This window comes from Geotrypetes seraphini, chromosome 6 (assembly GCF_902459505.1).
Source record: "Geotrypetes seraphini chromosome 6, aGeoSer1.1, whole genome shotgun sequence".
NCBI classification, from domain to species: Eukaryota; Metazoa; Chordata; class Amphibia; order Gymnophiona; family Dermophiidae; genus Geotrypetes; species Geotrypetes seraphini.
Genome location: NC_047089.1, coordinates 55,390,851 through 55,532,121, shown reverse-complemented (window position 1 = coordinate 55,532,121; position 141,271 = coordinate 55,390,851). Strand labels below are relative to the sequence as shown.

The following is a 141,271-nucleotide window of genomic DNA, read 5'->3' as shown; positions in this document are numbered from 1 at the left end:
TCTTATCTAGCCCAGTATCCAGCATCCATATTGGCCAATTCATGCAAAAACCCAAATAGTAGCAACATTCCATGCTACCAATGACAGGGCAAGCATTGGCTTCCCACATGTCTGTCTCAATAGCAGACTATGGACATTTCCTCCAGGAACTTGTCCAAACCATGTTTTAAACCCAGTTACATTAACCGCTGTTACCACATCTTCAGGCAATGCGTTCCAGAACTTAACTATTCTCTGAATGAAAAATGTTTCCTCCTATTGGTTTTAAAAGTATTTCCCTATATCTTCATTGAGTGTCCCCTAGTCTTTTAAATTTTTGATGGAGTAAAAATTGATTCACTTGAACCCGTTCTACACCTCTCAGGATTTTGTAGACCTCAATCATATCTCCCTTCAGCTGTCTCTTTTCCAATCTGAAAAGCCCCAACCTCTTTAGTCTTTCCTCATACGAGAGGAATTCCATCCCCTTTTTCATCTTGCTTGCTTGTTGAACCTTTTCTAATTCCTCTATTATGACTGCTATTAGTCTTGATTTTTTTTCTTCCACAGTTGTTCAGTTTCAGTTTGTAGAGTTCTGTATTGTGTGAACATTAGCTAGGAAGATTTTAAGTTAGAACTGATGTTGTGCAGCAGTATTCTTGCAAGGCCTACCCTATGCAGATGACCTTGGCTCTATTCCCAGGTCAGGACTCTGCCCCCAGGCTGGTGCTACTTGAAAGAGCGTATCATAGTCATCACTTGATGGCATCACTTAGTGGCCAGATTTAGAATTTATGATTGCAGGGTTCTAAGAGAAGCCAAACTGTGCAGCCTCCCAGGAGAGGGCTTAGCGCTGGAAGAACTTGGCTACATGAAGTGAGAAGAAGATATGACTAGGGTAAAAAGGCAAAAAGCCTGAGTAGAAATTAATAAAGGAACCTGGTGCCAGATCCTGGACCTACATTCAGGTAAGCTGGAAATTCCAGGACCAAAAAATATTCTCGTATCCAAACCAGGAATTTAAGAAAGAGTTCTGTAAGTGGATGTGGGCTATGCTTTTTTCCTGATAATATTAATGTAATAATTTGGGGCTCCTTTTACAAAACTGCAGTAGAGGTTTCTACTGCAGGTCAGCAAGGTAAATGCTAAACCGCTAATAGAATTCCTATGAGTGTCGGAGCATTTACCTTGCTGGCCCGCAGTAGAAACCTCTACCACAGCTTTGTAAGAGCCAGCGTTTATTTCTAAAACAAGAGTTCTGGTCACCATACATGAAGAAGGACACGGTACTACTCGAAAGGGTCTAAAGAAGAGCGACTAAAATGGTAAAGAGGCTGGAGGAGTTGCCGTACAGTGAGAGATTAGAGAAACTGGGCTTCTTCTCCCTTGAAAAGAGGAGACTGAGAAGGGAAATGATAGAAACATTCAAGATACTGAAGGGAATAGACTTAGTAGATAAAGACAGGTTGTTTACCCTCTCCAAGGTTGAGAGAACGAGAGGGCACTCTCTAAAGTTAAAAGGGGATAGATTCCGTACAAGCGTAAGGAAGTTCTTCTTCACCCAGAGAGTGGTGGAAAATTGGAATGCTCTTCCGGAGGCTGTTATAGGGGAAAATACCCTCCAGGGATTTAAGACAGTTAGACAAGTTCCTGTTGAACCAGAGCATATGCAGGTAGGGCTGGTTTCAGGATACTGGTCTTTGACCTGGAGGCCACCGCGAGAGCGGACTGCTGGGCATGATGGACCACTGGTCTGACCCAGCAGTGGCAAACTCTTATGTTCTTATGCTTCATGGTCTTTCATAGGAAACAAGGACTTTAAGAAAGCTGAAAAAGAGGAGAAAAGGACACAATTCAATGTCTATTTTATTATTTATTTATAATAATCTTTTATACTGTCCTGGAACACAAAAGGCATCTGAAGTGCTGAATAGTAAAAACCACATGACAGCTTAAAGCAGCCCAATTGCTTCACTCATCAAAAGAAAGCTTGAAGCCCTAAGGAAAGCTGGCATCTAAGCCCTAAAATGAGGCAATAAAAAAACCTTGACCTTTTCCCTGAATACCAAAATATTTGTTTCTTGGTGCATCTGACAAGGGAGATGTTCCAGAGTCTGATACGACAATAGAAAGTTTACAGTACAAGTTTAGAGAAGAACATTGTTATGCTGTAGATATTTTAGGCTAGGCTAGTGAAAGGGTGTTAGGTACACTAGATACCAGATAAACATTCAGCCTTGTGTCACCGTCCTCCCCAATTAACTATGAATCTTTTAGACCCTCCTGTCTAACATTTTGATAACAAGTCATTCATGATCACCCCAATACCACCTCAGAAGGATCTTGCAAAGGTATACAATTTTTTTAGTTTGTGTGTGTAGGTAGGTAATAGGAAGCATACATTTAATCCTTAAAAGGTAAAATAAAAAAGGAGTAGCTCCAGAAAATTAACAACCCATAACTTGTTTGCCTACAACATTCAAGCTATTTATTGGAATTTTAGCGGTCAATCTACAATTACCTAAAAACAAACTCTTGCCAGTTGAGCAAAAATTCATGAACAAATGACCAGCTACTTTTTTTTTTTTTTTGTTAAACTTTATTTTTATTTCAGGCAACAAACATAAATATAAATAAGCACAGTCATCAAATAGTAGCAACCAGGCCCTCTAATTGTATCTCCCACCCTGGCAATCTGTTTTTCTGTCTTGTCTGTTTAGATTGTAAGCTCTTTTGAGCAGGGACTGTCTCCTTTATGACTCCGTACAATGCTGCGTATGTCTGGTAGTGCTCTAGAAACAATTATGTTTATGTTTATTACAATTTTTATATACCATATATACAGCCAAAAAAGGATCAAAGCAGTTTACAATATAATTCAATCAAAACTATGAAAAGAACTCAATTTAAATAGAAAAGAAAAGGGGGAAAAAAAGGAGAAAAGTAACATTCCTAATACATTATATAACAATCTAAATTAATTAAATTAAAAATTAATTAATCAAATTAAAAAATAAGAATATATAAATGCAGACTGAAGTCCCAAATTCACAACCCTTCAGTTCAAAAAGGCCATTTGAAAAAAAATGTGCCTTTAAAAGTCTTTTAAAAATTTTGGAAAGATTCTTCTTTTCTCAATTCTACAGGAAAACTATTCCATAGTAGTAGCAGCACTCCTACTAATAATTTAGCGTCTTAGCATCTTTTCACCCTTCCTCATCTCCAATCCCTATCCCCTTCTCCACACACCCCCTTCCACATGGCCTGTCTGCATCATATCTGCACCTCCTCCTTCCCCAAACCCCTACTTCTCCCCTGCAAGAATCCCATGCCAATAGGAACCATAACTAATACTATGAGTCATCCTGATGTAATGTTCACAAAACCAAGGTAAGGCACTAAACTTCTTTAAATTGTTCTCTCCTTTTTAAAGCAAGGCTGTTAGCTTATCACACTACATAATTTCTCCCATCTAATCGAAACATTCTCACATTATGGGCCCCTCCACTCACTTCCAGTTATGTGCCATTAGCACATTAGCAGCTAACAGGACCCTCCATTTCTCCCAGGACCAGCTACTTACTGATAAAATTACATTACATTGATGTCTTCTATCCCACTAATACCTTTCAGTTCCAGGCGGTTTACAACAAGAAATTAGCCTGGGCATTCTCAGGGAGATTACAAGGTTGCGTCGGGATCTGGGAATGGTATGCGTAAAATAATCTCATAAGAATATAAGAGTTGCAGACCAAAGGTCCATCAAGCCCAGTATCCTGTTTCTAATAGTGGCCAACCCAGATCACAAGTACCTGGCAAGATCCCAAGGAGTAAAACAGATTTTATGATGCCCAAGCTCAGCTCCACACCCCATTCCCACAATAATAGTACTAATTGTAAATGCCATTTCTTCCATTCATTTTTCATATACACACAATATAATCTTATTAATAACATATAATGATAATCACAAAATTAAACTACACAAAGCAAGCTGTTTTTCCCCTCCCCACCCCTGCATAGCATTTTTTTTTCTCTCTCTCTCTCCTCCACCCTCATGCGCAATGTATCCCTCTTTCTCACTGTCCATCATCTCTCTCTCTCATTCCCTCCCTTGCTGCAAAGGAAGTGGTAAGAGAGAGAGAGAGAGAGAGAGAGGAATCCAGAGTGCATCTCTCCAACTCCTTCTACTGCCACATCCACAATTTCTCCGTCATATCCCCAGATTGCTTGCAGCATCTTTCGCCCCTGCTCACCAGCCCCATGCCCAACATTTCTGCTTCTATCACCCCTCTCCAGCACCATGGCATCTCTCTTCCTCCATTCTCTCCAATGTCTTCCTCCATTCTCTCCTATGTCTCATTTCTCCCTCTTGCATCCCTCTCAGTCTGTCCCACAGTTCCCTCTCCACCACCACATTCAACATTTCTCCCTCTCATCTCTCTCTACCTCACTCCACTCCCATCACTATGCCCAACAATTCTCTCCCTATGTCCAACAATTCTCATCTTTCTTCCTTTCCCCATGTACACCATCTCTTTCCCTCTCACTCACACCCATTCTCCTATTCTCTTTTATCTGCTTCCCATTACCACATTTCTACCCTCATATACTCATTATTCTGCTCACTCATCTCCTTGACAACTCTCCTACTGGATCCACCATTTCTAGCATCTCCCCTTCTTATGGCTTACTCCACCCTCATTTCCTTCCTCTCTTTCTTTCTCTCTCCCTCCCACAAGTGCAACATCTCTCCTTTCTGCCCTCCCTCCTCCCAAGTTGTTATTGATTCTATAGCTTTGTGTCTGATCCTGTAGCATGTTATTGACGCTGTAGCGTATGTATCTCTGTTCCTGAAAACTCTGTATATGTAGCCTTGTAACCAATTCTGGGCTCCTGAGGATGGGCTATAAAAATGAATGAATGAATAAATAAATCTCTCCTCTCTCTCCCCTTCTTCCCCCCCCAGTGCATATACCCTCCACCTTTCCCTGTTCATCTCTCCTCTCCCTCCTTTGCTCTCCCTGAGTCATCCATCTCTCCCTCCCCCCTTCTGCCTCTCCCCTGAATCTCCCTTTCCCCATTTTGCACTCTCCATCAAATCCATCTCTCCCTCTTCCCATTTGGCCCCCTCCACATCCATCTATCCCTTTCTCCCCCTCTTCCATCTCTCCATCTCTTCCTGAACCCCTCAGCCTTCCCCCATGTCCATCTCCCCCTCTCTTGCTCTGTCCTCCTCCAAATCCATCTCTCACTGTTCTCCTTCTATCCCCTCTGCTGCCCCCAAGTCCATGTCTCCCTGTCCCTCACAAATCTGACATCTTTCCATCCCTCCCTCTTTTTCCCCCTTACCCTATTTCTGAGTGTCCTATATCTCTCCCTCCCTCCCTCGAGTCCAACATCTCTCCCTTCCCCCCTTCCTACCCCAAGGCCTATATTGCTCCCTCTCTAACTTCTATGCCTCCCCCGAATCTGAAATGTCTCGGGAGGGGCCTTATTTCTAGGCAGCACTCCAGTGGAAGTTGCATCTTGCTGCTGGCCAGCGTACCTGCTGGTCGGCTCTTTCTGCTGTGTCCCTCCCCCAACATCTACTCCTCCCCCCACCCAGTGCATCTACTCTGAATTTCTTGTAATAGTTGCCGAGCGGCAGAACCGATTCACAGTGTTGCTGGCCAGCAGCAAGATGCCGCTCCCTTGAGAGTGCTGAGCCAGTTAGTGTTTCTCTGCCCGCAGGATCCCTGTTGGCCTTATTACTATATGCAATTTTGGGGGAGGCCATGGCTCCTTGGCCTCCCCATTCCAACGCCTATAAACCAAATTATCTTTTGTGCACACACAGCAATATAAAAAGACATGCAAGAAACTGTGATGTCAAACTGCCACAGGATTACAAAAAAAACCCCCAAACTGCTGTAAAATTCTCTAGCTTTGCCACACAGTCTATGAGAATTTCAAGAAAACCTGAGGGCCTGCATATCATAAGAGTTTGACTTTGCTGCAACCTTATATTTTCAACAGATTTGCAAACATGGGCAAAGTATTTGAGGTAACCAAATAGCACATCAAAGAAACAAAGACACATTTTATGTACCAGTATAGATAGGACTTATGCCAAAAAGAGGAACAGCCTCTAAGAGCTAATGTTCATCAATGCAAGGCCCAGGGGCCAATGACAGCCTCTGAAGTCCTCTGGGGTGGCCCTCCTCATCATTCTGGCAGTTTTTCTGCTACTCTTTGCCTCTCTATCCAAGCTCATGACACAAAGAGGAAAAACCACATGCTTGAAGAAGGCATTTCTCAATAGATGAAGAAAATGCATTTGGAAATGCTTACCTTCTTCGGCATACACGCAACAAAAGTCTGAAGACAGGCCAGTGAGGTAGATGTCACTGTCACACACTGGTCAGCAGTGTCACAGCCTTTCATGGGAAGATAGTTGGCGGCTCTCCTTCAGCTCATTTGGATCCAAAGTGACTCCAGCTTAAAAATTAATGAAGACTATTACATGTTTCTCTACAAGTGCCCTCTTAAGGCTTTAACTGGGAATTTCTTTATTAATTCATGTGGATTTATCATACCCTAACTGGCAACCAGTACCGTATTTTCACGCATATAACACGCGCGTTATACGTGTTTTTACAAACCGTGCATACCCTTGCGTGGTATACGCGTGAGCGCGTTGTACAAAATTTTTTTTACATAGTTCCCCCCCCCGACGTCCGATTCACCCCCCGCAGGACCGCTCGCACACACCCGCACCCTCACCCCGAAGGACCGCCGACTCCCCAACACGATCGGGGCAAGAGGGAGCTCAAGCCCTCTTGCCCCAGCCAACCTTGGCACCCCCGACACGATCGGGGCAAGAGGGAGCTCAAGCCCTCTTGCCCCCCCGACTCCCCGACACGATCGGGGCATAAAGGAGCCCAAGCCCTCTTGCCCCGCCGATTCCCCAACTCCCCGACAATATCGGGCCAGGAGGGAGCCCAAGTCCTCCTGGCCCTGGTGACCCCCCCCCCCCCGCTAGTTGTTCGGGCCAGGAGGGAGCCCAAACCCTCCTGGCCACGGCGACCCCCTAACCCCACCCTGCACTACATTACGGGCAGGAGGGATCCCAGGCCCTCCTGCCCTCGACGCAAACCCCCCTCCCCCCAACGACTGCCCCCCCCAAGAACCTCTGACCGCCCCCCCAGCCGACCCGCGACCCCCCTGGCCGACCCCCACGACACCCCCAACCCCCTTCCCCGTACCTTTCTGTAGTTGGCCGGACAGACGGGAGCCAAACCCGCCTGTCCGGCAGGCAGCCAACAACGGAATGAGGCCGGATTGGCCCATCCGTCCCAAAGCTCCGCCTACTGGTGGGGCCTAAGGCGCCTGGGCCAATCAGAATAGGCCCTGGAGCCTTAGGTCCCTCCTGGGGGCGGGGCCTGAGGCACATGGGCCCAACCCGACCATGTGCCTCAGGCCCTGCCCCCAGGAGGGACCTAAGGCTCCCGGGCCTATTCTGATTGGCCCAGGCGCCTTAGGCCCCACCAGTAGGCGGAGCTTTGGGACGGATGGGCCAATCCGGCCTCATTCCGTTGTTGGCTGCCTGCCGGACAGGCGGGTTTGGCTCCCGTCTGTCCCAACTACAGAAAGGTACGGGGAAGGGGGGTGGGGGTGTCGTGTGGGTCGGCCAGGGGGGTCGGGTCGGCTGGGGGGGCGGTCGGAGGTTCTTGGGGGGGGCGGTCGGTGGGGGGGGGGGGGGTTTGCGTCGAGGGCAGGAGGGCCTGGGATCCCTCCTGCCCGTAATGTAGTGCGGGGTGGGGTTAGGGGGTCGCCGTGGCCAGGAGGATTTGGGCTCCCTCCTGGCCCGAACAACTAGTGGGGGGGGGGTCGCCAGGGCCAGGAGGACTTGGGCTCCCTCCTGGCCCGATATTGTCGGGGAGTTGGGGAGTCGGCGGGGCAAGAGGGCTTGGGCTCCCTTTTGCCCCGATCGTGTCGGGGAGTCGGGGGGGCAAGAGGGCTTGAGCTCCCTCTTGCCCCGATCGTGTCGGGGGTGCCAAGGTTGGCTGGGGCAAGAGGGCTTGAGCTCCCTCTTGCCCCGATCGTGTCGGGGAGTCGGCGGGGCAAGAGGGGAAGCAGCAGGACACCGGTAGGAGCTTCTACATGATGGGGGGGGGGTCGGGAGGCTGTGGGGGTGCGAGCGGTCCTTCAGGGTGGGGGTGCGTGCGAGCGGTCCTTTGGGGTGGGGGTGCGAGCGGTCCTGCGAGGGGGGGATGAATCGGACGTCGGGGGGGGGCATCAGGCTTTCAGGGTGGGGACAGGACTTCAAGGGGGAGAGGAGAGTCGGGGCGGGCGAAAGAAGAGTCGGGGTGGCCAGAGGAGAGTCGGGGCGGGCGACTGGAGAGTCGGGCAGCATGCGCGGTATACGAGTGTGCGCGGTATACAAAAATTTCTGTACTTAAATTTGTGTTTTCCGCGCGCTATACCCGTGTGCGCGTTTTACACGGGTGCGCGTTATCTACGTGAAAATACGGTAATTACCTTAAATATTGTTTATGTTTATTGAATATATACTATACATATTCCAACCAAGATTAATGAATTTTCCAGTTAACAATCAACTCGGGGTGGGGGGAGAGCAGTTGCTTTTCTGTGCATACAGTAGGAGAATCGGACATTTTTAAATAAATTGGTTCTGTCCCATACATGCACATACAGCCACTTTGCTCCCCACTTTATTTCTGTTCAGTTTGATCAGAGGAGCATCAAAAGAGGGGGAATCAATTATTTTGCAAGAAAACCAAAATTAGAGGCAGTGAACTAGAAGACTGATCTTTAAAACACACTCTTAGATCAAATGTCTCTGATTTCAGAATACTCAAAGTAATACTCATGCTATTTGAGAATGCTGTCTAGAATGGATAAAATTAACACTGTGCAACAAATGCCAGGAAAACAATTGCAGTGTTTCTTACCCCAGGAAAATGATTATATATTTATTTTAAACCATTGCCTATTTTTAAATGCATTTTTGTACAAGCTACAGATCTTTATGCAAAGATTTGTAATATTAGAATATTAATGCTTACCTTGTACAATAAGGAAAAGCAGCAGAAACCACATGGCTGCCTTTAGGTAAAGCAGCTGCTTATCCTGTTACATACAGGCAAAAAGTAGCTTCAAGAACAAACAGGACAAATGTGAAGCCTTCCAGAAAGAACACAAATCCACAAAGCTAAACAAGCTTTTTCTGGCAATTTTCTTTTTCCAAGTCTGTATGGAGAGGGAATGTCCTGTCCTGTCCTGCCCTAATCAGCAGTGGGACTGAACTGGGATTGCTGGAAGAGAGGAGAGCTGAGCTCTGTCCTTTCTGCTCTAGTCAGAGCACTGTGGTCAAAGCATTCATAGGATTCAGAGCTTCCCCCTGAATCCCTTTGAGGGCAGGCCATTTTTGCTTGATGGAATTTGATTGGTTGAGCAGGCCTCAGGAGAGGGGGGGGGGTGCCTGTTCAACCAATCAAATTCAGAGTAGTGCCATCAGGGCCTTCAGAGGGCTGGGTGAATACCCAGTCAGCAGTGCTTTTTTTTTTACTTTTTTTGGATGCAGCTTGATTAGTAGCCTATTCAATCAATCAAACTGCATCAAGCAAAAAGTATTTGGTGAAGGCCCTGACCGCACACCACTGGGAGTAGGACTGCTTAAATAGCAATCATAACTTCACCCTGTTAACTATGCAGGTGTTGCACTGAATATTGAATATACTTACATAACATCTGACCTAGATATTCAATGTCAGTGCCTAGCCATAGCCCAGCATTGAATTTTTGAGCTTAATTTAACCAGCAGCAGTGAATATTTAAAAAAAAGAACATTTACTGCTGCTGGCTGAATATTGACCAGTCTGTTTACAAATATGTCATTCTGTATTACCCCCTCTTGTTGGTTCTGTTACCAGTTACTGAAACTGTTCTACCTATAGAGAATCCAGTATCTTTCTGCTTCTAGTGACACCACAGGTCACAGATAGGAGATTCAAAGCAATGTCTAGTAAATTGAAATCGCCTAGAATAGCATCTCCACAGCAGTTTTATGAATTTCAATTAAGTGTCTATCCATATCTTTTGCATTGCAAATGAGGTCTATATATCACACCAATAAAATCTTACGTCATAAATCCTCATGTTCCAGGGACTTTAATGTTATTTTTTGCAAATAGGGCCACTCTTTTTCCCTTTCTTCCTGCCCTGTCTTTCATGAATAGATTTTAGCTCAGAATAACTGCAGCCCAGCTATGGTTCTCCATGTACCACATTAAATCTAATTTGGCATTTTTTATGATTGTGTCCAGATTCAGGCAGTAGTATAGCTGCTGATGGGCCCAGATCAGGGGTATCCAAAGTCCCTCATTGAGGGTCTAATCCAGTCGGGTTTTCAGGATTTCCCCAATGAATATGCATTGAAAGCAGTGAATGCACATAAATCTCATGCATATTCATTGGGGAAATCCTGAAAACCCAACTGGATTCGGTCCTCAAGGAAGGACTTTGGAGATCCCTGGCCTAGATGGTCAGGAACCCACCCCTTTGGGTTCAGGCCCACCAAACAGCAGCACACCTTTGCTGTGGCTGGCAAGGATCCCCAAGCCCCATCAGCAGAAGTACTATCAAGCTTGGCAGTCGATGGCGATGCATCTATGCCACTGTTACCCCTGGTATGTCATGCATGCTTAGTTTTCATATACGTGCAAACCCTGAGCATTTGCAAGATGCTGTCAGCAGTGGTATGACTCAGGGATACAGCGGCCAACTACAGGGCTAGGAGTTCTTGCCACCAGAATATGAGCTCTTCATCTGGCTTGGGGAATTTTGCTAGCTAAGGTATTTATATCTTGAGTTGGGGGTGTTGCCACCCACTTTGAACTCAGACTTACCCATAATTGGCAGTCAGACTATATTATTGGATCCAAGACTTTATTTCCAATACTATGGGCATGCATGAGTACACATAGTTTTCCAGATGATATTCTTTTTTCCATTTCTTCACATGGATCAATGTGTTCAACCATCTTGCTTTCTTTTTGCTGGTGTCAGGATGAATCTCATTGCCAGGGCACATTTTCAGCCTTAGTGCTGCAGAATTCACCATAAAGAATTGTGTATAAGCATTTTCAGCTCCCAGGTAGGTTTGGTGGAATCAATCGTTTTAGTGACTCACTTGTGAAAATTTAGTGGCGCGTTCACATAAAAATAGGAGGCTCTCAAATGAAAAAATAATTCCAGCACAATATACAGAGAGCCCAGCAGACTCTCACCATAGGAAATGTAAAAATAATTCCAAAATTAGTTCATAAGAAAACCATGAAATGACCTCAGAATTATTCAGAAGAAAAAAATAAAAGAATCAAAATGAAAAAAGGAAAATTTTAGGCAAGCAATGTACTTATCAAAAAAATTGTAACAATACTTTCCTAGAAACTTGAGCAGAACAAACTATGGATGCATGAAAGTTCAGAATATATTTCCCATTCCCCAATCATGAACGGACTGCAGTCAGCCGTATGTCTCTCCTCAGTCATTCTCTGAGCTCTTTATAGTATGTTACCTCATCCTTATAGACTAGCCAGAAAAACTTTGATGCATTGACAGAAGGGCTGGAGTCTAACATTCCACTTTTATGACATTACATAAATACATGTGAATGACTTTTCCTAGGCCCTTAAAGAATGCTCTGCATAATTTCATAAGGAAATGTTTTTAGGAGATTGCATTATAATTTAGAAGAAAATACACCAGCTCTCTATCATTGTGTAATTTTCTTCTCACATGACTAGATGTGACGAAGGCAGGTTTTGTGTGATCAGGGTAGTGACATAGTCAGAGATTACTGTAATCAACATTTTATATTCTGATGTAACCAGAGATGTAGTTTAGATTGTAAGAAATTCTGGAGGTGACTAAAGGTTGTCTAGAGGTAATCAGCTCTTTCCAAGTTTTTTTTAGTCATTAGCAGTGGGTGGTCATATCACAGGAAAAAATCTTGGGCTTAGGATATCATAACTTTTCTTCTCTAATGAGACAAATATAAGGCCTTATTTCTTGCAACTTTTTTTCCCCCATTCTGTATCTACGGGGGAAAACTTTGTAAATTAAGCCCTTAAAGAGAAAGAGAGAGCACACCAGAAAATTAAAATTCAAAAGAAAAACCACAGGACTGTAAAGAAACCGAGGTCTGTATTCTCAGTCAACTTTTGTAGATAAACTTTCATGAAATCATTTAGTATAAACTAGGGGGGTCATAATCAAAACACGTCTAAAAACCCACTCAAGTTGGTACTTGGCCGACCTAAAAGATAGGTCATCCAAGTGCCGATAATTAAACCAACTTTTTGTTTCAAGTTTATTGGTTTTTATATACCATCTATTAAGATTATCTAAGCGGTTTTACAATCAGGTATGTTTCCTTACCTGTCCCGGTGGGCTCACAATCTATGTAACATACCTGAGGCTATGGAGGACTGAGTGACTTGCCCAGGGTCACAAGGAGCAGCACGGGGTTTGAACCCACAACCCCAAGGTGCCGAGGCTGTAGCTCCAACCACTGCACCACACACTCCTATAGGACCTTTTATGCCTCTGAATGCCACTGTGTGCCCAGAGCTGAAAGGGGTGTATCTGGAGGAGTGGTTAGGGCAGTATGTGGACGGAATGGGGGCCGACCTAGACTTAGTTGTCCTGCAGGGATAATCGAATGTTTTACTAGACATCCTGGATGAAACTTAAACGTTGTGAATTAAACGATGTAAAAACAGGTCATGCCAAAAAGGTATCAAAAGTGACCAGAATACCACTGCAGAAACAAAATAAAGACCCCACACACACTCCCCCAGTGTTCACCAACCCCCTCATACCCCCACAAAGATCAGAATAAAAAAAGTACATATCTATCTCCAGAACATCAGCACTTGGTATAGGAAAACCTAGTAGAGCTGCACACAGGTGTCTTAAATAGCCTGGGGGTGGGCTAGTGAACCATTGAGAGGAAGACCCAAGCCCATAAGCTACTCTAACCACTACATTTATGGTGGAACATGTGCATCCCCCAAAACCCCCCTATGCATGCCTGTCCCCTCCATTATTTGCAAATCTCTCTCATGCATATTCATTAGGGCTATCCCAAAAACCTGACTGGCTGGTGGTCCTCCAGGACAGGGTTGGGAACCACTGCTCTAGAAGACCGAGGAGAATCAGCTAGAACACGGCTGCCCAAGTCCGGTCCTCGAGATCTACCAGTTTTTCAGGATATCCACAATGAACATGCATGAGAGATTTGCATACCAAGAAGGCAGTACAGGCAAATCACTCTCATGCATATTCATTGTGGATATCCTAAAAACCTGGCCTGCCAGTAGATCTCGAGGACCGGACTTGGGCAGCCCTGAGCTAGAACTTTTGAAATTAGGTGGAATATTTTTTTTTTGTTGTTCAATATTTTTATTATTATATATTATTAAACAATAAGAAAAGTTATACAACAACTTTAACATAGGTTATGATGAGTTACACAGGTATAATAAGTACACAGGTATAATATCGATACATGAGCATTTGGTAATATGATTAACAACTTATGCACTATAAGTATGATAGTATGGCATTATAAACTGGCATTGACAGGAAAAAACAGGAATGTCACAGTGGCATATTGTAGAGAAAAACTAGCAAGGGCAATATCGATCTATCATTGGGCAGTTTCATGACATTAATACATTACATTAGTGATTTCTATTCCACCATTACCTTGCAGTTCAAGGCGGATTACATCCAAACTAAAAACAAGAATTACATTCCAAATTTGAAGTAATAGAATAAGCGATGAGATAAAACATTTAAGGTTACCAGCGGGAAGTAGAAGTCTTTAGAGATAAGAATAGGGTGAATTATGGGGTTTTAGATAATGTTTGGTAAATAGAATATTAGAGAGTACTAAGGGTATAGAGAGTGCTGGATGTTGGGTTGGGATTGGTTGTGCTGGATAGGTTTTATGTGTTTTTTGAAGAGTATGGTTTTAATATCTTTCTTGAAGGTTTTGTAGTCTGTGGTTGTAGTTAACAGAGTGGTGAATTGTCTGTCCAGCTTAGCTGCTTTGGAGGCTATTAAGTTGTCATAAAGTTTTTTTCGTTTGACATTTTTGGATGATGGGTGAATAGTGAATGGTTCTTCTGTGTCTGGTTGAGGATTGATTTAGTCGATTATTCCAGTAGGTTGGGCTTTCTCCATTGATAGCCTTGTAAAGTAAGCAGTAGAATTTGAAGTGCACTCTCGCTTCTATTGGAAGCCAGTGCGAGTCATGGTATGCCTCTGTGATATGGTCATATTTTTTTAGTGAATAGACAAGTCTCAGGGCTGTATTCTGTACTGTCTGCAGTTGCTTCATCATGGTCGCGGGACATGGAAGGTATAGTATGTTGCAGTAGTCTATCATCCCAAGGTAAGAGATTGTACCAATAGTAGGAATTGCTTCTTTTCGAAGAATGTTCGGATTTTTCTTAGATTTCTCATGGTCATGAACGATGCCTTTATTATTTTGTTAATTTGGGGTTGCATGTTGCAGATTCTATCAATTGTGATTCCAAGCAATTTTAGAGTAGGTTGTATTGGGTATGAGAACAAATTTATTACAAGATTAGTTAATGTTGGATGAAATTTGTTTTGTCAGGGTTAAGTTTTAATTTGTGCTCTGTCATCCACATTGCAACTGATTCGAGGGTTCTATGTATTATGCTTGCCATGACAGATTCTGGTTGGTTGAAGGGTAGAATAGTGATGTCATCTGCGTAGCTGTATGAAATTATGCCAAGATTATCTAGGTAGTAGCTGAGAGAAGCTATGTATATATTGAATAGTGTAGGTGATAGGGGTGATCCTTGGGGAACTCCGCAGGGGTTGGACCATGGTTCTGATTTTTCTTGCATTGTTTTGACTCTGTAAGTTCTTGATTGTAGGAATCCTTTGAACCATGCAAGTACTTTGCCTGAGATTCCTATTAAGTCGAGAGTTTGTAGAAGTATGTCGTGGTCTACTAAGTCGAAGGCTGCAGAAAGGTCTAGTTGTATCAGAAGGACTTTTTTGCCTGTATTGAGGTGTCTTGCAGTGTCCATTAGTGTTCCTAGAAGTGTCTCCGTGCTGTATTTGGCTCGGAATCCTGATTGTGTGGGGTGGAGTATGTTGTGATTCTCTAAGTAAGAGGCTAAAGTTTTGGCTACGAGACCTTCCATCAGTTTGATATACAATGGGATTGAGGCAATGGGTCTGTAATTGGATGGTTGGTCGGTTGCTCCTTTAGGGTCCTTTAATATCGGAGTTATTATGATTTTGTTGAGTTCTTGTGGGAAATAACCCTTTAGTAGTGTATATCCATTGTAGAAGCAGGGAGCGGAATAATGTGCTTGATGTTTTCAGTAGGTATGGGGGGCAATGGTTGAGGTCACAGGCTGCATGGCTATATTTATTATAAAGATTGTTGAACTCAAAAGTACAAGCTATACCATTATGAGTGAGTCTGATCAGAGGGAAATAATTGAGCTAAGGGAGAAGTCAGATGTGATTTACAGTAACTAATGATTGGGTCCCATATAAGCATAAATTTATGGAATCTATGCATCCTTTTGACGGTTATGCCTTCATATTGTAAAATAATGCAGTCAAGATTCCACCATGCAACAAATGAAAGTTTGTCAGGATGTTTCCAAGTTTGTCAGGATGTTTGATAGTTATCATAATTAGAGATTGGAAGAGAGCAATATGATGTTTAGACAGAGTAGAGTTTAGAGCAAACTCAACAAAAAGTATTTTCGCTAAAGATATAGTTTTCTTAATTGGTAAAATTTGGGAAATGAAATCCCAAATTTGCGACTAATATTTGGATATGATGGGACAGTAATATATCGTGTGGTCAAGAGTCCCAACGTCCAATTTACAGGACCAACATCTGTTATTTCCTTCCGAGGACAATTTAGAGAGCTTGTATGGTGTACAGAATGCCCTATGTAATAAGAAATAGCAGGATTGCGTTATAGCAGAGGATCTAAGGAGTTTAAATGTATGTAACCAAATGATGTGCCATTGTTCTTTGTCTAACTGTGTTCCTGTTTCTTTACTCCAGAAATCTTGAACCCCTGGTGTGCCGGTTAATGATTTTAATTGTAAAATCTGATACCAGTTGGAAACTTCACCCTTTTTCTTGCTAAATTTCATACTGAGATCTAATATGGAGGAAGTAGAATCAGTAAGTATATGGGTAGTACAGAAGTCTGTAATGCAGTTTTTCAGTTGGAGCCAAGAGAAGTATTGGGTCATAGGGAGATGATATTGAGTGGATAGTGTAGTGAATGGTATCCAGGATTTGTTATGTAAGAGTTGTTTGAGAGTCCAGATATCTGCTTTTTACCATATAGGCCAACAAATGGGTTGACCTTGTATCAGTAATTTGGTTAAGTTCCAGATGGGCATATAGTTAGTAGATAACCAGGGAATTTCCAATTTGCCATCAATATATTTGATTACTTTTGACTGGCAGAAATAAAAGAATTATTCTGTGGACCGGCATCAGTCCATGGACTGGCGATTGAAGAACACTGGGCTAAGTCGTGGGCCAGACCTCGTCCATCTCTACCCAATCTCCTCCCCAGACCCCGCCCCCATAATAGTACTAATTGCACCTTGCACATCCCTTGCCTCATCTGGAAGCCTTCCCTCTGACGTTGCAACGTCAGAGAGAAGGCTTCCGGTTCAGGCGCAGGATGCCCGTAGGAGCCACTGCCCATGGCTTTGTGCACTGAATCAGTTAGTAAGAGGGAGCTGGCTCGAAGATAATGCCGCATCGATCACACCGTGGACCGGCGGTTGAAGAACACTGTTTTGGGGCCTGATGCACGTGCTGGCCCTGTGGACCGGCAGGAAATTTCTGTGGACCAGCACTGGTCCATGGACTGGTGGTTGAAGAACACTGCACTAGAGGTCTCAGTGTGAAAAGAATTATATGCGAGGGGCATAAATATCAGATACAGCTGCTTGAGCACTGCTAGCAAGCTACTGAAGTCCAATGGAATCAATCTCCATCCCTGTGTTGTCCCTGTCCCTGCCCCACCTCTGCAAGCTATGTCCTCATCTGCACAAGCTTTGAACACTTAAGATTTCAAAATGTTTGAGGCTTGTGCAGAATAGGACAGAGCTTGCAAGACTGGGGAAGGGATAAGGACAGAACTCATGGAGATGGGACAGGGATGGAGATAAATCCCACAGGGATGTGGAAAAATTTGTCCCTGTGTCATTCTCTATGGCACAAACCTGAAGAAAATGGGAAATACAAAATAGAAAAAAGAGACCAATGGCAAATAAAGACCATCAGCCACTTCATAAGAACATTAGCCTTACTGGGTCAGACCAAAGGTCCATCAAACCCGTTCTCATGGTGGCCAATCCAGGTCACTAGTACCTGGCCAAAACCCAAAGAGTAGCAACATTCCATGATACTGACCCAGGACAAACAGAGGCTTGTGCCATGTCTTTCTCAATAATAGACTATGGATTTTTCCTCCAGGAACTTGTCCAAACCTTTCTTAAAACCAGCTAATCTATCCGCTCTTACCACAACCTCTGGCAATGCGTTCCAGAGCTTAACTATTCTCTGAATAAAAAAATATTTCCTCCTATTGGTTTTAAAAGTATTTCCCTGCAACTTCAAGTGTCCCCTAGTCTGTAATTTTTGACACAGTGAAAAATCGATCCACTTGTACCCATTCTACTCCACTCAGGATTTTGTAGACATCAATCATATCTCCCCTCAGCCGTCTCTTTTCCAAACTGAAGAGCCCTCACCTTTTTAGTCGTTCCTCATACGAGAGGAGTTCCATCCCCTCTATCATCTTGGTCACTCTTCTTTGAACCTTTTCTAGTGCTGCTATATCTTTCTTGAGATAAGGAGACCAAAATTGAACGCAATACTCCAGGTGAGGTTGCACCATGGAGCGATACTGAGGCTTCTTCACTGCCTACTGCAACACCTCCTCTGTCCTTGCCCAGGAACTTGTTCAATTCTGTCATAGTTTTTGCCTCTAATGCCTTCATGTGAGAGATTGTTTTATGCACTAACATGTCTATTTACTAAGGTGTGCTGTGCCCTAATGTGGGCTTGATACACTGAAAAAGACCCACCACAGGACATGCCAAAATGTTTTGTGGTAATTTTCCCTTTTGTATGCACTCAGTGGTGTAGCGAGGGTGGGAGGTGCCTGGGGTAATGGTGCCCCTGCCTCCTTCTCTGCCTCCTGCCACCATGCGCGTGCACCCCTTCCATTCCCTTTTCCATGTCTCTTTATCTTTACTGCTGCTAGCTGCATCTCCAACGTGCTGCCCACGCCACCCTTGCGCGACCAGGAAGTTATTTCAGAGAGAGAGCCGAGGCAGGAGTGTGCATCAGGTTGGAGCTGTTGCTTGTGCCGGCGAAGAGTTAGAGGCACGGGGGGGGGGGGGGGGGGCAGGGGCAGGGAAGGACCAGGGGAAGGAGAGGTGCCGGTGCCCCCACCAAGATAGCAGCCAAGGTGGTCTGCCTCCCCTTACTGTGCCTCTAACTATATGGTAGATTTTTTTTTCCAATTTATTTTATGCGCATGGAGGGGGCATTGCATGGGTGAGAAGTGGAAAAATTCAGATTAGAACTGGAGGAAATAAACACAAAAAAAGCCCTATATTAGAGCCACGATAAAAATGGCTTGGCACGTGGGAAAGTTTTGTGTTGGAGGATGCTAAGCCTATTTCATATCTCAGCTAATAAAAGGGCCCCTAAATTTTCCATAACAGTGTCTCTCAAACTTTCTTGAGCCAGGGCACACTAAAGGTAGTGGCCATGGCTTGAGGCACCCAGAAGTGCGCGGATGTCACTGTGATGATATGCGTGACATCATCATGTCGACATCTGAGCATGTGCAGAGGCCCTCCAGATGAACCTTGAAACACCAGCAGGGGGTGCCAACAGGGAAGAGGACCGGAGAGGAAAAGCACTGGTGCCTTCTGATTGCCTACAGCAGTGTTTCTCAACTACAAGCTAAGTACCCCCCTAAGTCTAACGAATATCAACTGAATACCCCAACCACAGACTTCCCAAGGCCCACCCAAGCTCTGCCCCCAGATCCCTTCCCCTTTACTAATTGTAATGCAATTTTTTCCATTCATTTTTCATATACACACAATACACACAGCATATAAATTCTCAAAACTGACCCATTTCAATCACTATATTGAAAATAAAATCATTTTATCTACCGGCGATCCTCTGCAGGCTGCTGTAATTAGCTTTAAAGTTGAGACTGGGAGGCCAGAGGGGAAGCCAGAGGACACTAGAGAGAAGGGGGAAACATACATGCCTTTGGCGAATCGGGCAGCGCTGGTGCTGTACCGCGTAGGGAAGTCAGCTGGTAGGCGCCTCTCTTTCTTCTCAGTGTGCCACGGCACACTTGGAATCTCAGGAGGCACACACTTTGAGATATACTGTTCTAGAGTTTAGGTTTTTGATTTGTATTCCATTTGAACCTAAGCGGATCACATAACTAACACACATAATCATAAAATCATAAGAAAAGACAAAACCAGAAACAATAAATCTTAAAATCACATAAAATCTTCTAATATCTATATTCTCCCCTCCAATTCTCCCTTCCATAAGCTTCCATAAACATATGTACTTTCAATAATATATGTATGATATATGTATTGGTCATAAAATATAATTTCATAGTTTTAAGTGCTGTTAAAGTATAAAATGTATGAATAATATGTTGCACTTATTTTTGGTTTTAAAATGAATAAAGATATTAAAAAATAATAATAATAATTTTTTTAAAAACCTCACAGTATCCTCCATCAACCTGCAACAAATATATATTTTTAATGGCTTTTATTTCTTTCCTTGTTGTCTTCATGGTGTATTACAGCACAGACAGATTTATCCTTGCCAATGACTTTCTTTGTGACCCTGCATTACCTTCTATTTTAATGGAGGCTTTCCAGCAAGCAAGCTGCCAAATGCCTTTCGCACATTAGACTGATCTAAAGAAAAAGCCTATGACATTTGACTCCCTTGATGAAAGGGATGGAACCTACGTCAAAACATTATATTTAAAAGATGTGTAGATCCCCTATGCCCCCGAGATGGGAAGAAAAGCAGACCTGCATGTACCATAAATGGATGAGTCACTGTTTATGAATGAGAATGAGTCCAGCTCGAGATATGATACCCCATAATCCACCCAGAGGATGCTGGAATATGACTCGGAGAGGAGAACATATGCTGAGTGATGTCCTCTCCCTTTCTGAGAGATCAGCTAAGATAAGGAATTAATAACTTGTCGGTATGCTCATGTTCCAGGCCTCTAAATATCTCATTCTTTATTTCAGCTAAGAGAATAAGGTGTATTCTAAGGAGACTTTTTTAATTCACTTCAATGATGACTCTCATTCAGTCCAAATCTGTGGCACTTTATAGAGACTGCTGATTTTTTTCTGATTTCTTTCTTTTTCTATAGCAAGATTACATCCTGTAATGCAGCATGTGAGAGTTATAAGATGTTAGGAGACAGTAAAGAAATAGTGGTAAGTTTTCCCTACTAAGGGGTATATTTATAAAGGTATTTTCAAGCGTATATGCCACTCTATGCATATTCTATAACTTGGCCCCTACACATAGGGTGTGTCACAGGTGTAAAAATTGTCAGTTACATGCATTAGTACACTAGACACTATTCTATAAGTTCAAACCTAAGAGCTATAATGCATAATTACAAGGGGGCATATTTGTGGATAGAGAATGGGTGGGTTATGGATATGATACATAAGAACATAAGAATTGCCCAGTATCCTGTTTCCAATAGTGGCCAACTCAGGTCCAAATACTGGGCAGAAACCAAAGAGTAGCAACATTCCAAAGCTAAGATTGTGCCTAAGAGCCAACCTCATCAGTGATGTCATAATGGCTTGATTATCCTTTACTTGACTCACATAAGAACATAAAAGCTGCCATACTGGGACAGACCAAAGGTCCATCAAGCTCAGTATCCTGTTTCCAACAGTGGCCAACTCAGATCCAAGTACCTAGCTAGACCCCAAGTAGTAAAATAGATTTTATGCTGCTTACCCTAGGAATAAGTAGTGGATTTCCCCAAGTCATCTCAATAATGGCCTATGGACTTCGCTTTTAGAAAATGATCCAAACCTTTTTAAACCCCGCTAAGCTAACTGAATTCACCACATTCTCTGGCAATGAATTCCAGTGTTTAATTACACATTGTGTGAATAAATATTTTCTCTAGTTTGTATTAAACTTAGTAGCTTCATCGCATGCCCCCTTAGTCCTAGTATTTTTGGAAAGAGTGAACAAGCTATTCACATCTACTCTTTCCACTCCACTCATTATTTTATAGACCTCTATCGTATCACCCCTGAGCCATCTCTTCTCCAAGCTGAAGAGCCCTAGCCAGTTTAGCCTTTCCTCATAGGGAAGTCATTCCATCCCTTTTATCATTTTTGTCGCTCTTCTCTGTACTTTTTCTAATTCCACTACATCCTTTTTGAGATACGGTGACCAGAACTGCACAGTATTTGAGATGCGGCCGTACCATAGAGCGATACAAGGACATTATAACATTTTCATCTTTGTTTTTTATTCCTTTTCTGATAATTCCTAACATTCTAGTCAAACCTTGGTTTGCGAGTAATGCAGTTTGCGAGTGTTTTGCAAGATGAGCAAAACACTCGAGCAAATCGTGCCTCACAAACCGAACATTGACTCGATTTGCGAGCCCCCAGTCCCAACAACCGGCATCGCCAACCCCCCGCCCACGAGCCCCCCTCCCCCGACAACACGGCGACCAGTGCTAAAAACTCTAGCGCGGCTTTGTAAAGGAGGGGGTTATTTTCTGCCTATCAATTTTACTAATACGAAATAATATCTATATTTTAACTTTAGCCACATGAACTATTTCTTAGGACGGAGCCAGCCAGGTTCTCTGAGTTAAACTTTCCCAGGTTGTTCATTCAGTCAGTCAATTTAGTTTCAGCTGTTACTAGTACAAATTTGATTTTGCCTTTTTTTTTTCTTTTTTAATTCTGCCCCAATGTTTATGAGCTGCGCATAAGGCTTTGCTATTATTTTTAATTCTGTTGTAAGGCTTTGTTTTTCTTTTCTTTTCTTCTCTTTCTAGATTGAGCCTTATTACTCTTTCAAGTACTTGATGTAAAAAAAAGTAAATTTTAAATGCAAATTTTTTAAAATGGAACTCCCTCCTCCTTGAATTCTGTGAATCTGCAATTTACAGTGTTACCACGTACATCATTTTGCTTTGAAGAAATATTTTCCAGTAAAGGCTTTTATTATGGAACACTACAACTCTGTGTGAGGATGGTGTCTCGTCTCCTTGTATTATTTAGTCAAATACATTAGGTCTTGAAGTGAAAAATCCCTCTTCCCCCATCACAGAATCTACACCAGGGTTTGGATAAGGTCTGTGGGACTTTGCCTTAGAATCGTGAGCCCCTTGTCTAAGAGGCAGGAGGGTGGCTGCCTAGATATATTTTAAATGTATTTAGCATAAAGCTCTAGAGTGGTAACTTCATCATTTTTGTCATCTTTTTGTTTGAGAAAGTCTTCTACTGCAGTTAAAGCTGTCTTGATGATTAATACCGTCACACCCCGTGAACTTGCTTTGCTGTGAGCCTGCCAGGAATACTTTTAATTAAAATTGGACCATCTAAAAGCCATGAAAGAATTAAAAGGACATTACAATTCATATAGGAAGAGGATGAAAATCATGGCAGAATCAGTGTAAAAGTAAGATTTTTAGCTCCAATCCTGACTGCATCTCAACTACTTATGTAAAAAAATGCACTGTTCTCCCAGTCCCCAACTTTCCATCCTTGAACAATCCCATCTGTCTATAAAGCTAGCCACTGCATAATCTTGTACTATATGAAAGTGAAATAAGTAATCAAAATTAGCAAATGCAAACTTAGACTACCATATTAAATTAATTATTATAAAAAGTGACCACCCGGGCTGGCATTAGGGGGAGGGCAAACAAGCAACTGTTCTGGACCCCAAAACTCTGGTGGACCAGTATGTCTTCCTCCTTCTGATGTTGCCCTTACCTTGTCTCACTTACAAATCCATTTTTTGTTGCAGGGGACCACTAGCTGCAACATCAAATCTGAAGTGCTGCTTGTGACTCACCTCCCTGTGTTCCTTGTGCTGTGGGCCACCCAGGTGGAAACCGGAAGTTGTGTCATTGGGGACAGACCACGGCAGAAGAAAAGTAAGGAGGAAAGCGGCAGGCAGCGCTTCAGAATCACTGTTGCAGTTTGCAGTCACCTGCAACAAAATTGGATTTGTCAACCAGACCAAAGGTACAGGCGACGTTGGACTGGCACAGATAGAAGTGGGAGGACATGCTGGGCCAAGGAAGCCCCCTGGGTCAGCTGTTATTTTTTTATTAAGTAGAAAAAGGGAAGAAGTTAAAAGAAGTGCCAGAATGGGCATGGGGGGAGGTGAAAGGGAAAAACTTATGGGACCAGAAACAGAGGAGAGAGAGAGAGATAGATGGTGGGCAATTCTCTGAAGAAAGAAGAGAAAGGGAGAGAAGTTGGACTTGGTGTGGAGGAAGGGTGAGATACTTGAAGGGAGAACTGTTGAGAAATGAAAGGGAAAAATTATGGACCGGGTGGTGCAGAAATGAGAGATATGGGAGGGTAGGGTAGTTGGAAGAGAAAGGGAGGAATGGTAGACTTGGAGATGAAAGGAAAAGAGGGAGGGAGACATGTTAAGTCGGAGGGTGGGAGAGAGATACAGTATTTCTTTTTCCCTCCATTCCATTGTTCAGCATCAATGGGAGAAAAAAGAACAATAGAAAAGAGAGGAAGCAAAATATTGGACCATGTGGAGAGGAAATATGAACCCATGGGAATGCAGAAGGAAGAGAGGTGGAATAAGAAAATGCTAGGGGATGGAGAGAAAGGGACAGGGAGATATAGCCTGAGTGGAGAAAGGGAAGGGGTCAAAAGGGAGATGCCAAGATGAGGGAGAGAACAGTGAGTACAGTGGTAGAAATGGGGGATAGAAGGAAATGGTAGACCTAGAGACTCAGAGGAGATAGAAAATTGATGGGTAGATGAAAATTTAAAAAAGAGAAGGGTGAGAAAAAAGGTGAAATTTGAGTGGATAAAGGCAGAAAAGAAAAAAAGGGAGGAATGCTGAAAGGGAAAAATCATTATGTTGGAGACAGGCATAGTGAGGGAATGGAACAAGAGAGAAGAGGGGAAAATGAATAGCAGACACTGGAAAGAGAATTAGTAGAAGATAGACAAAAATCAGAAAGAGAAACTGGAACCAAGATGATGGAAAAACAAAATGTCCAGACAAGGTAGAAAAAAGTATTTTATTTTGAATTTATTAACTGGAATATGTTAGCTTTGAGATATGTGCATCACAAATATTTTTCTATTGCATTTAGGGCTCCTTTTACTAAGCTGCGATAGCGTCTTTAGCGCACGCATTTTAGCGCGCGCTAAACCCACATTACGCGGCTAGAACTAACGCCAGCTCAATGCTGGCGTTAGCGTCTAGCGCACGGGACAATTCAGCGTGTGCTAAGTGCGTGCCAAAACCGCTATCGCAGCTTTGTAAAAGGAGCCCTTAGTGGCATTGCCATTCAGCTGATTTGGGGGAGGAGCAGGAGCCCAAAATGGATGGATGGGCACCAAATTTTCTCCCCGCCTGAATGCAAAATATGAATACTTGAGCTGATGAGGATCCCCAAGTCCTGCCAACTGAAGACCTCTTCCTCCTGTCCAGCAACCAGAAATCTCCAAGTTTTGCAGCTAATTGCCATTGCTTTCATGCATGCATGCAAGCCAAGCCGGGAGGTGAGGGGGGAGGGGAGGAGGAGGGAAACCAGAGGCTGGGACCAACACAATTAGAAAAAGTAAATGGCCATAAAACTAAGATAAAAACAATGGATTTTATTTTTACTATGGGATAGTGTGGTTTGTTAGGTGGTATCAACTCATGTTCGAGTCCTAGTGACTTGATGAACATCAACAAGTTTTTGTGGCAGAGTACAGTAGATTGCCGGGCCTTTCTTCTGCACAGTATAAATTCAATGTTGGTGCCGTTGTCGTATCAAACGCAATCCTCCGCCTCCAACACTGCCCATCTAGTGTAGTGTGGTAGCTGTGTTATTTAACATTTATAAATACAGTAAATGGAAATAAGATGATATATTTTTTATTGGACTTGTAAATGTTGGAGAGCAAATCTTCCTTCCTCCTATCAGAACAAGATACCCTAACTGCAGTATACTGAGGAAGGTGGTTTTGCCCTTTGAAAGCTCATTGAAATATGTATTTAGGCCAATGAAATAGCATCATCATATTTTCAACTTTTTGTTTTATTTATATTTGTTAACTTTTAATGTAGTGATTGTGTAATATATCAGTTTTTGAAATTTACATCTACTATCTTTATATTTTGCACATTACAGGGTGATATTTTTTTTTTCTTTCTCTGGTGCTGCACTGTGGCTTCTTGGGAATTCAATTTAATATTTTTCGCAGTTTCTATTTTAAATTTGTGATTAGTTATTCTGCACTGTGTGAGGGTCTGTCTGTGTTCTGCTTAAATGAAAGAGACATGGTTTTCTGTTAGCATGTAATTTAACTGTGCAGGATGGATCTGTATTAATCTGGCTTCTTTAGTTTTCCAATAGGTTTACTGATGTTCTAGTACGCATTGTAGTGTTTGGTGCTGTACTTTCCTAAGTAGGTCTTTGTTGCGTGACTAATGGATGTTACTGCTATTATGGTATGATAGAATTTCTCTTCAGGTCCTGGGTGACATTTGTAGTGTTCTGTATTACTTCATGGTATGCTTGTTACTGGATTTAGATAACACCTTTAAGGCAAGTTTCATTCAGGTAAGTAGGTATCTTCATCATCCTGGAGGGCTTACAATTTAAGTTTCCTATATATCTATCTATCTGTGCTAAAAAAAATTGTTTGCAATGCCCTATGCTCATAAAATTGCATAAAATCATGTTTCTGCTTTGAGTGGGAGACGTGGGGAAGAAAATTAAGACTGCGAGGATGGGGATGAAAGCTTTGGGGATGGGGAGGGGAAGAGATAAAAAATGCGCTTCACTGCAGGGACGGTGAGGGGACGGGGATGAATCTCTGTCCCCACATCACTCTCTACTTTGTACGCTTTCTTGAACTTTTGAACCCTGAATGTATAATTCTGCAGTTTTTACATTAAATGTTATATAGCCAATCAGAGGCGATGCCATTGATAACTTTTTAGTCAACTGATTTTCAAATATCTGGAGTTGTAAGTCTAGGAATTAGAACTAAAGTAATTTCATTTAGAAAAGGCAGTGATAGTGATAGATTAAGGGCTCTAATCCTACAGGGAAACATCGAAGCATTTCTATAACTAATTCTGAATCAAAAGTTAAACTAAGATAGTGGATACGTGTTTGGAGTATAGTCCGGGATCCCAGACACCCTTAGGGCTAAGATTCACTAACCTGCCTGATGAATACATAAAGGATCAGCATGCAAATGGGGCACCTGGAGGAACGCCCCCCACCCACCACACAGTTCGCTAGTGAGCGATCCTGAAGCATGCGCAGACCATCTTCTTTGTCTGTAGAGAGCTGTGAGCTGCTTTTTATTTTTTTTACTTTTTCTTTGTGAGCCTGTGGTTTTAACCCGCGGGTTAAAACCACAGGTTCGCACTGCGGGGGAAGGGTGGGAGAGTCGGGGCGGCACAACGAGATTCGGGGCACAGGGCGGCGAGTCAGGGCAGAGAGCAGGGCGGCGAGAGTTGGGGCGGCAAGGCAGAAGTCCGGGCAGCAAGGCAGGAGAAGTGGGCAGAGCGCAGGAAAGGTCGTGAGCGACTGGTCCCCACCAGTCGCTTCTTTTTTGATCGGCCAGCCCAGTCGATGTTCCTGAAAAAGTTTCGTGAATTGCATCCTTCCTACTTTGCATGCCGTTTCCCCTCATTTGCACGCGCGGATCGGCCACGAGGTTAATGAATCGGGTCGGGGTCGCATACCGATCGGTACACAATCGGTAAGCTTAGTGAATCTAGCCTTTAGTTCGTGCTGATGGTAACAATACAGTACCAAGTTTCAGATGCAGCCTGTGGGTACAGTCAGCACAATTGGCTGGAGACTCATCCCTAATACAACACTGTGCACAACTTACTTATCCCCGAGCCACCCACCCTGGTAGCAACCATGACTTGCTTTCTTCCCTTCACAGTACCACTGTTATAGAACTACTACAGCAGCACAGAATCTGAGCAGGTTTGGGGAACCACTTACTCACTTGGGTTAAATATATTTAGTTTATTCAGGTTTGGGGAACGTCATCTTTTCCGAGCACAGGAAAGAGGCGCTGCTAGCTCTTGAAAGCTAGTCAAGACTGAGGCAGTCTAGTAACAAGTTATCACCTTACATTGTTGATAACCTTTATTTCCGTGCCACCTGTTGCAATATCGTGCGTGCTCTATCTGCCGATCTATCCCTGCGCGCAGCGTGTGGGGGTGTGTAAAGACAGGTCCTGGGCCGCTTCCAGCCCGGCGCACTAATACAGCCAGAAGGCTGCTGGGCGGCTCCAGCCTGACTGACGCCGCCGGGGGCCACTACTCCTTCTGCAGCAGCGGCGGCTGTGCTCATCCTCACTCCCCGCAGCGGGCGCGCAAGACGAGGGACTCTTTCCCGCCTCGACGAGGTAAGGGGGGGGCCTGTGGCGGAAGGACGCGACGTGCCCACGACGGTATGAGGAGGAGGAGGAGGGGGCTGGGGAGGCAGAGGGAGAGTTCGGCGCCGTTTCAGGACACTCGCGCGCTGACTGATCCGTTGTTTTTTTTTTTGTGTCCGTTCGCGCGCTCCCGCGTTGGCACGTACACGTCGGAGCGGCTAATTTTCAGAGAAATCGCAGGGTTCTGAAGCATCCCGAACGGACTTCATCCCTGGTCCGAACGGGCGCCGGCTCGAGAAATCTGCCGAAGTGGAGGCGCTATTGATTCATTTTGCTCCGAAATGTCTAGCAGCAGCTACTGAAAAAGAGAAAAAAGGTGTCGAGAAAAGCTGCAAAGCGCTGGCGAGTCCCTGTGAGCGGGGCTGATTCGTCCTGTTTCGGGAGGTCTCTGCGCCTTTCCTTTTTGGCGTTCATATTACAGCGTGTGCCTAAAAAGATATTTGCAGGGGGAGGAGGGAGGGGACAGATACAGGAGACAAACTGACGCCAGTATTGTGATCGGAAAGGAGGAGGAGGAGGGGCGCTGGGAAACTATTTCTCTGGATGGCTGGACTCACCGCTCGTTGTAGACAGAGGACGGGGAGGCTAGCTTTTCTGATCTTCAGCCGCACAACTTGTGCCTTTAGTATTAGTATTATTTATTTCTATGCCGCCATGCCGGGGAGGTTCTAAGCGGCTCACAGCATGAGAAAAACAGTACATACATGCATTTTCAATAAAAAATCTCAATAAAAGGCAGTGCATACCTTTCAGTAAAATTGATCAGAATAAAAAGTGCAAACATTTCAATAAAATTAATCAAGATAAAATTGTCAAAACCATGGAAGTAAGAAGCAAAAAGAATAAAATAAAGCCATTACGATGTCAGCCTGTTAAATAATTGAGTCTTTAGTAATTTCCTAAAATCTAACGAAGAAGAAGCTTCTAACATCATTTTTCCCAGCCATGTTTTCATTTTAGCTGCCTGAAAGGAGAAGGTTTTCTCAAGGCAAGCCATGTGGCGTTGCACCTGCAAGAGGAACAGCTAATGTTATTAATCAATATTGCGTATGGGATTTATATAGGGGAAGTATAGATAAAAATTTAAAATGCCCTTTGGGATTGTTCAAATCGAGCACTGTGCAGAAGAGAAAGGTAAAATGCTTCTTTAGACAATGTATATATTCATTAAAAAAAAACAACAATAGGGAAAATAAATTTGGATTAAGGAAAGAATGAAAATAAGCCATCTGATCAAGGAAATGAACTTAGTCGTATATATGATTTTGCAAGCTGGGAACCTTCCATCCTAACCAGTCTGTCCGTCCAGGCTACTCCCAATTTGGGGTGGTGGCTAGAGCTGCTGTGGCTTTCTTTTCCCGATACACAAACCCTTTTACCGTTTATCTTTTATTTTAGCACCAAATGTCAAGATTTTGCAGAATTCAGGAGAACAAAGGTTCCCTACCCTTTAAAAAGCTATGTACTTTATTTATTTTTTTTGTTGTTTTGTTACTGTCGTTCTGATCGATAATGGGTAGAACTCAAATGCATTAAGAGAATGACTAGGAATAAAAAAAGGGGGAATCCTGAGTGCAGGCAGGACTTTGCCTCCTCATCACCTGGTGTTTTATTTCTGCTAAATATAAGGTGGACATGCATAGTCTCTTAAAAATAGTAGTTTCTATCCTTTAACATGCAGATAAAGGGAAAGGGACTTGTATATTGCCTTTTTTTGTAGTTATACAACCACAGTTGTAAATAGTTTCAAGTATCTGGGGATTATTATCTCTCATCTGTGGTTGCCAAAGATTTTGGGGCATTAAGACAGCTTAGAGCCGTTTGAGATTTTCTGGATGAGAAATCATTACATACGCTAATTCATGCTGTTGTATTATCTAAATTAGATTATAGGAATGTAGGACTCCTTTTATCAAGCCGTGCTAGCAGTGACTTTTCATCACGCGTTAACCCCTGCGCTGCTCAAGAGGAGGCGGTAGCAGCTAGCAGGGTCGGCGGTTTAGCGTGCACTATTACGCGTGTTAAAACGCTAGCGCGGCTTGATAAAAGGAGCCCTTAGTATATGCAGGTTTAGGAACAGGACAACTGAAGTGCTTACAAACAGCACTGAATGCTGTGATTCGACTGTTAGGCCATGCGTACATTCGTGATCAAGTGAAACCTCTATATTTGAAATTCCATTGGTTGCCAACGGAATTTAGGATCAAATTTAAGATCTTGATGTTGGGACATAAAGCATTATTTCAAGTACAACCATTATATCTTTCTAACTTGGTATTATCTGATGCACCGAGGCATTTATTACGATCTTTGAATGAAATCTCAAAGGCCTACCTTGCCTCAACTAGAGATTGTGCATTATTTTATTTCGTTCCATGGTTATGGAACAATTTGCCTATAGAACTGAGAAAAGAAGAATCGTATATAAATTTTAAAAGACATCTAAAAGCACATTTTTTTCAATTGGCTTTTTTTTAAATTGAAGAAACGAGTTTGGGACTGCAATCTGTATTTATGCAGCTATTTATTTAATAAAATTTTCAGTTTGTATTAATTAGTTAATTTTTATTATTGATAATTTGATTATTACAGAATTTTTATGTATTAAAAAAAACACTTTCTCTTCTTTTCTATTTTTGAATGGAGTTATTTTCAAAATTTGTCAACAACTTAGATCCTTTTTGGCTATTACACGCTATATAAAGTTTTTAATAAACATAAACATTCAAAGTAGTTTACATACAGATACTTCAAGCATTTTCCCTATCTGTCCTGGTGGGCTCACAATATATCTAATGTAGCTGGTACAGTGGAGGATTAAGTGACTTGCCCAGGGTCACAGGGAGCAATGTGGGGTTTGAATCCACAACCTCGTGGTACTGAGGCTGTAACTCTAACCACTAGGCCACACTCTCCTCCTCAAAGGTGAGCCAGTTGATATCATATATTTGACTTTTCAAAAGGCATTTGACAAATACCTCATGAAAGACTTCTGAGGAAATTAGAGAGTCATAGGATAGGTGGCAATGTCCTATTATGGATTAAGTACTGGTTGAAAGACAGAAAACAGAGTAGTTTTCAATGGTCAATATTCTCAATGGAGAAGGGTATTTTCAATATGATGTCTAAGTCTGAGTTTGGATGTTTTGAGAAGTACATCCAAAAATCGGGAAGAGAAAAGGGCCATTTTTGAAACCGCAAAACATCCATCTTGTTTTTTCTAAAATGACCATTTCTATATGGTCTATCTTTTTTGACCGTTTTCAAAAAACAAAACATCCAAATGCATAAGGCACAAAACAAACCACTGGGATATAGGAGGGGGGACAGCATTTTTAGTGGACTGGTCACAAACATTCCAGCAGAGCAGTGGGACACTGCTGTTAACTTCACATAAAAGGTCCCAAGTGCACATCTCACCATAACCCCCTTACATTGTATGGGAAGCTCTCTAAAACCTACTGGACTCACCTGTCTAACACCCCAATATCCCTTATGCCTTTCAATCACACGTGTACTAGTTAGTGTGGGATATGGGCCTGGGTCCCCTACTCTGGGGTCCACTGCTCTGACTACCAGGGAAAGTAATGTGCAGGATTATATGACGCAGGACCTACTTGCGTTGGAGAGCTGATCCTCGACATGGCAGTTGGGCTTCAACGCTAAGAAATGTAAGGTCATGCACCTCGGTAGCAGGAATCCGTGCAAAACTTACACCTTAAATGGAGAAACATTAGCTAGGACGACAATAGAACGAGACTTGGGAGTGATCATCAGTGCAGACATGAAGGCTGCAAATCAGGTAGAAAGAGCATCATCCAAGGCAAGACAAATGATAGGATGTATCAATAGAAGCTTCGTCAGCAGGAAACCTGAGGTCATAATGCCACTGTACAGACCCATGGTGAGACCTCATCTGGAGTACTGTGGGCAGTTCTGGAGGCCACATTACCGCAAAGATGTGCTTAGAGTCGAGTCGGTTCAGCGGATGGCCACTAGAAATATCTCGGGGCTCAAGGGTCTCTCGTACGAAGAGAGACTGAACAAATTGCAGCTCTACACTCTGGAGGAACGCAGGGAGAGAGGGCACATGATAGAGACGTTTAAGTACATCACAGGTCGTGTCGAGGTGGAAGATGACATCTTCCTACTCAGGGGACCCTCGGCCACTAGAGGGCATCCGCTCAAACTCAGAGGAGGGAAATTTAAGGGTGATGCCATGAAGTACTTCTTCACGGAAAGAGTGGTAGGTCGCTGGAACAAGCTTCCGGAGCAGGTGACCAAGGCCACTAGCGTGCTTGACTTTAAGAATAAATGGGACATCTACGTGGGATCCCTACAGAGGCCTAGTAAGGGGGTGGGTCAGTAGAGTGGGCAGACTTGGTGGGCTGTAGCCCTTTTCTGCCGTCATCTTTCTATGTTTCTATGTTCTATGTTACTCCAGACAGGGATTCTTGCTTTTCAGTAATACCTTATATTTTGTGGAACTCTCTTCCATTATATTTAAGGTCTGAAAAATCATTTAAAAATTTTAAGTCAAAATTAAAGTCTTATTATTATTTTTCTTTCTTTTTTTTTAATGAAACTTTATTGATTTTAAAATATTAACAGTGCAATAAACAAGTATGTGGACATGTGGCAAAACAAGATAAGAACTTTTGTCTTACAAACATATCTAAGCAATAATTTTAACCCACCCGTTGATTGATCAATAAAAGCACGAATACATATATATTTATTCAGTAACCTTTCTGTAAAATAATAATGCAATCCCATCCACCCTTTCCCCCTTCCCTGGATGTGCGTGTGAAAATAAACAAAAAGTTGTTCAAAGTTTTTCAATGGCGTTTGAAATGACCTCTTTGAAATTCTATTTTATTTTGGTTTAGATAAGGCTTTTACTTTTTTTCTCTTACCTTTTATTGTTCTCTTTTCTTTTTTTACCTATAAACAGTTGTAAATTTTTTTCCTTTTCCCTTTTCCTTATGTGTGTTTGTTTTTAATTTACTTTGTTTAGTTTATAGAAATACCCCCTTTGCTTTTAATATTGTAAACTGCTTTGATTTAACCTTTTGTGTTAACATTTTGCAGTATATCAAATAAATAAAATTGTAAACTGTTTGTTGCTCTATTAGGACTGGCCATAATATCACTGTCACTGTCATAGAGAGAGGTATGTAGTGTTTCTTTCACACCTTTGGGAGGCGGGAGGGGGGTAAATGACCACTGGGGGAAAGCGGAGGGACCACCTGGTCAGTTTGGGCATCTTTTTGTCAGTTATTCATTTTTAAAACAGGTCCTGCCTCAAACATCGAAACGGGGCCCTGGATATTTTGTAAAATGTTTGATTATTGCTGCAAAATGTCCAAGCCCACCCTAATCCTGCCCCAAACATGTCTTCAACATGCCTCTATGAAATTTAGACGTACACTTCTCCCTCCGGATTCGCGGGGGATAGGGGCAGAGCTGGACCGCGAATGGTGAAATACCGCGAATATCTTCTGGTCCAGCTCTGACCCACCCCCGCCTCCCTCCTGCCTTCCCCCTGGCATCCCGGCCTTGCCTGGTGGTCTAGCGGGCTTTCGGGGGCAGGAGCGATCTTCCTACGCTCCTGCCCCGTGCAGATCGCCAATAGGAAATAACTGCCGTAGTTCCCGTAGTCTCTCGAGACTACGACGGGAACTCCCCACAGCCATTTCCTATTGGCGATCTACACGGGGCAGGAGTGTAGGAAGATCGCTCCTGCCCCGAAAGCCCGCTAGACCACCAGGTAAGGCCGGAACTCTGGGGGGGAAGGCTAAACTATGTTTTTTTTTTCTTTTTTTCCCCCTCCCCCAAAAATCACAAATATGTGAAATTGCGATTGCCGAAACCGCAAATGGGGAGGGGGAAGTGTACTGCTGAGAAATAGCAAAGAAAACTGTCTAGAAAGTAGGTTTTGGCAATCCAAAGTCTCTTTCCAAGTGCCACTTTATGACATCTTTACAATGGGGTCCTTTTACTAAGGTGCGGTAGCTTATTCAGCGCACGCTAAATGCTAACGCGTCCATTATAATCCTATGGACACGTTAGCATTTAGCGTGTGGTAAATCGGCTACCACATCTTAGTAAATGGTCCTGAATGTTTGTAGGATTTATTTATTTTATTTTTTTTAAATGAGCCCCATATTAAATAAGGGCCAAAGTGGTAGAGGCAAATGAAAGCTAGCTGGGGGGGGGGAGGGCTAAAAGTTGTATGATCAGGTTTAAGTCTCAGGCAAAAGTTGAGTTAAAGTATAAAAAGCCTTCAGTTTCCTTGAACTCGTCACAGTTCTTTCATTTTGACCTTTTCCTTTCATTTTGCCCTTTGGGTGCTGCTAATTGTGCCAGGGTGTTTTGTGTTTTTGCAGAAACTGCAGGAAATTAATTCAGTTTGCAAAAGATGCGCTTTTTTTTCATTAGCACTTTTTAATTTATATTACTTTCACACTATATAGAGATGTTGACTATATTATGCTTTGGATCTGTTTAATGAATGATTTTGCATGTTTCAAAACTGTGCCATCCAAAAGACTTGCAAGCTCTTTGTGTCTTTTTATTTCTCGTGTACATTTTAATTCCGACTGTAAGCATATTTCCATTTTTTTTTCTTTGAATTCTAATAGAGTGTGTGCGTTCAATAGCATATGCTCAGATTTTTTAAAAGCGCTGCAACAAGACTGATAATTTGATTTGACCTTGAAAGGAAAAAAAAAAGCAGTTGAAAAAAGGTAGGACACATGATGGTGTAGAAGAGTAATTTGGCAATGAACTTGATTATCCTGAGGGGATTGCATAGTGGAGCTCCTGAAACGAAATGCTTAATGCTGAGTGAGCAGCAGCCGCCCTCACTCCCCTCCCCCCACCATTAAACCAAGAAATCCTGATTTGCACACCAAGTAAACCATCGCACTGGTTGGTCTTTGGGATGTAATCTGAGCCAAATGTATGCATACCCAAAGAACTGGTATAAATAGGACAGCGTAAGAATCCAGTAAATTGCAAGAAACTTGCCAGGAATTACATTCTGCCTCCCTCTTCTACAAATTGTAGATTTTTGCATTGTCAGTTTCCAATTCTTAATCGAAAGTAATTGACCTCAGCGCTAGTTCTGAGTTGTTCAGTGGATGCTGGCTGGGCGTTAGAAATCAGATCAGGAGCTATACTATCCCCCTCTTTCACTAAGGTGCGCTATGCTTTTTAGCGGGCGGTAAATATTAGAATGCGCTAAACGCTAACACGTGCATGTTATCCTATGGACACGTTAGCAGTTAGCGCATGCATTGATTTAGCACACCTTTGTAAAAGAGGGCCTTAGTTTAATAAGGGATTGGGACTTGTATACGGCCTTTTTGTAGTTTTACAACCACACACAAAGCAGTTTACATACAGGTACTTCAAACATTTGCCCTATCTGTCCCGGTGGGCTCACAATCTAACGTATCTGGGGCAGTGGAGGATTAAGTGACTTGCCCAGGGTCACAAGGAGCAACATGGGGTTAAGACGCCATTTGCAACCTCTTAGGGCTCGTATTATTTTCAAATGGTCTTTGGGTTCATAAGATGTTTACAGGCACTTGTCCAGAATATTTATTTTCATTCTTCTAATTTCCCTTATTTCTTTTGTCTTCATGTGATAAAGATTCTTGTTCGATTTACTTTCCATCTTTTGTTAAGGTTAAATATATTTAAAAAAAATATTTCTACTTGGTGTTCTTTACCTGTTGTATTGAGGACAATTTCCTCTTATTTATTATTTTGAAAACAGTTGAAAACCTTATTTGTTTGCTTTTTTTATATTATCCACCTTGAACCTGTTTCAGGGAGCTGGTAGAATAAGTACCATTACTATTACCATCGTTTAGCAAAGGGAATTTAAAACCCTGATTCCAATAAAAATAATGAATCCCCGTTCTGTTGGTGAGCAAGAACCAGCACAACGAAACGAGATTATCCTGTCGGGAGATTTGAGCAAGAAACTCTCAGAATATTATCTTTGGATGGACTTCTTCCCAGATATTGATACTTTTTTGAATAAGCTGATGGGATGTTTGCTATGTTCTGGAGTTTTTTCAAATTGCTAAATGCTTTCTGTGGTTGAGGAAAAACCAGTTCACTAGTGTTTGGCAAAAGTGAATTTTATTTTCTGATCTATGATTAGTGTGAGCCTGTTATTATAAAGATATGTGGACCAGTAACAGAGCTCTGTCTGCACTGAAATCTTTTTTATCCCAGGACAAGCAGGCAGCATATTCTCTACATATGGGTGACGTCATCCACGGAGCCCCATCGCGGACAGCTTTTCAAGCAAACTTGATTGAAGATCAAGGCATGCGTGTGCCTTCCCACTCCACTAGAGGGTGCGTCTCCTTGTGGTCTTCAGTTCTTAGTTTTCTGCGGAGCCAGAAATCCCTGTCTCTCTTCTCTGTGTTCTAAGTGCCTTTCTTGCACCGCGGCTTCTTTATTTTCACTTTGGGAGTCGCTGGGCAGTGTTTTGTACTTTTTTTTCTCCACTCCACTTTTTTCTTTTTCGACTTTGGTGACCGGGGGATCCCGGTTTGCCTTGGCCTCCTGGCCTCGCGTGGCTGCGGCTTTTCTTTTACCTTATGTCCCGGCCTCTTACCGGGTTTAAGAAGTGCACGCGGGTAATTTCCATCACAGACCCGCACCGCTGTTCTTGGGTGCTGACCACCCTATGGACTCTTGCCCTCGTTGCGCTACCCTTCAGCCTTGGGCTCTTTGGCAGCGTCGGGCCAGGATTGTGGAGCTCTTCGCCATGGAGACTGACCTCACTTTGGCCCCAGTCTCGACCTCGGCCTTGGCCTCGGTCTCGACGTCGGCCTCAAAGACCTTGATCCCCCAGCAAGTCTCACTCGACCTCAAAGGCCTCGGCGACCCCGGCCTCGAAGACCTCGGCTTCGGGCAAGTCTCCTCTTCCTCCTTCAGGTTCAGTTCAGTTGCAGAAGAAGCCACCCTCGGAGTCTCTGGCCCTCCAGGCGGTGAGTGTAGTCCCGCCGGCCTCGACAAGACCACCTTCTAAGACCTCTAAGCGTGCCTCCACCATACGGGAATACTCTTCCTCGAGGTCGCCCTCGGTGGAGTGCACTGCTGCACTTGTCGGTTCCAACTTGGTCTCAGTGCCCATGTTTGAGGATATGCTGAAGGCGATCATCTCCTCGCAGCTCTCCTCAGCTTTGGCCTAGCTTGCCCCGACCTCGACCTCGCTCGTTGCGGACCAGCCTGAGCGTCGCCCCGAGGTTTCTCGAAGCAAGGTGCGTCGGTCTCGGCGCATGTCCTCGACTGATTCCTCTCCTCTACTTTCAAGGCATACTTCTCCCGCTGCCCGACCTGCGGCACCGGTCGAGGCGTCTGTCTCCCTCGTCCCGGAGGCCTACGAAGAAGCCCAGGGATTCTTCCCCGAGGCGGGGTAGGTTGCCGGGCCCTCGCACTACGGGGTCCCTCAAGCCCTCAGACCTGACTTTGTCCAACTCGAGTCTGCGGCGGTCTCCCATACAGTCTCGGGTTTCGCACCGTGAGGCCCCGGTGTCGGGGGTTCTGCCTCTTTATCCTGACGCTTGTCTTCGTCCCGGGGCTCTCCGGGGTGACTTCATCGGGCCTCGGCGTCCCGGACCCCTGGGTCCTCGACTCCCCCCCCCCCCCCGTTTTTTTTAGCAGGACGTCCTCGACGTCCATGCTTGTCGACACTGATGTGCTGGCGCAGTACTCCAGGGAGGCTTCCCCCTCCTTTTTTGCTGCCTTGCAGTCTCGCTCGGCCTCCCCCCTTGAGGGGCATTCTGAAAGCCGGCCTTCTTCCTTCACCAGATTTGTGCAGGACATGGGGAAGGTGTTGCATTTGGACCTCCAGTCTGATTCCAGGTATACCAAGGAATATTTGGAGGAGATGGAACTTCCCCATCCTCCTAAGGAGTCCTTGCGGCTCCCCCTGAATCCGGTGTTGCAGCAGACATTTTTCCGAAACTTGGAGACTCCTTATGCTATCCCGGCCATTCCATCTAAAATGGAGTCTCAGTACCAGACGGTCCCCTGTAAAGGGTTTGAGAAGGCTCAGCTTTCCCACCAGTCTTTGGTGATGGAGTCTTCCCTCAAGAAGTCTCACCCTTCCAAGGTCTATGTGGCTGTCCTGCCGGGCTGGGAAGGCCGGACTATGGATAAGTTTGGCAGACGCCTGTACCAAAATTCCATGATGGGTAACAGGGTCCTGAATTACAACTTTACTTTCACGTCCTATCTGAAGCAGTGCATTATGTCTCTGCCGTCCTTCCAGGATGATTTGCCGGTCCATCACCGTGCCGAGTTTCGCCGACTTGTGGACACTCTTTCACAGATTCGGCTTTATATGTTTCAGGCCTCTTATGATGCCTTTGAACTTTCTTCCAGGGTCTCTGCCTTTGCAGTGGCCATGCGTTGCCTGGCGTGGCTCTGCATAGTGGATATGGACCCGAACCTGCAGGACCGGTTGGCGAATCTTCCGTGCTTGGGTAACGAGCTGTTCGATGATTCCATCGAGGTCGCCACCAAACGCCTCTCTGAACTTGAGCGCTCCTTTGCCTCCTTGGTCTGGGCCAAGGTGAAGCCCGCTCTGCCCAAGTCTTATAGGTTGCCTCCCCGGTGCTACCCGCAGAAATCGATGCTGGCGTTTTCTAGGCCTCCTCAGCGCCAGCAGCAACAGAGGGCTCCTCCTAAGCCTCAGACCCCTGCAGCGGCCAAGCCGGCGCTATCCTTTTGACTGTCCCGGCGGGAGGGGGTTGGCCTCCTCCGCCCTCAGCCCTTCTCCTCTTCCTATCGGGGGCCGTCTCTGCGCCTTCCCTCATCGTTGGGCGCTGATCACTGCGGACACTGGTGCGCACGGACAACCAGGTGGCGATGTATTTTGTGAACAAGCAAGGGGGTACGGTTCCCTGTCTCTCTGCAGGGAAGCTCTTCGGTTTTGGGAGTGGGTGTTACGCCACAACGTCTTCCTTCGGGCGGTTTACATCCAGGGCGAACTGAATTGCCTGGCGGACAGGTTGATTCGCCTTCTTCAGCCACACGAATGGTTGCTCCATTCTTCGATTCTGTGTCAGGTGTTTTCTCGCTGGGGGACTCCGCAGATAGATCTGTTTGCTTCGCCCCTCAATCACAAGTTGCCTCGCTTCTGCTCCAGGATTTACTCCCCGTATCGTCTCGAGGCGGATGCTTTCCTTCTAAATTGGACGGGCAGGTTCCTCTATGCGTTTCCTCCCTTTCCTCTGATTTTGAAAACTCTCGTCCACCTCAAGTCGGTAGCGCCACCATGATTTTGATAGCTCCTCGGTGGCCCCAGCAGCCGTGGTTCTCCCTGCTCCTCCAATCTCTACTTCTGCCTGTTGTTTTTTTCCGTTTATGTCACTCCTTTCCTATAATAATTGTAGTTCTTCCCCACTACCCTATTGTTTGAGGTAGTTCAGTACGTTCCATAAAAACCTTTTGTTATGTTTGGATGTTATTTAATATCCCTTGTTTTTATGTGTTTTTATGTAATTTTACATTGTAAACCGCTTAGAAATATGAATAAGCGGTCTAAAATTTTTTTTAGTAAACTTGAAACTTATTTATGCACATCAATTACTAATTGTTTCACGTACTTGTTACATTTGATAGTTGCAATCAGTTTTGCTGCTAGCTGTATTTAATTGTTTTTTTTTCCATGTGCCATATCATGCGTTGTTTTAAATGTCACGTATACTTTGTTTATTAATTTAAAAAAAAATGTTTTTATGTTTTTAATTATTTTAATCTTTTTTTTTTATTTCTTTTAATTTATATGTATGATTGTTGTGTGTCCATAACTATAGACTCCTAATGCAGGCCAGTGCGGCCGAAACATGTACATGTCGAGTCATTGAGCTATTGGACATCTCCACTGTTTGTTTTGTTGTAGTTTCTGATATTAGCCATATCTACTTTGACCTCAGGTGTTCTAAACATGATCTAGGTGCTGGGTGGTTTATTTGTGGGGGTTTTTTGGCACCTCTAGAGAGGCACCTACTTTTTTAAAAAAACTATTTTAAAATTGGTTTTAAATGACTTTGTCACTTAAGTTAGGTAGCAGTAGGGCCCCTACTGGAGCCTAACTTAAGGCACCATTTATAGAATATGGGCCTAAAAGTACAGCATTGTGCCTCATAATTCAGTAACATGATTATGGCACCTTCTCACACCAAATAGGTGTTGATCTCCCAGCAGAAAATTGATGTTGGTATTAAGGGCCTGTTTTACAAAGCTGTGCTAGCGGCTGCTGCGCGGTAACGGCCCCGAAGCCCATAGAGATGTAAAGGGCTTTGGGGCTTTTGCTGCGTGGCATTGTAAAACAGACTGTAAATTTTAAAAGAAAAACTCTTTAGAAAAAAAAAATACTAAAAAATTAAATTATAAATTAGTTTGATTTTGAAAAGTTCAAAAAGAAAGTAAGATAGAATGAGATTAAATTATCAAATTAATTACGTAAGAGTAGATAGTAAAATGAAGCTTTGGTCAATGAAAGACAACCATTACCACTGAAAATTGGGGTGAAAGTTCATGTGATCCCTTCAGTGGTGTTCTGAGTCACATTCCTTCATGTAGATAGACATCTTTATTAATTTGCATTGTGTGGATCGTATGTTAGTGTGGCATATTCGTTTTTCACATTTAGTTTTGAGTTCCTAAAAGGTTAAACCCGGACATTTAATACTGGGCCATGGCCAGGCACTGGCACTGCATTTCCAAGTTTCCATAACTGGTTAAGTGTGATATTCAGCATTTACTTGGCCATGTGTTACTGCATAAAGATAGAACTGATTTTTATATAGTCCTGCTTATGCAGTTAACCTGGCTGGTTAAGTGCTGAATATTGCCACTTAAATGGTCAAGTGGAGACCTTGCCTACAGAACCCGCTCCATCCCCCCCCCCCGCATCCCCCCCGATTAGCCAGTTTTCATTGGTAACCGGTAATGTTATTTTCAGTTGCACTAACCAGTTAATTGCTGCTGAAAAAGTTATCAGTTAGCCCTGAACAGGTGATTTAACCAGCTAGGAGCTGTTTCTGGCCAGTTAAATTACTTTAGATTAGATTTTACTGATTATAAATACTTGGACTCAGAAACTCAATTTATAAGTTATCATTATGCCACATATAAAAAAAAAATTCTGCTGCTCCGCAATAGTTTACAGAAAGGGTATGAACCACAGGAATGAAAAGATATCTTCAGCTGGGCTTTAAGAAACCAGTACTACTTCAACTCCATCTTGTTACATTATTAACTGGAACACATTGAAAGGTATTATAAAAACAATCACTTTAATATGTAATGAGCTGAGTAAACTGATTCTATAGAAAAAGAGTCATGTGATATCTAATGTCTTCTACCATAGTAGCACAATAATAATATTCAATATAGTCTTGTAGACATTCAATTATGGTTTATTTACTTGGTTGTTGTAATTTGTGTATTTAACTTTGAGTTACACCCAGGCATACCTTATTAAAAATGGGAATGTGCTGTGAGTTATTAATTTTTGGACAAGAACTGTTCTGTCATATTTTGGATATGAATTCATGTAATCTCAAAGGACCTTATACTTCTGGTGGCTCCCACATCTTTTGGATGAGGGATCTCTGTGTTGGGGGGGAATGTACAAGGTGAATGGGTTGCTGATTTCTCTGCAGTGTAGACTTACCAGTTTGAGCTAAAAGAAGGACAAGAATTTCCCTTTGTTTTTTCCTACCTTCCAGCTCAGTCAGAATCAGGTTCTACTGGGTGACAGCATCATGAGCCTTTGTTGGCAACTACCTATGGTTCCCTTCCCTCTCTTTATAATATTCCTCTCCTTATTCCACCCAGCCTTTTTAGTTAAAAGTAGTCAGCCAAGAACAGGGCCAGTGGCATAGCGAGGGTGAGTGGCATTTTAACACCCCAACCCTGCCCTCTTCTCCACCCCCCTCCCCGCGTCTTCTCGACCCCCCCCTGCCATGCGCAGGCCCCCCTTCCCTTCCCCATACCTCTTTAATTTTCCAGGCGTGAGCAGCATCACGAACTTGCTACCCGTGTTGTGTCAACTCTCCCTCTGACATCACTTCCTAGGTGCAGGACCCGGAAGTGACATCAGAGAGAGCCAACACTCACACGGGCAGCAAACTCGTGATACTGCTTGCACCAGGAAAATTAAAGAAGTATGAGGGAAAGGAAGGGAAGGGGTGCACACGCATGACATGGGGGTGGGGTGGAGAGGAGGACAGGTGCTGGTGCCTCTACCAAGACAGCTCCCAGGGCGGATCCCCCCTTTACTGCGCCACTGGACAGGGCCAATGTTAGGGAATGCAAACAGGGCACTTGCTCTAGACTCTCATCTACTACTATTTCTATAGTGCTACCAGACGCATGCAGCGCTGTACAGAGTCACAAAGAAGAAGAAAACAGTCCCTGCTCGAAAGAAGTTACAATCTAAACAGACAAGACAGACAAACAGGATGTCATGGATACAGTTAAGGGGAACAGTTAATCAGTGGGCTGGGTTGGAGGGCAGAGGAATAGGGTTAAGGATTGAAAGCTATATCAAAAAGGTGGGTTTTCAGTCTGCTTTTAAATAAGGGAAGGGAAGGGCTTGACGGGACTAACTCGGGTATTATCCCAGGACAAGCAGGCAGCATATTCTTAACGCATGGGTGACGTCACCGACGGAGCCCCGGTACGGACCTTTTTAACTAGAAAGTTCTAGTTGGCCGCACCGCGCATGCGCGAGTGCCTTCCCGCCCGACGGAGGAGTGCATGGTCCCCAGTTTCTTCATTTCCGCGGAGCGAAGAAGACGCATGTGTTTTCAACGGCCGTTGAAAAACTAATTTTTGCCTTCCCGCTCGCGTATTTTCTCTCTTTTTTCCTTTTTTCTTATTGGATTCCCTTTATTTTTGTTTAAAAAAAAAAAGTCGAGTTTTCTTTATTTTTTCAGGCCGGCCCCGGCGGGGCCTGTTGCTACCATACAGGCCTCCGGATTCAATTTTGCGGAGGCCGTGTTTCCCTTCATGCCCCCTCAACCGGGTTTTAAGAAGTGCCAGCGGTGTGCACGCCCGATCTCCCTCACCGACCCACACAATTGGTGCCTCCAGTGCTTGGGTCCAGAGCATCAGGCTGACACCTGCACCCGCTGTGCTACGCTTAAAAAGCGTACTTTGAAAAATCGGCAGATCCAGCAAAATATTTTGTTTGGTACCGGATCTGCCATGGAACCGGCTGCGACGTCGACGGCACCACAAAAGTCGGCACCGACGACATCGACACCACCGAACCCTTCCTCGGGGTCGTTGGGCCCAGGTAAGCCGGCTAAGAAGCCTCCCACTTCCCTTGAGCGCCCTCCTGTCACGGTTGCGACACCGGCCCTCCCGGCGCCCCACCGGCCCCGCAAACGCTCCGCTCCGATCTCGGTGAGTGCCTCATCATCGGCCTCCTCATCGCCGGAGCGTAGAGTGGCACCTATGGTACCGAAGAAGAAAAAAGCGGTACCGGTGCCTCCCCTGGACGACCGCATTGCGGCCATACTCCAAACACAGTTACAGGAGCAGCTGCAACAACAGCTCCAACAACTGTTGCCGGCGTTGCTGGCACCGCACCTTCCGGTACAGGACCGGTCCCCATCGGTGTCGACCCCCTCGGTATCGATTAATACTTCCATGCCGGTGCTCTTGGCAGAAACACCTACAGTACGTACCCGTGATGCTGCCGACCCTGTCCGGTCCCAGGAACGACATCGGTCTTCCTCACCCGGTACCGCCTCGGTGCGCTCAGGCAAATCTCTTTCAAAGACCCGCCATGCCGAGCCCTCCACACCAATGTCCAAACGTATGCACCCCGACGTTAGGGACCCAGATTTGTGGGAAGACTCCCCTCAAGGTACCGAGGAGGACGCTTCATCAACCGATGAAGAACCCTCCAAACCAGAGCAATCCTCTTTCTCCAAATTCCTTAGGGAGATGTCAGCAGCTCTTTCCATTCCCTTGGAGTCCGACTCTAAAAAGTCTCAGGCTTTCCTCGATGCCCTAGACTTTGAGCAACCTCCCAAAGAATTTCTGAAGTTGCCCGTCCACGACATCTTACGGGAAACTTTCTATAAAAACTGGGAAGCTCCCCTCACGGTTCCTGGAGCCCCTCGTAAATTGGATAGCTTATACCGGGTTATCCCAATCCCAGTGTATATGCCTCCACCCCTCCTGGCAGAGAGGGAAAAACCATGGATAAATTTGGTAAGCGCCTTTTCCAAAATGCCATGTTAGCCAATAGAGCCAACAACTACACCTTCCACTTCTCCTTCTACATGAAGCATCTGGTGCAACAGCTCTCCTCCTTACAGAAATATCTTCCTGAACGTAAGGTCCCTCTTTTCCAGCAACATATTTCTAGCCTCCTCCAACTCAGGAAATTCATGGTTCGCTCCATCTACGACTCATTTGAGCTGACCTCTCGCGCATCCGCCATGGCGGTGGCCATGCGCCGTTTGGCATGGCTGAGAGTCTCTGACCTAGACATTAACCACCAGGACCGCCTGGCTAACGCACCTTGTCTGGGTGATGAACTCTTTGGAGAATCCCTGGACTCGACCACCCAGAAGCTCTAGGCACACGAGACCAAGTGGGACACTCTGATCAAACCTAAAAAGAAGACTCCACCTGCTCGCCCCTACAGGCAACAGTCTTCTTACCAACACAGGTTCTCTGCCAGACCTCTCAACCCGCCTCAACAGCAGCCACGCCGACCTCGGCAACAACATCAAACCCAGGCTCGCTCTCAGTCTCACCAACCTGCCAAGCCTCTCCCTCCGTCAAAACCATCTCAGCCCTTTTGACTCTTTTCTCCAGGGCATAGCCAGTCTCCCAACATCATTACCTCTTCCTCAGCCTATCGGAGGTCGCCTCCAGCTTTTCCTCAGCCGTTGGGAGGTCATCACATCAGACAAATGGGTCCTCAACATCATTCGCCACGGCTACTCTCTCAACTTCCAGACTCTTCCACCAGACAATCCTCCCGTAGAGTCTGCTTCTCACTCCTCCCAAACCCCCCTCCTCCTGAGGGAGGTCCAATCCCTCCTTCTCCTCAATGCCATCGAAGAGGTGCCTCCGGACCAAAGGGGTCAGGGATTCTACTCCCGCTACTTCCTGGTTCCCAAGAAGACAGGAGACCTCCGCCCCATCCTCGATCTCCGGGACCTCAACAAGTGTCTGGTCAAAGAGAAGTTCAGAATGCTCTCCCTGGCCACGCTTTACCCTCTTCTCTCTCATCACGACTGGCTATGTTCCCTGGACCTCAAAGAGGCCTACACTCACATCCCCATCAATCTGAATTCACGTTGCTACCTCCGCTTTCAGATTCAGCACCGCTACTATCAGTACAAGGTACTACCTTTTGGCCTCGCATCATCGCCCAGGGTGTTCACCAAGTGCCTTATTGTGGTAGCGGCCTTCCTCAGGTCTCACAACCTCCAGGTGTTCCCCTACTTGGACGATTGGTTGGTGAAAGCAACTTCGTCTCCACTTGTGCTGCAAGCCACTCATCACACCATCTCTTTCCTCCATCTCTTGGGGTTCGAGATCAACTACCCCAAGTCGCATCTGCTTCCCACACAGTGACTTCAGTTCATCGGAGCAGTTCTCGACACCACTCTGATGAGGGAGTTTCTCCCCTCCGACCGACACCGGACCCTGCTCCACCTCTGTCGTCAAGTGCTCCTTCATCACACCATCCCAGCTCGACAGATGATGGTCCTCTTGGGCCACATGGCCTCGATGGTCCATGTACTTCCTCTGGCGCGACTCCACCTCAGGACACCTCAGTGGACTCTAGCCAACCAATGGTCACAGACCACGGATCCTCTTTCTCATCCCATCTCTGTGACATCGTCTCTTCAGCAATCTGTTCAATGGTGGTTGAACTCCTCCAATCTTTCCAGGGGTCTACTCCTTCATCTACCCCCTCACTCCATGATCATAACAACGGATGCCTCCCCCTATGCGTGGGGAGCTCACCTAGGAGATCTACGCACCCAGGGACTCTGGACCCCTCAGGAGCGTCAACATCACATCAATTTCCTGGAACTCAGAGCCATGTTCTATGCTCTCAAGGCCTTCCAGCACCTTCTCTGCCCTCAGGTTCTTCTCCTGTGCACAGACAATCAAGTCGCCATGTACTACATAAACAAGCAAGGCGGCACCGGATCTCGCCTCCTCTGTCAGGAGGCTCTCCGCATCTGGACCTGGGCCATGGACCACAGTCTCTTCCTCAAGGCTGTCTACATCCAGGGCAAACAGAACTCCCTGGCCGACAATCTCAGCCGCATCCTTCAACCTCACGAGTGGACTCTGGACCCTCCAACACTCCGCTCCATCTTTGCTTGCTGGGGCACTCCACAGGTGGACCTCTTTGCAGCTCCTCACAACCATCAGCTGCCCCAGTTCTGTTCCAGACTCTTCTCTCCTCACCGTCTGGCCCCGGATGCATTCCTGCTCGACAGGATGGATCGGTTCCTCTATGCCTTTCCTCCACTCCCTCTGATGTTGCGGACGCTATACAAACTCCGCAGGGACAAGGCCACCATGATTCTCATCGCCCCTCGGTGGCCTCGACAACACTGGTTCTCCCTTCTGCTTCAGCTCAGCTCCAGGGAGCCCATTCCTCTTCCTGTGTTTCCTACTCTACTTACACAGCAGCATCAGTCTCTACTACATCCCAATCTGTCTTCGCTCCACCTGACAGCTTGGTTTCTCTCGGGCTGACCTCTCCAGAGAATCTATCTCAGCCTGTCCGTCGCATTTTGGAGGCCTCCAGGAAACCGGCCACTCTTCAATGTTACCATCAAAAGTGGACCCGGTTTTCCTCTTGGTGTCTCCTGCATCATCACGATCCCACCTCATTGGCGGTGGAAACTGTACTGGACTATTTGCTCTCTCTGTCCGATGCTGGCCTCAAGTTTACCTCAATCAGAGTCCACCTCAGTGCCATCACTGCGTTTCATGAGCCTATCCTCGGAAAACCTCTCACGGCTCATCCTCTGGTTTCCCGGTTCATGAGAGGCCTCTTCCATGTCAAACCACCTGTGAAGCCTCCTCCTGTCGTCTGGGACCTAAATGTGGTTTTATCAGCCCTCATGAAACCTCCTTTTGAGCCTCTTGCCACGACTTCGCTCAAACTTCTAACTTGGAAGGTGCTTTTCCTCATTGCCATCACCTCTGCCAGGAGGGTTAGTGAGCTGCATGCACTGGTCGCCGATCCACCGTTCACTGTTTTTCACCATGACAAGGTGGTTCTGCGTACCCACCCTAAATTCCTCCCCAAGGTGGTCTCGGCTTTTCACCTCAACCAGTCCATTGTGTTGCCGGTCTTTTTCCCTAAACCCTATTCTCATCCTGGGGAACAGGCGTTGCACACGCTGGATTGTAAGCGTGCCCTTGCATACTACCTTGACCGTACCAGGGCTCACTGCTCGTCTCCTCAGCTCTTTCTGACCTTCGATCCTAACCGTCTAGGTCGTCCTGTCTCTAAACGGATGCTTTCCAACTGGCTTGCTGCCTGCATTGCGTTCTGTTATGCTCGGGCCGGTCTCTCACTGGAAGGTGCTGTCACGGCCCACAAGGTCAGAGCTATGGCTGCTTCTGTGGCTTTCCTCCGTTCCACGCCCTTCGAGGAAATCTGCAAGGCTGCCACTTGGTCCTCAGTTCACACGTTCACTACTCACTACTGTCTGGATGCCTTCTCCAGGCGGGATGGACACTTCGGCCAATCTGTGTTACAAAATTTATTTTCCTAATGGCCAACCATCCCTCCTCCCTCTCTGTTAGCTTGGAGGTCACCCATGCATTAAGAATATGCTGCCTGCTTGTCCTGGGATAAAGCACAGTTACTTACCGTAACAGGTGTTATCCAGGGATAGCAGGCAGATATTCTTACGTCCCACCCTCCTCCCCGGGTTGGCTTCTTAGCTGGCTTATCTTAACTGGGGACCACGCACTCCTCCGTCGGGCGGGAAGGCACTCGCGCATGCGTGGTGCAGCCAACTAGAACTTTCTAGTTAAAAAGGTCCGTACCGGGGCTCCGTCAGTGACGTCACCCATGGGTTAAGAATATCTGCCTGCTGTCCCTGGATAACACCTGTTACGGTAAGTATCTGTGCTATTTATTCCAGGCATAGGGGGCAGCTAGAGGAAAGGAACGAAGTCTGAAATTGGCAGTGGAGAAGAGTAACGCTAAGAGTGACTTAACTGAGGAACGGAATTCTCTGGGACGTGTATAAGGAGAGAGAATCGAAGACAGATATTGAGGGGCAGCAGAATGAGCACACTTATAGGTCAGCATAGGAGCTTGAACTATATGTGATGGCGGATAGGGAGTCAGTGACGTGATTTAAGGAGAGGGTTGACATGAGTGTAGCGAGGTTGGTAGAAGATGTGTCGTGCAGTAGAGTTTTGCACAGATTGCAATGGGGAGAGAAAAGAGACTGGGAAAGAACTCTGATGCATATTGCCACAAGAAAAAATAGAAACTAGACTGAAACCAATCTGATTAGCAAAATAATTGCCCAGACAGTAAATGTTGGAAAGAACAAAATGATATGGAACATTTAAGGAAAGGAATGTGCCATTTTTGGGAATACGCATCTCTTCTGTGTTTGTATTTTGCACAGTACAGGAGGAAATGCTTTCAGTTTCTCTTTTTTTCTGGCATTGCCCTATTTGCAGAGTCTGGCTTTCTTGAGGATTCTATTTCAGTTTTGGCTACACTTTCCCATTTCTAATTTGTGGTTCCATATTCTGTATTATGGTAGGCGAAGGTCTGGCTGAGTTCTGCATGTGTGATGGGTTTTGTTCATGTGTTGTTCCTATGCAGGGATCAATGGCAAGCCATCTTGTTCTAGTTTCACAATATTTATTTATTTATTTGTTCATTTTTATAGCCTGTCTCCCCCAGGAGCCCAGAACAGGTTACAATAAAATAAAATTAGGTACTTGGAACTTCCCTAATTGTCCCGAAGGCTCACAGTCTAGCTAAAGTACCTGAGAAAACAATTATTAAATAGTAAAGATCTAACAATTCATATAGTAAAAAAAATAAAAAGAATAACATTAAAGCAAATCAAAAACCTCAAAGACCCAAAGCATTCCAAGCAAGACAGAATAGAAGTCCTATTGGGCTCTAATCCGTGTAAGGCAACAGCAGGATACAATGGCCGAGAAGAACCCTCGATGATAGTCTATCACTGGCCGAAGATGATCTCTAGATCCCAACCGTGGGCGAAGGCTAATGGCCGAAGATTGCAGGTAGAAGGGAGGAGGCAGGTCACAGCTGATCCACTGACCACAAGGGCGCAGCACACAACATTCGCGGACTATCCCTCCACAGCCTCTCCGACATCTGACCGTCCAACTCCAGTTCCCGAACCTCCGGCTCAGGGACAGGCCAACGGGCCATTGAAGCAGTCCCCGCCCAGCGTGTAGGAGGAGCATTGTCACCCGTTGCAGTCATCGCTGAATTATGGCTGAATGGTTTCAAACACTTTCCGTGTCAGTTTGAATTGGAAAAAAACCCTAAAACGTTTCAGTTGGCCTCTAATTCAGTGGCACGTTTACCTGGGTAAATGGTGCTGAATATCCACTTGGTTTTTGAATAAAATCCTGATTGTTACTATATTACTTGTTTCCTGAGTGAATTAATTGCAAGGCTTATTTTTCAGCATCTAGTGATGACAAGAAGTGTGTGTGTATTTCAGGGGGGGGGATTGTTCATCATTTTGAGCATGGTTGCCAGGTCTGCGGTTTTCTCACCCAATTGGGCTGCTTTAATTGGAACGCTGGTTGCGGGAAATTTTGAGCAGCTGGGGGTTTTTTAGGGGACTGTTTTTAGATTTTTGTCGCTCTAATTTGGCCTGCATCATGGCACGGTATTCTCGGCAAGCCCTGCTGCATCTGGAGGGCCTCTGAACATGCACGGATGATGTCATACACATTCGCGTATGTTCGGAGGCCCTCCAGACCTGGCAGGAAAGAAGAGACCAGGCTCCTTGTGACCCTGGGCAAGTCACTTAATCCTCCCATTGCCCCAGATACATTAGATAGATTGTGCATTTTGTTCTTTATAATGTTGAAATTGCCCTCATTGAAGTCTGTGAAACTAACTACTACCAGGAACAGGGTATTTTCTTATATTGGCCATTCTTTGTGGAACATTTTGCCTTCCTCTATCTCAAAATTGGGTTGTTTGTTGTCCGAAATGTTTTGAAGACCTGGCTGCCTCCTTCTTCCTCTTTTGACAATTGAGTTGATAATTTAGGTTTTTGAGCTTTTTATTGCATTGGGGTTTTTTTTCCCTATTCAGTGTTTTACTAATTATCATAAATAAACAGCATAATCCCAATTAACCGGCACTCAAGCAACTAGAAAAAAAATTCCCCCTCCCCCGAGACCACTTCACTGTTACCCTTCACTGCAAACCCACCACTCCGAGGTCACCGGTGCTGCTACCCTCCAATTCAAATTGCCAGTTCCCGAGGCCACCGGTGCTGCTATTCTCCACTGCAAACTCCACCCCTCCTCCCAAGGCCACCGGTGTTGCTCTCCCTTTGCACCCAAGATGATCAGTGCCGCTGTCCACCGCCTCCTCTCACTGACCGGCACTGTGCTTACCATGCGCATGCCGATGCTGAAAGAGATTGCCACCAACATTCTACTGGGCCGCTGCAGGATCTGGAGCATCTGCGCAAACTGAAGGCCTTCTGGCTCCCACTCTCTCCGAGATTCTCATTCCTACATATTAAGCACCTGATATTCTATAAAGGAAAGTAGAATCTGTATTCCTTTATAGCAGTGTCTCTCAAACTTTTTTAGCTCTGGCACAGTAAACGGAGTAAATGTTTTTCGCATCACACTAAACGGAGCAAATGTTTTATTGTGGCACATTATAATTGAAATTATAAAATTGCAAAACAAAAAAATAAATTTAAGTGTTATTTAAAGTTCTTTAAGCTATGTATGGGTAATTGTAACATTGACAGACTCTTGCAAATGCGATGTATATGTCATCTATTCTAGTATATATACTTATGAAGGGAATTTTTTAAAAATAAAGTAAAATTCTGGAATCGTGGCACACCCGGAATCTCAACACTGCCGTTGCAAATAGTTTGCGAGACACTGCTTTATATAATAGGTTCCTACCAGGGCCCTGTTACATAATTTTTCCCACCTGACAACATAAGTTTGTAAATCATAGTTTAATGGACCTTCTAATGAGCGGGGAGTGGAATTATGCAATACAGTCATTTTATCTTGAGCTATAACACCTGGTGTTCTGTCGGGTGCTCCATTCACTTTCCCTACACACCCTGGCTTGCTTCCCACTAACAATAGTGCTCTGGTGTCATTGGCAACTTATTTCATTTGGCTGCAAGTGATAGCCATGTTTACTTAAAACTGCTAGAAAAAAAATAATAATCGCTGAATGCTGTTGCATTATCCTGTGATAACTGATACGATAATACGTGGTCAAAGGAATACATTAGCTTATTAAGTGCAACTGTGTACTTACGCCATAAGCTGTGGAAAAGGCCCCTGATAAGAAGCCCGGCCAGCCTTCCAAGCCTAGAGTGCCAGAATTTCGCAAGGAGGAACCAAAAGTAAACACTTACCTGAGGCAGACAAGAAAGAAACTCATTGATCTTAATTTTCAAGCCAACACTTCTTATCCTGTTATGTATAACAGTTTGTTATGCCTCTGATAAAAAACATCCATACCCTTTGTGGCTTGTGTAGTATTTCAGAAGTAATGTCCTTTAACAATTAGAACATGCTAGATCTTTTTTTTTTTTTTTTTTTTTCTTTTAAACAGCTTATTGCAGCAGTTTTCCTGCAAATCTTGTATGCTCATAGGAACAGCCATTAGTAAGAGAGAGATTTTCCAGGAAAACCAGAGCTGGAGATGTTGTAGCGGCAGGGTTTGCAGCCCTGGGAGAAATGGGGTCTTAGCAGTTGTGCAATAGTGATGCCTACTGGCTAGACTCTGGATGTATTTCCTTTTCTAGGGCAGGGGATTGTCAGCGCTGATAGCTGCGCACCTGTACACTGCGGCTCATTGACTGCTTGCTTACCCCAGTACTGCTTGGTATAGGAGTGATGCACCTGGAGCAGGAGGGAGCTCTGCCCAGGTGGCAGTCAAGCTAAGTACACCTCTGATAGTAACTATTCCTTTATATAACATGTCTTTCAGCATTCATATCCCATTTCCCTCACAGCACCACATATATTCATTCTCTTCCATACTTGGTCCTAAGGAACCCAACCATATATGAACTTATACATGAAAGGATTCAGGAAATTTGGCCAGCATATCAAACACAGTGTGTGTGGTAGGAAGGAGGTACGGGTATAAGATCTTTTATCCAAAATCCTTGGGACTAGGCATATTTCAGTTTTTGGAGATTTTTGAATTTCAGAATGGATCTTATACCTATACTGTATGTACTCACTCCCTGTCTCCCTCTTACCCCCACCCTGAAGTGATGACCCACCCCTTCCTGGACCCAACGGCAGGGCCCCCAGGCCTATCATGCTTCCATGGTGATCTAGCGGGACGTTGGGGCAGGAGCGATTCTCACCCACTCCTGTCCATGCTCTATCGGTTATGGAAAATCACTTCTGAGACTTCCAGCAGCAGTCTCAGCCATTTTCAGCACTGAGAGAGCAGGAGCGAGTGTTCTGCTCCCATTTTATGTGGACATTTACTGAGTTTCTTGTATAAGTGTTTATGTTAAGATGTATGAGTAAAGTGTGCTCTGTGCACTTAAATCCCCAGACGGCTTTTATTCTTCCAGAGAGCTAGGCTGCAACCACAGAGCTTAAGCCACCCCCCTTTCTTGTTCAGTCTGAGAAAACAGTTGCCTTATTTGTAAGACCACATGGCTGTATGAGAACCTCAGTTTAGTATTGTTCCCCCACCAGGTTTTCAACCTTTATTTTTAACAATCTAACACAGCTTAGTTTTATATCTAAGTCTGGAGAACAGTGTTATTTCCACAAGGTGTGGACAAACTCCCAGCTCCCTTTTTGAATAGGGAAAGCTGGTAGAGTGAGAAGATTCTGTGACAGAGTTGAACTCTGTGACAGAATCATCAATTGTGAGTGTTTATTCTGTACTTCATGTTATTAAAGAAAGCTGTTCAAGAAATACATAGTCTGACTGGTAACACTAAGATTACAGAAGTAAGGGTTAGTTGATTAGGAGCCTCTTACAATTGCCAATATAACTCAGAGGAGTCCTTGTTTTCAGTACAAAGCCTGAGGAGACTTCAGAGTGAAGTCTACAAATCTACAAAGTCTACAAATCTACAAAGTCTACAAATCTACAAAGACTGTACAGTAAAGCTGTAGCTGAATAGTGAGCTATAATAAGCACAGCAGGTGAGAATTGCTGCTGTCCCAACTGGACCACCATGGGGTTCTTGCTGCTGGGTCCAGGAGAGAGGTGGGTAATCACTCTTCGGGGTGGGGGAAGAGGGAGGGAGGGGCGCAATGATGGTGGGGAAATTGATGGGTTGAGGGGGGTCTGAAGGCGGGGTAACTGCTGATTCTGGGTTGGGGGTGGGCTTATAGCAGCAGCAACAGAGAAGGGATGCTACTGGGAGGGATGGAGGACAAACACACATACAGGTTTTATGTGTGCAAATAAAGATTTAATATGAACATAGTACACTATAGTGGTATTATATGTGTATATACATAGGATGATTGATTATGGTTGATGATTGAATGTCTATTGAGAACCATCTCAAAAAATGCTAAATCTGTATTTTAAAACTTTTATAGAAGCTCATGTAAACTGCTCTGAATTGACGCTTCAGTCATTAGTAGTAGTATAGAAGCTTACAATAAACATGCACCTGTATGTGTCACGTCGGGAAAATTGACTACTTCTGGTTCGCATCAGATTTCATTTTTTGGAGATTTTTGGTTTTCAGAATTTCAGATAAAGGATCTTGTATCTGTAATGATGTTTGCACATTGGTTTGTGTTATTGAGAAATAACTGCATGCGACTGGTGCTGTTAGTGGTCCTTATGAATTAGTCCTTCTTGTTAATCATACAGTCGTTCAATTTGAATACTGTATTTATCCGCTATAATAAAACCCTTAGCGTGCATGCACATTTGAAACTTTGTGCAGCCGTGATCCGTGACTCCGTGTCGCCGCATACACAGTAGGAGCCTTTGGCGGTTTGCAACGCGTGCGGCAATTTCCCCAGAAACGTTCCTGCCCCGATCTCTGATGCCGGCTGACTTCTGACGACGCCTCTCCTTCTCACCCCCAGACCAGCAGCGGCAGCAGCCGCAGGGCATTTGCTAGGCCGGCTCACTTCGATAATGTGAAGCGGGCCGGCCTAGCAAAAGCCCCAAGGCTGCCCGGCCTAGCGGATGCTGGACAGTGAGCAGGTAAGGGAGAAGGGGTACTACTGGACAGGGGGAAGGTAAAAGGAAAGGAGAAGGGCTACTGCTGGACAGGGGGAGCAGGGAAGGGGTGCTGCTGGACAGGGGGGAGGTAAAAGTAAGGGAAAGGTAAGACAGACGGGAAGAGAGACAGAAAGAAAAAAAAGACAGACAAGGGGAAGAGAGAAAGACAGAAAGAAAATGCCTAAGTCTACATATGTATTCTAGCACCCGTTAATGTAACAGGCTAAAAAACTAGTATTTTAATATTTGTACAGTGCTGGGGTTCCATATTTTTGTAACTGTCGTGCTGTGTCTTTGGGTGTGTAGAAGGATGAGAAGTGTGTATAGAAGACACAAAAAGTATGTGGCACCAAAATGGAAGTATGTGAGGCATTGAAATATGAGGTATAACTGAATAAATCTAAGAAAGACGGGGAGTAAATCTGTGAATGCACATAAAAGGATGCTTAGAATAGGATAAGAGATGGCATGCATGTTATATGGACTAATGGAAGCATTAGGATAGGTCAAAGTGATTTTCAGAAAATTCCTGGTGGTAAAAGCAACACTGGCCCTTTAAATACAGCTTTTGCAAGGGATGTTTTAAACATACATACATTTAAATTCATACAGAACTAAATAATTTATGCAGTTAGTTTTCCAGTTTTTCTCTCCACGTTTACATTAATTTTGAATGTATCAAAATCACTTTCATAGGAAGCAGTGTGAGCTATATGACTGGCCTTGCAAATTGCCTGAGAGTTGGTGCATTTGTGCCTGGATCAGAGGTGTAGCCAGATGGCCAATCTGGGTGGGCATAAGCCCAAAGTGAGTATGTATGAAAGTTTTGTTCTGCCTCCCCCTTGCATTCAGTACAGTCTCTAGCACCTCTCATTCCCCTCCCATCCCAAATTGATGATCCAGCATCTTTCTCAGTCTCTCAAACCCTTCCCACCCTCCCAAGTGTACCTTTTCAAAACTTCTTTTCACTTCCACAGGTCACTGGCAGTGAGCAAAGACCCACATATGCTATTTGCGCCAGCCCAATTTTTCCCTCTGATGCCATCCTGTCTATGCGGAAATAGGAAGTTGCATCAGCTGGCGCAAAAAGTTGTGCGAGTCAGTGCTTGCTGAGTCCTGGCAACCTCTTGAAGATAAGTTTATAAAATGGACATGGGGGGTGGTCTGGGAGAGATGCTAGATCACCAATAGGGGAGGGGAAGGAGAGATTTTGCAAGTCTTCATCCAGCAGGTCTTGGGAATCCTCACCACCTTTAGCAAAGGTACGCCACTGCTGGGTGAGCCTGTGCCCATCCAGGCCCATCCATAGTGATGCCACAGGTCTTAATGATGGGCTCCTCGGGGTTAATTAAAGGCACATATGTATTTGAGTGAAAGGATGGTTGTAGATATATGTGGGCAGATTGAAAGATACGCAAAGTCCTATTGTTCCTAGGATGTATAGATCTAAAAAAGAGACATCCAAATTAGGATGTTCAGATGTAAAACTGCTGAATTGGAACTTATCAGAATTCTTAACACCATCAGTCTAGGCTTGAATAAGGAAATAGATTCATGTCTCATTATAGGTGTGATTACACTTAACTGTTCTTAGGTCAACCTGTCTTTGTTTTCTCTCACTCACCACAGTTGTCGTTTCACTCCTTTTCTACCCCTTGCTCTACAACACTTTTCAAGGACTTCTCTATATTCTGTATCCTTTCCCCCTACCATTAATCTTTGTATATATTTTTCCACCTCCTGAACCTTACTTCATGCATCTGAGGAAGGGGACTCTGGACCTTTGAAAGCCCATGACTCAATAGATTGGTTAGTGCCACCCACCTATGTCAATTCTGTTATACCAGACCAACATGGCTACCGCTTTTAATGCTTTTATGACAGTTGCTATTGGGTTTTCCTACAGTTCACTCAGAGGTCAAAAAGACCATGGGTGAACCAATTTACGAGATTAGGCTAAGTAGAAATAATACCTTAATAAGGCTAACATATATTAAAAAATGTCAGTTACCCAACTATGGGCTCCTTTTACTAGACAGCGATAGAAGTTTCTACTGTGGGCCAGGTAAATGTCCCAACGCTTGTTGGAATTCTATGAGCGTCAAAGCATTTGCCTCGCCAGCCCACTGTAGAAACCTTTGCCGCTATTTTTTTTTAAACTGGTTTGTACTTTTGGAGTTTTAACACAATAGTTTAGCTCTTTAATTGTATTCATGCTTATATTTGGTCATTTAATTATCATTATGTTGTTAATAAAATTCTAAGTTTTATATTGAACTGAACCTGTTATAAACTGCCTTAGGTGAATTTCTTAATATAAAGGGTTGATCTAAAAAAATTCTGTTTCTATCTTCTATACAATCTGATGAGAAAAATGACCCATTTCTCTGTAAAATATGTATAGTATTATCTGTATGAAAAATTGATTTTCTTTGTGGTGAAGATGATTTTTCTGGAAAACTATGACCATTCTGTCAAATTCTGGACAAGATTTCCTTAAGAGGGCAGAAAAGAATCACTCATAACTAGTGATGGCTATTAATTAATTTTCTATTCAATGCTGTATAAATGGAACACTTTGACAAGTGTTTTATATGTATATATAAACAGAAAATGATGACAAAAGAAGCCCATATTGCCTGTCCAGTCTTCCCATCTGTATCAACTACTAAATTCTACAATCCCTTCCTCTCTCTCAGAGATCCTCTGTACTTATCTTAAGACTGATCAAGACTTTTATTCTCTTTCTAGGTTAACCCAACATTTTCCTGCCTTTTCAATGAAATCAGAAAGGATGCAGAAGTGAAACCATTTCACGCTGTTCTGGAAAAGAGTCGGATTCAGAAGTAGGACAGACATGTTGCTTTAATGAGGCTGCCATTCACTCATTGTTGAAAATTTCCTTGGGCTAAGTTGACAATACTGGAAGTACTTTCCCATTTTTGTTGCTCAACCAAAGTGGCTTATGCACTCCAGCACCCCCATAAGTTCCCTATTCTCCTTCACCAGCCCAGCAGTGAAAAGACTATTGGGCTGGAAACAAGGAGATGAAGAGGAGAAATGGGCAGAGAAGGCAGTTGATTCCTTGGTGAAGAAACTAAAGAAGAAGAAAGGAGCCATGGAAGAACTGGAGAGAGCACTTAGTTGTCCTGGGCAGACCAGCAAGTGCATCACCATTCCACGGTCACTGGATGGAAGGTTACAGGTATCTCATCGCAAAGGTTTACCTCATGTCATTTACTGCAGAGTCTGGCGTTGGCCTGATTTGCAGTCCCACCATGAGCTAAAGCCGCTGGACTGTTGTGAATTTCCCTTTGGTTCAAAACAGAAAGAAGTGTGCATTAATCCTTACCATTACCGAAGGGTGGAGACCCCAGGTGAGATGCTGATTATTAAGACCTTCCCTTGAATGATAGATGTATAAAATAGATTTGAATGATAGATATATAAATATAGCTTCAGTGCCCTTTTTTCTATGTTGTTGCACAACTGTAGGTAGTTCCCCAGTGAACCCCTTGTTATAGAGAGGGCATTTTTTGTATTTATGGATTCCTAAGGCCTGGGGGGGGGGACTCCTTTCCAAGGACTTATACCACTACTTGCTCTGCAAGACACTGTCTCCAATCAGTCCACTCCTTACCCAGGCTCCATATTTGTAAAGTGGACCAGGCATTGAGAGGGTAATTATTATTTTGTAACTTAGTTTTATTAGAATGCAAGATTATACATATACATAAACAGGGCTTTATTTGAGGGGATACTCAGGGGTATTGAGTACTGGTACTTTGCCCATTTCTTAATAAAAATGGCCAATGGTCCCCCAAGAACTAATAAAAGAGCTCAGGCTCTATACACTCAGTATCATCTTTTCATGGATGGACTACTGTGGGGTAGGCCCCTCAGTGAGCACCCCACTTCTGAAGAATAGCCTGGTATTTGAGTATGGCACATTTATTGTTAGAAAAAGAAATGCACTGCATAAACACAAAACATACAGATAATATTTTAATTTGCTCCCAGCCCCCAACTCCCTCCCCCTTTTTTTCCCCACAAAATTCACCCCCTCTTTTAACAATCAGTAACTAACCCTTCTAGATTTGATGGACTCTTATCCATCAGTGGTCTTGAAAAAACAGTCAACAATTCAAAATCCAAGTATATGCTCTGCGAGACATAACAATCCACAAAGGTTCTCAAATCTGTTGGATCTTTTGCCAATGGCAGGTTGATTCTAACCAACCAATCATAACAGCATATAACAAATTAACTGTTGCATCCTGTTAGGAGCCACCGCACTTAACCATTGTAAAAGTATAGTTCTTTGTGCCTTAAGAGCAGTCTCTCTCAAACTTATTTTAGCTCTGGCACACTAAACTGAGAAAATGTTTTTCACGGCACATTATAATTGAAATTATAAAATTGTAAAACCAGCAAAAAATTTAATTTGAGAGTTATTTATTTAAAGTTCTTTAGTTTCACTGTTGTTACCCATGCATAGCTTAAAGTATGAGAATAGAATTGCGATGATGTGCTTGTTTTTGAGTGCAAATTAACTCAAAACGCATCTCGATAATCAACAAGCAAACATGCATTTCATCATACACCATCTGCAGTCATTCTCTTTTTTAAAATTTAATTTCTGTCAGAGCTGAAAATCAAAGTTCGCAAAGATAAGACGATCAAAACGGTAAAAAAGCCTTGATTGGTTTGTTGCTCAAATTAGGATAACTGCTGTATAAAACATAAAAATAAAATTACTTGTCTTTAGTTTTCAAGGACCAATCACGTCAAAGAATGAATCTTGTTTTGAGTGGTTGTATCCTTGCACACACAGACTGACCCTTGTGTATGCGACATACATGTCATTTATTCTAGTGTATACTTATGAAGGGAATTTTTAAAAATAAATTAAAATTATGGAATCGCTTCAGGGCACATAGTTTGAGAGACACTGCTTAAGAGACGTGGAGGGGCATAATAAAAAAAAAGTCTACGTTCCCTTTTGGCCTAAGGCCCTAAACGCTGAAAATAGCAGCAGGGAAAATGTTCATTCTCAAAAAAAAACCATCCAAAATTAGGTTTGTTTGGGTTTTTTTTAGAATGGCTTACCTCTACGTTCAGCAGTTTAATTGCTCAGATCACCAATATGTCTAAACTTAGAACACATTATGAACCAAAAAATTGCCCGAATCCCAAACGCCCAAAACAAGACCTTTTAGGCGAAGGAGGGGCCAGTCATTCGCCTAAAAGCTGGATTCTGTAACCGGTGTCTGTCAAAAACATCACCAGTTACAGATTCCCCCCCACCCCAAACTGCCATGACCCGCGGCAAGAGAGATACCCAATCTCTCCTGCTGCAATTTGCGGCAGTTCGGAGGGTGGGGGATCTCGATCGCGGCAGGGGAGATGCCCAGTCTCTCCTGCTGCGATCGCGATCCACCCCCGAACCTCAAAACAATACCAGCAGGAGGGAGCCCAAACCCCTCCTGCTGAGACAACCTGTTATATCCCCACCCCCCCGAAACAATACCGGCAGGAGGGAGCCCAACCCCTCCTGCCAAAGTGACCCGCGACCCCCCCTCTCAAATTCGGGCAGGAGGAAGCCCAGGCCATCTTGCCTACAACACCCCCAACCCCCCAAAAAAATATGGGCAGGAGGGATCCCAGGCCCTCTTGCCCATGACGCATCTCCCCCCTAAAATACAGGCAGGAGGAATCCCAGGCCCTCCTGCCCATGACCTCCCCCTGCGACTGCACCCCTGAACCCCCGATCTCCCCCCTTAACTTACATGAAGTTGGCTGGATGGACAGGTGCCAAGCCTGTCCGCCCGGCAGGCCCACCATCCTCCAAATAGCGGGCCTAGGGCCTGATTGGGCCAGGCGCCTAAGGCCCCGCCCATAGGAGGGGCCTTAGGCACTTGGGACAACCGGAATTGACTCAGTTGCCTTAGACCCCCCTCCTGTGGGCGGAGCCTTAGGCACATGGGGCAGTCCTTTTGAAGAATTTTACGGTAGTGTAGGTTAATAGCTAGTTTGTGCATGAGTTCATTATGGGTATATGACCTGGTGATTAACTCACTAATGAATCTGAAATAATTCTGACTATCGCTGGCTTTTACAAAGCTGTGGTAGAGGTTTATACTGCGGGTTGGTGAGTTAAATGCTCAGATACTCATAGAATTCCTATGAATGTCGGAGCATTTACCTCTCCGGCCAACAATAGAAGTCTCTACTGCGGCTTTGTAAAAGGATCCTTATATTTGCATTTTTAAAATAATTTAAGAGTATAATTGTCTTATTTTGTGTAACCCACCCAGAATTTTGAATGGTGCAGCATATACATTTGATTTGATCAATAAATAAATACACGGAAGGACATTAATTGAAAGAAACATCTAAGTCCATTTTTGCCTAAGTTGCAAGTCGTCCAAATTCAGACACAGCTTAGGACACATTTTCGAAAAATATGGCCAAAATATTTTTTTTTCTTCGAAAATCGTCTAACTATACATCCAGCCATCTGATCGTCCAAGCTGCTAAATCGTCCATCTTTATACCACATTTTCGTCCAAATATTCAACCAAGTTAAAAACACTTAGAATAAGCCTTGTTGGATGTGGGAGGGGTCAGCAAAGTGATGGACTGGACACCCAGACATGGCACCTGAATAGTGGGGTACCTTACAGGGCACTGCTGTGAACTTCACAAAAAGGGTGCCCATAAACATCTCACTACAGCTCCCTTATAGGTCATGGTGAGCCCCCCAAAACGTACTATACCCACCTGTCTACAACCCCAGTAGCCCTTATGGCTGCAGGAGCCACTTATATGGCAGTACAAAAGGGTTTGGGTTTTTTTTTGGGGGAGTGCACATGTTTCACCATGAATGCAGTGATTACAGTGGCTTATGGGCCCTAAATAAATCCACAGTATCCAATGAGGCACATTAGAAATCTAACTTTACTGATTAACTACAGGGCAAACGACGAAAACAAGAAAAAAACTGCAGATGTGACGTATAGGTACAAAATCTTTATTGGAGAAAATACAATGTAGCAATCCAAATAATGGTCCTCATATGTGAAAAACATAGGACCCAACATGGTCCATTGTTTTGGAAAACCGGGATGTTGTGGTACACAAATATAGAGAACCTTATTGAAAAACAAATAACACGGGTAATCTGTGATCAACAGGAAACGTAGAGCTCCTGTCCAGCTGCAACTCAGTCTAAGGATCCCCTGGACACATCCCAATTGGATATCCGTCTAAAACAGTGCTAGGGGTTTATCCCTCATATGCTGCTTACAGAGCTGTTCCACCCCTAGAGGGGCAAGAAAAAAGAATTTGCAACTTTATGTCAAGGAATTTGGAGGCCCTTTCACCAAGCCATGGCAAAATCTGAGCGTAGCGCATTCTAACATGCCACACGCTTAGCCCAGATTTACCACAGATTTAAAGTGGGGCATTTCCTTTTTACTGGTTGGGTGCTAATGTTCAAATTAACGCACGGTACTTGCAAAAAATGATGCACCTCCATGTTAACTCTGGGTTATCCAGTTAGTGAATGCTAAAGCAAGCGCGCTAGCTGGATAACGCTTCCACACCCATTCTCCATTAATGCCATGCTGCCTCCCAAAAATAATTAAAAAAAAAAAAACAACCCCCAGAGAATGCACGATTAGCATGTGCTAAGAATTACTGCAAAACACTTTAACATGTTTAGTGGGTAGCACGTAAGGCAGTTATATAAAAGGGCCCCTTAATGAAACCTAGATCATAGCTATTTGCAGTTAAATGAAAGTGGAATGGATGAAGAATCTAAGATTATTCATTTATAAAACAAACATAGTTTAGACTCATCTGTGAGCCCATAAAATGGCTGGCGGGTCTTTTGGTCTCCTCTTCCTCCTGTCCTAGACGACGTCTCCCTACCTGATTGAATGTATTTGAAGGGCATTCTGCTGTGAAAAATAAACAGTGCCTTTGAATGTTTGGAAAGTCTCTAGCTTATTTATGTGGTAAATGCTTGAACTATAAACCAGTTTGTACCATAGACACTGTTTTTCCCTCCGTGCTTAGGTGTCTGTTTGGGGAGGAGAATAAGGGCTCTGTTTTAACAGAGCTTTGCCAAGAGCAGAGAATTGGAGAGAACCTTTCAAAAACATATGGTGCCTCTTTGAATCCTAGAGGCTGGTATTTTCATAGATGTGGTGCTCTTTTCAATTCTTGTGTACTCACAGGGTGGGCGTATCGCAAACCCCTTTACTGATTCAGCCTGCTAAAGCTTTGCTACTGCTGGTTTTTTTTTAAAAACTTTTGACACAGAAGGGCTGCAAGTGTCTATCATTTTTAATTTGCTAGTTTATGAAATCAGTGTTGTTGATCCCCTTGTAAATTTGATGACAGTTTTGGTAGAGGGAAATAAAAAAATGTGTCTCTTTTAGACAGGTTATTTAAGATGAGGGTAAGTCACTTCAGGCACTTGGGAAATTCTATAACTAGGAGTTTTGATTCTGCACGCAGAGCGCCAAGACCACGATGACATCTGGGCACTAAGGTTCTGTTATAGAATACTAGCGTGATCATCGGCATGTCTACATTTGCAATGGCAGGTGTAAGTGGATATTCCTGTGTGTGGCAAGCTATGCTCCCTTGCAGTTACTCACTTAAGAACATAAGAATAGCCATACTGGGTCAGACCAGTGGTCCATTTAGCCTATAGCCCATCCTCACGGTGGCTAAACCAGGTCACTAGTACCTGGCAAAAAGCCAGAGAGTAGCAACATTCCATGTTACCAATCCAGGGAAGGCAGTGGCTTCTCCCATGTCTCTCAATAACAGACTGGACTTTTCCTCCATGAAATTATCCAAACCTTTCTTAAAACCAGCTACGCTATCCGCTCATACCACAACCTCTGGCAACGCGTTCCAGAGTGAAAAAAAACATTTCCTCCTGTTAGTTTTAAATAACTGTAGGTTTCTATGGGAAAGAAAGTGACTTTTTAAAATAATTTTTGTGGAAAAAGAAGATTCTTTAATGTTAGTCTATGTGGAATAACTGTTTGGAATCTGGATTTGAATTTTGTTCTGCAACAAGACCAGGCAAGTATGCATGCAAGAATTATTAGAATTTTCTTAGTGCATTTCTGGGATTGGCTGAGGTGCTCTGTGGTGGTGGGAAAGGTGGCATCGCTGATGATATCAATGGAATAAGCGAGGAGTGTGTGGCACAGTAGTTGGATCTACAGCCTCAGCACTCTGGGGTTGTGGGTTCAAATCCCGCGCTGCTCCTTGTGACCCTGGGCAAGTCACTTAGTCCTCCATAGCTCCAGGTACGTTAGATAGAGTGTGAGCCCACAGGGACAGATAGGGAAAATGCTTGAGTACCTGATTGTTAAACCGCTTAGATAACCTTGATAGGCGGTATATAAAAACCTAAGAAACTTGAAACTTAGGAGACCAGTTTCATTTGGAGAGAATGGCAGAGGACAAGTTGCTGACAATGTGCATCTAAGTTGCCCCTGTGTGAAAAGAACATTTGGGAGAAATTGTATGTTTAAGGTTGTGAGAATAAAAATACAGTAAGCTTACAGAAGTGTAAAGTAGCTTTTAGAGTGATTCAGGAGTATATTGCCAGTGTGAGAGAGATTTTAAGGAGATTAGGATCTTTTAAGGTGGTAGTACTTGATGTGCCTTCTGCTGTTTAATTGCTGAGGTTAAAATATACTACTAATATACTACAGGGTGGGTGGAAGGAGGGTGGAATTACATTACTATTTTAAATAGGGAAAGGTTATTGAAAGAATCTATGTTTTTATTGATTAGTCATTGGGTGGCTGGGTGGGATCAAATGGTTGCTCATGTATGTCTGTAAGATGAATGTGCTTTTCTTGATTTATTATAAGTATACATATTTGTGTTTTGCACTGTTGATGTTTGGAAAATCAATAAAGAATTTAAAATATACTACTATGCAATCGTATTTCAGTTTCAAGGATTTCTGACAGAATTGAGACACTCCACTATGTTTTGAGTAAGTGTGGCCTGTAAACCAGGGCAAAGCCAAATTCAGCTTATTGGGGTGAAAGAAAAGGCCTGGAAAAAAAAAGTGGCACTGTTCATCTTGAGTTAGGATCTCAAGAAGCGATCTGGAAATTAAAGTACTATCCGTGGAAAGTATTGGTTTGAAAGTTATACAAAATAAATGAAGAGTTTAAAGTTTTCTAACAACCCACACCATGTTTTGATTACTGTCCTTGAGATGCATAGGTTTGGGAGTGCAAATGTTAGTCAGATATTTTTGGTCCTGGATTTGAATTTATTTTTATCTTGTTACTTGAGTTGCCTTGAAAAACAAATCAGTGATTTCCTGTCAGTCTTAGAGAAGGGATAGAAAGAAGATAGCAATGAATGCAGCTTGTAGCATTTTTTTTAAACTTTTGACATATTTCAGCATTTTAACGTGAACTTTTCATTCTATAAATTGATTCTCTGTGATGCTAAGAGTGAAGGCTGGAGGCTTCCATAAAATTGCAACTTTGTGTTTCTTTTTCAGTGCTGCCTCCGGTGCTGGTTCCAAGACACAGTGAGTTTAATCCGCAGCTTAGTCTGCTCGCCAAGTTTCGGAGCACATCTCTCCACAGTGAACCACTGATGCCGCAAAATGCAACCTACCCTGAATCCTTCCAGCAAGCCACGTGCCCCACTTTCCCTGCTTCACCTAACATGTTTTCTCAGTCGCCCGTCAGCTACCCCGATTCCCCCGGAAGTTCTTCTGCTCCGGGAAGTCCATACCAAGTCACAGGTCTGAGATAGCAAAAGCAGAAACATTGATGCCCTGTTTAGAAATGGTGATGAAGTCTAGAGTCTTTTTGTGCTAAGAGTATTGTGTATAGCATGATCCATGAGGAAAACAATTTGCAAAAACCATTTACCTGGGTAATACTGATTTGCATGAGAAAAAAGGGTTTTTAGAAATTGCTATATAATAAAGATCAGAAGTTTCTATTGCAGTGGTCTCAAACTCATGGCTCGGGGGGGGGGGGGCACATGCGGCCCGCGGTCTTTACTAGTGCTGTCTGTACTAATGCCCGTTTTTTGCAGCTACCTCTGGCTTCCCCCCTGGCCTCCCATCTCTTACCTTCAGATAATTACCGCAGCCTGCAGAGAGGATTGCTGGTACTGTAGTGATCCTTGCAGGGTGCCGTCGTCCTCAGCAGCACGTTCCCTCTGCTGTGATCCTGCCCCTGATGTCAAGAGGAGGGGCGGAACCATGGCAGAGGGAACGTGCTGCGGAAGCCGATGACAGCCTGCAAGGAATGCTACAGCACTGGCGATCCTCTCTGCAGGCTGCGGTAATTATTTGAAACTGAGACCGGGAGGCAAGGGGGGAAGCTGGAGGATGCTGCAAAGAAGGGGGAGAACATGCAGGTCTTCGGGGGGGGGGGGAGATTTATAAACTATAAAGAGTTTTACCTCATGCAAAATTGTAATTTCTTTGATAAGACATTAACTATTTTTTCTGCGGCCCTCCAAAATGTGGCCCTGCAAAGGGTTTGAGTTTGAGACCACTGATCTATTGATACCAAAAGTACATAGGTATCTGAAATATCAAGAAAATAATGATTATTATGCATAAACAGTTCTGTTTACCCTTCTCTTCTTCCTATGTTCAGCCAATACACATCCCCATCCATATTCTCCAGAATTAGGAGCAAAGCTGGCCCATGAATACAAAAAATTGCAAATAATTGTAGGGCCGACCCTGGACCTCTCCACTGTACTTACTTTTTAAAGCCTGTTGGTCTAGTGGTGAAGCAGGGCAGGAATGGTCTTTCTACGCTCCTACCCCATGCAGAGCCAGGAACAAAAATGGCTGCTGTGAGTACCCACAAGATCACAGGAACTCATGGCAGCCATTTTGTTCCCAGTTCTGAGCAGTGCTTCACTGCCAGACCACCAGGTTTTGAAAAGTAAGTAAGTGGAGAGGTTCAGGAGGTGGGGGTGGTCAGTCACCCAGACAAAAACCGCAAATAACTCAAGTTATGAGTTCCGAACCTGTGAATATGGAGGAGATGTGTAAATAAAGTTACATTGTGCAGAAAGCCTACAGTTTTGTATTTTCAAAACTGCATACAATTTTCCATGAAGAAAATACTCACTGAAAAAGCAGTTGCAAAATCTTTGAAGGTATTTAATGAGGAAGGTTTCAAAGGACGAGTGTGCTTGTACTTTGCCTTTGAAAAGCCACTGGTAAAAGTATATGTGGAGAAATTTGAAAATTGCCTTAGATAAGTGAAAAATTGGCAGCAATGTGAAATGCTTCTTCCATGGGAGTGAAGAACAGCACAGTCAGAGATTGTCAGTCATGGGCTAAAAGTGCTCTTTCAGAAGCCCAGGTCCTGCATACATAGGCAGACTATTTTAGCTTTTGTATTTTGTAGCTAAACAACCCTTATTGCTTTCCTTTTAAAATGAGCAGGTGCAGAGTATGTGTTTGTAAAAGCATCTACATATTTTTCAGCTGCTGTATGTGTGGGTGGCCCAGTGGGATCAGATTAGTGTAGAAACCTTGGCGAATTCCATGAAGTCATGCTAATTTCTTTTCTATACCTACAGGCTAATTTTACTCCAAGAAATACTCCAATCCAATATAAGTAAAGTCCCACAACAATAGAATCCAAAATGAAAATTAATATAAACATTCAAATTCAAGGAAGAAAAGTTTTCAGTGGGTACCCACATTGGTTATCTATCATGTTTCCCTGAAAATAAGACAGTGTTTTATATTAATTTTGGGTCCAAAAAATACATTAGGGCTTATTTTTGGGGTAGGTCTTATTTTTTTCATGTACAGTGATCAGCTCTCCCTTCCTCTCCTTCACCCCAATTCTTTCTCTTTCCTTTCTCTCCCCCACATGTGCAGCATCTTTCCTCCCCCTCTCACCCATCCCCTTGTGCCTTTCCTCTGCAGCATCTTTCTATCCCTACCTCCCAATCCCTCATGCAGCAGAACCCTTGCACAGCTTCTATCCCTTCCTTCCTCCTATGCAGCAGAACCCTTGAGCAAGCATCTTTCTATCCCTCCCTCCCATTCCCCCGTACAGCCGAACCCCTGCTGACCCTCCCATCTTTCCATTTCTCCCTCCCATCTGAATTCCGCTGACCCTCCCACCACAGAGACAGACATACCTCCTAACACCAGTGTCGACAGCAATGTAAAAAGGCTGCTTCATGGCCTTCTCCTACCAGGGTCTTCCATGTGTCGCATCGCTGATGACATCATCAGTTATGTGGCAGAGGGTAGGACCCGGTGGGAGAAGACCGCGAAGCAGCCTGTTTAAAGTGCTGCCGACGCTGCTGTTATAACCAAAGTTGTGAGTATGTCGGTCTCTGCGGTGGGAGGATCGGCGGGGTTCGGATGGGAGGGAGAGATGGATCAGTGGGGGTTCGGCTGGGCGGGGGGAGCGCTGACGCTGGTGAATCCAGGGACATTCGGGTTAGGCTTTTGGGGTCGATATAACTGGGGCTTATTTTCTGAGAAACACGGTATGTAACTCTCTGTTGGAATTTTAGTACCCCATCTCCAATTAGAAAAACCTCAAAAAATGTCCTTTGACTTATTTGCTATTTACTTTTTCACATTCATATTTATAATTTTCTTTCATAATCCATTAGAGCAGGGATGTCAAAGTCCCTCCTCGAGGGCTGTAATCCAGTCAGGTTTTCAGGATTTCCCCAATGAATATGCATGAGATCTATTTGCATGCACTGCTTTCATTGTATGCTAATAAATCGCATGCATATTCATGGGGAAATCCTGGAAACCCGTCTGGATTGCGGCCCTCGAGGAGGGACTTTGACACCCCTGCATTAGAGCAAAAAAACAATATAAACTTATCTTACATTTCAGCAGGACTCAGGCAGCTAGCAACGCTCAATTGAGCATCCATTTCACAACTGCTTCATCAGGAGCTACTCACTGTCCGAATGCTTTCCACTCTATAGAAAAAAAATATATAGAATGATGTCTTACTAAGATCTGGCATTAAAGTCTAAAACCATCATGGCATTCTCTTCCCATGGAGCATTATTAAAGATATTAGTCTCTAAATCACTTTACCCTGCTGTTTATCTCAGTTCAAGCATACAGTCTTCTTCACTGTTCTAGCTATTCATATGTTTGCAGTTCATTTGATCATAATGTCAGCTTTAGAAAAAAATAACTTTCTACTATGAAGGCCCATAGGGCTCAAACTACTGCAGTTTCTCAAAACTCTAGGATTTTGAAAACTCCAGGATTTTTAGAGCTTCAGGATTTCCATACCTAAACATACCCAGAAGAACTTCTTTTAATCCGCTGAATGTATGTGTGCTTTGGAAGTTGTGCACAATTTCAACAGCAGTTGAAAAGGGCTTTTATTTCACTCATCTATTTTATCTTTCAGAATTAGCATCTCTGATGCAATAAAGATAGGGCACTTTTCAAAGCCATTATATATTATCGTCTGCTGATTCATTGGAAAGTGTGATGAGGTCACAGAGATGGGAATACAGTTCATTCCATTGATTTACAACCTTCCCTTTTCTGCCTGTCCTTTATTCCTTGCTTTTAATACAATCTGTTCTTTTTCACAATTGGGTTAGGTAGAGCAGAGCTACTTGAACAACCTTGACATCTAAATTGAAGTAAAAGCTGTTAATTGGATTTGTTGGCATAACCAATGGTTTTCTTGTCCATGGTACTAGGAAGATACCTCGGATTCCTTTCTCAACCATCCTACCGAGATTGGAGCAAGCCAGTGATATTAGTGTTTAAATCGTAATAGGAGAGAAAGACGAAGATGGGTAACACAATAGGAAGGGGAGGCTATGCTCTTCCTTGATTATGAGTTTGGTGGAATTGGTGGCCTATGGAAGAGGGAAGGTCATAGGTCATATGCATCCCTAAATAAAAATGTTTTAAAGTTTGTTTTAAATTTAACTGGACACAGGGAGTACAATGTTGGTGCCCTTCCTACCTTCATCTGGAGAAGCCAGAAGGTCACAGTGAAGTTCTTCATGACTACCAGCACTAGCAAAAAGTGCCACCTCACAGCCTAGCCATAGCAAGCAGATGCCATAGCAAGCAAAGCCATAGCAATGCAGATGGAGAAAGATATAGATCTTTTGAGCTGAAAATTATAACATTCCGGTAGCATTTTGGAGATCAATATAAATGCTGAATAAAAGTGTCTTGAAAATACTGAGTTATTGTTCCTCACCATCACAACTTAGTATGGTTTTTTTTCACTCCTTATTATATCACAAATTGCATCACTGAAAAATGGAGGACAAATTTAGTTACGTAGCTTAGGTATGCAAATTTAGGAACTCATCTTTTGTTGAATATTGGGCTCTCTCTTATAAATTCCCAAACCCTGTTTGATAAGACATTGCTTTTTTCTTGCATAAGAATAGATGTTCTGTTAATGGAGTTACATAATGTATAATATTGTATTCCATGTGGTATTTGGAATATATACAGTAATAATTAGAGAGACACCGAAAAAAAATGGTGTCCTGAGGCACAGCGATAAAATTCAGAATTCTAGTGTTTTTCTAGATTGTAATATGATATTTTAGAAAACCATAGGCCCTACGTGACCATTTATTTTTTCCTCAAAACGGGATATGTACTAATTTTCAGTCCTGCCCTAGCCCCGCCCCAATCCCACCCAAACTCCACCCCTGACTCCACCCCATAATAATAATACTAATTGTAATGCAATTTCTTCCACCCATTTTTTCATATACACACAATAAAATCTTATTAATACATAATGGTCACCACAAAATTAAAAAACCACAAAGCACAATGTAAGCAGAGAAAATGTTAATTATCGGTATAGAAAAAATAAAGTTATTATTATTATTATATTTGGGGGGTTTTCAAAGATGTCAAGGCAGATGACTTTAAAATATGCAATGTACCACAGTAACAACTATAGAAAACCAGAAAAAAATAGTGCAAAATATAGGTAGAATTGACGTCGGGGGTGGAAGGCTTGTACAATCGCTGCAGCACCTGATCTGTTCCTGCGTCAGTGTTGTTCCCGGGTGATCAACTCGCGTTGCCTTCGATTTGGGCACCCCTGTGCTAGGGAGAACACTGCAGTGGGCTGCTCAAAATGGGACATTTCGGCTTCAGGACAATGGAACAGACTTCCTCAAAAAGGGATGTATGGTCATGTTACACATGATTGACTTTTGTGTGTATTGGTACTACAAGTATAACATTCCCACAGCAAGATTTTTTAAAATTGAATATAGTAAACACTATAACATACCAAAATACTGATACTGGTTTATTCCTTTTTGTAGCTGAAACACCACCTCCACCATATAATCCAACCGAAGCATCAGGAAACCGCAATGGAAGGCCTGAAAACTCAACAAATGGCTCTAACTTGGTGCTCTCCTTGCCCAATAGAGGTAACCATACTTGCATGTGTTGTTTAGGTCACAGCATTTTATATTAATAAGAAACCCCCAAAAGAGTCAAAACTGCTTTATTACTGGGTAACAGACAGTACTTTTCGAATAACTCCTAATTTAGGAACATTGGGCCTGTATGCAATGAGATGTTTCCTGCAAAGGCCGATGGATAGCAAGATTTTATAAGTAGAACTTCCTGTATTCCACAGTGATGATACAACTCTTTAATGTCAATAATCAGTGGCAGTGTTTTTGGTTAAAGTACCTATAATCAGTTAATTTTGACTATATATTCAACAAGATATTCATTTTTTTTAGATTCTTTATTCATTTTACATCTTGCAACAAGTATATCAATAAATGACAGTTGAAATTAAATACATCACTTGAATTTCTATCATATTTAACATGTATACATAAAATTTAATCCCTTCCCACCCACCCCTGCCATAACATATGCAATCAAATATAACCTATAAAATAATCTTTTCTACTGATCCAAGCATTGAATAAAAATTCAGAATTCCCCCCCTCCCACCCCTTTATTTGTACTGTATTAAAATGGAAAACAAGATATTCAGATAAGTTGGTGACATTACCCCTGATATTCAACTGGTGGCAGACATATTTTTCCAAGCACTGATCACTGCTGGCTAAATTATGCCCTGATATTCAGTGCCAGGTCATGTCTGGGTACCAGTACTAAATATTGGGGCATAACTCTGGGTGGTCTTGCCGCCTAGAGCTTATGCAAGCCCAGCTGATATTCAACTGGGCCCTGGCTAAATATTGGGCTGGGGCCCACATAATTATTCTTTTTTTAAAAATAGCCCTATGCTCCCTCCAACCCCCCCCCCCCCCCCACCACCACCAACCATACCCCCTTGCCCTTCCCCCAGCCTGTGAAAACAACTCCACTGGAAAGCCTCCTCAAACGTCCTAATCCACCCAAAGTGTAGGTAGCGACCCCCCGGGCCTATCTACATACCTGGTGGTCCAACAGGGGTTTTCCTGGACAAGAGCGAGGAGGCTGTGCTCCTGCCACCGAAAACTTACACTGGACCATCAAGTATGTAGGTAGGCCCGAGGATCCTACCTCTACATTTTTAGGGGGTTGAGGGGACTTTCCAGGTGGGTGGATTCAAGGGCATGGTTTTAAAATTTTTATTTACAAAAACATGTTATGCAGATGCCAGCCCAGTATTCAGTGACTCCTCCCTAGTGCTGTCGTTGACCAGCCTACTTTTTAGTTTGGCAGTCTGAGGGGATATTCAGAGGCACTCTCTGGTTAAGTGCTGCTGAATTAGCTGGAAGTGATTTAAGCAGGCTGAATATTGGCCCTATTGAATATAACCATGTGATAGTGTGAGCAAGGTTGGAGCAATGGCCTTCGGAAAATACAGTCAGGCAAAGATAACAAGTAAAATAAAACCGCTTTATTAAATATATGCTGAATCCTGTCACCCTACAGGCACAGTCAGTAAAGAAAAATGTCTCTTAAGTTTAGTCACAAATTTTGCATAGGTTTGTAGCTGACAGTTCCCAAACGTACATCTAATTGCAGGATTGCACAAACACAGGTATGGCTCTAGCCAGACCTCAAGAACAGAATTCTTGTAAAACCAAAGCTTGGCCTACTTTATCCAGGCTCTGGTGGCTTACACATAAGCAGGAGAAACCTATACTGCAGGATGGCTTCTCTCCTCCCGGGGCCTCCTTGCTCTGTTCTGCCAGAGAGCTTTTACTTCCCGCTCATTGTTAAGTGCCGTGCTCCTACCCAGACAGCCTCACTCCCTCACAAACCAGTTAACGTTTAATTAGCAAGTGATATAGCATCTTTCAATTGGAGAATGTGAAAGTGGTTTACAAATCTGAAACAAGAAGCAGAAATAGAAAGGAACTACAAATGTGGATAGGAAAATGAAGCGGAAAAGACGACGAAGTAGAATTGCTCAAGTCAGTAACCGCCAAGTTACCTGCCCCCAAAGTCTGAGAGGAGAAATGAGCCTTCAGAGAAGCTCTAAAGTTCAAATAAGACTGTTCAGCTCAAAGGGAAAGGGGGAGGGCATGCCATAACATAGAATCGGTGAATAACAAGGTGGAGTGTTGGTGGGCATCTGAATATCTTAGGCCTGTTATATCTGCAGCAGCCCATTTATCATTTGATCTATTGTTTATTGGAAAATATTGCAGCAATCATCTCCAAATATTACCAAATCACATAGACTGTATTTCTTCCAAAACTTTGAAGCCAACTTTTCAAAATGATTGGGTTTGCCAAACCTAAAGAAAAATACCATTCTTAGACACAGCCAGCGAGCTTGCTCAACATTGCGGGTGCTACAACACCCACAGAGCTGGCACCTCTGACCCAAACAGCCCCTTCCTCCCCCAACAACCCTTAACATCAGATATAAAAAAACAACAACAAAAAACCCCAAAGCTCTTTCAGGCAAGGCCAGGGGCCCAGTCCGATCATCCTGTACCCCGTCAATCTCTATTTATTTCTTCAGATGTTGATTTTCCTAAATAGTCGGTATAAGGTCACCCTAAGAGTTGAAATGTGGATGTTTTCCCTCTCAGTTCATAACCTGACTTCTCTATGACATTGGTCTCAGAGATCTTGTGAAGCTACACTCTGTAGGAAGGGGGTGTGAACTATTTTCCAGTGTTTAGTCAAAATGCACCTCACAGTATTAAGCAGTGGCCAGTTAGGCCAAAAATTGGTTCTGGAACCAATGTGTGACTCTCCTTTTTGAGCACAAATAGGTCATACTGGAATGGAAGATGTATATGAGGGGGCCGCTTAAAAGTTCTCAGTCCAACCAACAAAGTTGGGACAGTCTCCATCAAGGGCTATACACTTTGTCCAGCGATTTTCCACTTTTTTTGTTTCGTATTTTTCCGACGGAATAAAAAAGTGGAAGTTAATACGCAGGTATAACTTTACCCTTGCTATACTTTGGATACTGATTGCTGAGCGAGTCAATATTTGGTGTTATCTGTTTGGCTATCTTTCCATTGTTTTTTGTATGGATTACATTGAATGACCCCTGACGCAGGCGGATACACCAAAATATAAACTGTGTCAGGTCCTTCAATAAATGGAAGTTTGATTTCTCAGGACTTGAAGGCCCCTTGTGCTTCTTGGTTGTTTTGTACTTTGACTCCCTCTCTATTTTGACTATCTGAACCCTAATCTAGGCATCTAGCTTTTTCACTCTTAACTCTCTTGTTCAGCCTCAATGTGGTTGCAACACAGGGCAACATTTCTCACTGGCTGCCTCTATCCTAGGTACTATATGAATAAAATGGTGGTGCCAAATATTATTTTAGGGTATATGTATGAGGCTAGGGAAGCACCCAGAGAGGGCACTTTCTAAAGTTGAAAGGGGATAGATTCCGTACAAACGTAAGGAAGTTCTTCTTCACCCAGAGAGTGGTGGAGAGCTGTAACACTCTTCCAGAGTCTGTTGTAGGGGAAAACACCCTCCAGGATTTCAAGACTAAGCTGGAAAAGTTCCTGCTAAACTGGGACGTACGCAGGTGAGGCTGGACTCATTTAGTGCACTGGTCTTTGACCTGGGGGCCGCCGCGTGAGCGGACTGCTGGGTGCGATGGGCCACTGGTCTGACCCAGCAGCAGCAATTCTTATGTTCTTATGTTCTTATTTTTTTATTTATTTTTTGAACCTGTTTACTCAATGCAAAAAAAAAAAAAAAAAGCATACAAATGCAAGATATGAACAATCGACACATTTTCCAAATATTACATCCAAAACAAATAAATCCTAAAGTAATAGAGAAGACATTGAGAGAACCAAGACCTGGATTCTAGTTTACAAGACCTCTTATGTAATCCGCCTTGAACCGCAAGGTAAAGGCGGAATAAAAATCACTAATGTAATGTAATACTCTTACAAAGAACCCCCTCCCGCCCCCTTATAAGCTATGCTCAGGCAACAGAAGAGGCGCTGGCTTCTGCAATGTGTTCAACATTTGGCTCCGCAACATGGGGGAAAGAGTGAACAAATAAGAAGACCAAACAGAGAAAAATTTTACTTGGTTTCCTGGAGTACTGGGCACACATAGATTCCCATAGCATCAAAGTATGAAATTTATTCCTTCAATACCATATGGAGGGTGGAGCATCTTGTAGCCAATGATTAAGGATACACTTCTTCCCTAAAATATAACTTTTACTCAAAAGCAGACTATCTCCCGAAGAGTGTACCTAGTCATTTCTTTTTTGCTATTGGTATAGGCCTAATTTAGCACTCAACTCCCACTGCCACTGAAGCTTAGCCTCTCAATGGTCAGCTTAGTAGCAAAATAAGGAAAGAGATACCTTTCCTTCCAAATCTTCTGTGTATAGCCTCTGGAACCCACCTAGCTCCTCCCCTGGTTTCTCCTTACAGGAAATCAAGCTAGGAAATTCCTGTTAATCTGTACTGATGCCAGAGTCTATAGTATGCCTGTGTAGCAAGCATACAAAAGTGTCTGCTATGGCTACAGTAGGTCATTTAATAACATCTGTGAAACTCAAATAATTTCCAAGCTGCCCAAGTAAACATTTCAAATATCAGCTGCTTTGTGCAAGCATTTTAATAATAAATTCACACTCCCTTTCCCTCCCCCCCACCACAAAAAGTGAGGTGAGAGCGTGGCATAGTGGTTAGCACTACATAGTGAAACAGAAACATAGAAACATGATGGCAGATAAAGGCCAAATGGCCTGTCTAGTCTGCCCATCCACAGTAACCATTATCTCTTCCTCTCTCTAAGAGTGGTTAGAGCTACAGCCTCAGCACCTCCGTGCAAATCATTTGCATGCAAACTTGATAGTGAATCAATCGCTGCCAGAGAATCAGCCAACAGCAATTGAGTCGCTATCTTTAGTGAATCTGGGCCTAGGTATTTTCCTGTTCCCCCAATCTAAACTAAGGGCTCCTTTTACGAAACCGCGTTAGCGGCTTTATCGCACGCGACTTTTTATCACGCGCTAACCCCCGTGCTAGCTGAAAAACTACTGCCTGCTCAAGAGGAGGTAGCAGCTAGCGCGGCCGGCAGTTTAGCGTGCGCTATTACGTGTGTTAAACCACTAACGCGGCTTCGTAAAAGGAGCCCTAAAACTTAAATTTATAGGCCATGTCATCTCTATAAAATTAAACCTTGACTCGGTTTACAGTAAATAAAATAGAGGGAAGAAAATTTTACAATTTGGAGAATAACCAAGTTTTTTAGATGTTTATGAAAGATTTGAAGAGAACCTAGATCTCTCAACCACAGAGGAATATTGTTCCATAATTCAGTTATTTTGAAAAATAAAGACTTCCCCAATTTACCAGTAGAGGCTATGCCTTTCAGTGAAGGGAAGGATAATTTAAGTTTTTGCATAGTTCTAGTCAGACCAGGTCTTTTAGAATTCCAAGACAGAGGGATTAATAAGGGACAAATGCCGAACAAGATCTTAAAGGTTATACAGGCACATTTAAAGCGTATCCTGGAGATTGTTGGAAGCCAGTGAAGTTTAGCTGAGAGTGGAAACACATGCTCAAATGTACTTTTACCGAAAATCAATCTAGCCACAGTATTTTGAATCAGCTGAAGTTTCTGTAGGCTATTCTTGGTCAAACTTAGATAGATAGAATTACAATAGTCTAACCATGAAAGAATAATCTAATCTAAATTTGTAACCAAGGCATTTGGAGGGTTAAACAACTGGCCCGAGATCAAAAGGAGCAACAGCGGGATTTGAACTAGGCTTCCCTTGTTGTCAGCCTTGTGCTTTAACCACTAGGCAATTCCTCCTTTGGTGGCCAAAGATTTTCTCCCATTCTTAAAGTTTAGTGAATTAGATTCAAAATTAGCTGTGCATACATGAAAATTACCAGATAATTCCTTCTATCATTTTTCTTTCAGAATTCCGACCAGTCTGCTATGAGGAGCCTCTTCACTGGTGTTCTGTTGCTTACTATGAGCTCAACAACCGGGTAGGAGAGACGTTCCAGGCGTCCTCTCGAAGCGTATTGATAGACGGGTTCACAGATCCTTCAAAGAACAAGAGCAGGTTCTGCCTGGGCCTTCTGTCCAATGTGAACAGAAACTCTACCATAGAAAATACCAGAAGGCACATTGGAAAGGGTAAGAGCATGGGAAAGAAACAGAAAGCTGTGTTAAAGTTATTTTTCCACATTATGGAAATAGTTTATGAATATTGTATGATTCGGTGTTCAAAGTTAGTTTCCACAGAAGAAATCACTTTGTAAATTTGAGGCCTTTTTGCTGTGTGAGATTTCTTTTATAACAAATAGCTCAAATCTGCTCAATTTATCTAGTTGACATTACACATCAGGCCTTTTGTACTAAGTATTTTTCCACAGATTTATTTATTCAAATTTATTAATCATCTTTCTAAATCCAAAATTATTCTGCCCGAGGTGATTTACAAATAAAACATCTAAAATAGCATCTCAGCGTAGCTGGTTTAAAGAAAGGTTTGGACAATTTCCTGGAGGAAAAGTCCACAGTCAGTTATTGAGAAAGACATGGTGGAAGCCACTGCTTGCCCTGCATCGGTAGCATGGAATGTTGCTACTCTTTGGGTTTTGTCCAGGTACTGGTGACCTGAATTAACCATCATGAGAACAGGCTACTGGGCTTCATGGACCATTGGTCTGACCCAATAAGGCTATTCTTATGTTCTTATATAAACACTAGCTTGCACATAAAACACAAAAATAATCTCAGCAGTCTTCTCCCTTTCACCATACATGTTACAAAGGGCATTCAACAGCAGAGGTGCCAAAACATTACACTTCCATCTGAGATGTCTTTGGAATGTCAAGCAGTTCTTTTCATGGTGCAATGGAGCTCCACTGAAAGAGCTTTACGATGACGCTTTACTCCCTTCGTGATCTACACTCTAGTACAGGGGTGTCCAACCTGTGGCCTGAGGGCCGCATGCGGCTCAGTGAAGTATTTTGTGCAGCCCCGGTCAAGGGCAATGCAGTGTTTTCCTCTGCTGCCCTCGGGTGTTTACCGTCTTGCCGGCTCCTTCCTCTGTCTTGCTGCAACGTTTGCGTGTTTGTGCTGCCCCAGAAACATTTTTTTCGGCCAATGCGGCCCAGCGAAGCCAAAAGGTTGGACACCCCTGCTCTTGTATATACCAGTCAATCCTCTCTTGTAAATATCGGTTTCCCTCTCCAACAAAATCCAAAAGGTCATTATCATCAATTTGACTTGCATTGCACACCCAAAATCACCCATGCAGAAGAATTTTATGCTGCCTGTAGATGCTTTGCCAAACGTATAAAATAAAGGCCACTGCAGTAATTAAGATGGGGCAAAATTAAACTTCTCACCAGTATGGGAAACACTCTTAAATCCAGAAAAGGACATAGACTCACCAATTTCAGTTTCCAATGCCTGTTATATCTGGAGTTGCAAGCCTAGATACAAAATGAGAGACCTCCTGTAGAGAGTAATTTTATTACAAGTCGCCTGTTCAGGTTAGACGTCTGTTTGTTAGGGCAGATGCGATTCTGCATTGGACGCCGGTACTCCATTCTCAGCTGCTCCTTAGGCAGCCGTGAAGACTGGCATCCTATACAGAATCAGGCCCTATGTCTTCAGAGTGTGCCTGATCAGTGCATATTCTATAAAGGTACCTACTTTCCTTTACACAACTGGGTATGTATGTTTTTCAGTGCAAGCAGTTAGGCTAGCCATGGAGCCTGTGTAAATGTGTGCACCTAATTTCAGAAGATACTCAAGTAACTTTATTTGGTTCTTTATTTGATTCTTTAGCCCGTCCTCCCAGAAAGCCCTGCCCAGGCTCCAATCATATGTGCACCCACTTTACAAATATGTCCTATTTGTGCACATATTTACAGAATAATATGTAGGCATGTATCAAGTACATATGCGTACATTTGTGTGTATATGCCAATACTTTAAATATTTATGCAATTTTATAGAATTACACCATTTCTGTCTAAGCTGTGAGGCCAAAAATTTATCTATCTTCCCCCCAGACAAGTATTGCCACTGGTGTACTTTTGTATTAAAAAACTTGGCCTCCTCTGAAAGACATCAATTCCCCACCTCACCCCAGGCCATCACAGTCATATGAGTTAGTTTTTCCATTTGATTTGCACTTTTTTTTAGCCCTAATGGGTTATTCTTCAAAGTGGCCATCCTTTTGCTTTCTTCATTTTTATCCTAGTTCCATATTCAATAAATCTAGAACATGTTGCTGCCTTTAATGCATCCTAGACATTGGCCACACACGCACACCTGTGTCACTCGAGACTATATAATCTTCCAATAATTTTCCCATTTTCTTTAAAACTTGTAGGTCTGTCAGTGCGACATTATTCATCACTCAGACCATAGATCCATCCCCCCAACCAATTGTTTTCCTAAAATCTAGATGTACTGGAGCTTAATCTGAACATACTGTCTGGTCTATGAAACATTCAAACACATCCACAGAAAAGGGTGAACTGAACAGAAAATAGTTCAGCCTGAAGTAAGTGTTGCCCACTTGGGATAAACATGCAACATTCCTGATCAATGGATTTTTGAGCCTTCAGACATCAACCACAGATTTACCCCTTAAGTCAGCAAAGTGATCCCCTGATGTCCTAGTAGGCCCCCACCCCCTTGTCTGTTTGTCCTTTGGACTATCTAAGTCAGGGGTGTCCAACCTTTTGGCTTCCCTGGGCCGCATTGGTAGAAAAAAATGTTTCTGGGGCTGCACAAACGTGCAAACGCTGCAGCAAGACAGAAGAGGGAGCCGGCAAGACGGTAAACACCCGGGGGCAGCAGAGGAAAACACTGCATCACCCTCGACTGGGGCTGCACAAAATACTTCACTGGGCCGCAGGTTGGACACCCCTGATCTAAGTCATCCCCTAGATGTATAAGGAAGTACACCCAGGACCCAATTTTCTGGAAAGACTGTAGAAATTGAAATTCCCTTTGTTAGGTGTGCACACACAAACAGAACACACTGGTAGGCCCGCTGTCCTTGCTCTATTGCAAGGATCTTTCCTTTCTTATCCCTCCATTTGTTAATTGTTTCATACTGGCAATTTTTTCTGAATAGCGTTGCTGCACCTGCGCTATTGGACCTTCCAGCAAAATATACCGTATTATAGTGCTCTCCTTAAACCTGGTCTTAAGCTTTCACTGAGAGCTTCACATCACATAGTTTTATGTAATGTCCTCTAACCTTAGCATTGTATAAAAAAAAGTAAATAAATAACGCATATTAATGTGTTCTACACTGCTCATGCTTTTAGAGTTTTATGGGACCATAATGTATTTTATTTATTTGGATTTATTTACGTCTTTTTGAAGGAATTCATTCAAGGCAGTATACAGCAAGATACTGCATGTATGCCTTGCAGCCATCCAATAAAAAAGTTTCTTGCATCAGTATAATACTCCTTGCTGATCTATGTAAATTAATGTGGCTATCTGGCTCCTTCCAGGTGTGCACCTGTACTATGTTGGGGGTGAGGTTTATGCCGAATGTGTGAGCGACAGCAGCATTTTCGTCCAAAGCCGCAACTGTAACTATCAGCATGGCTTCCATCCTGCCACTGTCTGTAAGATCCCCAGTGGTTGCAGCCTTAAAATCTTCAATAACCAGCTCTTTGCCCAGCTTCTTGCCCAGTCTGTGAACCAGGGTTTCGAGGTGGTTTATGAGCTGACCAAAATGTGCACCATCCGCATGAGCTTTGTGAAGGTAAGGATGTCTCAGAAAGAGTACCTCAAACAACTTATGGCCTAGATCTTTACTTCTAGATCTTGAGGACCATCAACAGATCAAGTTTTCAGGATACTTCTAATGAATACGCATGCGCGAGAGATCTGCATTCAGTAGTTATAGCTGGCATGAAATCTGTCATGAATATTCATTATGGTTATCTTGAAACTTGACTTGGTGAACTTTGAAAACTGGGATTAAGATCAAGGACTTATGCAGGACAATTCTTTTATAGAATAAACTCATAGGAGTTTATTCTATAAAAAAATATAGGCACCTATTTCCTTTTATAGAATACAGCCTAATCAGATATGCATGTGCTTAAAAGTTAGGTATGAGTAGTTTGATGGTGCATTAGCACCTAATTCCACAGATAACACATGTAACGTACAGTATTCTATAAGTTACACATGGTAAGTTTGAGTCTCAGCCAAGCTCTACCTGTGTTTATGTCCCACTCACGCATACGAGGGCTAATTAAAATGGCAGATGAAGAAGACGTGTCTGTAAGAGTAAACAGCACGGCTAAATGTTTCACCACCGTATGTATTTCTAACATTTCAAGAGTTTCATTACAGCTCTTTTCAAGTTTAACACAGAATTCAATCAAACACCTCTGGCGTACTCTCGCAGACACGTTTTTCTTATCTGGCATGACAAAATGTACAAAGTTCTTACTCTCACTGTGACCTAACAGTGAAGACTACTGCAGTCCAGTTGCAGCTTCAGATTAATTGATGTATGAGCTTCACAAGAACCAGCACAACATTGCCATATCTACTTCTTGGAAAGAAAAACAAAGGCAGTCTCATTACTTTTCAATCAGTCCTCATACGTGTTACAAGGGACATTCAATAATTTATCTAGCTGAGTCTGCATGTTGAGACATGTCACAAGGTTACTCATGCACAGCTGTGGCTCAATGCCAGCCTAACATTCCAAGAAATAGGATGTCAGAAGAGTCCTCATGTGAATCAAGTAAGAATCTGCTAGATTTGGAGAACCGTTCAGTGATAAAATTTCTCACAAAAAAAGGGAAAATGCCAAAGGAGATCCATGAACTCATGACTGCAGTTTATAGTGAGTCTGCCCCCATTATCCTTCAAAGTAAAAATTTGGAGCAAGCAGTTGTAGTGGGGTAGAGAGTCCATTGAAGAACCTCACACTGACTGGACAGCCTGTAGAAGCAACTTCCACAGAAATGTGCAAGAAAGTTGAGGATTTAATTTTGTCAGACAGAAGAATTATAGTTTCTCAAATAACTGAAGAAGTGGGCATCTCAGCAGGTACAGTTTGGAAAATAATTCATGAAAAGTTGAGCATGTCCAAGGTTAGTGCAAGATGGGTTCCAAGAATGTTGACACCATGTTAAAAGGCCATGAGGCTCCAGTGCTGTCAGGAGAATTTGGAGATGGTCTGTGAAGATCAAATTAATTTTTTTCATTGTTTGGTGACTAGAGATGAGACTTGCATCTATCACAGAGATTTTGAGTCCAAAATAGAGTCAATACATTGGAAGCACAAGTCATTCCCCAACCCCAAAAGTTCAAGACAGAAAAATCTGCAGGCAAAGACATTGCAACAGTCTTCTGGGATGATGAAGGACTTTTGGTTATGGAGTGCATGCCACATAAGACAACCATAGCCAGGGAGAGATATGCCAACACAATGATCACGTTGTGGGAATCAATCAAGGAGAAAGGTGAGGAAAACTGATAGCAGGCGTGCTGCTTCTTCACAACAATGCACTGCTGCATACATCAGGACAATCACAGGCCGCCATCTGAGAATGTGGGCTTCAGCAGCTGAACCATCCACTCTACAGTCCTGATCTGGCTCCCACGGATTATTTCCTGTTCCGAGTTTTGCAGAAATCTCTCCTTGTGACAACAGTTTTCAAGTGATGAAGTAGTCAAGGAAGCTGTGACATCCTGGTTTGAAGGTCAAACAGAAGAATTCTTTTCAAATGGGTTAAAGTCATTGCAGGAAATGTGGATGAAGTGTATGGAGCAACCAGGGGACTATATTGAAAAATAAAAATTTTGAAAACTCTTTTCTTTCCTACTGAGGTAGATAAATTGAAGTCTAGTATCCTATTTCCATCAGTGGCCAATCCAGATCACAAGTACCTGGCAAGATCCCAAAACAGTAAAACAAAATTTTATACTGTGCATCTCAGGAATAAGCAGTGGATTATCCCAAGTCCATCTTAATGATGTCTCCTGAACTTTTTTAATCCCTGGCAAGCTAACTGCTTTTATCACATTTTCTGGCCATGAATTCGAGTTAATTACACATTGAGGAAAGAAATAGTTTTTTCTGATTTGTTTTAAATCTATTACATATTAGCTTTGTTGCATGCCCCTCTAGTCCTAGTATTTTTGAAAACAATAAACAAGAGATTCATGCCCACCCAATCTACTCCACTCAGTATTTTATAGACCTCTATCTTTTCTCCCAGAACCTTCTCTTTTCCAAGCTAAAGAGCTCTAACCTCTTTAACTTTTCCTCATAGGGAAACTGTCCTATCCCTTTTATTATTTTTGTTGATGTTCTCTGTACCTTTTCTAATTCAGCTATATCTTTTTCAAAATGCAGTGGCTAAAATTGCACATAGTATTTGACATGTGGTAAAGGTAGAGATCCTAAAAAAAACAACCCAACAACAAAAAACCCCAGCTGGCTTTGGGGTCTCTATATTCAGATAGAACAGGCTCCAGAAACAATTTTCTGAATATAAAATGCCTTAATGGCGCCTTAAACAGTAGTTCTAAAGTTGGTCCTGCTCTAAAAGCTTCTAAATTGAGAAGGCCATTTGAGAAGGCTTGTGCCTAATGATTGGTGTCTTAGGCAGTTAATCAGATTTGAAAAATGTGTAAATTACTGCTCCTCTGAGCAGCAGAGGTGAATATCAGCTCTTAACTGGCTGCCTCTGGGACGCTTACAAAGTAGCCTAATTTGGCTTGGATGCTAATTGGACATTTTCAGTGGCATTCTGTCCGGTCAAGTGTTACTGAATATACCTGCTTAGCTCCAGACAATCAATTTAAAAGGTCAGAAGCTATTTATGGCCGTTCAAATCACTTGAATTGTGATCCCAGAAATATTTATTTTCCCCAATACTTCTCAAGCCCAATATCCTTTGCCAGTTTCACTCTGTTTTATTTTTGAAGGGGGGGATGATGTTGGCCTCCACTATCCCTCCAATGGAGCACTGCTTAATAAGTACACCTTTCTAAAACCTGAACATCATGGTTAGCAGGTGTGAATCCCAATGTCAATTTTTTGGGGACAATGGCACGCATTCTCCTGAAATGAGGAACACACATTTACTTTTTAAGCCTATCTTAGTTTCACCCAGAACCAGTGTTGTGCTAGTTACTCTTCAAAAGTAATTAATTTCAGTTACTAGTTAGTTCTCAGCTTAAAGTAATTACTATAGTTACAGTAATTAAATTGCTCATTTAGGAAAGTAATTGATGACTGATTACTGTTGCCTGTTTAGAGTAACTAAATGCTTTTCCTTTACTGATACCACATCCAAGAATACTTAATGGTAAAAGCCATATCGTATGTGAAGAGGTAAAACATTCATCTTATATACAACCCCAATGTGAATATTGTATAATTTAATTTATTGATACTTATTTCAAGATAGCGTAGCTGGTTTTAAGAAAGGTTTGGACAAATTCCTGGAGGAAAAGTCCATAGTCTGTTATTAAGACATGGGGGAAGCCTCTGTTGCCCTAGATTGGTAGCATGGAATGTTGCTACTCTTTGGGTTTTGGACCAAGTATTAGTGAACTGGATTGGCCACCATGAGAACGGGCTACTGGGCTTGATGGACCATTGGTCTGACCCAGTAAGGCTATTCTTATGTTCTTAAGTTTGAGCACCTCTTGCCAACCACATCCTCTGCCATGTCATGTCATATTGTGCTAGTTACTCTTCAAAAGTAATTAATTACTGTTACTGGCATAGTGAGAAAGTAATTAACTACAGTAAGCAATTCCTAGTAACTCAATATTGCACAATACTGCCCAAAACACACCTGGGCGATACCCACTTGCCATAATTACCTTTAAATGTGTTTATCCTTGCTTTGTAAAATCGGGATTTAGACTTTTATGCAGTACAAAGGTTTAAATCAGAGCTTCCAAAACAGTGGATTGGGACCACAAAATTCACCTTTGGAGTTGTGACCTGGGTTAGCTCTCCATTCTACGCCTCTGAGGGGCTCCTGATGAAGCATTTTGTAGAAACACAGCTTGTGTTGATTCCTACATGTGAATCTCCATAATAAAGTACTTTTTTGTACTTTGTCCTGTGTACCTATCTTTGGGTTCCCACTTCACTTTGATTGCTTGGCTTGCTTTTAGTGAGACATCTGTATTTTCTGTGATTTTTGTGGCATTTAAGATTCTACATATGGGCTCCCCTCAGTTTTTCTTGTCATATCTATTCCTTTGTGTTTCAGTATGGGCCCTGCATTCCAGTCAACAACACTTATTGAATGTCCCCGCAGTCCAGAATATTCCATCTCATACATTTCAGAAATTGATTTTTTTAGTGCACTAGGACCTGAACTATGGGATGCCCTCCCCATGCCACTAAAAACACATCTGTTTCAACTAGCTAGAGAATGACATGGGGACAAATTTGTCCCCGTCCCCGTGGTACCGCAATATCCCCGTCCCCGCGAGTTCTATCTCTGTCCCATTCCTGCAAGCTCTGCCTTAACTGCACAAGCCTTGAATACTTATGATTTTAAATTGTTCAAAACCTTTGCAGATGAGGACAGAGCTTGCAGGAATGAGACGGGGACAGAGAGATCCTGCAGGGGCAGGAAAAATTTGTTCCCGTATTTATTTATTGGGATTTATTAACCACCTATATAAAGAGATTCACTCGAGGCAGTGATATGATTTAATTCCTTTTAATTTTTTTATGATTTCTTATGCTTATGAATAATTGTTGGGTATGAGGGAGGGGGATATTTGATGTGAGTTAGAATTTGATGATATATTAACTGTTGTCAAAGTATAAAATGATTGTATTCTATGTTACACTTATTGTGAGTTTTAAAAATGAATAAAGATTTTGAAAAAAAAAAAAAAAAAGACATGTTAGACTGCTTCCCTTCTGGGCTTATGTAAGGTATAGCCAGCTTGTTGCATGTTTTTTTTTTCTTCCCTATGTGTTGTATTTTCTTTCTTCCTTGTAATATAAACCACTTTGATGACTTTGCTTTAGACAGTCAATCAAATAAATGCAACCTTGAACCTTAAGTTGGAGCAGGTTGGATTGTTGAGGCACTAACTGTTTCTTTTCTCCTCTGTGTTTTGCTCAGGGTTGGGGAGCTGAGTACCATCGCCAGGATGTCACCAGCACTCCTTGCTGGATCGAGATCCATCTGCATGGACCCCTGCAGTGGCTGGACAAGGTTCTGACCCAGATGGGCTCGCCTCATAACCCCATTTCTTCTGTCTCTTAGCTGCCATGTTCACATTCACTTTAACAACGCTATTGCAGGCAGTGGCTTACACAGGATTTCAAATTGGTAGTTAAGAGAAGGTTCTTTTGTATATAAAGATAGGTACATTCTCCTAACCATATCTGTTATTTTAGAATCTGTGTTTGTGGCTTCTAGTTGAGCTGATGCCTGTGTGATGTTACGAGGTCCTTTTAGGACGACTCACTTCTGCTACAGAATGTGCATTTATCTTGTGAGAGGACACTTCTTTCACAGGGCTTTTGAAACTGTAGGAAGCTGCTCATATGCCTATATATATATGAAAACATGGTACGTCAATACTGAAAAATGGTAGCAAATTATATTTAAAATATATACTCTGTGCATAAAAAAAGGCTTCAAACAGTCTGACTTCAATAGGATTTGAAAGTCCAGAGACTTAGATGTTGCTGCTGTTCTGTTCACCTTGCTTTTACTTTCCATCATTATAAATTTAAGTTAAAGTGCTTAAACTATGGCCTGGACAGATTTTATAATCTGCATCTAGCCTTCCATGGACCATATCTCAGACCAAGAGTCACATAATAAGCTCAGTTAGCCTATGGCAGATATCTTCTCTAATTTTTAAATTAGGGCCACTTTGGCCACTATATATCTTCCTGTATGGGGCCTTGATACTACTTACTGGTGTGTGTCAATGACATCCATCCTTTACATCCTGTCTTCTGACTTTGCATTGGTGGTATCCTCAAGAAGTTGTGCATTTCCAAATGCATTCTCTTCCTGTATTGAGAAATACCTTGTCCGTCAAGCATATGGCTCTTCCTACCAGAATGAAGATGAGGGCCGCCATTGGTCCCTGGGCCTTCCATTTTCAGATATTATAGTTTCAGAAGGGCCCTTTTACTAACTGGCACTAAGAAACGGACTTAGGGCCAGATTCTGTAAACAGCGCCGCCTGGTGCGGTTGTCAATCATCTGCTAGGCTCCGCATATAGAATCCTGCCTAGCGGTGCCTAGATATCACCACCACTATATTAGGCCAGGCTTTACTTGGCATAATTTACCAGTGCCTTACTCAGACACCTAGCAATGCCTAAGTTAACCACGCCTATTCTCTGCCCCTAACCACACCTTCTTTTCAGGTAGGTGTCTTTAGGTATCAAACGATGTCTCCACCTATGTGTCGCTAGGTGTCTTAAGAGTTTGGCACTAAACTCTTAATTGGTTATTTTACTTTTTTTTTTTTTTTTGACTGTCTGAAAACTGGCACGGTCAATTGCCATGCCAATTAAGCCAATTAAAAAAAAGTTGAGCGTGGATTCTGAAGTTAGGTGTCACTAGGCAGCCTCAATTAGGGCATCTAATGTAGGCATCATATACAGAATCTGGCCCTTAGTGCCTTCCATCATGGGTCTTTCCTCTACACTGTCCATTTCTAGCGCATCTCTAAAATAGAGTGGTTTTTTCTTTTTGCAGGTCCCGCACAGTTTTTTCTAGTAGTGCACAGGATTTGCAAAATAATTAACGCAGAAGCACTTACCGTCTCCTGTGTAGGAGGCACTAAATCCTCCCGCATTAATAAGTTAGCAAATGCTTCCATGCCCATTCTCCACCCAAGACACATTCCCTCTGAAAAATTATTTTTTAAAAATAGTTAACACGCACTTAGCACATGTACACAGGCAAAAATACAACAAAACTTTTTAACACTTATTTAAGTATCCTGTTTTTCACAGGCGCATGCTAGGTCTTAACGCCCTTTAGTAATAGGACTTCAGAATTTTTCTTCATTTATAGGCAATCACAGACCAACATTCAAAGAAAGATATATACTCAAGCCCTGATTCTATAAAGTCTGCCTATTGGCACCTATCGTAATTATCCATAGGCTTAATCAGTACCAATACTGGCACTCAACACCTCATAATTAGCTTTAATTGGACTTAATTGAACCTTAGGCGCCTAACTCGAAAAACACGATGCTAGAAAAAGTAGATGCTTAGCCCAAAGTGCCTACGCTAAAAGTGGGCATGGTCAGGAGTGGATCATGGGCGTGTTTTCCAGTTACTTTAGGTGCCTCTGTGAATTAGGTGCCATTAGGCTCCGATATTGGCGCTTAACTTTATGTGAAAAAGAACCCTGGCATAAACATGGTGCACCTAAACGTTAGAACGCTTAATAGGGAGTACACTAAACTTACCTATCGTCTAACAATCATCGCTAAACCGGTTTGACCGGTTTTGTGATTGATCGGATTTCCCGACCAGATGCACAAAACTGCTGGCTGTGTGTTTCTCAGAGCTTTCGCACATTCTCGGATCCAGCCATGAAAATTATTCCATTAATATTAAATTCCATGCAAACTAGCCCACTGATCGATGCCCTAAAATCGCAATCGCTTCTACCAACCCAAAATAACTGACTGGTACAGACCTGTCAGTAGCCAGGTCTGCCTGTTTGGGGTTTTTTTCCCCCCATTTTTAAAAATGGCACCACGAACGGGCACCGCAACTCCCCCCCCCCCCATGGAAGCGAAAATGGCAGGAGGGATGCCTACTCCCTCCTTCCTGGCCGAATACCCCTGTACCATGCCCCAACCCAGTCCTTGTCATCCCCCCCTTATCTTTGACTCCCCTGAACCAATCCGCTCCCCTTCCCCCAAAATAGGCAGGAGGGATGCCCATTCCTTCCTGCCACCGGATGTCCCATCCCCCACCCCTGTACCTTTTTGAAAAGCTGGAAGGAGGAACCCCACTCTGAGGCTCCTGCTTCAGTCCCGCCAGTCCAAAATGATGGGCCTTCCCCTCTCCAGTGAGCCAAAGGCCTTAATTGGTTCAGTCGCAGGGGGTCATGGTGTTGGTTTATGGGGGGGCGTCAGCGCAGGAGGGGCTCACTCCCTCCTGCCACCGGATATCCCACCCTACCTCCCTACCTTTTTGAAAAGTTGGAAGCAGGAAACCCGCTCTGAGGCTCCTGCTTCAGGCCCGCCAGTCCAAAATGGTGGGCATTCCCCTCCTGTTGGCCTTGATTGGTTCAGTCGCAGGGGGTTCTTGGTGCCGGTTCATGGGGGGGAGGGCGTCAGCGCAGGGGGGTTGTGTCTTTTTTTTCTCTTTTTTGTAATGGGACAGATTTTGCGTGTGTAATACACGCACATCTGTTCCATTAAAAAAAAAAAAGAAGCCTTAATAGCAGTGATATGAGGCTGCATCCCCTGTCACTGCTGTTAGGGCTCTGCGAATGGATCAATCGTTCACTCAGCGATTGATCTGTCGGGTTTGCATGCAAATCATTTGCATGCAAACTTGATAGTGCATCGATCACTCGTCCAAAATCAGCCAGAGAATTGGATAACAGTGATCCAGTTGATATTATCTATCTTTAGTGCTTCCAGGCCTTAGTTCAGCTTAAGCTTGATTCTAAAATGGACACCTTTTATAGAATCACAGCGCCACACTAATCAGTGTCGATATCGACGCCTAACTTTAGGCGAACATTTCATCTTTATAGAATCATTGGTTGCCGAGAAACCTATAGCATACCTATCTTCAAATTTTTAGAAAATATATGGGTAATATTGGCCCATTTAAATCACTAAATGCCCAGTATTATCTGTATGAAAAAAGGGGATGGGGCAAGAAAAGGTACTCACTTGCTAAGTAAATAAGTCATACATCACTGCATGATCTATATATTCAGTGTCACAACACATATAGATAGATGGATTAAGTTAAATACTGTGGCTGGCCTTTAATTTAGGCCATCCACTGTGCCAATTGAATATTGACCCAACAGGTTTTAGGGGTTCTTTTAAAAAGCTGCGGTAAAAATAGAGCTTCGTGTGTAGTTAAGCAGGTCTTTCCAGCATGCTAAGGTCATTTTTACTTTAGCTGTAAAAATGGCTTTTTTCCCCCCTATTTTTGCATTAATGGTCATGCGCTAATGTTGCCATTAGTGCAAAGCCATATTTTAAAATTATCCTGTGAGCACTTACCACCACCCATTTGAAGGCGGTAAGAGCTGCAGTATCCATATGCTAAACAGCGTGTGGTAATGTACGAGTAGATGCACTTACTGGTTGGCAGAGGAATGCCCACTCCAGAAAAAAATTTTTAGTGTGCAGTTAACACGTGCCGATTTCCAATTTAGCACAGGATACCTGAGCACATCCCGCGGTACTCCATTTTTTTCCCATGTTAGGTGTGGATTAGCAACTAATGCACCTTAGTAAAAAGATCCCTTGGTACTCTACATCCATTTTTCCAGTTTATTCAAGTATTTTCTCCAGGTCTTTCCCTCTCTTTTACAAAGCCACACAGCAACGGCTCCGAATCCCTGCAAACCCCTATGGGCTTCGAGGCCGTTACTGCAGCGGCCTGTGGTAAATGGCTTCATAATAGAGGCCCTTAATTTTTTTTTATAAAATAAAGCGTATGGCACTTTTGTACTACAGCAGTGATTGGGGCGTAAGGCTCACTACGAAAATACATGGTGGAGTTGATAAAGGAGTCAGACTAATGTTAATCTCATTCTCCAACTAGTGCTTCTGTATAATGTCCTGCTGAATGGAAATATCCACACTTAGTAAAAGTAATCTAAAACCCTCTCTTCCATAGATCCTGCTTTAACTCACTAGCTTCTTCTTACTTACAAGTGTGTTCACTGTGCAACCACATGCTATGTTACGTCTCATGTCTTGTCTTCCCTGTTCCCCTCATCATGAACTCTGCTTATCAGCCAAATCACCCTGTGTTATGTCCCTTTTCTTCCATTGCCAGCTCCCATCCTCCATGCTTTCCATCTTGCTGCACTGTAGGGCTGGAATACCCTTTCTGCATGCTCCTACTCCAGCCATATTCAAATCCTACAAAAAAGCCCACATTGTTAGGCTGCTTTTAAATCTTAAACCCCAACTCTCTTTGATCATTGTCTTGTTGATTTTGACCATGTTTTACTGTAATAAATACATTTCCTAAAGGCACTTATTTGTCTTGTCTGTGTGTCTTGGGTAGTCTGTGTAAGCTCTATAGAAAAGGGACTGTCTCTTGGATGCAGTTGTTCATACTGCATACACGTTATAGAAATGAGAAATAGAAGTAATAGAAAAATTCAAATCAGTATCTGAATATGTGCAAGAAAATTGGAGCTTAGCAATGTTTGAGAATGGTAAGAGAAAGAGAAAGTTGACATGAATTAATAAAAATCTGAATTTTTCAAAACCATTTTGTTTATCCTTGACAAAGGCCGAAAGGCAGTATATCAGATGACAAAATAAACCAAAGACCTCTTTTATCAAGCTGAACAGCAGGCTAGAGCGGCAAATGCATAGAAGCCCATAGGGGTTTTAAAGGGCTTTGGTTCATTTGCCGCGCAGCACTCGCTACCCCGGCTTGATAAAAGAGGCTCAAAATAAAATTACAAAAAAATAGAATGGATGTGATGTTGCAGCTGAGACCTTACCATGTAGGACTCATTTTGTAAATATAGCCCTATTTATTTCCATGATATAAACAAAAAATGGTTTAAACCCTGTGTGGTCAATTAAGATGTTTTATGGTTTATTGTGTTGACATTGTAAGTACTATACTGTGCCATGATATATATTGTTATTTGAATTTTTTTTTTTTTGTTCTGCTTGAAATTATCTATTGCCTATGTCCAGATTGTTCTTGCTGTACACTGCCTTGGGTGAATTTCTTCAAAAAAGCTGTAATAAATTCAACTAACTAACTAAATAAAATAAACAAACACTCTTAGGTATAGCAAGATGTCAACAGATTACTCAACGGTGTACATAATTAAGGTCTTAGGTTACTGATTTAAAATATTTGGGGGAAGGGGTTTGGGTTCTTTTTTGGGGGGTGAGATTGTTTTCTTTAACCCTTGAATTTATCCCATCTTAGATATTTTAACATGCAAATTAAATCCTGAAAAATTCTCAGGAAATGTAGTTAAAAAGAAACACAGAAAATGTGGAATGCTAAGAATGATGGAGCAGAAGAAGGTGCTTATGGAGCTTATTCCCCAAATTTATCTCCCTCCCCCTTTTACAAAACCGCAAAAGCGTTTTTTAGCACCAGCTGGTGCGCTGAATGCTTTGTTCTGCTCCCAATGCTCATAGAGTTCCTATGGGCGTCGAGAGCAGCGTAGAGCACTAAGCGCACCGGCCTGTGCTAAAAACCGCTTCCACGGTTTTGTAAAAAAAAAAAAAAAAGGGTGGATAAATGCTTTCAAATTTAATTTTTTTTTTTTTAGTGCTTTTTATTTATTTATTTTGGTTAGAAAATCTTGTTAGCCCTCTCTTTTGCTCTAGTGCTATGTTCTCACATCCTGTGTATGGTGTTGCAACTTGCACTGCTGGGAACACTGATCTGGTAGAACCCTCTTAGTTTTGATGTGAGGACCACAAAGAATTAGGGATAAATAAAAGGTGGTACAAATCACTGTCTCCTCCTTTTATTAAACCATGATAGCGGTTATTAGCGCAGGGAGCCGCACTGAATGCTCCGCGCTGGTCCCAACGCGTATAGGAACTCTATGAGTGCTGGGAGCCGCACGGAGCATTCAGCGTGGCTACCTGCGCTAATAACCGCTGTTGTGGTTTAGTAAAAGGGGGTGGGGTGTTTGATTTAAATGGTTAACAGCAGAATTCAGAAGTGAATAGAGAGGAGCAATGAGTTCAGGAACAGAATTAAGTCCACTAAACTGAAGTGCAGCATAAATTATAGATGATGTGGTCAAGTTCAGTTTATTTGATATACCGCAAACAAGGATAAAATCTAAGCGGTTTATAATAAAAGATTATTTTGAAAAAATAAAAAGAAGGAGGGACAGGAACAACAGAAGCAAATTAACAGAATTCTAACTAAACAAATTAGGAAAACATGAGGAAAGGAAGGAGTGGGTGGATTACAATAAGAATAGAGGAGTGGAAAAAGGGAGGGAATGAAACAAATAAGGTAATCTTGGGCACACTTGACATCCTCCAAGACTACCAATGCCTGGACATGGCAGGATTTTGGCCCTTGTCTGTGGACTTTCTGGCCCTAAAATTCTAGTAACTATTTTTGGAAAAATAAATTCTACAGTAAAATAAATTCAAACTCAGTTCTTTTCCTCTCTGTAATACTGGGGAGTGCATATTATTTGCTCTGGATGAGGCATTCTGCTAGAGATAAAGCAAGAAGAACTCCTATTAACTCCCAGTTCTAAGAACAAATTATGAATGGATATCAAAAAGTACTTGACCTGAATACTTCATTCACATTAATGAATAAACCAAGAAAAGACTCTCCTGAATCCTCTGTCAGTTTAATTCCTATTATTAGAAATTGCTTTCTTTTTCTTACCTTCTCCCCCAAAGTTTGTAGTCACGCCATGGTCATGTTACCCCCACAGTCAGTTGAATAAAAAACTTAATCATATGCTGTAAGTGTTGTACTGTGCCACATGGGGGCACTAAAACTATATGCAGATACCAACAGCCTTTAAGAGACCTAAATACATCAACTCCTCAACATGTCCAGTTATAATGTTCTAGCAGCTCATACTATTGGGTATAGACACCAATACTCAGTATTCTTTTCAGCTGCATTGTGTGCTTAATACTTCCCAACAGGGTCTTTAAATTGTTGATTTTTTTTTTTCAGACACCAATTAGTTCAGACATTCTGTTACTGGTTTTGCCTGTTTCCTTAAAATGCTGACCAGGTGTGAACATTTCTTCAAATCACATGAGAGTGCATAACACAGTAAGTACAGTACACTGAGACAGCAAGTCACAGATCTCATCAGAAGAGAAGCGTTGCTTCTATAAACTAAAATAGATCTGCTCAGGTCAGTGATTTCCAAATTCTGTCCTTGAAGTTTTTTTAAAAATTTTCCAGATACCCTCAGTGACTATGCATGTGATTAAATTTGCATGCACCCAATAGAAGAACCTAGTTGACTGATATATTTTGACTACTATGAAAAGAGACCTGTTTGAATCTTTTTTGTTTAGATTTGGTCATAGCTTAAGGCAAGTTACAATCAGGTACAGTACATAAGAACATAAGCAATGCCTCTGCTGGGTCAGACCTGAGGTCCATCGTGCCCAGCAGTCTGCTCACGCGGCGGCCCAACAGGTCCAGGACCTGTGCAGTAATCCTCTATCTATACCCCTCTATCCCCTTTTCCAGCAGGAAATTGTCCAATCCTTTCTTGAACTCCAGTACCGTACTCTGCCCTATTACGCTCTCTGGAAGCGCATTCCAGTAAGTATATAACTGTCCTGGAAAGCTCACAATCTTAATTTATAGACAGTGGGGGAAGCAAACAACACTAGGACCTTTTTATAGATAACAAATTTTTCAGATAAAACAAAATTACCAGTATGTGCTAAAATCCTATAAGAAAATCAGATGGACTTCAAGAAATTAAGGGCTAATACCCACAGCAGAATCTTTCTTTGAAGAAGATGGTTTGGAATTGGGATTAGGTCAAATCATTATAAATGTAGAAGTGCAAACTGATACACTAAAGATTGACAAAATCACCAGGATCAGTTGTCAATCAAGAGTTTTGAAAGAGCTCAGACAAAATTGTCAACCTGTTACTTGCAATCTGTAATCTATCAATTAAAATGGGCACAGTATCGTGAGGATTGGCAGGTGGCTAAATATAATGCCGATTTTGAAACTGTAAAAGTATAGATTGGTGAGCATGACATTGGTACCAGGTAAAATGGCAGAAACTATTCTACCAAACGCTGGCTTTTACAAAGCTGAATTAGAGGTTCCTGCTATGGGTCAGCGAGGTAAATGTTCTGTTCTGCACCCATGTTAAGTGGACATTTACTGTGTTTCTTATTTAAGAACTAGTATATGCTAAGCAGTATGAATAAAATCTGCTCTGTGGACTTAAATTCCCAAAGGGCTTTTCTTCTCCTAGAGAGCTAGGCTGCAACCACAAAGCTTAAGCCTGCCACCCCCCTTCTTGTCCAGTCTGAGACAGAACAGTTGATATATTTGTAGACTGCATAGCTTTATGAGAACCTGAGTTTAGCATTGTTCTCCCACCAGGTTTTCATACTTTATTTCTAACAATCTAACACAGCTTAGTTTTATATCTAAGTCCAGAGAACAGTGTTATTTCCACAAGATGTGGATACACTCTTAGCTCCCTTTTTGGACAGGGAAAGCTGGAAGAGTGAGAAGATTCTGTGACAGAGTTGAACTGCCTTGAAGTCATCAATTGTGTTTATTCTTTACTTCATGTTATTAAAGAAAGCTGTTCAAGAAATACAGTCTGGCTGGTAACACTAAGATTACAGGAGAAGTAAGGGTTAACTGAATAGGAGCCTCTTACAATTGCCAATATAACTCAGAGGAGTCCTTGCTTTCAGTACAAAGCCTGGAGACTTCAGAGTGAGGAAATTACAAAGACTGTACAGTAAAGCTGTAGCTGTATAGTGAGCTATAGGCAGCACATGCTCTTTCGCTCATAGAATTTCTATGAGCATCAGAGCATTTACCTTGCCAGCCCATGGTAGAAACCTTTACTGCGGCTTTGTAAAAGGAGCCCAAAATTACTAACCATAGAGAAAGATGCAGCTTAACAAAGACAAGTCTTCCTTCTCTAATCTAGTAGTTTTTTTTTTTTTTTTTAAGATGCAAATAAACATGTGGATAAAGGTAAGCCAGTTGTTACAGATCCCCACTTTACATAAAATGTTGAGACTGGAACTGAATCATCCAAGGCAGGGTGTGCTCAATTCTGGTGTTCTTTTCTACAATACCTGCAGGAGTACACACACATACTTGCTGGCAAATGCAGGAGGAGCAACCATTTTACAGATATACATGTTGAAAAAAAATGAATGGTACGGAATCAGCATCTTCCACACGGAGTTATCAGCACTTATATGTGAAAAGGCAATTTTATAACTTCCATATAAGTAGTACCACTTTCTTATTGGATATGTCATTTTACGTACTGCTTATCACACTGTATTAAAGAAGTTTACATTCAAAAAGAGTATTATATAAGTCCAATAATAACATCTTTGGTGCAAAAATAATAAACAAAGCTAACACTAATAAATTGCTATAGAAAACACAATGAATAGTTGGTAAAACTGGCTTCTTGGTATTGAAAAAAAAAATTAAGGGCTAAAACTAGAGCTAAAAAACTATCCCCCCCTTTTATCAAGCTGTGTTGCCAAGCAGCATGAGCTAAATGCAGAGTCGTCCATTTTATTCCTATGGACAGCTCGGCATTTAGCTCGCACTGCTTGGTAGCACAGCTTGATAAAAAGGGGCATGTTTTTAATGCTTTACAAAAGCCCAGGTAACCAGTGTCTCGAAGATAATGCAAGCAGAGACAGGCAGCCAGTGAAGTTCTTTCAGTATGGGAGTGATATGATCTGATCCTCTCGCATTAACAAACATGCTGCCATGTTCTGCACCAGCTGAAGTCTCTTCTGTTAATCATAATGTCAGAGTAAGAAGTTTCAGTAATCAATCCAGCTTGTTATAAAGGCATGCACAAGATTAATCAAGTTGTTTTTATTTTTTATATTTATTTTAACATTTATATTCTGCAAATCACAAAGATCTATGCAGAATACAAAATACGTACAAATACAAAAAAAGAAACAATAACATATTAAAATTACAATGAAACACCACAAATACACTTTTGTGCGAGTCAGAAGAGACTTTAGCTGTCATAACTGCAATCAAAAGTAACAATTTTTGACCACGTGATTTACCTGTTTATCGAAGAGAGGGGATGTTTTGGGGGGTACCTGGGGCAGGAGTGGGCCTTCAGTGGCAGGAGGGAGTGGGCATCCCTCCTGCCATTTCTCTGCCAAGAGGGGGGCAGAAAGTGATCATGGCAAGAGGAAGTGGGCATCTCTCTTGCCAATTTTCTTTCATGGCAGGAGGAAATGGGCATTCCTGCTGCCATTTTCGCTGGTTGTGTGTGTGTGTGGGGGGGGGAGGGGGCAGTTCACGGTGCAGCAGGTTCATCCGGGAGAGCCATCATCAGGGGGGGCTTTTTTCTGTACCAATTTCTATAGAAAGGGGTAGAGAGGGCTGAGAAAGGGAAAATTCTATGGAAAAAATCTTTTGTATAAGCAACCTTTTTCAACAGGAAATGTAAATCTAAAATGCCGAGAAAAGCATTTTCTGTCAGTAAATTTAAAGTGATCAATAATAAAATCAGGTATAGGAGGACCAAACAATGTCTTGTAACAGGTACAACCTAACTTGAATAATATTTTTGCCTCAACTGGGAGCCAATATAGCTTCCGATATTTAGTTACATGATCAAATTTTCCATTAATTTACTTACCACAGAAGTTACACGTCCCGGCCTATAGTTCCCTACTTCTTCCCTACTTTCACTTCCAATGGAAAGCAAAATGAACAGGATGCCAGCAGCCCAGACTGGACTTGCTCACTGCTGTTCCAGTCACCTCCTGAATGCAGCTTAATCCGGGCCAGAGTACAGGGGAGAAGTCAGATGGATGAATGCTGCTAGTGCTGGGGGAGGGGAGGGGGGGCAGCAAAGGGGAAGAGAAAGTAGGCCTAAAAGCTAAAATAATAGTAGCAATGTGATGACTGTCTTATACATATACAGTATTCAGTGTCACTGATTATTCATTCAGCAGCACTAAACAGCTATTTTAATTTTAAATGCTTGCACTTATATTAATATGATTTCAGTGCCAGGTGCCTACTGACCTTTAAATCTCCAACTTAACCACTTCAACTTCCAAATACAAAGGGTCTCATCTAATTAATAACAATTCTTTTTTTAACTATACAGTGCAAAGAAATTACTGGCCACCCATTAATTCAGTGGTTCTTGACTATTGTTCAGTAACCCTAATATATCACAAGGGCGCATAAAGTACCAGGAGCTGAACATCAGCAGCAGATACAGATACTGCATATGAAAGTAATAATTGATGTCTCTAGAGCAGTGCAACAAACGGCTGTAAATATATATTGAATAACTATTGCAAAAGGTGTTAATCTCTGTGACATTTGTTTGTGGAAATGTCCAAGAGGAGACAAATCTCCACAAACCACTTTTTAGTTCTACCAGGAAAGCTTTTAAATCAGTGCTTCCCAACTGCTTCAGGTCAAGTACTCCCTAAGTTGAACAAATTTCAACTAATTACCTCCTAGCTCTAAGCAGAAGAGATTTTAAAATGGACATTTTATTGTTAAACAGTTAACTAACTAGGCAACATATGAGGATGGTTTGAAATTTTTGGTTAAAAAGCAAGTTAAATAACGTAGTTTCCATAGAGGGCTAAACACTTAGGTCCAGTGAGTTTCCAGTTTTTTGTAAGCTATTTTTCCTACAATATAAAAAATAAAATACTTAAACACCGCCTGTGCTTGACCCCTGATTAACAGCAGGTGAGACAACTGCAGGGACAGCCCTGAGCTTCAGAGAAACTATGCAGGTTGGCTAACAGGTACTCAATGGGATCGGCCTGTCAGCTACAGACCGAAGTCTGTGAATTCTCAAGCAGGCAGAGCTTTAAATTCACTCTTAAGGACTAAATTACCCAAAATGGTGACAAAATTACATAGAGTTAAAAACAATAAAATGGGGAGAGCAGAACAAACACGCGTGCAGAAGGAAAGAACTGAAGGTGGAGCTAGAGAACCCAGTGAAGTACAACAGAGGCAGAATGAAAAATCTGTAATGGATTTCTTCTGCAGCAGCAGGCGGCTATGGGGAAATAATCCTACTGACTAGAACAGGGATGCCCAATACGTCAATCGCGATCGACCAGTAGATTGGGAAGGCAATGCGAGTCGATCGCAGAGCCCATCCCGGGCTCCATGATAGACTCGTGTTACCATTCCGATCTACCGGGACGATCAGCCTTCCTCTCCTCGATGTCCTCCACCGCCACCCCAAACTCTCCCTGCAGAAGCGTCAGACCAACCAGCATTCCTCTCCCCGACGTCAATTCTAACGTCGGAGAGAAAGTTCTGGGCCAGCCAATTGCTGCATGGCTGGCCCAGAACTTCCTTTCCGACGTCAGAATTGACGTCGGGGAGAGGAATGCTGGTTGGTCTAACACTTCTGCAGGGAGAGCTTGGGATAGCGGTGGCTTAGGTGCCTGTTCCCCGATGGCGGCAAATCTAGTGGCTTGGGGGAGGGCAGGGAGAAAGAAAGAAAGGGGGCAGGCAGGGAGACAAAAAAAGAAGGGAACAGAAAGAAAGGGGGGCATGGAGAGAGAGAAAGAAAGGGAGGCAGGGAGAAAGAAAGAAAAAAGTTGGGGGAGAGAATGAGGTCTGGAGGAGAGGAAGCATACAGGAAGCTGAAAGAAGGGAAGAAATATTGGATGCACAGTCAGAAGAAGAAAGTGCAACCAGAGACTCATGAAATCACCAGGCAACAAAGGTAAGAAAAATGATTTCATTTTCAATTTAGTGATCAAATGTGTCCGTTTTGAAAATTTATATCTGCTGTCTATATTTTGCACTTTGGCTCCCTTTTACTAAAGCGCAATAGCATTTTTTAGCGCAGGGAGCCTATGAGCATCAAGAGCAGCGCGGGGCATTCAGCGTAGCTCCCTGCGCAAAAAACTGCTATCGTGGTTTAATAAAAAGGGAGGTGGTATATTTGTCTATTTTTATACAGTTGTTACTGAGATGACATTGCATACTCATCTGCCTTGACCTTTTTGAAAAAAACCCAGAATATGAATAATTAACATTTTCTCTGCCTTTCAGTGTGCTTTGTGATTTTAAAAAAAATTTTTATTGTTGGTAGTTCATTTTGATGTGGTCATTTTAAAAGTAGCTCGCAAGCCCAAAAAGTGTGGGCACCCATGGTCTAGAATGTCTCACCTATTGCACTAGAAAATCCAATAATAAATATTTGTGATTGTATTCCTATCATACTGTGAAGAATCTCTGCTGATTCTTCAGTGGTTCTAGCAGGTTCTCTTTTTCCTCATTTTTAGAAGTTGCTCTTATATTAGTAAAATATGACTAGGAAATGCAGTCAGCAGCAGAGCTCACCAGAATAAAAACATGTTCCCATTGTGTGGCCTCTAAGGGGAAAAAAAGAGTAAGAACAGATCTGGAAAGAAGTCTGCATACAAACAGACCCCATACTAATAAGGCTACTATTAATAAGAATGGAATATAAATAGAATTATTCAAAGACATGTGTATAACTAAAAGCCAAAATGAACATCCTCATACAAAGAATTCCAAAGCACAACAAAAAAGAGACAGTAACACTACAAGAAAAGAAGAGAGTTAAGCACTATAAAGGGTAAATAACATTTAGAGTTTAATGGACTGGTTTGTACATCATCTATGCAAATAAATGTACAAGTAAAATATTTACATGAACAGCTGTTAATGTAGCACTCAAAGTAAAGCCTAGTTTTGGAGTACCAACACTACTCCCCAATTACCTACAGGACAGCAAACAAACATGCTTATAACATGAGTCATAATATGTTAACTTAAATCAGTTAATTCTATCACTATCTTCAATCACATACCAAACTGATCATGTAAAATGTGACTCCTTGACAATGGAGCTGAAATAAAAATAAGTATTGTATATTTATAACACTTTTAGAATGTATGTACATAAGATTGTAATAAAATAATCTAAAAGTTAAATGTTATTACACTCTTTAGTGGTTTTATTCTGTATTAAATAGATGAAACTTTATTTTTTTATGCAATATGCTCAGTCTATCAAAATGGTTGGAACAGGAAAAGAAATAAAGATTAGTGTGCAAAAAAAGGTACGTAAGAACGTAAAAATAGCCACAGTCAGACAAATGGTCCATCTAATCCAAGGTCCTGTTTCCAATAGTGGCCAATCTATTTTAAAAACTTTTTTTAAAACCATAAAACCATGTAACTAGCCTCTCCCCCCCCCCCCAACCTAAATTTTTCTAGACAGAGGGAAATTGTGGAATGCATTCCTTTCTTCTAACAAAGCTATTTTACTCACAAAACAATGTGTATATCATTCCTCCCCTCCCCCTAAATAACATACAAAGCTCAGTGGCTATGATAATTCTGTGGACTGCCAGGCTCAGTAGGGTTATAATTGGCAAGGTCTTCTATTTCTCAGATGGCTGAAGCTACTGCGCAAGAAGCATTAACCACCATTGGGTAGGAGTGGGGAAGAAGGTAAGAAATATTAACATCAAGAAACTGGACTTTGTGTCAACACTGGCTATGTTCTAGAAGGAACCAGTTCTAGGTCTGCTGGCTGAGTTGTGTGAAAGAGGGGTTATAAAAAGAAGCACTGTTGCCCAACACCAGGTGACTGAGACTGGGCTGGAAGCCTCAGGAGGCAAGATAAAATGGCTAAAATATTACACAGAAAAGTATAAGCCTGAACTCCAGGATTAGGACAGTAGGGTGACAGGAAGAAGCAAGCATAAAAAACATGTAGTAATAAGCACTCTAATCTCTTGTGCGAGGCATTGCATACTCTGTTCCTCTAACATTTTCCTCTCAATTTTTTTATCTTTCTCTAGTATCCAAGATGAAATGGTACATCCTATCTCTACCCCAAAGCCCTCCCTCCAGCATTCATAAAATTCTTGCGTTCAGCTTCAACCACTTCATGTAAAACAAAAGGCTCCACCTTTAAAAACCTTTAAAAATAAAAGGTTTCCACCTTACAACTTTCTCATTGCTCTAAACTAAAAGACGCCTTATCTGCAAACTGGATATGAGAATAAAATGCTTATAAATAGTGAGAGATCTGCTATAAGGGCTACAACCCTGTATTTGCCATGTGGCTCATAAATCACTAGTGGTCTATGGAAAATATGTATTGTGAGGTTCCTAATGATATTTTGCCTCCTCCCTCTCCAGTTCCAAAAGATTAAGGTACTATTATAACTTGATTAGCTTTAATTTCTTACTCTCCATAAATGTGAATGCTTAATATTTCCTGCAAAAATAAAAATAAAATTATACCCTTTATTTTTCTTTTTATCTGACAGGATGTTGTGTTTCTCAGTGTTTTTGTTTTAATATTCCATGAGGCTTTACTTTATTGGTCCTGCATTGAAGAAGAAAAAAATATAATAATAAAAATCAGGAAGACATTGCCAGTATTTTCTTGTTATCCTATTTCTTTACAAAATCAGTAGTAATTAAATAGCTTAAATTCCCAAATGCATCACTTTTTCATCCCTGAACGATAAATACATCTTAAGATAAGACCACTTGTAGAAGTTCAATGAAAAGATATTTCTAGCCATCAGGCCATGATGGTGCCAAATTGCTGGTTTTTAATTAGACTCTGTCACACAGATGCTTCTGGAAATGGCCTTCTTTGCTCAAAAGCCTGTTGACTTAGCAATTGCTGTTGTGTCTTCAAAAACTGTACCACATCTGGGCTTCTTAGCAATGACTAAAAAAAAAAGGAAAAAGATATGCTAGATATATTTATTGGAACATTTAAAAAAATTAAGTTCTTTATAGGGTCCTGCTACTTAGGGCTCCTTTTACGAAGGTGCATTAGGGCCTTAACGCACGAAATAGCGTGCACTAAATTGCCGTGCGCGCTAGCCGCTACCGCCTCCTTTTGAGCAGGCAGTAGATATTTGGCTAGCACGCGCTAAACTAGTGCATGCGCTAAAACGCTTAGCGCACCTTTGTAAAAGGACCCCTTAGATTTTTAAATAAAAGTATTATGTCAAGGCAGTGCATAATAATTTTATACCATATGTGCAGCATAGTTCTATCATAGTTTGAAGGCAGCACTTCTAAATTTTCATACCCTTGTACATTTTCACCTTCTGTTACCTAGATATACAATTCAAGAAGCACTAAAAGTATGAGTCTTTTTCACTGATCTACATATTCTACACTTTCAACATGAAAAAACTTAAAAAAAATTTTTCTCTAAAAAAAAATTAAAGTAAGAAACCAAAGAGTCTTGATCTTAATTAAGACTTCACACTCCTTGAATCAATATTTGTGTTATACCTATAACAAGTCATAAATCATTTAGGATAAATGTGTACCAAAAATTTGTTGCAGTTGTTCCCTAAACCTGGTGGAATATCTCATGACAGCAGGGCACTCACTATCTGCGGTCTGGTTTTTTTTTTTCTTGTGCTGATGACATGTTTCTATTGATTTCAATCCAAGATATATCTCAGTTACAATTGCAGGGTATTTCATCTTGCATAAGACAATTGGAATTATTAAAGTACAGCACATGGTTTTAAAATTAGAGACAAAACTAAATTGCTTTGGCTCGATAGGACCAGATTAAAAATTCCGGTGGAAGTATGAAGTTTGCCTGATAGTTTCATATTGAAGGTGGATAAGGTCACTAACCCCCTCTTCTACGAAACTGCAATAGCAGTTTCTAGCGTGGGGAGCCACGCTGAATGACCTGCGCTGCACCCGATGTTCATAGAAACTCAATGAGCATCGGGAGCAGCGGGAGCCATTCAGTGCAGCTCCCCACGCTAGAAACTGCTATTGCAGTTTCATAAAAGGAGGCCTAAGGCTCTCAGTGTCTATTTGGACACTACATTGTCTCTGAAAGTCCATATAGACACACTGATTAAAACTACTTTTCACAAATTACACAGTCTTAGAAGACACCTTGATGAGGCTTAATTGGTTGCCAATTAACTTATTTTTAAGCTGTCATGCCAGATTCATAAGATATTTGCAGGGATTTGTCCAGAATATTTAATTTCTTTATTTTCATTTCCTTAAGTCTCATTTGACCTCACAAGCTAACAATTCTCATTTTGTGTATTTTCCATCTTTTGCTAAGATTAAGTATAAAAAATCTATGATTACATCATTTCTGTATCAGGTAATTACAGTTTGGTGTTCTCTGCCAATTGAGTTGAGAACGCTCATATCTTATCTGTTATTGTGTAAGATTTTTGACAACTTGTTTGAAAAGATTTTTGACTAAATTTCTTTTTTAAATATATTGTAATTATATATGTTATCCACTTTGAACCTGGTACTGGGAATTTGGCAGAATATAAACATCATTACCTTACCTCACACCAAGTTTGAGGTAAGTTACAGCATGAATGATAAATATCCAAACACAATACTAATTCAAAACATCATAGAGCATTATTATACAAAAATTAACACAGTGACTTTCAGTTACTTAAAATATTCCTATTGTTTTTGCTTTGTGCTCAGAATTATTGTCACACTGAAAGGTACACCTTGTTTTTAGTCAGGTCCACAGCAGACTGAAACCAGTTTTCCTCCAAGATGTTGCTGCAACTATCACTAGGCATTTTGGGCCAGATTTTATGCATCTATGCATTGTAGAATCACGCTCAGCATTGTGCTCCTAGATGCCTAAACGACACTCAACTTTTAGACATCCTTTACAGAATCTGGCCCTTTGTGAAGACATGAGGAGCAGAGGCTAGTCTGAAAGGCACCACCTTGTACTGGAAGTGTTGGGGACCTATGTGAAGCGGAGATACTTCCTGTGAGCAGGTAGGATGGATATGTGAATGTAAGCTTCTTTGAGATCTAGAGAGCAAAACCAATCTCTTTTTTCTAGTAGTGATAGAAGGGTTCCCAGAGAGACCATGCAAAACGTCTCCTTCAGAAAAAATATGTTTAGGCCTCAGAGGTCTCTAGAATCAGTTGAAGGTCTCTAGTCTTTTTTGGTATCAAGAAATACCTCAATTAGAAAACCTGACCACTCTACCATAGAGGAACAGGCTCTGTTGCATTTAGCTGAAGAATGGCTGAGAGTTTTTGGTTGAAGGAGGGTCTTCTGGAGGGAGCTAGCAGGACAACATACAGGGAATCAGAAGTGTTAGGTCTCACATATAAGAGGCTAGCAGCTTTTTTGAACTTGGAGGAAAAGGTAGAGACTTTGAGAGGTCTTTTTCTATTTTCATTTGACAAATACTAAAGCTCACACAACTGAAAAGTAGGTGAGAAACATTCCGCTTCAACCAAAATGGACAGCGATATCCAAGGTAAGGATTATTGGAGGCCAAGAAGCAACTGTTACATGAAATACATTAAGGATGTCCAGCAAGGGGAAGATGAAACTGTGAAAGAAGACAACTGGACATATATTATCAAAGCTTGCAGAATTGCCATCCAACTCCACCTTCTCTTAAATGGAAGAACCAATATACAGCCTTGAAATGGAGGTGAAAAGGCTCAGGAACAGGAGGAACCAGAGCTCTAAAGCCCCAAATTTGCTGGATCAGTGACCGCTAGGAAATAATATACAATGGTACCTTGGTTTACGAGCATAATTCGTTCCAGAAGCATGCTCGTAAACCAAAATACTCGTATATCGAAGCAAGTTTCCCCATAGGAAATAATGGAAACTCGCTTTGATACGTTCCCACCCTCTGAGGCCAGCGGTGCTGCTCTATCCCCCCCCATGACACCGGCATTGCTCCCCCCGAAGGCCCCCCCCCCTGCGATCCGGCAACCCCCCCCCCCCCCCCCCCGCCGCGACCTGAAGTCCCCCAGACCCATCTGAACCCGCTTCTTACTTTCAGCTCGGCCTCGGCACCGGCATGTCCTGTGCGTTGGTGCCGGTGCCCGAAGATCGGCCTCCTCTTCTGTGCTATGCCTTGAGCATCTACGCATACTCAAGGCCTGCGAGTTCACGTTCTCCCCGCTTGTTCATTTTATTTTCATATTTTTATTGATATGTTTCAGTTACTTTCTCTATTCACTATCAATGTTTGTTTCTAACTTTCTTAGAAGTGTAATGATTAGCGGGGATATAAATGAAATGAAACAAATAAATAAATATACTCAAGTCACACAGCTAAGACAGCCACCAGTGATATAAAGTGTGCTGTCTGTAGTGATGTGATACCTGAATGGCATCATTAAAATTTTACATAGGTCACAAACAGCTGTCAGGAAACTAATAACCATTAGATATCAGTGACCAGAATGACTCAGCAGTGAAAGGGTATATCATTGTTGAAATCAGTGAGCCATCCAATCCCCCGTCAGGATACAGTGTTACAGATGCCCTACTTACCAGTCTTTTTTGATTTAATACTTGTTCCAAGAGACTAGGTCTGGCAGGACGATCTCCAACAGAACTTGTTCTTTGCTTTGTTACTGAAGAAACAGCACTTTCAGTGCAATCCTAAAAAATGTTATTATTAGAAGTATAAAACAGAAGAAAAGCATTACATAAAATCTTGAAATAAGACAAAAAACTTCATATAATAAATATGACAAAGACTGCAACCAAGGGCTCCTTTTATCAAGCCGTGCTAGCAGTTTAACACGCGTAATACCGTGCGCTAAACCGCTGGCCGTGCTAGCCGCTATTGCCTCCCTTGAGCAGGCGGTAGTTTTTAGGCCAACGCGGGGGTTAACACGTGATGAAACGTCGCACGCGTTAACCCCGCTAGCATGGCTTGATAAAATGAGCCCTAAATCTTGCAGCAAATAATACTGCCTGCTCCCTGTGACTCTGAGCAAGTCACTTAACCCTCCACTGCCCCATGTACCATAGTTAGATTGCGAGCCTGCTGGGACAGATACTTAAGAGCTCCTTTTACAAAGGTGCACATTTTTAACGCACGCACCAGATTAGTGCGCGCTAGCTGAAAATCTACTGCCTACTCAAAAGGAGGCGGTAGCAGCTAGCACGCGCTATTCCATGTGTTAAGGCCCAAGCACGCTTTTGTAAAAGGAGCCCTTAAGAGTTCCTGATTACTATTCAGTGTATGATAAACCGCTTTGGGTGAATCTCTTCATGTTAATAAATCCCAATAAATAAATATAGTCATTGAGCTGGGGAGAGGAATGAAATAGGAAAAAATAAAATAAAACAATCAGGATATGTTGATGCTCAGTCACCTACAGAACATTTGGAGTGGAAGTGTAGCATAATGGTTAATGCAGCAGACTGAGATCTTAGGGAACTGGGTTCAATAACCGCTGCAGCTCCTTGTGACCCTGGGCAAGTCCCTTAACTCTATTGCCCCAGGTACAAAAAACACCTTATATTGTGAGCCTGCTAGGGACAGAAAAAGTACCTGCATATAATATGTACAGTGCTGCATAGGTCTAGTACCACTATAGAAATTAGTAGTAGTAGTCATATCAGTATTACCAATTACATCACACACTGATATACTGCCTCAGGCTTGTGTGTGATGCAACTTATATTATCAAATGATCACTTGTAGTGCTGCTTCAAGGGCCCAGCTAACACTATATTGGGAACTAAGCAAACATATATATATATACAGTATATCTACATTTATAGGCCCCTTTTCCATTTTTACAAACTCCTTCCCAAATCTCCATTCATTGTCTCTCTGCTCTCCCCTCGAGCTGCCCTATTACCAGATCACCTTTTCTGAAGTGGCTTGGGGAAAACTGCAATCGGTTCTAGGTGTTGAGGTAGCAGCAGGATGTGAGCAAGCACATGTTCATAGCTTATGCCTCCCACACAGAATCCAGGAAGTGAAGGCAGAACTGTGCGACATGAGTGCGAACTGCAATTTGCTTTCAGTCAAGTCCACTTCCTAAAGCTTTACTGGGCTATCCTGGAGAAGTGAGCAGGGGGTGGGGGGAGAGGCCTGTACACAAAAGGTAGTGGAGGTAAAGGCAGGCAGGCAGGCAGTTTAAAAAGATGTTGATTCAGGGAATCTGGGGAGAACATAAACCATTTAAAAAGTTTAAATCCAAGGGTGGCCCAAGGGTACCCAGGTCCATGGTCTTCACTAATTATTAAGTTGGAGCCACTTTAAATCCAAATGACCTGAAGGAGAATTACCAAATATCTTCCCATGCAATGTTGTGGTACTGCTGAGCAGTATGCTTTATTCACATCCACTCCACCAGCCTGCCTTCCAGTTCTTCATTGGGGGTATTCTGAAAGAGGCTGGTATTTCCAAATGCATTTTCTATCCATTGAGAAATGCCTTGTTCTTCAAAAGCATGCAGATCTTTCTCCTCTGTTCCAACTTGGGTAGAGAGACAGAGTAGAGAAAGAAAAAACAAAACAGAATGATGATGGAGGCCTTAGATCTGTGGCTCTTAGACCTTTCTTTGAAGAACTCTGCCCTTGCTGAACCTTCAGCCATGCCCCTCCTCTGTCCAGTATGATTTAAGGCCTTACTCCCCTGCAGTCAGAAGACAAATCAGGGTGAAGAAGAACAAGCCTTATCAGGAGAGACCAAAACTGAAGGCCAAAACTACAGAAGAGACACCAATATGGCAAGAATATTTGAAAACAAAAACCTCTCTTGCCATATTGGTCTCTTTCCTGTGGTTTTGGCCTTCGGTTTGAAGTTCTGGAACCCAAAACTCAAAGGTCTGGTGCTAAAGCCAACAGGGCAGACCTCATAGCACAAGAACAGTACAGAAACCTAACTCTCCAAAGCTTAAAGGAAATGTTATTTAAAATTATATGCGCACTATGAAAGCACGAGGAGGAATGTGCCTGGTGCAAAACTCTTGTACGCATGCACTGGGCAAAGCTGAAAGTACAAGCACACATTGGCATCCTTCTTCTGCACTTTTAGCTTTTGGGGACTGTTGTTTCTTCTGTCTAGATGGCTCGCCTTTGGGAGTCTTGTTTTCAACTCCATAGATAGCTATCCTTTTGGGCCAAATTTGTAGTGTGCCACCTTTTTTCTTCTTTCTTGATTTGTAGCTTTATTAACAAATTTGTTCCCCCTCTCCAGTATTCTAGCCTTTGGACAGACCTTCTCCTTCTTTTTATACTTCTAGTCTTTCTTACCTGTTTTTATCCCTTTCTCCAGATTTCCCTTTGAAGGCTGACTTTTTCCTTCTGTCCAGATTTCTAAATTTGGCTCAGATTTTTTTCCTTCTTTCCATATTTCTATGCTTTGGATCAGATTTTTTTTTTTCTCTTCAGGATTTTAGGCTTTAGGATTTACTTTTTTGCTTTTTCCAGATTTCTATCCTTTGAAGACAGTATTTCTCTTTCTCTCTCTTGATTTCTAGCCTTTAAAAAAAAACAAATTCCCCTTTGTTCAAGCTTCTACCTATTATTGTAATAATGTGTTGTCTGATCTGTAGGGACAGACTTTTACCCGTTTTCCAGAATGTTAGCCTTTGGGGACAGTTGTTTCTTATCCGCATATGTGTTACCTTTGGGAGTCTCTTTTTATATTCCACATATATCTATCCTTTCGGGCCTACTTTTTTCTTCTTTCTTGAATTTAGCTCTATTGATAAATTTGTTCTCTCTCTCCATAATTCTAGCCCTTTGGGCAGACCTTTTCTCTATCTTCATACTTGAAGCCTTACATTTTCCCTTTCTCAAGATTTCTTCTCTTTGAAGACAGAAATCTGAAGAGAAGGAATAATCTGAACCCAGTTTAAAAATCTGGACCAAAAAAAAAAATCTATCTTTTGTTTCAGACGTTTTTCTTTATTACAAGATTTTACCCTTTAGGATTGACTTTTTACTTTTTTATAGATTTTTATGTCTTTTAGATATAATTTTTTCTCTCTGTTGATTTCATTTCTTCAGGGGAAAAAATATTTCCATTTCTAAGTTTCCAAGTTCCAAGTTTATTATATTATTTGATTAATCGCCTATTCCAGATTCTAAGAGATGTATAGCTAAAAATTACAAAGTTGGGGAAACATACATAACTAACAAAGTTAATAATAAACATATTAAAATATCATAAAAATACATAACATAAAATAACTTGACTAAACATAACTAACAAGACTGTTTAACATACATGATCAAATAAAGGGAAAGTTGAAGGAAGAAATACAATTCAATATAAAAGAAACAATTAAGGTAAAATAACATTGAGAAAAGGGGAAGAAATTTAATATAAAATATTAAAAATGAAAAAAATTCAGTTAATCACTAAAAGCATCTTTAAAAAGGAAGCCCATAAGTTTGCTCTTAAATTTGTCAAGAATTCTTTCTTCTCTTAGATAAATTGGCAGATCATTCCAAGCTAGGGGAGCCGTAACTGAAAAAATAGAATGACGTCGTGTACTAATAACTTTTAAAGAAGGAACAACCAATACATGTTGTTCTGTTGACCGTAATATTCTAGAAGTATTATAGGGAATTAAATAAAATCATTTCAAAAAATGTTTTTGCTTGAGCAGTTCATATTTAAGTGCAGAATGGTGCTGATGTTTTGCTCAGACTTGTTCACATTTGTTTCTATCTGCATTTATCAACTTCATGGGTTCCTTACCTTTCTATAACACAAAACTGGCAAAGTGATTCTGAAGAAATCCTCTCTTCAAAACCTTTAACGCTACCTCTGAATCAGTAAGTTTCCAGCATTAAGGGCAACCTTTGTTTCTGTTTTCTGAGTACTGGGAGGGAATGCAAAATTACCTCATAAAATACACCCGAATACATTTAAACACAATTTGCTGCCATCTTTGACATGCACATTTTTTCCTGTGCTAGAGCTTTCTGAAAATTCTACACATACTAATGTGCGTGCAAATCTGGCACTAATTTCCTCTTACGCTGGTGTCAGGTTTTGAGCATTGGCCCCCTGGTCCCTCCTGATCAGGCTTGTTTTTGTTTACCCTACTGAATTTTCAAATGGATTCAGCACACACAGCCCTTAAGCACTGCTGGGTCTGGGGGGGGGGGGGGGGGGGGAGAGTGGGAGTAATATGAGCCATCACTGAGTCTGCTAGAAAGTCTAGAAAATGGTAAGGCAGTAGTAGTGGCTGGGCCAGGAGAGGTGGAAGATGCTGGGCATGAGACAGGAGAGGAAATGCTGCTCTCCTGCCACTCTGGGTGGGCACCAAGCCCAGCTAGTATCAGAGCAGGCCTTGCAACCTTATATCACTTTACCATTTTCAGATGGGAGACTCACCAAGCCTGTAAGCCCTATCTAGATACTTGACACACTGGTTAAAGGTCCCATGTTACTAGAATACCTACCCCTCTACGGAGTACCTCCCAAGAGCAATATAAACACCTGTGGTAGGTCACAAGCTGCATTACTGGTTAATCAAAAAGTAATGTATTTATGAAGAGCTCCAATAAAGTAGCAACTATCATGTCTACTGTAACGCCCTCCAATATAATTTGCTCTTTGTATCAAACCCCACAGGGTAATCTGTGAGAGGGGAGAAGGATGGGACAACTTTTACTCTGAAGTTTCCAAGGGTCATACCCTTGGCCGTGCAGCAAGTTAAGGTCCAGCCAAGGGGTGGGAGCTGAAGCTTCAAGAACAGGCGCTTACCGTTGCTCCCCTAGCACTGCCGGCCGTGGCCTGGTCGCTCTTTTTGCGCTTGTACTTGTCCTTGTACACCTTGTTGCGGTGCTTCTTGCACATCCAGGGTTTGCGCTGCTTGGCACTCTGTGCCCCGCCGCCGCCCGTCTCCCGGCAGCCCTCGTACGTGCACGTCCTACTGTTCCCGCTGCCTCCACCGCCAACACCACTACCGGCGCCCCCGCCACCCCCGCTGTCGCCGGAGTTCTCCTCCTCATCCAGCTCCTCGGGGCTAGCTGTGCTGTCCAGAGGGTCGGACGTGTCCAGCAATTCGGCCTCGTCCTCGGGCCCAGCCTGGAGTAAGCTGTACACCACCCCAACCCCAGCCTCTTCCTCCACCGCCGGCGACATCTGGTCCAACCTTTGCCCGACATTCACCGCTGCTTCCTCCTCTAATTCTTCCTCGCACGGCTGCATCAGAAGCAACACCGTGCCGGCCAGCGGCTGACCGGAGTCCCCGGGTTCCTCCGTCCCGCTGGCACTCCGCTCACCTTCCTCCACCACAAAAACAACGGCCACCCACCCTCCAGCTCGCCCCGAAATGGCAGGTAGGTAGTGGTGCGCAGGCGCCGTCGGTGTTTACTTCCGGCATTGGCGGAAAGTGGGAGCCGCGCGCTGCCTGAGGCGGGTATTTTGAGAGTGCTGTGGCCGCTGTTGCGTGATTGGCTATGTTGGTTAGCCTGACTGTAACTTGGCCATTGCTAATAAAGTGCTCAGTCACCAACCAAAAAGTGCAAAGGTACCATTAAAAAGTACAGGCGCTGGTTGTATTGAGGGACCATCATCGCACTATAGCGTCCCTCAACCTGCCTTCCATACAATTGATAACTTATAAAGAAACTAGTCTTTAAGCCCGTTACATTAACGGGTGCTAGAAAGCAGCCCCCTTTCCCTCTCCCCCCTCCACTTCCTCCCTGTCTCTCCGTAGCCCCCCTTATCCCAGGACAAGCAGGCAGCATATTCTTAACGCATGGGTGACGTCACCGACGGAGCCCCGGTACGGACCTTTTTAACTAGAAAGTTCTAGTTGGCCGCACCGCGCATGCGCGAGTGCCTTCCCGCCCGACGGAGGAGTGCGTGGTCCCCAGTTTCTTCGTTTCCGCGGAGCGAAGAAGGCATGTGTTTTCAACGGCCGTTGAAAAACTAATTTTTGCCTTCCCGCTCGCGTATTTTCTCACTTTTTTCCTATTTTTCTTATCGGATTCCCTTATTTTTGTTTTCAAAAAAAAAAATCGTCGAGTTTTCCTTATTTTTTCAGGCCGGCCCCGGCGGGGCCTGTTGCCACCATACAGGCCTCCGGATTCAATTTTGCGGAGGCCGTGTTTCCCTTCATGTCCCCTCAACCGGGTTTTCTGTCTCTCCTCCCAAGCAAAGCTATCTACCTCCCAGCACACCCCTCCCCCAAAGCAGACCCCTTTCCCTGTGACCCTCCAGTTCCTCCCTGACTGTGTCTCCGTGGCCCCCCTTCTGTCTCCCCCCCCCAAGCATAGCTGTCTGCCTCCAAGCACACCCCTCCCCCAAAGCAGGCCCCTTTCCCTCTCCTCCCTGTCTCTCTGTGGTCCCCCTTCTGTCTCCCCCCCAAGCAAAGCTGTCTGCCTCCAAGCACAGCCCTTCCCCAAAGCAGGCCCCTTTCCCTCTCCAGCTCCAGTTCCTCCCTGTCTCTCCGTGGCCCCCCTTCTGTCTCCCCCCCCAAGCAAAACTGTGTGCCTCCAAGCCCACCCTTACCCCAAAGCATGCCCCTTTCCCTCTTCCCAGTTCCTCCCTGTCTCTTCGTGGCCCACGCGATTTTCTCTTCTCGCGGTCTGGCCAGCTCCCCTGCCGCCGCAGCCACCCCCTTCCCTTCCCGCGGTCGACAAAACTCTTGCCTCCAGCAGCCGCCGCAGCACTGTAAACACGCTGCTCGCGGCCTCTACCGCCCCGATTTGCTCTTCCATGTCCCTGATGACGTCATCAGAGAAACGGAAGAGCAAATGAAGGCAGTAGAGGCTGCGAAGCAGCGTGTTTACAGTGCTGCGGCGGCTGCTGGAGGCAAGAGTTTTGTCGACCGCGGGAAGGGAAGGGAAGGGGGTGGCGGCGGCGGCAAAGGACTAAGGTAGCCTGCCAGACCGCGAGAAGGGTGGGCTGAGAGGAACCCGGGACCGTGGCAGAGGCTCGTTGCACAGTGTAAATACAGTTGCTCAGTGTGAGGCTTCCTTCGCTCTTCCGGGTCTGCATTCCGACTCCTCAAAGCGCCAGCCTGAGCCGGCATAGGCGGTTGAGGGTGGAAGGTTGTGGTCGGAGTTGCTAGGCTGCAGCGGATGTGTGAGTTGCGAGTGTGGGGCCTGCAGCGGCGCGAGGTGGAGACGGAGAGCAGGTTGTGGTGACGTTGTAGGCGCGCATGCGCACTCGTATTTTCGCGACGGGACTAGGGAACGTTTTTTTAGTGCGCATGCGCGGCCTATCATTTTATTATATTAGATGTTCATAAGAATACAATCAATGAACCACTTATCTGATGTATGAGGTATGAAGGGGGTAAAAATCATGATTCAACGCTTGTATCCAATTTCACTATCTTTCTGAGTAACCTTAGCCTTTTTTATAGGAACACGGGGGCTATTAAGGTTACTCAGAAAGATAGTGAAATTGGGTACAAGCGTTGAATTATGATTTTTACCGCCTTCATACCTCATACATCAGATAAGTGGTTCATTGATTGTATTCTTATGAACATTTCTTTATAAGTTATCAATTGTATGGAAGGCAGGTTGAAGGAGGCTATAGTGCAGGGGTAGGGAACTCCGGTCTTCGAGAGCCGTACTCCAGTTGGGTTTTCAGGATTTCTCCAATGAATATGCATGAGTTCTATTTGCATGCACTGCTTTCAATGCATATTCATTGGGGAAATCCTGAAAACCCGACTGGAATACGGCTCTCAAGGATCGGCGTTCCCTCCCCCTGCTATAGTGCGATGATGGTCCCTCAATACAACCAACGCTTGTACTTTTAATGGTACCTTTGCACTTTTTGGTTGGTGACTGAGCACTTTATTAGTAGTGGCCAAGTACAGTCAGCTAACCAACATAGCCAATCACCCAACAGTGGCCACAGCTCTCTCAAAATATGTGTGAGATGGATTTGCATGCACTGCCTCCTTGAGTTCCAAATCTATCTCATGCATATTTATTGTGGATATCCTGAAAACCTGACCTGGCTCTGGCTCTCGAGGACTGGAATTGCCTACCCCTGGTTTAGGGAAATGCGCAAGGTAAATATCAGGATGGGAGAATTGACAGTTTGGGCGATATACATGCTGAAGTTCAGGAGGGGACCCCAAAGTTCCCCAGCAAGCTCTTATCCTTTTTTTATTTATTTATTCAATTTTCTATACCGTTCTCCCAGGGGAGCTCAGAACGGTTTTTACTTTAATTTATTCAGGTACCGCAGCTCTGGCCAGGTTTGGGGCTCCTCAAGTAATGGAAGTCCAGGGCAGATATTATGGTTGCATCCCATTCCCCTAACCTCCCCTCAATAACGCAGTCCCTGGGTCAAGGTCAGGGACAGCATACAATAAAGTAGAAATACCTGTAGTCATTGTAGTGCAACAGGTGTGTCATTATAGAAAGACAAGTGATATCAGGTGCTCGCAAGCCATGCAGAAGGAATCCACTCCAGCTTTTGAATCCCTCCTCCTTCACTAAAGGGCTCTGCTGCCCCCTTCAGCTTTTCCTTCTGGAAGCTGGAGGAAGAAATCTCTGATCTGCTGGGTATATTTATTTTCTTTTTTTGTGGTATTTTGCCAGATTTTGGTGCTCAGAGCTCCCTAAATCAAGAGTTCAGCTCTGCTTACATGGAGGAGAAGCAGACTCAGGTCTGCAGCTGATAGGTAAATCTCTGTGATATTTACTAGTGCTGCCCAATTCAGGAAAAAACATTTTCGATTTGATTCAGCCTATTGAATCAATTTTTCGATTTGATTTTCCTGCCCAATTGGGTGTTTTTTTCAAATATCCTGGTGAGTTCATTTTATAGTCTCTTCACCCACCCCACTCCCTTTGCCCTCTCTTACCCACACTGGCGCTGTGGTGTAAACAAAAAAAGACTTTTCCTCTCTCTGTTAAATCCTAGCTCACGTTCGCAGTCTAATACCAGCTTTGGCAGGATACACATTTCATATCTGACAAATTGTAATCACAAAACAGAAAATAGAATTATTTTTTTTCTACCTTTTGTTGTCTGGTTATTATTCAAATCATGTTGGTCCTAGGCTCTGCAACAAACAGCTTTTGATAACTCACTTTCCAGGGTCTCCTGCCCAATTGTTGTTTTCTTCTTTCTCCGTGGTAACCATCCATCTTCCATCTCTGTCCACCCCTTCCCTCCCCCAGAGGTCTAGCATCTTTCCTTTTTTTCATCTCCGTCCACGCAGCTGCAGTGATGGATCCCACCAACCCCAGATTCACCATTTTTCCTTTTTTTCTACTACCCTTTCATCCAGCATCTCTCCCTCCTTCTCCACCACCCCACTGTCCACCATCTCTCTCCCTCTCCTATGTTTTTAGACCCATTATTTCTTCCCTCTCCCCACCCAGTCCGGCATGTCTCTATAGGCCCCCCTTCCCTCCCTCCCTCCCTCCAAGTACTTCTACACCAGCCCCCCCCCACGAAGGCTTGCATGTTCTCCCCTTCTTTGTAGCGTCCTCCGGCTTCCGCCCTGGCCTCCCAGTCTCACTTTCAGCTAATTAGGGCAGCCTGTAGAGGATCGCCAGTGCTGTAGTGATCCTAAGGCTGCTGTTGGCCTTGCAGCACGTTCCCTCTGTCACAGTCCTAGATATATTTTATGTGGATTATTAATTCGTATTTTTAATAAAGCCTGCATCTTGAACACCACCATCTCCACAGCATTCTTTGTTTTTGCTGTATCTTATAAACTACCTGGTCTGTATTCAGCTAGCAACCAAGTAATATTTATGTGCATTATTTTACAAAAAGAAGGCAGATGTGTTTTTCTAATGCCTACTTTTATGCATATATGCACAAGGGCAATTTTATAAAGGCTTAATTGAGCATAGGAAATGCTATTCTATATACTCTAATACCTACAGGATTGTGTGACATCCTATTTGCCCTCTCGACCATTGTACTCTGCTATACATTGTAATTTGATTATACCAACTCATAATTATGTTTACAGACTATGAGATCTAGTACTTTCCTATGTGTGAGGCCTGCTGAGTGGAACATGCTGCCAGAATACATCAAGCAACAAAAAGATTTGTGTAAATTGAAAAATTGTTAAAGTATCATCTGTTTTGTAAGATGACGTATGAAAGTTGATGCCATTTATATGAATTGGCAATTTTGATGTTTTTTGACATGTTTGTTTTGTTTTGTTATTTCTTTAATCGTGTATGTTTGGTTGTATTCTGCCGTGTTTAAAAGCAGAATATAAATAATAAACCATGATCTCGTACAAAATTGCACAACAGAATACATCTGGAATATATCCCTTTTTGCCTTCTGATGCACTGATCAGCCTATTGAGGCTTTCAATTATTACGTTGATTGGCTAGGACATACATGGATTCCTCTATTCTTCACATGATTTTATATACTGTATATGAAAATACAGTACAGTAAAATTCTTATCCCAGGACAAGCAGGCAGCATATTCTCAACATGTGGGTGATGTCATCCACGGAGCCCCGAAGCGGACAGCCTTGCAAGCAGACTTGCTGGAAGAACTTTCAGAAAGTTTGCGAGTGCTGCACCGTGCATGCACGAGTGCCGTCCCACCGAACGTAGGTCGCGCACCTCCTTAGCATTTCCCCAGTTCTCATTTTTCTGCGGAGTTAGGAAGCACCTGTTTCTCAGCTCTGCTCCAAATTCGAGTTGTGTCTTCTCGCACCGCGGCTTTTTCTTTACTTTTTTTTCTTCTTTGTGTAAGTTGCTGTGTAGCGCGCCTCTTAAAAAAAACTTTCCTTTTTTCGTCAGTTCTCGTCCAGCGGAGCTTGGGCTTAGGTCCTGCCCCCGGTCCTCGTTTGGCTGCAGCCGCCCTTTTATTCTATGTCCCAGCCTGTTACGGGTTTTAAAAGGTGTAGCCAGTGCAACTGGGCGATTTCACTCATCAAGCCGCACCGTTGATGTATTAAGTGCTTGTCCTGAGTCGTGCCCACGCTGTGCTATGGAGCTGTCTACGGAAAAGGCCTCGACCTCGGTGGCGGCCTCATTGGTCAAATCCTCAGCCTCTAGCAAGTTGCCCTCGTCGGTGAAGGCCTTGTCTGCTGTGCCTCCTAAGGCCTCGTCCTCAGGCAAGTCTGCTATTCCCTACACAGGCACGCTAGCTAAGAAGCCTCCAGCTGAGTCTCAGGCAGTCCAGGCAATGAGTGCAGTCGTGCCGGCCTCTACGAGACCTCCACCGAAGTGTGCCTCCACAAATAGGGAATACTATCGTCATTTTCTATGTTTCTATGTAGGGTAGTCCTCATTTGTATGGACAATCAAGTCGCTATGTATTATGTCAAACAGGGAAGAACAGGATCTCTCCCTCTTTGCTAAGAAGCTCTGAAGGTTTGGAATTGGGCAATCTTTCACAACACCTTCCTGAAAGCTGTCTACATCCAAAGAGAGAAAATCTGTCTGGTGGACAAATTGAGTCGTTTCCTGCAGCCTCACGAATGGACACTCAATTCCTTGCCTCTGTATCACGTTTTTGCTCAGTGGGGAACTCCTCAGATAGATATCTTTGCATCTCCCCACAACAACAAGCTGCATCGGTTCTGTTCCAGGATATACCGTACTCTCCTCATCACCTTGAGGCAGATGCTTTTCTTCTGGAATGGATGAATCAGTTTCTATATGCGTTCCCTCCATTCTCTCTGATTCTCAAGACTTGTCAAACTTAAGCGGGAGCATGCACCATGATTCTGATAGCTCCTCGTTGGCCCAGACAACATGGCTCTCCCTTCTACTTCAACTCAGTGCCAGGGAGCCTCTACCTCTACCAGTATTTCCTTCTCTACTTAAACAGAGTCGAGGGTCTCTGTTTCATCCCAGCCTGTAGTCTCTACACCTGACAACCTGGAACCTCTCAACTTAACTGCCTCTCTACAATTTTCTCAATCTGTAAAGGACATTCTTGAGGCTTCCAGGAAGCCTACCACTCGACAATGCTACCACCAGAAATGGACTAGATTCTCTGCCTAAATCTACCTCCTTGTCTTCAGTTTTGGATTACCTGTTCCACTTATCACAATCAGGCCTCAAATCCACATCCATTCGAGTCCACCTCAGTGCAATTGCTGCTTTTCATGGGCCCATCGACGGGAAAGCTCTGCTCATTCTGTGGTTTCCAGATTTATGAAAGGACTATTCAATGTCAAACTGCCTCTCAAACCTCCTCCAGTGGTTTGGGATCTCAATGTAGTTCTTGCTCAATTGATGAAGCCTCTTTTTGAACCAATGGCTATGGTTCATCTCAAATACCTCACTTGGAAAGTGGTTTTTCTTATCGCGCTCACTTCTGCTAGAAGAGTTAGTGAGTTACAAGCTTTGGTTGCTGATCCACCTTTCACAGTATTTCATCATGACAAGGTGGTCCTCCATACTCATCCAAAATTCTTGCCTAAAGTGGTCTCGGAATTTCATCTCAATCAATCTATTGTACTTCCGGTGTTTTTCCCAAAGCCTCATTCTCATCCTGGAGAATCAGCTTTTCATACTCTGGACTGCAAGCATGCTTTGGCTTTCTACTTGGATCACACCAAAACACACAGATCTGCTCCTCAACTTTTGGTCTCCTTTGATCCAAAAAAGTTGGGCCATCTGATTTCCAACTGCACCCTCTCCAACTGGATGGCTGCTTGCATCTCTTTCTGCTATGCTCAGGCTGGTCTCCTGTTGCAGGGTTGTGTCACGGGCCACAAAGTAAGAGCTATGGCAGCATCTGTAGCTTTCCTAGATCGACTTCTATTGAGGAAATCTGCAAGACTGCCACTTGGTCCTCAGTTCATACATTCACCTCTCATTATTGTCTGGATGCTTTCTCCAGATGGGATGACCATTTTGGCCAGGCAGTTTTACATTTATTCTCCTAATTTGCGTACACTCCCACCATCGCATTCTGGTTAGCTTGGAGGTCACCCACATGTTGAGAATATGCTGCCTGCTTGTCCTGGGATAAAGCACAGTTACTTACCGTAACAGGTGTTATTCAGGGACAGCAGGCAGAATTCTCACAACCCACCCACCTCCCCTGGTTGACTTCTTAGCTAGCTATCTGAACTGAGGAGACGATAAGGAGGCACACAACCTACGTTCGGCAGGAAGGTACTCGCGCATGCACGGTGCAGCACTCACAAATTTTCTGAAAGTTCTTCAAGCAAGTCTGCTTGCGAGGCTGTCCGCTTCGGGGCTCCGTGGATGACGTCACCCACATGTTTAGAATATCTGCCTGCTGTCCCTGGATAACACCTGTTATGGTAAATAACTGTGCTTTATTTACCGTATTTGCCGGCGTATGGAACGCACCCCCTTTTATATAAACCTTTTTAAGGAAAAAGAAATACTGATGTGCGTGTACAGTGCCCCTTCCCCTGTCAGGCTCTGCACCCAGCCAGGCACTGCTCACAGCCCCTTTCCTCCCAGGCTTTCTACCCTGTCCCCCCTCCTTGCTCTGTTCCTCCGTCCTACCTCCTCTGCCCCTGGAATTCCTGGTGGTCCAGTGGTGTAGTGGGCAGGAGCGAGCTTTCTGTGCTCCTGCCCCACTGCTAACCCGGTCGGTCGATCGCTGCCATGACTGCCTCTAGTTCTGGCTTCTTCAGCCGCTGAGTGGTACCGAGCAGTGGTGCGCTTTGGCGCCTCTGCTCGGCACTGAGCAGCTTCCTGAATGGCTCCCAAGAATTCTCCCGAGAATTCGCAGGAGCCATCCAAGAAGCTGCTCAGCGCCGAGCAGCGGCACCAAAGTACGCCCCTGCTCAGTTCCGCTCAGTGGCTGAAGAAGCCAGAACTCAGGGCAGCCATGGCAGTGACCGACCAACTGACCAGGTTAGCAGTGGGGCAGGAATGCAGAAAGTTTGCTCCTGCCCTTAGCACCTCTTGACGACCAGGAATTCCAGCGGCAGAGGAGGTAGGACGGACAGGGTGCAGAGCCTGGCAGCCGGTGGAGGCTTGCATAAACCATAAGTTGACTGAAATTTAAGCTCATAATTTTGATTATTGGCACATAAGATGCACCCCCATATTTTCAGTGCATTTTGAGGGGAAAATAGTGCATCCTATTCGCTGGCAAATATGGTAATGCTGTATAATCTGTAATGTAATTTCAGTTTTCCATTATGTGCTTGTGAGAACTTTTTTTTGTTCAATAGAGCCCTACATTTCTTTCACCAGTCTTATTGTCCAATATAACAACAAGTTATCTTAATTGTTTAGGTAATGTGAAACTGGTATTCTCACCCATAGTTCACTGAGTTAAGTTTTTAGTTATGCAAACAGCAAAGAAGCAATTTATGCATTTCCTCAGAGAGGCATGGTTAAGATGACTTATCATTATCTTAGCATATTCTGCACCTAAGAAGTGCTGCTGTCTTGATCTCTTACTTTAATGTGTGTATCGCATGTAAAATTAAGAACTCAAATGAAAAATGAGACTAGGAATTTTAATACATCCACTGCTGAAGTGTTCCTACAGAGAAAACATAATCTAAATGCAAATTATCTTCTAACCTGATTACACCTTTATAAAATGAAAAGGTCAAGACAATGAGAGTGCTTGGGGTTTCACAACACTCTCTTGAAGGATACAAAGGAACAGGGGGTTCTTTTCACTGGTGTGGAAACATATCTTATTTAATTACCTCCCCCCAACAATAAGGCTTCCTTCTGAAAATGTTTCAAAATATTATTTTTTATTGATTTAATAAGCTTAGACTTTTATTCATTCTATCTTTAGATTCATTACAGCAACAGTAGTATTTAGATTGAGATCTTAATTTAATGATGAATATCTTAATACACACATTTAAATATATTTTAAAAAATCAACACATTTGTTTTTAAGTCTATTGCTTAGATTTTAGGTTTTTTTTAAACAAATACATTTTATTAATATATTTTTACATTTGGGGGAACAAATGGTGCATATTTGATTGTGCCCCTGTATATATTCTTCAAGTGTTTAAGTATTCAAACTGTGTATATACATAGAACTGAATGTGATGCCTACATGGGGTTCTGTTAACAATCAAGCTGTCAGAAATTCCAATTTACTTAAATTTATGCTGGTTGTGGAAACAGCATTCATCGCTTCTGGAAGAATTGGTGCCACAAAAGCACCTATTAGCTGATTTAAAAGCATGAGGGGCATATAGGGGGATTTTTTTTCATCTGTGTTTTGTTTCACTGTGGTGTTTTAATATTTTCCATTTTAGTGCAGGCTATTTGCCAATAGTTCATGCTGAATCCAAAGTCTGACCAGCTCCGGACCCTCCCCACTGAGAAAATCTGCATCTTATATTTTTTAAAGTCCCTTTCTTATCATTGTGCTAGACCATGCCAGACCAATGGGTTATATCTGCTTAGTAGCAGATGGAGTCACAAACTTGAAGAGTCTAATGATATCATCTGATTTCTGATTTCATAATATCATCATTGTAATAAGTGGTGCAACCAAGAACATTCCACTGTTTTTCTGCCATTAGCAGATGGTGTAGGTGGAGTGCTGCAGCAGTTTCTCTTGTCTTTTTGTTCTCAGCTTTTGGCCTAGATTCTCTGAGCCTTAGTCTATAGCTCTGGGCTCTGTGGTCGAGATCTTTCCAGAGGGCCACATCCCAGGATCTGAGTCACAGCCATCCAATGGTTGAGGTAGAAGAGGGCTGATAGTTCCTTTTTGGCAGCCCAGTGCCTTAATCTACAGACTTTCACTTCATGTGCTGAGTTGCGTTAGGGCACCCAAGGCCAAGCAGCAAGGGTAAATCTCCTCCCCTTCCTGAGGGAGTAATAATAATAATAATAACTTTATTTTTTTATATCGCCATAACCAAAAGGATCTGGGGACTGGTGCTGTTTCTCGCTGACAGGAAATACTGTTAAAAAACAACCAATCAAACAGCAATGGGAGCAGAACAGCAGGCTGAGCCACAACACTCTTGTCTTACTCAGGCAGGTGATAGGCCTGTTGTAGTTGAACCCAGGGCCAGTGCTGGGTAGTAACTAGTAACAGTAACACTAGTTACTGTAATTAGTTACATTTTTAGGTAACTACAAATGAAACTAGTTACTTTTTTGCTAAGATTGACAAGATTATCTAACTAGTTACTTTATATTAGTAACTATGAACTAAATTTACAAGTTACTTTTGCGACGCTGCTTACATAGCATATAGAACAACTGACAAATTTCCATTCATGATATTTTACTCATTAAGCTTCCATTTCAACTCATTTCTCTTGCCTTTCCATGGTGCATTATAGTAACTACCTAAGCACTGGCTATATGGGCTCTACTGAACTGAAAGAATGAATTCAGAAAGGGCTGGACTGTTTTTGCACACCTAAAGGGACTAATTTGCAAACCCATTTGCATGTACTGTTATTAGTAATGAAAAGGGTCTCTGAAGTGGCTAAGAGGCCTTAAACACTGGGGAGAGAACCCAAGAAGGGGAGGGGGAGTCCCCCTTCCAAAAGGAAGCCTCTAAGAAGGACTACTGTGTGGACATAACATATTCTCACCCTGAGATAAAAAGGAGGCAGTGACAAAGATCTGTGTCCCCTGGCTTCTAAGCAGACCTATAGCTGTGCAATCAATTCTACAGCAAATCTTAAGAACACCTGTAAAATGTCCACCTGGCTACGCATGATAAACTGCTTTCGCTGAAAAGATCAGCAAGCTGTTCTTTGTCAGATGCATCAGAATCCCTACCAAAGAAACAACAAACTTTGACTGCTTCATTGAGCAGTAATAGGGAGCCATTATTGTATCACAGAATAGGGTCAATGATCTCATTATGAATTTTGTTATTGGAGACATGAAAGCCTTCTCAGTGGTCAATTCACCAGAATTCATTCAGTTGGTCACTGGTCTTCAACCAGGCAAAACCATATTGACTCGCAAGGCTCTTACTGGACATATTGAGGACCAGTATCGTAAGATGACAACCGACCTTCACTTGTGACTGAAGTCTGCACAACAGCTGTTGTAGACCCCCTACAACAAAAGCTTTTTTGGAGTTACCATATACTGGATTGAGATCAGCACATTGGAATGAAAGTCTGCAGCATTGGCATGTTCATGTTTGTGAGGACCCATTACAGAAGACTTGGAGATTTAAAACATCTAAATACTTAACACATACCCTATAATGAAGAGGAAAACCAGGTAGTGTTTCTCATTCCATGTTTTCAAATTGAGTTAGTTCACTCCAACTGTAATATAGAAAACACTTTCATATTAAACCAAAGTGACTTATGAGATAATTACTCAAAACCTTTCTTTTGCATCCCAAGCACTAGGGAGTTTTTCTAAAACTCAAAAACCTAAAATAAACTAGCCAGGAGAGGAACATCAGAGATCTAATTCAGGAAAGTGGATCTGTTTTTTTCATTTGTTCCTCCCCAACCTCCCTAACCATCTAAATCCTTTTTAATTAACTTTATAGTCCTAACTTTTGAGTTAAATAATTGTAAGATATTCCATAAAGAGTCATAACAAAATATCCCAACATATAATATCAGTCCCAAAGTGTGAAACAGCTCTTATCTGTTCCATAGAACTCCAGCCTGTCAGAATTTCATGATGCCAGGGCACAGCTAATATACTGACCCTGATGGCGTTTTGGTTCTCAAACCTTCCTCGGGGGATTCCTCAGTACACACGTCTGAAATAAAATAATATACAACAATGCTAAACACCTAAAATACTTAGAACCCGATGCCCCCGCTGAAGTTTCCCCACAAACTTATCAAAACCCCTCATATTTAATCACTTGAAGTGTCACGGCGTCACTATAACCTTCTTGCCTGTTGCCTGCTGGCCTACTGTAAAAGCTCCAATGCACCACCCAAATTTTTAACACTCACTCTTGCACACACCAAATAGCTGCTGATTAATCATAACCAACCAATCATACTCCAAACTTCACTTCGAAATGCACCATGCTAAAACCGCATCCACTCTAACCACTCCCATATTCCAAACAACAGCCAAACATCATCTATGATGTCATCACTGCCCCGTCCATCAATTCAGCATGCCAAATACGAACCTGCAAGGAGTGCTTAATTCCTAAAATCAAAGCCAGCCTTAAACATCCCAACCTAAGGACGATCTCCTAGCCACAATGCATTCAACACAAACTCCCCTCCTCTGTCACAAAACTCGATCGTTCAAGTTTGTGTTGAATGTATTGTGGTTGGGAGATCGTGTTTAGGTTGGAATATTTGAGGTCGGCTTTGATTTTAGGAATTAAGCACTCGTAAGTGTGATTGACAAGAGATAGGTGCCTATATTATAGGTACTTATCTTTTTAAACGCTATATACAGAATTTCCCCCTTAGTGTTTACTAAATAGGTGGTGATAAATGCTCCTACATTAATGTTTTTGCAGGTCTAACTCGCTAATGGAAAAATTAGTGTGAGACCTAGAAAAAGAAAAAAAAAGCCTTGTTTTTGGGTAACATTAAAAATGGCTTAACACATGGGAAAGTCACATATTAAAACACACTAAGCCTATTTCTTAATGCTTTTTAGTAAAAAGGCCTCTTAAGCCTTACAATATTACATCTTTTCTTGAATAATATTGATGTAACTCAATTACATGCTTAGAAACTCCATACTTCGTCTGGATTCACCATAGCACTTCCTCATTATCTTGATCAAAGCTGATTTACAAAAGCCACCTTAAGGCTTTTATTGTATTTGATATATCTTTCCACCACTTGTCTAAGTGTAAAAATGAGCTTCGGAGAATTTGCAATTGTACTGTTGTCATTTGAGCTTATCACAGCCCATGTTCTATTATAAGGGCTCCTTTTACTAAGGTGCGTTAGCGTTTATAGTGCGCGCTAAATGAAAAATACTAATGCAAGCTCTATGGAGGCATTAGCGTGTAGCGCGTGCGCTAAAAACACTAGCGCACCTTAGTAAAAGGAGCCCTAAGTCTTGAACACTGTTTTAATTGCTTTAGCATATATCTAACCTGTGTAGCTTAATAAAGAAATACCTTCAGAATTTGTACATTCTCTTCTAACTCCTTTGCTCTTCCAGTCTGAGAAATGATAGCTATCTGCTAGTTGGCATTTCCTGCTGGCTATTGCTGCTTGAATTTGTTTTACCCTTACTTCATCTTTGGCTTTAATTATACCTGCTAACATTCATAGACATATGAGGAGAGTCTTAAAGGAGAAGTGTGGCATAGTGGTTAGAGCAATGGTCTAACCTTTGCAGGGCCACATTTTAGATTTGTAAGTACTTGAAGGGCCTCAGAAAAAAATAGTTAATGTCTTATTAAAGAAATGACAATTTTGTATGAGGTAAAACTCTTTATATTTTATAAATCTTTCCTTTTGGTTAAGTCTTAATAATAATATTGTAATTTATAGCTAAAGAGACTTATGATCAAGAAACTGTTTTATTTTACTTTTGTGATTATGATAAACATACCGAGGGCCTCAAAATAGTACCTGGCGGGCTATATGTGACCCCAGGGCCGTGAGTTTGTGACCACTGGGTTAGAGCTACAGCCTCGGCATCCTGAGGTTGTGGGTTCAAACCCCATGCTGTTCTCTGTGACCCTAGGCAAGTCACTTAATCCTCCATTGCCCCAGGTAGATAAATTGTGAGCTCACCAGGGGAAATGCTTGAAGTACCTGTATGTAAACTGCTTTGAGTGTGATATAACTGCAAAAAAGTGGTATACAAGTCCCAATCCCTTTTCCCTTTCTTTTTCCCATAAAAGCTTGAATATACAGTATATACCGTACTCTAGAGGTAAGAGGGGATATGTTAATGATATAAATGAAAAAGCAAACCTTTCCCAAAAATGGAGAGGACCTAAAATGAAGTTATGTGGAGGGAAACTGAAAATCAACATCATAAAATACTTTGTCACAGAGAAAATGGTGGATGCTCAGAACGCTCTTCAGAGGTAAATGATGGGGATGACAACAATGAAGGAATTCAAAAAAGCATAGGATATACCTAGAGGATTCCTATATGGGAATATGATGGAATAAAAGTATCAATTATTTCCACTCAAAGTAAAATATAAATGACTCACAAATAAAAGGGAAAGCACAGCGGCAAGTGCAACCTTGACCACCTTTCTAGAAAGACTGATTTTGGACCATACTGGTTTTTATTTGCCATCAATTAAGTTATTCAGGATCAGCCCAAAAATATCTGATGCCTTAGACTTCCCAGCATCTCTCTCAATTTTCCTCCCCCTTGGTCTCTAACATGTCTCTTCCACTTCCCAATCCTGTGGTTTTCAGGAAATCTCTCATTCCTTTCTTCCACATCCCACCCTGCCCCATGAGGTGTTCAAATCTAACCTCCCTTCCTCTGGGGTAGAAACACAGCAGTCGTCAGTTAAAGAAGATGTATCATGGCAAGCATGGAACCTTAAGTATCTCTGAATATCCTAATTTGGAGGGGGCAGGAACTGGCAGGCCTTGAGAATGTGTAGATGGTGAAGGCCCACATTGACGACAGTGCAATTTTCTATTGCTACCAACTGCTCTGTTGTTTCCTTGTAGGAAAGAAGGTAAGGCCTGAACATCATGGGGTAGAAGGAAGGAGGAGAGGGAGTCTGGTAAACAAATGTCAATGCTGCCACTTAAATTGTGCATTCTAGGCAACAGGCCAGCACTGATGTTACTATTTTGTATACCAGGAGCTTCATTATACGTATAGGAAACAGCTCGTATAAAATTGTGCATATAAATATTCATATGGCGTGGCCGCACTGGAGAGAAGAGCTCAAAAAGGCCTCTATGACAAGAAGTGACTAGTGACGTATGTGTTTGCCCAGTCAACAGCGGGTTTTTATTGTGTATCTACACTCGTGTCTCCGAGAGCACTGGCTGTGTTTTACCATAATGCACATACATTTGCATCTCCCGAATTGGAGACTCTTGATAAAGGCAGCATTGCCTAAACACTGCCAGTGTTGAGTCTGTACAGCTGGCATCTTAGTCAATAAAGTTTGCTTTGGATCATCCCCGGCTGTGTGGTTTGACATCTTTTCCTCACGACTCCTATATTTTGGAATATTCATATAGCAACAATAGGACATGCACTTTTATGCACTACTACAATAATAATAATTTCTATACTGCTACTACATGTAGTCAGTGCTGTACACCAGTGGTTCCCAACCCTGTCCTGGAGGAACACCAGGCCAATTGGGTTTTCAGGCTAGCCCTAATGAATATGCATGAAGCAAATTTGCATGCCTATCACTTCCATCATATGCAAATCTCTCTCATGCATATTCATTAGGGCTAGCCTGAAAACCCGATTGGCCTGGTGTTCCTCCAGGACAGGGTTGGGAATCACTGCTGTACACATTATATGCAGGCTCCCTAATGGATACACAATCTAAGTTTTGTACCTGGGACAATTGAGGGTTATAAGACTTGCCCAGGGTCACAAGGAGCTGCAGTGGGAATTGAACCCAGTTCACCAAGATCAAAGCCCACTGCACTAACCATTAGGTTAATCCTCTACATCAGGGGTAGGCAATTCCAGTCCTCGAGAGTCGGAGCCAGGTCAGGTTTTCAGGATATCCACAATAAATATGCATGAGATAGATTTGCATCTCAAGGAGGCAGTGCATGCAAATCCATCTCATACAAATTAATTGTGGATATCCTGAAAACCTGACCTGGCTCTTGAGGACCGGAATTGCCTACTCCTGCTCTACATAGATATTCTCAAAAGCAGGGGTGTCCAATGTCGGTCCTCGAGGGCCGCAATCCAGTCGGGTTTTCAGGATTTCCCCAATGAATATGCATTGAAAGCAGTGCATGCAAATAGATCTCATGCATATTCATTGGGGAAATCCTGAAAACCCGACTGGATTGCGGCCCTCGAGGACCGACATTGGACACCCCTGCTCAAAAGTGATGTATGAGTGGAGTTGCAAGTATGCAAGTACTTCATAAAATACATGCTTGACTGCAAATATGTGTATACCCTAGTTATAGCTACACCAGAGCAGGTATAACTGCAGGACCATCATGTGCTTTTGGGGATTTTATAAATGCATTTCCTTATCCCATCAAACCAGTCCAGATGTTTGGGTTTGCCTTCTCAGTCTCCCATCTGTTGGTAAGAGAACTACCAGACTAGTGATATTATTGGGAATGGGAGAGGGTAGGGTTGGCATGTTGGATACCTATGTTAATAAAATAGTAAAGATAATCTGGGGCACATGGCTTCAGGAGGGAGGTGATGTATATAAAAGAAAATGGGTGCTACAACTTACAACAAAGAGGGAGTATGCATGGTGGGGGAGGGGGGGTACTGGTAAACTGTAGTGGGAGCTGTGAAAGGAAAAGAGCATTAGGGTTGTGTTTAGCATGTAACAAAATGAGGGGGCAGTGATTGAAAGGAAATGAATGCCATGACTTACCTGGACTAGCAAGGGGAATGGTGGTACCCTTGTGACAGGATGTCAAAGAACTCTTCATCTCCTGACTAGAGGGGCATACCTCCTCTTAAGAGAGGCATATTTCCCAGCACACTTACCTCATCTGGCACATCATCTTGCAGTGCTCCCTCATCTCCTGGCTCACTTTTGATGAGCTTCCTCGTGCACTGATGGGTAAACTGCAGGTGGAGGACTCTTGTAGTGCTGCCCGAGTCAGGAAAAAAAATTTCGATTCGATTCAGCCTATTGAATTGGTTTTTCGATTCAATTCGATTCGATTTTCCTGCCCAATTGGGTGTTTTTTTTTCAAACATCCTGGTGGGTTTATTTTACAGCCTCTTCACCCCCTTTGCCTTCTCCTAACCACACTGGTGCTGTGGTGTAAACAAAATAAACAAACAAAAAAGACTTTTCCTCTCTCTGTTAAATCCTAGCTCACATTTGCAGTCTAACACCAGCTCTGGCAGGATACACATTTCAAATCTGACATATTGTAATCACAAAACAGAAAATAAAATTAGTTTTTCTACTTTTTGTTGTCTGGTCATTATTCAAATTTTGTTGGTCTCAGGCTCTGGTTGTTTTCTGATAAATTGCTTGCCAGGGTCTCAGAGGAGGGCATCAGAGGAGGGGCGGGACCGCAACAGAGGAAACAGCTCCGAAGAAGTACAAAGATCGCTAGCACTGCGATCTTGTATGCAGGATGTTCCTGGAAGGTAAACAGTGCTGGGAGGCCAGGGAGGTGGAAGCCGGATGCCGGGGGGGGGGGGGGGAGGTGGAGAAGCCAACAGCAGCACTTCCCGACTGATCCTCCCCCCTCGCCCTCTAAAGCAGGTGCAGCAGCTGCTGGCCAGCAAGAGCAGCGTTGCCGCTCCTGCTTTAGGGGGCGAGGGGGGCGGGTCAGGTGAATCTGGAAGCCAATTTTTTTTGTTTTGAACCGATTCGAATCGGTGAACCGATTCGAATCGTGAATCAGGCAGCACTAGTCTCTTGATGACAATCTCACTTTGCTTCAGGTGCTAGACTTTTATCAGTGCTAGACTTCAGGTGCTAGACTTTCATCAGTGCCTGAGGGCTTCTGGGGGAGGGGGACACCCAAGTTAACGTGAATTAGCTGGAGGGTTGGATTGATAGATAATCCTAGATGAGTCCTTTTAGCTAGACATTTTTAACTGTGTTTTAAAATTGTGGCTGGTTTTTAATTTGTTATTGTAGTTTGCAGTTGCATTGCAGTATTACTACAGAGCTCTTTCCCTTTTGGAAGTTACCACCTGATAAAGAAATATGCATTCACCTTTTCTGCTGTATTGTTTTGTTTTGAAATTTTATAAAATTACTTTTTGTTTAATTGCTATTTTTTTGTGGTTTTTATCTATAGATGTATATATTACATTCTGGGAGGGGCCTAAAGTGTCTGAGCCAATCAGGGACTTAGGCCCCATGCCCAGTGCATCCTGTGATACACTGGAAGGAACCTAAGACCCTGATTGGCTCAAATGCCTAAGGTCCCTACCCTGGGAGGGGCCTTAGGCGTTTGAGCCGATAAGGGTCTTAGGCCCATCCCCTTGCATCCCAGGGTGCACTGGGAAGGGGAAGGCCCTCCATTTTGGAGAGGCAAGCCTATGGGCAGGAGGGACTGGGCATCTCTCCTGCTTTCTTCTTCAAATAAGAGGTACGGGAGTGGGTCAGGGTGTGTAGGGGGGCTGAGGCAGAAGGGGTGGGCATCCCTCCTGCTAATCTTTTCTAAGTATGGAGAGGAGGGAAGGGGAGAGGAGTCCTGGCATGGGGGGTTGGTTCAGTGTGGGGGGGTCACCTGGTGGCAGGAGGGAGTGGTCATCCCTCTTTTTTTTTTTTTTTTAAAGTTCAGGGGTGTGGAATAGGGGGGTTCATGACATTGGGGGGTTCATGACAGCAGAAGAGTGTGGGCATTCCTTCTGCCTCTCTTTTTGTTCCAGAGCATCATCCAGAGGGGTGGGGGGGCGAATGACTTTTTTTTTTTTCTATGGGGTAGATATTATGTGTGTGTTACACACACACAACATCTGTGCCCATAGAAAAAAAATGAAAATATGTGCCTTTGCCATGTTAGGCCATCAATCGGATGGCTTATTTTAATATTAATGACTTCATTTTAATAATAATGAGGTCATCTGCATGGCAAAGTCAGAGAATGTATGAATGCATGGAAAACCACGTGGTGAGATATTTGGAACATTGGGTCGGTAAAATTAGGTCATTGCTAAATCAGCCAAACTGGTTTAGTGATGATTGTTAGATGATCAGACAATTTTGTGCATCTGGCCCCAAGTCAGAATGTAGCACAAGTCCTACACAGAAAAAACAAACAAACCTATAGTGCTTTCTCCAGCCCCTTGTACACAGCTGGGTTAATTATCTCTGGCTGTAACACTCATAGCTTCTAACCAGAGTTGCAAGTAAAACCTGGCAATTCTTACATTTGTTTTTTTTTCATAATCTTTGGTTTGAATTCAGATCTTCAGTTTACAGAACAACTTCAAACAAAATAAACAGTTTCTTATCCTAGTTTGGGATATAGCTTGACAGAACGTATTCCATATGACTTTTCCAAACACTTCTTTCAGTCTATACCTTTCTCCTGCTAGGCTTGGCAGAATTCCTGACTTCAGTAAACCCTGCTTTCAGGGTCTTCCTTGTCCTATGAATGGATAACTTGTGCCTTATTCCTGATTTCACCCAAACTCCACTTTCGGGGGCCTCCTTGCCATGGGAATAGACAACCCATACCTTAGTGAAAGGATAGAGCTGGAAGCCCCGGCCTCAACCAGGAAAGAGGGGCATCACAAAAGGGGGCTTGATGATCCTTCAAACAGGAAAGAAGTACATCCCCAAACAAACCCACAGAGTCACAGATTAAAAACAGAAATATTCCCAGCTGTGAAATAGAAATAACAAAAGTGCAAGCAGATGTATTTGGTCAAATGAGTTAAATAAACTACTTTCAAAGTCTCCCTAATGGCAGGATGGCTTTCCACTAACAAGAGGAAAAATAAAATGAGAGATTCAGAGGCATTGAAGGGACCAGATAGAAAAACCTAGTCATACATGTAAGGTTTAGCCCCACAAATGTAAGGTTTTGGAGGGGTAATGTTGAAGTGGCCTTACAATCTGCCAGGTCCCGGATCCAGTAGGCAGTACAATTACTGACAAAGACAGCTAAGAGTGCTTGCATAAAAATATATATATATATTGTGCAGAAATAAGCTTAATATTACAGAAAAGCAGAATTTATAAAGATACATCAAGCATTACAATTAATGAGAGAGAAAAGACAGTTTACCTGCCTTACAGAGTCTAGAGGAAAGAGAGAGAGGGGAGGGGTGATGTTCCAGATAGAGAGAGGGAGTGTTGCAGAGAGGAGGCTTTTATAGGTAGAAACCTTATTCTAAAATATAAACTATTGTATTTCCCAGTATCTTTCTGTTTATAATTTGTAAACTGTTTGAAACAATGGTTAGTTTAATTGATAAGGAAGATGTGATATTTGCAGGCATGGTAGATGGGATTAGTCTCTGGCTTCTTTGTTCTATTCAAGTAGCCTATATTCTTGATAAACAATCCAATCTGGGTGGATGCTTAATGTATGTGAATTCTGTGCAGGAGCATTTAGGGTCTATCTGCATCAACATTCCAGAGTCAGATTGATATAATGTCCCATAGGCCTCTGCTGACATTGGTTAGGCCAACCGAAAATGCTGAGGCTGACAATACACAGCACAGGTCTAAGAATACATTTCTTACCAAGTGGTAACCAGTATTTCTGGGCAACCTGAAACAGTCTAGTTCAAGGTTTCTGGATTCCCATCCACCAATAACCAATCATCATAGCAATATGTGAAAGTGTTTAATTTTATCAGCATGAGAGACAGGAATTTAACAGATACTCTGTCTGGAATGCAAAACATTGCAGCATATCTTGTATAATATTACAAAACTGTGATTTCCATAAGCACACCCAGGAAGATATATATATATATATATATATATATATTGTTTGATCATATCATACTTAATTATCTCACCTACTGTCTCTTGCTAATGAAGGATAATTTTTAAGACTACCTATCCTGTTTCTCATTAATGTCTGAACTTTTAACTAAATTCCCCAGAGTGCACCATTGCCTGAAGGCTTCTGTTGCTTGTAGGAATCAGAAAGCCCCTTGTCACCCTTAATCTTCCAGAAACAGGAAGAGTATCCATTTTCACCTAGTAGCAGGCTGGTTTTTTGCTTTTCCAGGTATTTGTAATTCTTTAATTAATTAATTTAGTTTTCTATACTGTTGTCCCAGGGGTCCTCAGAACGGACAGTGTTGCGCAGTGGCTAAAGCTACAGCCTCAGCTCACTGAGGTTGTGGGTTCAAATCCATGCTGCTCCATGTGACCCTGAGCAAGTCACTTAATCCCCCCATTGCCCCAGGTACATTAGATAGATTGTGAGCCCACCGGGATAGACAGGGAAAAATGCTTGAATAACTGAATAAATTTATGTAAACTGTTATGAGCTCCCCTGGGAGAACGGTATAGAAAAGTAAATAAATAAATTTATTATGATATTTTGTTAAACAATTTTGAATTTTTGGCTCTTAATGTCCTAGGGCTCCTTTTACTAAGGTGCACTAGCGTTTATAGCGCACGCAGAAAATTACCATGCGCTACACTTCTAGAACTAATGCCAGCTCAATGCTGGCATTAAGGTCTAGCGCGCGCAGCAATGTAGCGCACGCTATTCCGCGTGTTAAAGCCCTAACGCGGCTTAGTAAAAGAAGCCCCTAGAGTTTAAAAGAGATCTCATCTCTTATCTATTGACCATTCCTCTCCTTATTCACCCAAAACATCCTTCTGGCTTTTGCTTTCTGGCAGATGCCTTATGGTTTCTTTCATAGCATAACATGACATAAAGTTTTATTTGTCTAATACCGCAATACACCATGAAGTTCGATGTGGTTAACAAAAATTATCTAAGGACTCTACATAAGTGGTGAGGGTACAAATGCAAATGCCTAAGAGAAAGACAAGATCAGCGTGTCTACAGTCATAATAATTAATATGAAACTCCAGTAAGTAAACAGCTTCTTTACAGTTAAAGGCATAACCCATCTGTTTGTACTGTTCTGTTGTACTAAAGGAAAAAAAAATATCAGGTAAGAACCAAGTTCTCTTTATTTTAAACCCATTGTTTATGCTACCACTACTATATTTTCTTATGTTCCACACAAAATTGTAGGCTATTATTATGCTTCTATGCCTACTGCTTAAACTATTTTATCTGTATTAACAGCAGTACCTCTCCTTGGATGATTTTTTTAATACAAAAGGGCAGACAATAAATCCAATAATACCCTCTGTATCCTTGCCAGACCATTGCAAGCGAATAGGTTATGTCCTTCTTTACAAAGGATTGAAACAGTGCCAATCAGGATAGGTAAATGGGTGCCATATTGAGGAGATATACTATAAATAATCAATTTTTTAGTATTGATTATGCTGGAATAGTCAAGACTTTTAAGGGTACCCTCATATGAGCTCTCTAGGTGAGATTTGAAAGCACTTCAACATCGGGGATCCTAGGGGATCTTTTTGCTAAGGTGTGCTAACAAGTTTCAGGTTAATTAAAATTTTATATACTGCATTATCAAAATATCTAAGGGGTGTACATGTTTACAAATATAAAAATTAAGAACTTAAAAGGTAATCATGGTGACCAAGACAGACGGCACAGTGGAGAGAAATATAATTATCAAAAGGATAAGATGACATTAAAAGGGTAATATGATAGGGAGGGTATTAAAATCCTGTTAAATAGTAGGAGCTTATAAATGATATTCATACTCAAACGCATCTTTGAATAGAAATGTTTTTAAGTTTATTTTAAATTTGGTGAGAGGAGAGTCTTCCCCAGCGGTACATAGGCATACGGTTCCATAATGATGGAGCAGTGACAAATTTAGCACATGCTAAGTACTTAAAAAAACTTAAGACCCAGCTAATGGCTAAATTATGGTTTATCTGCTTACATTTAGGAAGGGCTGGAGCATTTTGGGCCTGGGCCAAAATTAATCCAGGTAGTGGCAATATTCAACACTATCTGGAAAAACGTATCCATTTATGTGGATTTCATAAATAGCAGCCTTAAGTTTATAAGGATAAGTAAGCCATGTAAGTTTAGGACAGTATATTCAGCATTCCTGCCTATACAGATGAGGCCACTGAATATCAGGTATAAAGAGAGGCAGATAAATTATCCGCTTATTTATATGTGCTGACCCTGGCTTTGAATATTGACCTCTTTTATTCTTTCTGCAATGCTTATTGGTATTATGAAAAAATAAATAAATAATGAAACTATCCCTTAATTAAGACTGGAGTTGGTTTATTGGGCTCATCGAACTATTCATCCATCATTTCATGATTTCAATTGCAGTTGAATTATTTTCTGTAGAGTTAGGGGTGGTTTATTATCACTATGCAATGTACATTTACCAAAGGCTTAATGCATTTTTAGACGTCCTTTCTTTGCAAAACTGAAAGGTATGTTTAATGTATTGTCTCCACCTGTCTGTCCATCTCTTTGTCCTCTTTATCTCAGAACTCCCAGTTGAACGAATATGGCTAGACAAATTTGGAGGGGAGGGGGTTAATTAGTAAATTGGCTTCAATTATGAGCTTTAACAAGTTCATAAAAAATACAAATTAATTGGGTGATAAGCGCCTATCATGGTGCCTAATAGTGCCTAACATCAAAGCAGGCGTGTTTAGGGGCAAAGATAGACTTACCCCCTCTTCTACGAAACCACGCTAGTGGTTTTTAGCATAGAGAGCCGTGTTGAATGGCTCGCGCTGCTCCTAACGCTCATTGAGTTCCTATGAGCGTCGGGAGCAGCACGGGCCATTCAGCGCGACTCCCCGTGATAGAAACCGCTACGCGGTTTCATAGAAGAGGGGGTTAGGTGCTGTTAGGCGAGATTCTCTAAAGGACTTAGGCACCTATAATATAGGTCTTTAAAACCCTGGCCTTCATTAAAGGCACCTAAGTTTTAAGTTATGCGCTGGTAGGTGTGACTCTGTAAAAGACGCCTGTGACTGACATGCAATAGGCACTTACATTATAGGCGCCTATCTTTGTAGATGCCATTTACAGAAATTTTCCCTGAGTGTATACTTCTGTTGTTTTTATGAAGAAAATCAAGATGTTATAAATTGGTGCAACAGAAATAATGTGAACAGTGTAAAGGTCAACAGAGTAGCTAGAGATGATCTTGGGCTAAAATTAACATATTATTTTTAGTATCCTAGTAGTATGACTCTGCTGTAGTAAAGCTATGAAACAAGAACAATTGACCTTTTTCCTAGTAGGTCAGAGACATCTTCAAGCTTCACTGGGAATGGGACCTATTTCAGGTTTTTTGTTTTCCCTGCCTTTTGTTTTTTCCCTGATTGTCTTACTTTCCTTTAACCCTTTCAGGACCATAAGGATCGTAGGCCAATTTTTGTGGTTTTGATGACATTTTTATGGTAAAAAGGGCTTGCAGATGCCAAAAAATTGATTTTTTTTGTGAAATATCATTATTTTTTTTAAAAAAAATCAAACTTCTGGCTTATGGACAGTGTGGCAAGTGAATCTTCTCGTCAATCTGACAACGACGCTAATGAATGAATGTCGGAACCAGTTTGTTTACATAAAGGCAGTATCATATGGAATCCGTACATATCAAATTTAGAACTGTAGACTATCCCAATCAAAATTTATAGGATTTTAAAGTTATGGGACAAATATGTCCCTTGGTCCTGAAAGGGTTAATGATTTTGTATTTCATTCTCCTTTATCCTTTTGTTTATGGTTTGTTAAGTTTGTCTATTAGTCCGCTTGGACGTAATATATTACTAAGTATTGTATTGTTCCCCAAATATTGTAATTTTAAAATGTTCATCGCTTAGAAATATGATTAAGCGATTAATCAAAAATTTTATTAAACTTGAAACTTGAACCCAAGATAGCTTTTGTTATATATTTCTTGTCCTTTGTCAGCAATAGATTGACACAGAAGAGGATATTTCTGTAACAGCTTCTAAAGGTAGAGAAACAAGTTTAAATAATACAGTACATTTTTGATTATATGACGTAAATGGCACAAACCTTTTGTCGGATAAGTGAAAAATCGGATAATATGGAAAACAATGGTAACCCCTCAAACAATGAATAAATCAGTAAAAGAAGGGTCCTCCCGGGTCCAAAACAAATTGTCTCAGGTGTAAAACTTCCCTCTGTGCTACACTGGAAAATGGAAAGGGAGGCTTTTTTTCTTAATGGCAACGCAATGTCACTGGGAGGGGTCTGTTAGACATGAAGGATGGTCAGCTTAGTGAAGTTCAGATAATTGAGACTGTGCTGTAATATTCTGCCCAGCACCTTTTCATCTATAGAGTTCCCCTTTGCATTTTAGCTTTGTTTGCATTCAAAGTAACTAGTGTGCACTGGATTGGCAGCTGTTAACTGGCTGATGTACTTAAACCTACTGACATAAGAAAAGTGAGGTGCTGAATCTTGCTCTTGCAAACAAGATGTGACAAGTGCTGCACGCAACCAGCTAACTGTGTTTCTTACATACTGTCAGAAAGCCTGTTGGAAATTAACACTGCATTTATTTGCTATTAGCAGAAAAGAAAATGGTTCGGCTCAAGAATATATGAAAAAAAAAATGCAGATGACTTTCAAAGAGGTGCAAATAATTGGGCTATGAAATTAACTATAAATTGGAATGCCTGTAGGTAATCATTTCTACAGTACTGCATCTTCTGAACCGATCCAAGCATTAAATAAATATGACAGAAAACAAGGCACTCTGAAGTAATCCTGAGATTTTATATTTTCAGCCTTGCGTATTTCAATTATCTCAAATAGAACTTTATGTTTGATCAAAACTGACAAGTGAAACAGTCAATCTCTGCAGTGCTGATGGGATATTCCAGTACAGTGGGTGAGAGAGGGGAAAGAACTAGGATTTCAATACCCCAGGTGTTAAGTGCCGAATAAATGTTTAAGAAAATGTGCAAATCAAGTCTCATCTTTGGCTTCCAGCCTGCAGTTTATGCCGATGTCATACTTCAAGCACACTTCTTGTGCACGTCTCCCCTCCTTTTCTATTGGGAACTGACATCATCAGAGTGGTTTTACATTTTCCATGATGGATAATGATGCATATATATATTTTAATGAGGTCAAGCATACATTGGGTGGCTAGGAACCAAATATGTCATTATACACTCATTAATGACTTGTTTGCTGTTTTTGACCTCCTGTGGGCCAGGTTTTTTTTTTTTTCCCCAAACACTATGTAGCATTTAAAATCGTATTTAGCTCTCCTGAATACCTGTTAGTTATGGCCTGCTTTCTGACTTCACATTGGGTGGACTGACTCTGCTAAAAATACAATAAATTTGTAGCCACGATTAGCATTAGTACTAGTGCCATTAGCTGTAATCACTTCTGTTAGTCTTGCTATAAATTCAGATTTAAATGAGAGCCCAGGGAAACATTCGACAGTGTACTTCACACAGCAGGCAAGCGTTTTAATTACATTACCGGTTAATAGTATACAGTGACTATCTAGAGATTTAGAAAAGTGCTAATAAATATTCCTGATCTCAACAATTCTAACATAAACCCACCAATGCATAAACATCAAACATAAAGGAAGGGGGAGAAAAAATTGATAGTTGCAGATAAATATGAGTTGAACCAATATTTAAAAACATTTATCTGGGTAGCAGCACCTGCTACCTGGATATATGGCATTAAATAAAATATTTAGAGGCCCACCAAGTTTTCTTTTGTGTATACTTTGCAGAATCTCACTGCCGAACTTCTCTGTTAAGGAAATGCAGAGTTCTGGATTTGTTCTTCTCCTTTGGATGCCTCTGATTTTCATCAAAGAAGATAGCAAAGGAGACTTTCTGTTCTGATTGACTTGGTTCCCACTGCTTTGACTAGAGATGCTGATTGTTCTTCCTTATCACAGATCTTAGTTTTATGTTCTCTATTTCTACCTTCTGGTAGACAGGCATAACCCATCCATCTGGAATGATCTGTTGTACTAAAGGAAAAAAAAAAATAGAAGGTAAAAACTAAGTTCTCTTTATTTTATACCCATTGAATTATAGACTCCTGTTTAGGCTACTACTATATGTCCCACCCAAGATTGTAGGCTATTATTATGCTACTATGCCTACTGTTTAAGCTAACTGCTGTACCCCTCCTTGTGATTTTTCATATTCAAAAGGCAGACAATAAATCCAATAATAACATCTGTATCCTTGCCACACCATTGCAAATGAATAGGTTATGTCTTTCTTTACAGAGGATGGAAGCAGAACCAATCAGCTCATCTTCCTATATCTAGTAAGTAGGCTGGTATACCCAGGAAGTTGATCAGAATTCTCTGTCTCCAGCTGCTGAGGATACATGTGGACAGTTGCAGCAAGATACAGTAAGTGAGATGCTGCCAGAGTCTGCTCGTATTTTCTCCTCACAGAACAATTAAATCATTATCATTCAGTTTATTGTAGTATAAGTAAAGGAAACTTGAAGCGGTTGCAACTTATCCAAACTACTGCTGCTTGTCTGATTTTCGGTAAACCTAAATTTGAACACATTGGGCCTGATTTTGTATTGGACGCCTGGTCTCAGCAGCCACCCAAGCGTCTTTTAGAATCACACATGGGCATCCTATACAGCATTGCAAACCACCCCGATTCTCTAACCAGCATCCATGTCACCGAAGCCATTTAAAGAATCACGTTGCCGCTGAGCTGATTGCGGCAGGGGAATCTCTCTGCCATGATCAGCTGAGCGGCAGTGGCAGGGAACTCCTGAACATCACTGTAAGTCATCTGGCAGGAGGGTTGCCCACTCCCTCCTGCCTCCACCCCCAAACCACCCTCCCCCCCACATATACTGTCCTTAGCAGGAGGGATGTCCAATCCCTCTGGCTGGCAGGCTCGCCTCTTCAGAACGGCAGGCCTTCCCCTTCCCAATGCATCCATAGGAAGGGCTTTAGGCGCCTGGGCCAACCAGAGTCTTAGGCCTCTTTCCCACTGCATTCAGGAATGCACTGGGAGTAGCCTAAGACTAAGATTGGCCAGATACCCTGTCCCCCCAATCAGGTGCAATATTTCTCTCCCCTTCCCCCCTGCCCTCCCACAGGATGGGTACCTCTCTCTCTTTTTCTTCTCCTTAAGGTTGCCACTTGCAATCTTCAGGCTCTGCAGCAGTGTCAGTCAGCTGATCATGCTGCCTTCAGCAGCCCCAGAAGTTTTTCCTCTGCTTCAACTTCTTGCCCTCAGAGATGCATTCCACCAGAGGGAGTCTGAGCAGTGAGAGAGCCTAGCTAATTTGCATAGGAGCTGCAAGTGCTGCTGGAAGCTGTACACTCACCCTGAGTGGATTGTGGTGCTGAAAAGAACATCTCCCAGTACAGAGAGCTCAGAAAGCAAGGAGCTCCTTCTGGAGCTGGGCAACCCTCAGGAAGAGGAATGCTGACCTCTGGCAACACAATGAAAAGCAAAGCTACAAAACAGTTAACATAACTATATGAGACAAAGTCTTTTCACACAGGCCAACAAACCCAAAGGATGCACTCAGCATGTACAGTAGTAAATAAAACAATGCCCTAATCAACAAATGTAAATAAACAGCTTGAACACTAGCCTGCAGGCTTTTTATAAGCAGAGCACAGACAACCTGTTCCCGAGCCAACTTGTTGCCATTTAGGTGGGGAAAACACAGTAGAAGAACGCTCGGACATGCTGTCGCTGTCCTTTCTGTCGCCGATGAGTAGAACCCTTAGCTGAAAATTGCAGACTAAATGGGAATGTCCATCTGTAACAAATTTGTTCTTCCCTCAGCATAGAGGTAAAGGGAGCCAGTTCTTGGTGGTGATGTAGGGTAAAAGGTGAGACATCAGAATAAACTGCAGCTTCATAGATGTCCCTAATGAATTTTTCTTGTTTTCTAGCTGCTGACAAAATCTCTTCTTTAAGAGAAAAGCTGTGATAATTCACCACAATACCTTTAGGCTGATTAGGTCTGGCTGAGCCCAGATCCCTATGAGCTTTGTCGATTTTAATTTGCTCAGGTTGTCTTCTGTCTTTACTTGTGCTAGCAGGAAAGAAGAGAACTTTTGTATCACCTCCAAGCAGTCACGATATTCAGGAAGGTCAGGAATACCCTGAATACGCAAGTTTTGTCTCCGGCTCCTATTTTCTAAGTCTTCAATTCTGTCC

At 42.6% G+C, this 141,271-nt stretch overlaps 2 protein-coding genes and 1 long non-coding RNA gene across 7 annotated transcripts; 1 reads left to right on the top strand and 2 right to left on the bottom strand.

Moving 5' to 3' along the window:
- The first annotated feature begins 27,565 nt into the window (after positions 1-27,565).
- SMAD9 (SMAD family member 9) lies at positions 27,566-91,356 on the top strand. Of its 5 annotated transcripts, none has more exons than XM_033949027.1 (7): positions 27,566-27,795; positions 57,086-57,711; positions 64,893-65,141; positions 70,700-70,810; positions 76,735-76,956; positions 80,313-80,569; positions 85,941-91,356. In XM_033949027.1, the coding sequence occupies exons 2-7, from the start codon at positions 57,300-57,302 to the stop codon at positions 86,082-86,084; spliced, it is 1,395 nt and encodes a 464-aa protein (XP_033804918.1). In that variant the 5' UTR covers positions 27,566-27,795; positions 57,086-57,299; the 3' UTR covers positions 86,085-91,356. The 5 variants fall into 5 exon arrangements, with proteins under 5 accessions (XP_033804918.1, XP_033804922.1, XP_033804920.1 ...); XM_033949031.1 differs by lacking the exon at positions 27,566-27,795 and adding an exon at positions 27,821-27,840; XM_033949029.1 differs by lacking the exon at positions 27,566-27,795 and adding an exon at positions 27,906-28,141.
- A 9,001-nt stretch (positions 91,357-100,357) lies between these two features.
- Positions 100,358-111,940, bottom strand: RFXAP (regulatory factor X associated protein). Its single transcript, XM_033949917.1, has 3 exons — positions 111,295-111,940; positions 106,098-106,208; positions 100,358-102,482 (listed from the first exon to the last, which is right to left on the bottom strand). Exons 1-3 carry the CDS (start codon positions 111,739-111,741, stop codon positions 102,375-102,377), a joined length of 666 nt encoding a protein of 221 aa, XP_033805808.1. The 5' UTR covers positions 111,742-111,940; the 3' UTR covers positions 100,358-102,374.
- Positions 111,941-121,388: 9,448 nt separating this feature from the next.
- Positions 121,389-124,183, bottom strand: LOC117362163. Its single transcript, XR_004539816.1, has 3 exons — positions 124,123-124,183; positions 123,656-123,725; positions 121,389-122,290 (listed from the first exon to the last, which is right to left on the bottom strand). It is a non-coding gene; the product is annotated as an uncharacterized LOC117362163 (long non-coding RNA).
- Positions 124,184-141,271: the final 17,088 nt, after the last annotated feature.

Coding starts and splice junctions, on each gene's coding strand:
- SMAD9 (XM_033949027.1), top strand. CDS start 57,300: ATGCACTCCAGCACCCCCATAAGTTCCCTATTCTCCTTCACCAGCCCA. Junction 70,811..76,734: donor GCTCTCCTTGCCCAATAGAG/GTAACCATACTT, acceptor TTTTTCTTTCAG/AATTCCGACCAGTCTGCTAT. Junction 76,957..80,312: donor CAGAAGGCACATTGGAAAGG/GTAAGAGCATGG, acceptor GGCTCCTTCCAG/GTGTGCACCTGTACTATGTT.
- RFXAP (XM_033949917.1), bottom strand. CDS start 111,741: ATGCAGCCGTGCGAGGAAGAATTAGAGGAGGAAGCAGCGGTGAATGTC. Junction 106,209..111,294: donor GCAGTGCTAGGGGAGCAACG/GTAAGCGCCTGT, acceptor AACATTTTTTAG/GATTGCACTGAAAGTGCTGT. Junction 102,483..106,097: donor TATTAAATCAAAAAAGACTG/GTAAGTAGGGCA, acceptor TTTTTTTTTTAG/TCATTGCTAAGAAGCCCAGA.